Here is a 114,748-nt window from a genome sequence, read left to right on the forward strand (position 1 = left end):
AATCAGTTACATCCCAGAACAATACTTTTCCTTAAATAGCTTAAGGCATTCAACACCATGGAACTTCTCACTTCATCTTCCCCATAGCACCAGGAACCCGAAGGAAGGACCCCTACCTGCAGGAGATGGCTCCTGAGATGGGCACTGGCTGAGCCCTTGTGCCCACAGGGCCTTGTTTGAGGAAGGAAGTTCAGGCGAAGGCAGAAGGGTGACCCAAAAGCACATGGTGATGGTCTGTGAGCCACCAAGATGGCTGAGCTTTCCGCTTGGCCAGCACTGCCTCAGGGGTGCCATCAGTGCTTCTGCCCTCTTGGAGCAAGAAATGCTGCTGGCCAACTTCACACCTCCAGATCCCAGAGACCTTCCCAGCTGTGTCCCCAACTCCAGCTTCAGCAGGACAGGGCTTCAGCACACCATCTAACATGACCAGTCAAGGCATATCTACTTCCCACAGCTGCTTGAAGTGGTCTGGATTTCCCAGTGCCTCAGATGAGGAGGCTGGAAAAGGACACTTACTGCAACAGTTAAACTGCCAGCCCAATACATAGGGTGCTTTAAAACCAAATTTTCCTCTGTGGGTTTCTAAATGTAAACAATTAAATCTCAAAACAACCCTCTGAGGTAGGTAAGTATCTTTTAATGTCCATTTTACAGGCAAGAAAAAAGGGCTGAAAGGGCAGGTAAGTGATTGACCCAAGAACCCACAAGGAGTCAGAGAGAACCTGACCCCTGGTCCCTCCTCGCAAAACCCCAGACCACGCTCTTCCTCCTCAGGTCCGACATCTTCGCCAGGTATTTACAGCAGCTGGTGCACCCCAGGGACCTCTGCACTTGCTCACTGCCTAAGGGACACAGTAACACTGGAGTGGGGACCCGTGTGCCCCTCCCACGAGGCTTAGTGAAGAAAAGTGACATGAAGCTGCTGAGTTATCTTTATTGTAGAAGCACACTAAGACACAGCAAGGCGGCAGAGACCGCAACGGCACGTGTGGGGCAGACCTGGGAAGACACCGCTGGGTCCCCACAGCCCTTCGCCCTCCACCTGAGCAAGGACGGGCCCCGTTCACTGCAGAAGGGGATGAAGGCAGCTCTGGCGGTCCCGGGGACTCGGCAGCTCCCCTGATGCTTGACATCAACTCTTCCTTTACTTGCCCTAGGGAGACAGGGAGAGACAGTTTCTTACTATAGTCCCAGAAGGCAAAGAGACCTGAAAGGACCATGAGGAAACCTCAAAGCTGTGAAGCTCCCATGCTCTGTAGGGGCTCCGAGCCACCCCTGTCTCCCCGCAATGGAGCACAGCAGCACATTGCTCTGCCAGCGTCCTCCCTGCTCCTCACGGACAGCTTGGCTGAAAAACCAGAGCCAGGGGAAAAGGAATGGGCAGAGCCCACCACCACGGGCACTAGAAAGTTTGCACATTCCCATGGGCTCAGCCCCACCATGCCCTGGCTGCAGCGAGAGGAAAAAGCACGCTGCAGAGCCCTTTGGCCCAGCCCTGCAGCCTGCCCAGGCAAGGCTGGATACTCCAACCCTTGTGAAATGCAACCTCCAGAGGAGAGGCTGGCTGAGAGGGGGTAAATCACTGCCCCTCTCTCTGTACCTTTGGTCACAGCTGATCCCTGGTGTTTGCTGGCAGTCTGAACTCCATTACTTCTGGAAAGAAAGAGCAAAAAATAAGTCCATCCCCAAGCATGACCAGGGCTGTGTGACACTTGCAGAGCACCAGTATCTGTGTGACAGCCCCTCCGGCCAGCTCAGCGGCCACACAAAACAACTGCAGCAGAGCCTGGCACCAGGGCAGGCAGGTTAGGTTGCTGCCAGCCTAGGAAAACAAGGCTACTTTCAGCCTGAAGCTAGGTGTTTTCCACACCTACAACCTAAGTGGGAAGGTCGTGGTTTTTTTCTTTTTCCTCCTTCTGCCACCTTAAAAAGAAGCATGACAAAATGAAGAGCATTGTAAGAAAACCAGGAGTTGCCCATTGCAAACCTGGGAGTTATCTGTTTGGTAAGAAACAGATTAAAAAGGAGAAATTGGATGTCCCCTTTTTTTGCTGACCTATTGACTAACATGGGTAGACTGGTGACTGTTGCATAGATTTGTGGAAAAACCTTTGAACAAGTAAAGGAACTGTGAGATATGCAGCATTAAAAGTGAAATGTACTGGAAAGACCCACAATCAATTCACACATATGACATAGCACTGCAGGACCTGGTGGCCAGCTAGCTTACCAAAAAAGGTATCTAAACCCAGGACTCATCCGCAGTAAAGCAACATGGGATCAAAGGAATTTGGTTATGGCACAGACCTCTCGGAGAAGGTGGTGAGCCCGGACACCAGCCAGCCCGAGGCCCTGGGGACAGGTTCTCTCTGCAGCAAGGTTTTCCACCCCAGCAGTGCACAGATACACCCTTTAGTGTCAGATCTCTCTCAAACCACACTGCTCCCACCCCTTCCCACAGGCATCCCCCTCCCTGATGGCAACCTGGTCACCAGGCAGGGAGAGTTGCCAGAAACACCTGGAAATCCAGTAGGAGCTTTGCAGGCAGGAGTGGACGCAGACAATGAGCTGCAAAGGGATGAGGCGGCTTGGACACACATTTTGTCAGGCAACCCAGCACTCTCCATGGATAATTTCAAAATACAACTTGAGGAAATACTACATTTTTGGGTAACAATTTCTTATCTTCCTCCAAAGCTTAAAGAGAGGCCTTTGCATTTTCATTCTGCGCATTGCAACTGTCTAAAACCATTTCTGACGCCAAAAGCACTGCTGGACCCGGTTTCCTCTGGGCTTTAGCAGCACATATTGAGTGCCTGGATCTTCAATAGAAAAAAGAATTCATTATACTGCAAGTGACCATGAATTTCAGTGCTGAAAATAACATAAGCTTCCAACTGAGAAATAGGGAAAGTCTTTGGTGGACTCAAAAAGTTTTCCAAGGAAATGGGCTTCCATAAATTTCCAATCTAATCCTTCAGGTGACGTAATATACATAAATAAAGAATAAATCATTGTGCGTGGGGGTTTATGTTTGGCTTTTTTTGCCCCACGGAAAAAGCTTATCACTTTCTCTTTTAATTGCATCCAACTCTCCTTGGAATACTTAACATAGCTACAAGCTGCCTGACTTTCAGTAAATGGCACATTCCTCTAATTGCAAAGGCTTGAGAGCTGTAACAGCTTGGTAAAACACAAACCAGAAAGTAATTCCAGACCAGGCACAGTTTTGTGGGAATCCTCTCTTTTTCAGTTGCCATGGAATACCCAATTTCGTCTGTCTTGGGCAGTGTGAGCACAGTCACCAACAGGCTTGCGTAGTGCCTGGTCTCCCTGCGCTTCCAGAATACACAAGCCAAGAGTGGCTCCACCACACTAAAGGTTGAGACAAAAGCTTCCACTATGATCACAGGCAAAATTATTTCTCTCTGCGCTACAATTTCTTCAACTTTAAACGAAGTTGAGAGCACTCTGCTGCTTTACAGAAGAGGGGAAGTTTACTTTTCAATGTTTTGGGCATCTGCTGGCATCCTGGCACTGAGCAGAGGAAGGCGTGGCATGACGCTATGGCATCACGGCTATTCCACAGGAAAGCTCTTTGTTGCCTACAAACACATTGATACCAAATTCATATTCAGAAGCCAAAGCTCCCATCCAAAACTTTACACAACTTCTCTGTTTGCCTGGTTCAATATTTTGATTCTCTCCAGGTTTGGAGAGTGGGAACAAATCTCAGCACTTCCCTAGGGATGAATATGCAGTTTCTCAAGAGTTCATGCCAATACAGAAGACAGTCCTCCCTAGGTGTTACAGGGCATCCTGCACACTCAGGAGACACAAACACAGACCCTGGCTGCAAATCAAAGTGCTGGAGACTGCCAAGGTGCCACTGGTGGAAAGACAAAGCACAACTGAGAAATAATTAACTCATCTGCTATATGGGATCACACAAGATGTCAAGGCTCAAGACCTTTCCCAAAAGCATGCCACTTAGTGAATAATTTTCATTTCCCAACCATCTCTCTGGATGTTGTTTGGGAAATGAGCCCTTTATGGTTGACACAGTTCTAGTCTTTCCGGCCTCACCAAAGTCCCTGGAGGAAAGCCAGGTGTTTTCCCAGACATGTCACTCTGCTACCCTACAGCCTAGGTAAAACATGTCCAGGTTACTTACTAAGTCCAAGTCTGAACCTGCATTTAAACATCTGGACCACAAGCACCCCACTCCTGGGGCTCTAGTGATCCCACCACAGATGCAGGGGCCAGGCTGGGTCCCCAGCATCCACTTGGAGTGAGAAATGGGATGCCACATACAGCCAAGAGGCACGTTGGGTGGCCGTTTTCTTCACCTCTCAGCAACATCCCACCCCGGGGGGGGAATAATAAAAAAATAAAAGAGATCAGGGGCTCCAATAGCCCTTTTCCATCCCAGCCTGTGGTACAACCGAGCCCTCCCAACCTGCCGGACCCCCTGAGCTGACCCTAACAGTACCAGAGCACACTGCACCACGTGGCTGAAGAGCAGCCACAAAGCATGACTTTAATTAACCCGTTAGTTCAGTTAACCTGTTCATTCAATTAACCTGTTAGTTAACCTGCCTGCAGGGTCAAGGTGTTGACCCCCAGCTATTGCTGAAGAGCACAGCAGGGCAGCTGGTGACTGACTACCAACTCCTTCTCATTTTTCCGCTCTCTGTTGTGGCTGCCTGGATCAGGCCCCCACAAGCCGAGACGGTGCCAACAGGGGAGTTTTTGACAAGGGGAAAGGAAAAGATTGATGTTTCCCCAGCCCAGCCGTGGCATGCCGCTTACCACTTCAGGGGCAGGCTTTCGGCATTCACCTCGATAGTTTACCGTGATGTAGTTTGAAGCTTTCCTGCAAAGGGAGGACAAGACGTTGCTTATTATTCACTTGCAATGCCACAGCTCTCTGCCATCGGCATGACAGTCCTCTGTGGACTCCTTAATACTTTGATGCTACTTCCAATATGATGGCATTTATTACTCCCCGAACAATCTTATGATAGGGCAGAAAGGGAATAGGGGACTCTGGAAACTTATGTATCTTAATTAGCTGTCATCAGATTAATCTCAGGCATTTTGATCTATGTTTGCTTAACAGCAAGGCACCAAGGACACACTTGATAGTGAGTCATGATATATCAAAACAAACACTCTGCTGCAAAAGACACTCGGGAATGGTGGATGGCCCTGTATTACTGAAATCTCTCCGCCTACTCACATGGCAGCTGAACACAAGTCACATTCATTTTTGTATGTTTTCCCATCAGTGCCACAGACTGGTTGTGAGGATTTGCTGCAGAAAATCCTTCCACCCTTTACCCCGTGCAGAATTCGATCACAGTCCAGCTGAAGAGAGAAAGAAATCACATTTGGTGCTGGTTCACTTGCAAGACCCTCCTTTAGGTGACTTAAAAGTGCTTACAAACCATGGGGTCCCTCTGCCCTGCAGCACGTCCACCAAACCTCCAGCAAGGCCAGGCTTGTAAAGACAAGAGTGACTCTTGTTAGACCGGCCAGCCAAGCTTTTGAGGACAGAGCCCTCCATGCCCCACTGCCAGGCACAGACCCGCTTATCTGATCCACCTTGGCACTTGGTCCAGGGCAGGTTTATGTCTCTCACTGGGGATCCACAAGAAGATGAAAACTTCTGCTACCTGTCCCTAGTCCTCCTCACCAGGGCTTTGATACCGTTTCATCTCCGAGAATGAAGATGAAACCCATTGCCCAAAATTAAGGAAAAACCTCTACAGCAGACTCCCGCTGCCCGAGGGCGGTGCGACACACAGCACAACTTGACACCCACCGAGTTCAAAGACACAAGCATATGTGAGCAGCTATGACTAATTACAGGTGCCCTCTTATTTCCTCCCGAGCATGAGAACAGGAATATTTAGACACAGCTTTCCTTACAAACAACATGTGGCACAACCAGGACAAACTCACAGCAGGAGGAGTGGGCTTTGGGGACCCCAAAAAGCCTCTCACACTTAAGTCTCCACCCTACAAGCACGCTGGGTTGGGTGTTTGCAGAGCCATAGCAAATTTCAAACAGCAGAGGTCAGAGATACCACAGCCTGTTCCCTGGCACACACACAGCCCCTTCCTCAGCCTGGCCACCCACCTCTGTTCCAGGTGTTAAAAAAGTCTGAGACGAAGGAGTGACTAATGGGTTCCCACCCCCTTCTCCAGGTGCTATAAAACATGTTGCAACAACTGCAAATGGTGCAATCAGAGGAGAGCTGCAGCTGGGATGGAGAGGACATTTTGCCTCCTGTCCCACTTGGAGATGCACTATTTAGCACAAACTGATGGTTTATCAACAGCACCACGGGGCAGGGAAGGAAGGTTTTGTGCCAGGCAGCACAGGGGGGTTCAGTGACACTGGGGTGCTGTGATAGCACCTGCTGGTTAATGAAATCAGCAAGTGATGTTTAATGTGCTGCTTCCTCTCTCATCTGGGTAATTACCGATGACTTGAAGGCAGACAGCACTGACCTTTGCAATTCACTGCTAGATGCCTTCCTATGCACCAGACATTGCTGCCTGCAGTACGACCCGCGTGCCTGCATTACTGCCCAGGGCTGGCGGCCACCCCACCAGCAGCCCCACATATCACAGGTCCCAGCAGCCAGTGCCACCACTCCTTTGGCTCTGGGGAATTGGAGCTGCCTGTGACAAAACCCACAGGTGGCCCTGGAAAGAGGAGAGGAGCAGATTTGCTTTCTGAATCACCTCTCGTCAGTCAGGCTCATCAACATCCACTCCTCCCTCCGGTGCTACCAGGAAATACCACTAAGCCCTGAAGCAGCCTGGAGTTATTACACCTAATGCTTCCTTTGGAATGAATCAAAATTGCTGTACCTGAACCACCTACCGGGATTTTTTTTTTACCCAAATACTGACTCTAAAAGTGGTCAGTGACAGAGGCTTCAGAGAGCATTAAGGCAGTTTGTAGTAAGGTCCCTCCAGTCCCACAAATGTTATTTAAATTACTGTATGCAAATGCTGGAGGGATTAAAACATCAGGTCATTTTTTTTAACCATCCTAGCTCTTGACAACACGCTGTGACAGTGAGAGCCACACTTTAGTCACCCTTTTTACGGTAACTTATTTTCTCTCATTAGTTTTGTATTTTCCACTTTTAGCTTTATTGAAACTATTGCATTATCTGTTTGTGGAGACAAGGGAGAGCAGACACCTTCATCTTCCTCCCACCTTATTCCATTCACAGTCATCATCTACCACTTAGTGTTTCCCCCTTTAGCACTCCCTCGCCCTGCCAACCTTGTCCTCATCCCCCGGTCAGCTCCACCACCCTGCTCCAGCCATGGCCTTTGACTCGGCACTTTCCCAACATGTGGGGGTGGCACTCCTCACCCCACTTTGGCTACATGTGGGGCAGGCATCCAGCCTGAGCTCAAGGCCAGCACCCTCAGAGCTGATGTACTTCCATAAGGAGCCAACCCCAGAGGCAAAACTGGCTTAGGAGGGTCCCGTATGGGCACACCTAGCCCTGCTCCCCTTCCCTCTGCTTCAGTGCCAGGGAATACAGGGGCTAGCATCGAGGTACAGATGCTTTCACTCATTCAAACCCTTCCAAGGACATGGGGCCAAGTAAGAAGCTTTAGGGTCACAGCAGGAACAGGAGCAGCTGCTGGGAAGGAGCCGGCAGGGGCTCAGTGCCAGTGGAGGAGCACCCCACAGGACAGGTCCCCATTTCTGCCCATGCAGCTGCCATCCGAGACACAGGAGGTGGGTTTACCAGCTGGTAGGTGTCGGTGTCTCTGCTCTGCGTCTTACGGCCAGGTTTGCAGTTCCTACCTCTCTGAGCCGCGTTTCCTTGCGGGCTGGCAGGGAGAGAGAGCAGAGAGGCAGCTCATCACACCTCCCCTCCGGAACGGGGGGAGCGCAGTGCGAACCCACCCTCCCCATAGACCCCCACAGCCCTCGGATAGCTGCTTGCACTATGGCAGCACCCACCCACCAGGAGAGGAGAGGGCGAGAAGCCCCCCAGCCACATGCTACAGGGAGGCAGCCAACAGCAGGACAAACCTTGCCCTGTGCACAGCCCAAGTGCATCACCACCCCAGGGCTCTGCAACCCCGTCTGTCTGCTGGCATTGCTTGGTGGTGGGGGGAGATGAAGGGACTACACCAGCCAAAAGCAAGAAATCTGAGAGCAAAGGCTCTGAAAAAGCAGCAACTGAGTCCTGCTCAGGTCCAGCAGCTGTAAAACAAACAGGAGTGCCTGACCAGTGCCCAGAAAGCACGTGGTGCCCCAGGCACTGCCTCCGAGCCAGCGGGTGAGGACGAGCCAGGGCCAGGCAGCAGACACGTGCCCCGCCAGGAGACATGGTTTGCTGGGCAAAGGTGTCCTGAGAGGGATTTTGAGCACAGCAATCACTGGTGCTTCATGCATAGGAAAGTCAAGGACAAAAAGGAGCAAGGGTTGCATGAGAAACATGCCCCGGCTCTACGTGGTCTCTTCCCTATCACTGGCTTAGCCAACGGGGAGAAGTGCTGTACTGAGCACCAAACACCGCAGCGTTCAATTCTCCATCCCAAACAATGCCACTTGTGTGCTACTGAACCATTCCTGCTCCAATTAACCTCCTACCCACCCCTAGGAAAAAACATGGAAGTAGAAGGGGGCAGAAACCGGTGCCAGGGCTTGTGGGGTGGTCAGGGGGACAGGCTGCCATCCCAGGTGCTGCTGCACTCACCCTCTGTTCAATGAGAAGGGACGTCTCTCGTTCACACCCTGCTGTGACCCTGAACCACCGCAGCTCTTCTGCAAAAGGGGCAGAATCACGTTCAACAACCAAGTGTAGAAACAACTTTTATACAACTAGAGAAGAAGCAGAGCTAAAGCAGCTCCTGTCCTCTCCCCTCCTCCTCCCAGACCGAGGGAGTTGTGGGGCTGTTCCTGGAGAAGCAGGTTTGGTGCTTGCTCCATACAGGCTTTAATACCACCAAACGTTATCATCTGAGGGCTGACAGGATTGTGGGGAGTCTGAACCTGCCCTTTATCTCACATATAGCATCACACGATCGGGAAAGCAAGAGGGGCTGTTCTGCCAGGTCCAAACATGCCCACTTTGTATGCTTACACACAGGTCCATCCCACAAATGATCAAGGCTTTGCAATACAACCTGCTTCTCCCCCATTGTTAGCTGGCTCCAGCATCCCAAGCACCATGGTCATCCCAGGCTGACCACAGATAGTCCCTGGCCATCAGGATCCCACAGACTCTCACCAGCTCCTTTCTCTGAGCTCAGAGCAGGCTCCAACCTCCATCTCACCTGGTTTGTACTCTCTGAAGTGAGCGGTCTGTTGCGCTGGGCAGTTCCACCAGACTGACCTCCTCTTTGGGCTTCCTTTTTGCTGGAAGAAGGGGAGAGGAGGAAAAGGGAATGCTATGGCAGTGCAAGTGCCACCGGCACCCAGGGCTGCCCTGTAAGCCAGCGTCATGCCGTTAGGCACCACCTCCCCATCCGCAGTCCCTGTTCCTGGTGGTCCTGTTCCTAATTCCCACCCCTAAGCCTTCTCCCTTCTCCTCACCATTCCCACTGTACGCTACATCCTGGATCCAGGTGGCTGCTTTCATATCAGGGCTGCTTCTGCATATGCTCTATGGGAGTAGAGAGAGAGCATCTGGAAGGCAAAGTACACGCGTGGGAAACTCCTCAGGAGCTGCCCGCACCCAACAGTCCCCCGGGAAAGGGGTTGCTCTCCATCAACCTTGCTTCTCCTCCTCTACTCCACACTGCTTCTCACCTGCCCCGGGCCCTTCACGCTGAAAGGGAAGTGGGAAGAGGGGCAATGGCCGGAGCCCTACTGCCGGAGCATCTCTTGGAAGGCGACTGGGATTCAGGACTCTCTCCCAGGCATCACCCAGATGCAGCTCCACAGGCAGAAGCTGCAGTTTCGCAGCGGGAGGTTTCCCTCTTTGCTGTTGTTGCTCAGAGGAAGCTGTACTCACAACTTGTCAGCGCACATGAGACATTTGTTGGTGTGCTGCTTGCCAGAGGCATCCCGAACAGGGTCATTCTCCCTCGTGCAGGACAGTCGTCCACCAGCTTCGAACTGGGAGCGATACTCACTGCAGTCGTCCTGCGGAAGGAGGGCAGCGGTTAGGGCACCCTGTCCTCCTTGCCTAATGGATCTGATTCTTAGAAACTTGGGGGTTCCTGCCAGGAAAGCATTGAACCATCACAAATGCATCACAGGAGAGCCTGGGTGTGGGCAAGAGAAGAGGGTGTGCGGTACCAGCCACTTAGTATATAAACAGAGGAGTGAGTCAGAAAAATTATGGGTCCCTCTGCCTGCACAGCACGTGTTGGGAGTTTTCTAGCATGGTCCAACTAATTATTATTCTCCTTGCTGGGCTATCCAAAGTATGCCAGTGATGTGACCGATACGGTAACGAAGTCCCTCCCACTTGTCCCAACATCCATAATACACAGCTACCGCCTTTTCCCAGATTGTAACTCATAATAATTTCATTTACAAAGTGAGTAGTACCCCCAAAACCAACCACACTTGGGGACATGTCAATCAAGCAGTTAAACCAGAAAAGCACAATGCAAACATACTTAATAGTCCATGAGCAGTGGAAGGTTGTTTGGAAAGTGGATAATTAATTTGTTCCCTGTTCAAAATGGCTGTACAGACACCACGTTAATTTGTCCCTGTTTTGTAACAGGGATGTAAACATTCAGTCCCCCTAATTTCAACTATTTCAGACACTGCAGTAGCCGCTTCCAAACAGCAAGTACAGAGGATAAGTAACTGGATCCCACTTACTCTGTTTTTTACCAATTGGTTTTAAGACTTGTAATTTTCTGCCCATTTTGTACACAGGAGGGCTTTGGCTAGCTTGCATTAAGGTCCTTAGCAGGTCACTGACCTCACCCTTTGCTTCACTCAGAAGTTTCCAGCACCTCGTCCTGTCTGCCAGGGGAGGATTCCCCCGCATTGTGTCCTGCATCCCACCTGGGGCACCTCAGCCTCCAGCTCCGCAGGTTTGCCACGGGACTAACGCTGGCAAAATGCTCAGAATACAACCCCCCCCATTTCCCTAGAGCCAAACTAGCCATGGATAGGAGAGGGATGATCCGGCACAGGACGAGCCTGCACCTGCTGAGGCCACCCCCCACATCGCATTGCTCCCATCAGAAATAAATGTCGCACCCCACTTCAGAGGGGCTGCCCGAGAACCTCGCTGCTTCCCCCCATCACAGCATGTGCTTACACCCCTGTGCAGTGCAGGCAATGCTTTCCCTCCCCGACAAGCCCAGGAAAGCTCTCCCCGCCCCTCTGTGCCTCGTTCCCTGAGACCAGCCCTGCTCAGCACCCCTATGCTCTGCCTCCGAGAGATCTGCCTTCCCCTAATAGCCTCTCTCAAACAGCCTCCCTTTGAACTAGCATTTCTAGAGGTCTGTTAAATTCCCGACCTCTGCTGCAAAAACCTCACTGAGTACATCCAAGACTTGTATTTTTCTTTTTCATGGCCTGTCGCATCCCTGACCCCCTAATAAATGCAGGGCTTTCTTATCCTTTGTCACTTCTAACCAACAAGCAGGAATTCTTGTTAATGACTGACTGTCTGATCTTGCACTGTTATTACATTTTTTCGTGTTTCTATAGCCTCAGCGCTATCCAATTAGTCCTGAGTGATCCTCCTCTTCTGATACTGCCTCCCCAGCTTTGCCATCAGCAAATCTCACTCATGCTTCCATTTTATTATGCCAAAGTCATTAGGAAAAGCACTGAAACAGGATTATCCCCAAGACTGGAGCTTAAGGGGACCGCACCAGTCCCTGCCATCGCAGAAATTGAAAGGTAAGTGTTGGAAAGGGACTTTTTTCCCCCTTGCAGAACTGCTTTTGCCAGGAAAGCATCAGTGCACAGGGGCACAGTGGCTGCGGGGCAGCAGGGCGAAGGTGGTGAATGGCAGCACCGTGAGAACAAAGTTTCCGACAAGAAAGCTAAAACTGAGCCACAGGTCCATGGAGGGCTGAGTTCTCCTCCCAGAATATAATGATCTCTTGAACTTTTCAGAGCTTTTCACCCAGATTTTTCATTTTAACCTAATTAATTAGCACCCTCAGCAGCACTGGCTTTTCCACCCTTGAGCCAGGTTTCAGGACAGTGCAGCATAGCTGGTTTCTTATTCTGATGGAATTTGCCTATCCCTAAATCCACAAGCCAGTAGGATAGACCATAACATTCAGGCAAGTTGCTCACTTGGGGGATTCAAGAGCATGAGCAAGAAATAAGGAGGGAAAGCAAAGTGGATCTTAAAATTAAATCAGTAGAGACAGAGCAACTGAGTAGAATAATGTTGCCTTTTCTCTATCTTGGGTGAAAATCCAATAAAGTTTTATATTGACCTGCCTAATACTTTAATCTCACCTTATTTTTTCCTTGTCTGTTTTTAGATAACTTCCACTCATTCTCTCTTTTGCTGTAAGAGAAGCAAGACGAGAAAGTGAGTACCACGGTGCTCCAGGGAGTGAGAGGTTTTCCCTGCCACCGGCTGCAGGAGTGATCCCATCTGCTGGCGTCAGCAGCCAGGTCGCTCCAGCAGCCGCTTTCCCAGTGTAACAGAAAAAGCTGTTTTTTCCTCTACTCACAACTTCTCTGCACACATGATGCACTTATTGCTGTGTTGCTTCCCAGAGGAATCCCGGACAGGGTCATTTTCTCTGGTGCAGGAAAGTTTCCCTTTCTCGAAGAGATCCCGAAACTCTCGGCAGTCATCCTGTTGAAGCGCCAAAAACATGGGTTGGCACAGATACGCTGACAGAGAGACACATCTCCCACAAATCCACAAAGAATTAGCCACCCAATGAATTTCATTTCAAACACTATTTTTTTTCCTTGAGGCGTAACTCAGTGGAAAGCCATAGTTTGCCTGATGTGTTCTTTAAATTACAGCATGCAACACAAAAATAAATCCATATGTTTTAGATAAGCACATTTGTCTTTTGCATCCAGGGTAGTCTTCTTTCTATTTCTAATAGATAAGACATGCGAGAGCCTGCCTGAAGGACCTAGGTTCTGCTCTAAAAGCAACAATTGCTTAGTGAATTTTGAATGAGGAAGTCAGATTTCCCATCTCTCATGAGTGAACACATTACCAAGAATTTTAAAATCTATGCACAGTAAAAAGATGAAGCTGCAGGCATTAAAAAAAAAAAATCCTTGCACACCTCCTTTCCAGGTATGCTAGAGTAAGAGGTGAGCATTTTTACCTTCCATTTAACATGACATTATGCATTAATTGAAGCAAAGCATTTTTCACAAAATACTTTTGTAGCAAAACTGCTTAAGCATTTCAGTCTGGTCTTTAATTTCCTCTGAACAGCTTTCCTCTAACATCCAGGACAAGCGAGCAGGTTTATAGCATTAAAAAAAAATGCTACATGTGAAGCCTTTAGGATCCTTTACGCAGCACTTTTAAGATTTTCTGCCACGTGAACTACATTTTTATCTCCTCACACTGAGCAAAGGAGACGGTTTTGATAACTTATCCCAGCTCTGCAGATGGGGAAGTCAAGCCCAGAAAATTACTTGCCAAAAGCCAGACAAAATCTGTAGTTGAACAAAGAAATTCAGTGTAGGTCTCTTCCTGATACTGTAAAACTCTCCTTCTGCCTTCAGGACCACACTTTGGCAAGTCAGGTGTTTAAAAAAGATCTCCCTTAGGATAGCTATGCTTTATAAAGCCTTTAAATTGCCTAGACACACAAGAGCTAGAAAGCTACTCTGCTTAACCAAATGTAAAAAAAAAAAAACACTGCAACCAACACTATCTGATGGAAACTAATTCACTCCTATCTAGAATAAAAACCCAAGACTCAAAAAGACAAGTCCCTCCACATAAAGACCTGCTATCTAGAAAAACAGCTACCGGTAAAAGAAACCAGCCAGGTGCATCAACAAGATAAACACAGGACAATTAGAGCCAGCCTGCTCCCACACCCTGCCCTAGTCACAGCTCACACGCACCATCATTGCTATTAATTATTTGTCAGATGCCAATGATGTGCCTTATAAACAGGCAGGTATCCTCCTCAGCCTATACTCTGGGTCAGGCACAGACCATACATGCCATGGCCGTAATTGCCCGATAAGGACTAGATTGCCTGGGAGGAGCCGCGAGGAGTTTTGGTTTCTTTTATGCTCGTGGATGGCAAAGCCTCACGCTCCTTCGGACCCTCTTGCCAAGGCAGAGCATTTTTGCCCTGCTCCCATTGCAGACACATCACCAGGCCCTTCCACGTTGGCCAAGCCGGCATTTCCAGACAAGGAAACACACACGGCAAGTGGGTCAGAGGCAGAAGACGCAATGCCACCGCATCATCCTGCTCCCCGCACGCAGATAAAACTGGCTTCAGTAGCGATGTTTCACCTCACCTCTCCCGAAGAGTTCACATTCCTGGTCGCCTCTCCACCACTCCCTTTGTTTTTTGAGTCTCTTTCCCTGCAAGAAAGGGAGGCGTGAGTGACAGAGCGGCATGCAGTCCTCGGATGTAAAACCAAAATAGCTAGTGATTAAAGGCCAGTCCTGCCAACCCCACCTCCCCCTTGCGCAAGGCAGCGGGACGGACCAGCACTGGGGCTCCTGCTCGGTGAAACATGCCCGGGGTATTTAGCATCTCCGCACTGCGGGCATTTTGCCATCCTTTCCTTCTGCCTAACATCCAGCTGTTTCCATCCTATTAAACACCATCTATGGAAACAAGAAACTAAATCCACAGATGTTTTCACTCCAGATTTGCTCCTCACACCCTGCGGTGTGTCTCCCACCGTGTGATAAGCTGGAGAGCACTACTGGGTTCACAGGTGTGCTGAAGAGCTACAAACTGGTCCGTCTGGCCCAGGACTACAATTTTACACCGCAGAGCAACGCAGAGGCTCCTGAGAGCTACAGGAGAGGATGCGCTGCGCGCAGGCAGGACCGGCCGGTGGCCGATACTCACAGCAGCCTTTGGCACATCAGGCACTTGTTGAGGTCTGCTTTGCCACCCAGGCTGCTGAAGGGCTCCTTGTTGGTGGGACAGGAAAACTTCCCGCTGCGCAGAAGTGACCAAATTTTCACGCACTCGTTCTGAAAAGCAGAGGGCGACAGTCAGTGGAGGCTCCCTCGGAGGCCATCGAGATCCTGAGAACAGTTCGTTCACATTTAAGCTTTTTTGGGTGGGCTACGTGCTCTCAACAGCAATAGTCTGTTCACACCAGGCCTGGGGCTACCCACGCTCCTCATCCCCATCCCTCGCCACACACCACACGTGGTACAGCCTGCACCCAGAGCCCTGCTTGTGGTTCCCGAGGCAGAAAAGACAAGAAGAAAGTTCAAAACCCGTTGCAAAGGCCATTATGCATGGGAAAAGGAATATATATTTAATTTGCATACAGCTGCAAATTGCTACCTGCTGCAGGGGAGAACTCTAATATAAAATTAGTCAAGAGCAGAAAATATAGCCCTAGAAGTGCCAGTGGGATGCAAGAGTAATGAATCGACCCAAGTGACTGAAGAGCGATTCAGGTGCAAGACTGAAGCACAGAAAAGCACAATCCTCTTAAGCAGCGGAGCAGTAATATTGTGTAATGTCGCATCAACCAATTGCCTCTTCTGCTGGGTAACTGAAATGCAGCCTAGGGAGAATCAATGAACCATTTAGTTATTTTTGGCTACTATGTTTTCCAAAAGGGTCTTTACTATGGAGAGACAAGCTTGTTTGATTAAAAATGTGAATGGAGCTGACTTCTCAGTCACTGAATCAAATAATTTTCTAAGACTCAAAGGACTTGCCTTAATTCTTTTAATTATCAAACTTGGGAATTATCAGAAGCAGAGGTTTCTGCTGGATCAGAAGCAAAGTTCTGAAATATTATTAGAAATATCATTCATGCCATTTCTAATTTCATCTCATGAGATTTCCAGCCCAGAGCTGTTTGGATATGTGCTCAGCATAGCACACGAACATACACTGTCAGCTAGAGCCATTGCTGTGTTACAAAAGTATTATCTCTAAACACGGAGAAATTCACTGCTTTTTCCACCCCTGAAAAAGCATTATGATATCTAAGTATAGTCCGTCTAAATGACTTTGCCCAGAGCATGCATTAAGCAGTGTAGTTGGCAAAACAAAAGGAGAATCAGAATAGAAAAGGTTGGACTCGCCTTAATCGAAGCTTGGCTGGCAACATCTGTGACAGAAAAAAAACCCAACAATGAAACCACACAAAATCTTTGAAAGGAAATTTTAAATCAAAAGCATTTAATTAAAATACTTGATGCAGTTTCCTAATCCACTCAAATACCTCTAGATAAAAGCTAATCCAATGCATTATTGTACACTGATAGAAAGGACTGGGCATTAGACACTTTCTGGAGCATTGCATTTGTCATTCAAATGCAAAAAGCACATCCATTTTTTGCGTCTTTGTGCCCTCCTTTACTGTGTTACTTTTCTCAGTCTTAAAATCCAAGTTTCCAGGATGGTTCCATAACTGTTTCTCTATTATTCTACCCCACTGCCTTGGTAGTTGTATCAACCTTACCCAAATATTTTTGGCTTTCTTCATCTTCACTTAAAATTGGGATATCAGAGCTAGGCCATATCATTTTTGTTTGTCCAAACCTTCAAATTCCTTTTCAATATCCTTCAAATTCCTTATGTACTTTACATAAATTAGCAAGTTAATAATGAGTCAGCAGGTGGGTAGCTGATATCTGTTTCTTTCTACTAAGACACCTAGACCTGGTATAATACACTTAATACATTTCCATCCTTTTCTTTTGCATCATCTGTGGCATCACAGGGAACCATCAAGAAATCCTCCATTAGCTCGTTTTCTAGTGTAACTAGGCAGTAAGGTGAAAGACCATTACATCAAGCCTAGACTCCTGCTGAAGTCTATTATAGCCGTATGAAAATGCATTCCTTAAGATTGTTGACAAGAAATTCACGTTTTTCTGAATTTACCAAAAATTGTATTACGCTTTTGTTCAAATTCAAGCTTTTTATGAAAAAATTCAGCCTGGCTGAAAATTTGTATTCCTCCACTTAAACAACTGGGGTTTTGTTTTTTTTTGTTTGTTCTTAAACTGTTAACTCTACCAAAAATATACTTTCACCTATCAGTAGAACTTCACCATTTTCACATGCAAGAGAAAAAGCCATTATTGAGAATGTGTTATATCAAATCAATACAAGTAGCACAGTAAAAAATGATGGTCGTCTGGTTATGCCGCTATGCTTTTTAAAGAATAAGGGCTCTCTAATCCTCTATCTCACAGTCTTTACAGGAGGTCCCAGGCTGTGTCCTGTGCCAGTCCCAGGTTTCAGCACAGAGAACATCAGAAGTTACTAACCTGAGAAGAAGCAGAAAAATGCCAGAGCAAGGACCACTGGGGCACCTTCTATTTTCATGGTGAGGGTGGCAGCTGTTTGCCTATGTTGACTCTATTAGCGCATTGCTCAATGAAACCCAAAGAAAGGGCTCAGGTCAGATCACATATATATAGATGACCAGATTCTCCGCCTTCATTATGACATAATCTTCCCAAGAACCATCATTAGCTGCAAAAACCAGTTTGATGACAGTAGCTCTAAATTCTAATGATCCCATTAACACAATTAATTTCCATAAGGATGGGACATATTTGAGTCACTCCCTACATTTTGTTAAGGTAAGAAAATTATAAATGGATCATTTCAGTTTCCCCACACAGCCGGGGGAATTCTTGCCACCTTCAGGGTGGTTCGTAAGACAGAGGTACCCCAACCAGCACATCCTTAATACCTTTCACATCTCAACAAAATTGCTGAAAGGGTTTTATTTCAATAACTTGGCTCCAGAGACAACAGGAGGACCAGATCACTCAAGATCTCTGGAAGTCAGTCTGCTTTTATTAAAGTATGAACCTAAATAGTAAGCATTCAGGCAAGGTTGAAAAACATCAGGCTTGAGGCCTTGTTGAAACTCTGAGTTTGTTGCTGCAGTTCATGTAGCAGCTGATGAGAAAACCACACTGCCAAATCCTCATCCCTTCCCTGTCCCTCCTTGTTGTCTTCAGAAGAAATTGCAGTGTGAAAACATTTTCTCAGCTCAAGTGGGACCTGGCAGACCACATAGATACTGCTCTTCAAGCAGATCAGTGCTCACAGAGGTGTGTTGTTATTGATGCTAAAGGGTCCAGCAAAGTAGCCCTGCTCAGGTCTCTCCCAAAGAAGAGATAAAAATGAAGGTTGTCATCCTGCGCAGGGTTTCGCAGGAGACTCGAGGGAGGAAAATAAAGATGACATCAAAGTTTTGGAATGTGATTTACGTGGGAAGAAGTTGCGTGCCTTGCTCTCCAGTGAAAAGAGGAGAATTTGGAGAGAAAAGCCATTTGCAAGGTTTGAAACAGGTGGATAAATGAGAGAGTGGAGCAGACCAGAGCAATGAGGGGCTGGAGCACGGGCAAGCGGGCTGTGGCTGTGCAGAGAGGCAGGTCAGCGCCATCTGAGGAAGGAAGAAAACATACTTCTGCCTGACATATGTGTTTGGCCAGGCAGGCCAACACAGCTCAAGTATAAACCCTTGTAATAAATTGCTGCCACATGTTTCTCAGATCAGAACAGTTGTTATTGTTTACAACCGGAGCCAAAGCCGAGTAAGTGGAGTCCTAATTTGGTGCGTGGTCATCCCTAACATTTCTTTTCAACTCAAAGCAAAATCATGTTCAGGTTCACAGCGGAGAGTTTGGAACAGAGAAGTAAACTGCCTGAGGTCATACAGATGGTTCGTGGCAGATCTGAAGAGCCGTGTGTTGCCCTGAATCATGAGATAATTTCTGTACGCATATTTGGGCATGGAATTAGAGGGGAGGCCAACAGGAAGAGAAGAAAACTAACCTGATATAGCATGTCTCAGTAAATCCTTGGGAGAGATTGGAAGAGAACCGGAATGGAAAAAGTGAAAAAGAGTATGGTAGTTTAAAAGTGGATAGAGCTGGACATCTATTTGAAGGACAAAAAGAAAAGACATTCTTTGTTACGGAGGTGTCTTCCCATGAATCAGTCATGAGGTGGTAGTGTTTGGGGAGGGGAGGTGCATTTTTAGATGGGTTTTGTTTTTAAAGTTGTCTTTTCCTCTAAAATATCTATTTCTATAGAGAAGGAAAACAATCCCCTGATTTAAGCAAAACAATCCCCTGATTTAAGACAGCTGGCTGACCACCCTGCTCCTGAAGGAAGCAGAGGAAGTCCCAAACCTGGTCAGACTGGCCAGGTGAGAGCAGCTCCCAGCCTGGCAGCAGAGACCCAGGTCCTGACACCAGCCTGTGACCACCGCATCTCTCCCATCGTCCCACCACTGCAGCACCCTGTCCACAAGCCAAACCCACACCAACCTGTGGGAGAAGGTCAGAATGGCCCAAACACACCTTGATACCAAAACCAGAACCGTGTTCAGTACCAAATCTCAAAAAAAAAACCAAAAAGAGAAGGATTTCCCTCCCAATTACTACTGGATAACTACAACTTCCTAAAAAACCACCAATGGTATGAAATGTGATGTCAGGGGATGGGGAGAACCCTGCAAACCCACATGGTTTGAAGGATTTGCTCCTGTGTGCTTGAGTTACAAAGGAAACCTGAACAGAATAATGAGGGATGACAGCAAGAGTGTATTAAACAAACCTTGCCTGACTCACCTGATTGCCTTTATTGATGGATTTACACAATAAAGTCTCAATCCTGCACTGGAATACAAACAGCCCATTAATTTCCCTAGCAGTTTGTATTGCAGGAGCAGATCTGTAGGAGAGATGATCCTGATGCTTTAGCAATGGGTTTAGTACAGCACCTTGCTAATCTTAATTTAAAAATTATGCCAAATAGCTAAAGAGCAATATGCCACTGAGAAAAGCAGCTGAGAGCAAGAAGAGATATTACAAAGACCCTTTTGTTCATCTGTCAGTTAAAGTTTTGGAAAAGTAGAGCATATAATGATGCTACGCCTGGTAGGACAGCTCTCACTGGGTTCATTTACCACCACATTCTGCCAGAAAAAAATGGGAAACAGGATAAAAATAATCATGGAGGAGCAACAAGGAAAATACAGGGGAAAATGGGAGCATAACATAAAATTCAGGCAAACTCTTGTCAGGTGGAAACCCAAGAGGTTGTGAGGAGTCCTAGGGACAAAGCACTACAGCCACCGTGGTGGGCAGGACACATTCACAGGGGACATTCACCTCTTCAGGGTCCTGAGGAGAATGGGGAAGGGAGTCCAACAAGCAGTCAAATGGTTCACACCCCAATTAGTGATGAACATGCTTTCATGTATAAACCCTTGTAACAAATTGTGGCCACAGGTTTCTCAGATCAAAATAGTTGTTAGCATCCCTTTCCTATGATAATTCTCCCATTTCCTGATGTTCCCATATTTCACTGCTTCACAGGCTGTGCCTGCACAGGAATCTATAGATATATAAAAAAAAATCTGTATCTATAGATATATAAAAATAATTGAGATGCCTCGTCCGCTTAGAAAATTGTTTTTCTTCCCTTTAGTAACATGACACCTTTTTGCAGATGGGATCACTGCCTTTATAACGGGTTTAGCATCACCTAGGGATGCTTTTGGCAAGGCAAAGCTTCCTGGCAGTATGACTGGTTGGGGATTTTTTTTTTTTGGGGGGGGGGGGGCGGGGGGGAGAGTGGGTGAGGGTTTTTTGCAGGTTTTTTTCATTGGGATTTTTTGGGATTGATTTTTGGTTGTTTTTTTGTTGTTTTTTTTTTTTTTTTAACCATCTCTGCTTTAGTAGCTCTTCACTGTTTGAACGCCAGCTTCCAGCCCAAGCAGCTCTGAGGGTGCCCTTGATGCTCAGCAGCCCCATTCTCACCCCAGAGCAAGGCAGTGTTTTGGGTCAGGGCTCCAAAGCCACCACAGCGGGACAAAATGAGCCCTGGTAAGGATCTGCAGCCCATGTTTCACCTCCTACTTTGACACTGCTGCCAGGGATAGTCCCCTTTCACAGCACTGTTTGCCTTTTTTTCTCCTCCCCACTGGAAAACTCACATCTCTGCAATCAGTGCTGTGGCTTCAGTATCATCGACATGACTCTCAGCAAGCAAAGGGGACTTTACCCAACGTCACTGCTGGGTCCTTAGACTGGAAAAGCAACACATGCCTGTGTCTGTGCTGCCAGCACCACTCACTCTCCCTCCCAAGTGCCAGCCAAGCTCACACCACCACAACCTTCAGAGCTTCACAGGTCCCAGCCTATGCTCTCAGGGGGTTTGTGCTCTGCCGTCTCTCCAGGTGCCCTGTTCACACCAGCACAGGCAGCCTTCAAGACCAGGTCCATCCCCTGCTCTCCTCTTCCAGGGAAGTGAACTCCTTCATACTCAGTGGAAAGCAACATGAGTAGGAAAACTAGACCCCACATATTTCTAATAAAACCACAGCCATGCCTATATTCCCACCATAGTTGTCCTTTTCTGTCCTGACTGACACACTTTTTACCTCCCCACCATCTCTTCCCCCGCAGAGGAACGCCATCAGCACCACTGCTTAACTTACTTTCTCTGACACATTGAAACTTCTCTTTTCCAACCCACCACTACACCCCTCTCACAACCCAGAGATCCTCAGGGCTAAACGAGAAGAGGCATAGCTGTTGGGTGTACTTAACAAAGGAAACTCCGGGTAGATGGTATTTTGCTTCACAGCCAAAGCAGAGTCCAGAGCTCTCAACTTCAGCAGTGCTTCCTGAGTTACGTTTCCAAAGTGAAGCATTTCACAGAGACTTCAGAGACACCCATTTTTAATCAGTCTCTCGGCATTATTAACACTTTAGGTTCAGAGCAAGCAGCCCCTTGCAGCTCACTTTGGGTTCATCTGCAGCTGAATAAGAAACATCAAGGGAAGATTATTGTGCTGCCACACTAACATTGCTGCCACGCTAACTTTTGGGCTGCATCTGCACAAGCATTGCCCACAGAGAGGGTCTGTTCTGCGCACCTTGCCTAGTGCCTTGGAAAAGGACTCATCTCTGCTGGCAACAACCACATCACGATGGCTTCCCACCCCCAAGAGACACTCAGTTATGCACCCACCCTGGGCTCGACTCTGCTGCAAAAAGAGCCACCAATCTCAGCCATCTCCTCAGTGCAGCTTGGGAGGCCCTTCATCCACACACGTCCCATACAAGAACAAGATTTATGACACTGGACAAAACTCTTCTGCTTGCATGCAGTTCTGTGACCAAAACCCAGCAGCTGATCAGCCAACAGGACAGTGAACCCCAAGCTAATGGAAACGAGTTTGAGTTTCCAGACTACGATAGCCACACATCTCAGAGCTCCTCTGTTCATACCTACTGCTGCTGCAGCTCTCAGGTGAGTGCTGCCCAGATCTCCAGGGAAACAAGTTTTGGTCATCCTGAAATCCCACCGTCACTGCAGTTACTCAAGGTCTACACCACAGTCCTTTCCCTTCAGCCAGGACGAGCTTCCTGAGCCCAAAGCAGAGCTCCACCAGTCTGACCCAGTGAAAAAGTCCTTCAAGTGGCTGCTCATTCCCCACCGGTGCGCTGGGTACACAACCCAGCTCAGCATCTGACTCTTCACACCAGCTGGCTGCATCACTGCAAATGCAGCAGCGGAGCGTGTTAACTCTCAGCATCCTGGAGCACTGCTCCCTCTCTGCCGGCTCACCAAGGAGGGTGACCTGCTAGAGGCCAGGAGAGGAATGACAGGAATTTCCTGATTTCATCCATCTCTGACAATCAGGTGCACAGCGAGTCCCGTGCAACCTAGAGCACATAGAGCCTCAGCAAAAAGCTTTTCAGAAACATGTCCAGAGCATAAATAAAACACACCCAACAAAACCTGTGTCAATTGGTCTCACTGCTTCAAAAGGAGAGAATGTGGATAAACCAGTTACTTCGCAAATCTGTGCACCGAGAGCATCTAACAACTTCCCCTAAATCCAGCATCCGCTGCATCCTGCTCTGGACCCAGCATCTCATGGGTCATGCCCTTCCCCAACACCAGTTTCCTTTTCTGTCCAAATCCACCCTTCTTCTCTGATCTAAGAGTCACAAAAAGCATCTTGGGTTATGAACTGTCTTACATGCCATTTGTACACCCTCTAGCACAGTAAGGTCCTGGGTCTCCTTGTGACATCTGCAATGCGATGGCAGCAATTTCCAGCACTCTGTGCTTGAACCAGAGTGGGCCTCATCTTTGCAACCCTTCCCAGACCATGAGCCACCATGACATGTGGCTGACTGTCCTGGACAGGCCTTTGCCACTGCTGACTTAGCTTGACTGTGCCGGGGAGGAGGGGGAAATGAATCAGGCAGTGAGCAACAGCAAGAGGTGTATGTCCAAAAGGCAGGGATGAGGCCAACTTTGGAAGATCACAATAATAGCGTGTAACACATGCCATCTTCAAAGGACTAATGAATCCCTACAAGGTTCCCCTGTTATTATTCGCATTTCACAGATGGGTATATTAAGATGCAGAAGGCCGCATTATCCTCTGGGTCACACCTATTTCAGTCTATTCATCCCTGGTCTTATACTGGAATTCATCTCTGTGGTGTGAGAGATCCTCCCACAAGTCAAAACAACAATGCTATCTCTTAGGCAGGCTTGGTACAGGAATCACTATTATCACCTATGGTCTGGTTTGCAGGCACACCAGACCAACTGGTCCTGTTGATCTCTTCTGGCCTTGAAAACTGATCAACTTATCAATTCTTCTTCCCTCCTACCATGCTGAAGGGTACAAGAAGCTCTGGTTTGTTGCTGGACTGGATTTTTTTTTTTTTTAAATATATTTATCTTTTTCTGCACGTGAAATATAAGACAGGGGAATCCAGGGGAGAGATGTATCCAAGTGTCTAACAGCACCCAACCTCATTCCACCCAGCAGTCTCAGTCTGGCCGATGGAAAGGTCCCACCTTCCAGCCAGGAGTCTCCCCACAGCTCTACAACATTTGTTCACAGAAGAATGAAGCTGCCCTGGGAAACTGTGCTTGCTGGGAGAGCAAAGTTGCTCCTCACGCTATAACCAATGCCATGTGGGGCTGAGGATGCTGGAACCGGTCTCTGCATTCAGAGGGAGATCCAGCTTCGAAGCAACGAGCTCTCCCCACCGACCCTGGGGAAGTAGCCTGCCATTCCTACTGTCAACACTTTCCAGGGCGGTATTTGCTCATTAAAAATTGTTAGGCTGGAAATGGCGGGAGTTGGGTTTTGATCTACAAGGCCTCAGCAAGTAACATCTGCAGACTGAAAGGATTTCACATGACAAAGCACCACGACATCCCATGGAGCTGCAAAGGACTTGCAGCCTCAGAAGGCCACCAAGATCTGTGCTTTGATGGGCCTTACCAGAGCTAGCCGATTTCACAGCCGTTAATAGTATTTGTAGCTTAGATAAGGGTAATCAAAATCTCATCATTCAGGGCGTAAACTGATCGCCTGCAGGGGTTAGAAAGGAATTTTACTTCATGTGCAGCGTTGCATAACCACCCAGATTCGTTGTGGGTATTTTCCAGCCTCTGCTGAGCACCAGCCATGGGCCACAGCTAGAAGTGAAGCATGGCACACCGGCCGAAAAGCCAGTCATCATGCAAAGAAACACAGCCCCATTGTTTGGGAACAAAGTAGAAATTTTTCTGACTCTGGCTTCAACTCACACATGGAAATAAAAGACAATGACTGTGACTGGGCTGCTGAAACAGCAGAATTTCAACAGAGGAAGAAAAATCTGTCCTGACATTATTTTCCTGTGGACAGCGAGAAGAGTTCCTATGAGCACAGTGCACAAAGGATTATGCAGCACAAAGTGACCTGTTTGAGTAACACATCCCCATTCTGTGCTGCCAGCTGGACCCTGTAGGTGCCACTCCACTGAGGGGTACCAATAACCTGCCCTCCAGTGAGGACTGAGCCCTTCCACGTCACCCAACAACCTTCATCACCAGCCATCCCCACCTGAACAATGAGGGACCAGAACATAGTGTTTTTCCCTCTGCAAAATTATTATTTATGTTTTATTGGTAGCAAAGGCTCTACAGTGTCAGAACTGGCCGCAGGGTGTGGTGGCCTAAGTGCCAGTACCCATCGCAGGAGGCCAAAAACACACCCCATGTGGGTGTTGGTTGCTCAGATTATAGTATCACCACGCCCCGCTCTGCTAATTGCGCCATGAAACTCTGATCTCTACCCTATCCCACAGCCAGCCTGATGGCAAGTACCTTTAGCCATACATGTGACCCATCACAGCACCAGCCGTTCCTCTGGAGGAGCCTATGGGAAGACTGGATCCTGAATGTTTTTTCCCTGTCAAAGGTAACTGGGAATAAGGCATTTCTGTGCACGTATCTGAAAGGAGACGACAGTGGCATTACTAAAGGCCTCTGCTGCCATGGATTCCAACTAGAGCTGCTTGCAAGCCAACAGGGATAATTTCCAAAGAAAACTATCAACTTTTCACCAAAAAAAAAAAAAGCAACTACAACTGCAAGTAGAATATGTTTACATAAGAACTATGGCTTTTCCATAATATTCTGTTTCTCATTCCTTATCCCCCAAATTTAGGAGAGAACATACATGAGACATGAATATTTGTATTTGGTCAAAACCCCCTATTTTTAAATTGAAGGCCACAGAACATCTTTAAGGCACCCATCACTATTACTTTTCAATTACTGTGCAATCTTTCCCCAATGTGCTGATGGTGTGGCAGTACCTGGGGAAGAGGAGACTTGCCCCTTTATGCGAGAGGTAAAAAGCTTTGAACACCTTTCAATGGGAAAGGGAGGCATGCTGTCAAATAGCATCATTACCTTCAATAGCATCACTCTGGTCGCTAAAGGAATAGTTCAGCCTTATCAAAGCTAATGGCATAGCCCTTGATGCTTCAGAGGGGAGACAAATCACCAGAAATGCATCAGGATTTGGGGGAATGGCTTTAGGTCGAACACACTTAAAGAAACCATCTCCATTCAGACCTCGCTGCTCAGCTGTCTCCACTCACACACCAAAACCCAAGTTTCATGCAGTCTGCTCTTCTGCACTGTGGTCAAATACTCCAGGGTGCAAGTCTGCAGTCATCAAATCCTTTGCAAGTTTGTACCTGATTTTCAGCAAATACGCTTGCTACTGAACTAATAATCCCTATGCCCTGGCAGGAGTGTTTGCCAGGCCCTTTCTGGCAACAGTACTAGGACACCATGACAAATTCCAACTAGCGTGGCTTCCCTTACACACAAACACGAAACTTCTGACATTAGTGTCCCACAGCAAAGCCCTCTTTAGTGTCTGACACCAGGACTTGTCTACACAATACCTTCCAGACAGACACCAGGAACTCAGCTCACGCTGAGCAGAGACGACGTTGCTCTGGCTGTGCTCTGAACTGCACAAAGGCTGAAGAAACACCCCATCAAGCGTCTGTCCACATGGCCAGTGAGCTTGGGCACACTATGCCAAGGAAGACATGCTCCAGGTCCTGCCCACCCCACAGATCTGGCTTGCCTCTGGATTTCCCTACAGGTATGGATCATGCCTCCCAAAGAGATGCTAAACACTCACCGATCGGTGATCTGCTGAGCTAAAGGCACCTTCCAGCATCTCCAGCACACATAGCTGACTGCCAGTTTTGGTCTTTTCTCCAGCTTTTCTTCTGGAGGAGGAAGGAGAGGAGTGAGCCATCTTCCTTCTTTACATCACCAGGGACTGCATCTACGCTGTTGGCTCCCCTTTTTGTTCTATGCTTCTCTGGCCTCCCACTTACCCTCCATCAAAGAGGGGGAAAGAACCTTTCCCAAAGAGTTTGTAGGTCTTTTGGGCTCTTTCATCCTGTTTGGTGCTGTCTGAAGCATTCCCTCAGCCACGACAAACCATCCTCAGAGTCCTTTTGTCTGCTCCTCAAGCACATGCACTTTATGGGAGTTCAGCCCACATTTAACCCAACCCGTTTCCCCAAGGACTGTTATAACCAAGCCTTTTCCATAGGCGCTCATCCACACACAGAGCTCTGTTATCCCTGCAGCAGGAATGTGCTCACCACGGGAAGCCCTGAGGTTTAACTACCTGTGGCTTTTTACTTGCATTTAATAACTCTGTTTCACACAGCACACTAGCCTGTGCACCCACATCCAGCTTAATAAGCATCCTGTTGCACCCAGGTTACCACCAGTCTAGTGGTGAAGCAGATCAGCTAACAAATGCCTAATGACAGCAGTGGGAAGCAAGGTCTTCACCAGCAGTGATTGATTAGCAAATTGGCTAGTGGGAATGGCACATGGCAGACACCAACAGCATCCTAGAGCTGAAACAAGGCCAGGGAAAGACCCAAATCGGTGCTATTTCAGCTTTTTCTAGGAACATCTAGATCATGATCTGACCCTTTTCATCACCACTCCGTGCCTGGCAGAAGGGTAAAACCAATAAAACTTCAAACAGGCAGTATGCAGCAAAGGAGCCCAGCTCCCATTGGTGTTCACCTTGTCCTAAAATATCCAATATCTTGGCTGAACATACTCCAAGTGTTTGTTCATGATGGTGCAAGACCAACAGCAAAATTATCTTTCCTGGTGGACTGCTGGGATCTCCCAACCTGTGATCCCTTCCAGGGCTGGGACTGTATTCACTCTTTGTTTCCCAACCGAAAATAAGGCCACAAGCCAACATTTGGGCTGCAGGAATGGAGCCTTCTGAATAGGATTTAGTAAGTTTGCATAAGTTGTATTTGCACCTTTTGTGGGAGCTGATCGTGGGGCTGAGGATGCCACACACCAGCTGTTGCACATGAGTACATCTGTACAAACGTGGCTACGCTTTACATACAGCGTGAACCAAAAAGGAGCCCTCCCCTGAAACAGGGAGCCCAGTGACAGACAGAGCCCTGGGGCTGGGGAGCAGGGACCTTGGGAATTCACCCTTCATTTCAGTAAGTCCCTGCTTGTAGCCAGGTAGGTCTCCTGCATTTGCAGAGTCTTTTTCTTTTCTCTCCTTTCTGAATCTGTTACATGTTCACTTGGATCTCTGTTGCTACCTGCCCTTCTGCAGCCCTGTCACACCATCCAGCTGCCTTCACTGCAGACATTCATCCTTGCATGAGTTACTGCCTGACCAGAAGATCTGTCCACCCACCACTGGCTCAGGCCCAGATGCAGCACACGACTCTATCAGTGTCCAAACGCTATTTTCTTCTTGTATTCATTGCCCTACGTGTTTGGTCCCATGGGCTGTTTTGCCTGGTCAATCAGAGTTGTTGGAGATGCCATGGAGCCTGCTTCCAAAGATGTAGGACAGAGATACACCCATGATTCACTCTGGCATTAACACTGTGCTACCTCCATGGAGCACAGAAGTGGAAAGGACCTCCTGGGTCATCAAATTCATCTGCCTATCGTCACTAGTAACCACATCACTATATCAATTAGGAGATGTTTGATTGGCCTATCACAGCTAATGGGCTCCTCAGTCTGACAGAGGAATAACAGGATCCGAAGGCTAGAAGCCGCAACTAGGCAACGTCAGGCTGGAAGCAAGGGGTGACCATTTAACGGTGCCCGCTCCTGTGCAGGGGAAGAGCGGTCCAGGGCATCCCATGTCCTCAGCAAATTTTCAGTCCAGTCTGAATGTTTTGCCAAGACAATTTTATGCAGTGGTTTTCTGCCCCAAATCCATGAGTCTCTGGGAATCTCTAGACTGCTGTTACGTGGTTTGTGAGAGGAAAACAAAGAAAAGCAGTTTCCATCAGCTATGTAATAATACACTTACTGGGAATTTTTTTCAAGGAATTGCACCTTCCCTGGGAGACATCCAGAAGAATCCACAAGCTGAAAGAGAGGATTAAAAAAAATAAATCCCTGCTCTGAGTAAAACAAGAATTAACTCAAAACAATCCTCTGGCTGCAGCTAACCAGTTTAAATCCCACCCTAAGAGCTACACCCATTACCAGGTTTCAAAAGCAAGCAGTTAAATGGAATTTATTACTTGTTTTCAAGGTATGGCACCAAATAAAATCAAAAAATACCATATCCATATGCCCTAGGCTTTTTCCCACATGCTTTTGAAGCTGCTGTCCTAGAGATCAGACTAACATCTAAGATAATTAGCATATCTTCAGGCTGGAGATTTAATTAATAACAAACAAATAAGTCTCTCATATTTACTAAGAAACCTGGGCAACTTTTGTTGTAATATTTTCTCCTAACTGAACATGTATACACTGCATCATGGTTATAGTGGTGCTAGTACCCACTTTCTGTTCAATATCAATTCCAGCAAAAAAAAAAAAGGTTGAGGGGAGTTAACAAAATTTTCAGGCCAAATAAGATGTTTTGCTTCATTCTGGAGCTTTTCTATACTCTACATTTCACATAAAATCAAAATATCTCACTTTTAAATGATGCAAAACACTGCAACAATGACTGCAAGTCACTGCAACATCCCAGACACGTTCAAAATAAACACTTGCATTGCATGGGGTTATGTTTCAGGCTTGTGTGGGATGCTTAGACTATGTGATTTAGTGAAATTGCCCAGAATTCGCAGCACATTCTACACAAAGGATCCTGAATTTGTAGTGAGAATGTAACAGAGGGGACTTTGAATCACGAAGTGACAGGACATTCATTCACCTTGCCTCTCAGCAACAGGACAAACAGTTAAGTTTTGCTCAGGAATGGAAGATATCCCTATAGCTTCTTGCTGGATATTTGTAGGACCTCTCAAAAAGCAACAGCCTTGGAAAGGTGCAAAAATCCTATAAAAAGAAAAAGGTCTAAGAATTTACACCTGATTATGGTACTGTTCAAGGGAATAATTTACTCAGTCTATCCCTGTTTAGTGGATGTCTGAAGACCCTTTTCAGATGATCATCCCATTCAGGCTCTCTTAATGGGATCACAAGGCCTGAGCAGAGGATCCAGGCTGAGGATTTGAGCTGCATTAGACTTGTTGCACGTACACAGCACATGTGTTATGGCTGGTCATGGGCAGATCACTCAGGTCTGCACATTGTGAAGGGTGCCCATGGACCTCAAAGACAAAGTGCCAAGTCTGTAGCAAGAACAACCAAACTGGAGATCTGCTGGGACCAGAGAGATAGCAGTGACACATTCAAGAACAACGGAGCACTCATGCAAACCAGTAGAGCTGCAGACCTGCAGCTCCAAAAAACTGTCTGAGGAAGAGGGAGGTGTATTCTTTCATACTAAGGATATCCCTCTGAAAACAAGGAATTCTGTCAATAGGATGAAAAAGGTCAGTGCAATGGAAACAGAGAGCTGAGGACCAGAACTTCAATTGCCTGCTGGATGCTAGCAGGGTGGTCTCACATCTGGACTGTCCCCTACTCTGAGCTGGGGAAGAACTCATGGTGTGGTCCACATGGTCACCACCAATGCAGGATGGAGAGAATCTTGAAGGCAAGATTTAGCTGGTAGCTAGCAGGCTAAAGGCCAGGACCAACTCAGTAACATGCTCAGAAATGCTTCCCCCAGTGCCCTATAATGAAATCCACAGTCATTGCGAGGTTCAGAATATAGCACCTTGAAGCCAGACTTGCATAGGTAGAGCCTATACAGTAAAGATCCAAGTACTAAATGCAAGGCTACTAGCACATAAAGGTCTTTTAAACTAAATATTGTGGGAAAGCCAACATTTGACAAGACATGTGGTTTGAGAAAATGCGGTCTCCAGTGGAGAAGTCATGAAAATTTTGTATCCTTGAATAAAAGGATAGGAGAGAAGCCAAAAACAGTCAGGGAGGAAACAGCAGACTGCAGCCCCAGCAGACATCCCTCTCAGGCCTGCAGAAAGAGAGAACAGAACAAGACGCCATGTACACATTTCTATCCAAGCACCAACGGTCTAAAAAGCAAGATGAGTGAACAGCAGTGCCCTGGTTTCAGATGGGGCTATTAACATAACCAGCACCTCAGAAACCTGGTGGAGGGAAGATAAGCAGCGGGACATGGTAATGAGTGGGTACAAGTTATACAGGAATGAGAGTAGGCTGTGCAGGTGGAAGAGCTGAGCATCAGGGAGCTGGGCATTAAGGCATACATAAAGGAGAGCTTATCAAAGAGCACAACCAAGTTAACTGTATCAACAAGTGCCACAGAGTCCCTAGGACTGCAGTCCCATGCCCAGACATTATAGCATTAGAGCTACTCCATCATCCACCCATCCAGAGCAGCAACAACTGCAAAATCTTAAAGGAGACCTTAAGGGAGATGAGCGAGGCTGTGATGGATACAAGCACAAACAACGGAAGATGTCCATCTCCCTGTACAGGTGGGGTAACTGACAGGAGGGAAAGATGTCTCCACTTAAGATGAGAAGCTACTGCTCCCTCCTGCAACAATTAGTGACCTTTGAAGCAGAGAGCTGCTTCTTCAGCATGTCCTGAGCAGCACCCAGGAACTGGTGGGTTTGATTTCAAGTGTATTGCCAGTGGCTCTTTGCACCTTAAAACTGACTCTTGAAGGAGTAGCCCTGCAAACCTGCTGCTGTAAGTTGAACCTGAAGAGAGGGAGCTGCCTAAAAACACAAATGCTTGTTCAAAGAAAATTAAAAAGGAAAAGCCAGTAAGGAAAAACACAGCCAGGAGGTGGGAGGATCATTTGAAGAAGTTGTTAGAGTAAATGTGCATCTCAAGGGAAAAGAATTCAGAATAAAAGCTAGCATGCTTAACAAAGTGGTACAATTAACAGTAAAATGAGGCTTCTAAGTAGAAGCACTGTCCAAATAATGAAAATGTAAAAACAAAGTCCAAAATGTAAAATCTGCAACTGTGCCAAAATACACCAAAGATTCTGAGCAGAATTTTCCAAGTCACAGGCACTAATAACAAAACACATTGGAGAGTCCATGATCACAGGGCTAAGGGAGCCTCCAAGGAAGATAGCACTATAGCAGAAAAGCTAACTTAACTCTTACTCACAATAAACTGGTAAATCCAGGTAACACAGAGCCACAGTCAAGGATTAAACCCCCCCAGCAGCACTGAAGGAGCTCGAACGTGCAATCACCCAGCTCAAGCTCTGCACTGCATTTTTGAGGGAAGGGAGGAAAGCTCATACAAACGGAGTAATGCAGTAAGTACGCAGAGAGAAGCGACAGACTAGGGAAGACGCATCACAGGTTTTGGGGAGGCAAGTCCTGTCTCATCAATCCATTGGAGTTCCCCCAAGTGTGGGCAAGCAATGGCACTGCTTGACACAACGAACTTTTTTCCCTAATAAACCAATTTCAAGATCTCGTCTCTAAAAGCTTCTGAAGAAAGCAAGGTACCATAAAGTAAATTAGAAGCTTCTTTTGAGTTAAAAATGAAAACAGTAATAAGAGGTCAGCTCTCCCAGTGGAGGTGAGACCCAAGAGGAATCTTTGCAGCTCAGCTTTTTATAATTACTCTGAAAAGGGAATTAGCAAAGGGACAAATGGAATGATTCAGAAGAGTTCAAAACTTCAGATCAACTGAGAGAAAAGCATAAGTCACTCAGGACACAGTGGCTGGACAAGAAAGTGGTGGACAAATTTCAGTATTGAAAAATGTAGACAGGGGGAAAAGCTAGCTATCCTATACCTGCATATTACAGCTGTACATTAGCAATCACTGTCAGCAGGTGTATTATGGAGACATTGTGGGTAAGGTCACAAATAAATGTCACCTCATTGTTGAGCAGCAATCAGAAAGGTTTAGCGCCTGATAAGAATTGTTAAGAAACAGAAAGAGGATAAAACAAATTCTGTCTATCATGCTGCTGTACAACTGCTGGGTCTGCCCAGATGCATCAATTCTGCACAGTTGTGGCACCACAGCCTTCCTCATCATCATCACAACAGGGATGTAGGGAGCTAGACAGGGCACAGAGAGCCCCTCTCCTAGCCACAGAGAGGAACAGAAATAGGAAGGGCTTTTGTCTAAACTCACTGGAACTCCTATGGTGGAAAACAGGCTAGAGCAGGGTACGGTTATGACAGAGTCCACAAAATGGGTATTGACCCAGAGAAAATGAACACTAGATGTTGTTCAGGATTACTCATAGCACTAGAATTAAGGGATACTAAATAAATTATCCTATACTACGTTTAAACAAACAAAAGGAAGTTTTTTTCCCCTCCCCATACAATCTAATTGCATTGTGGAACTCATTGCCCCAGGATGTTGTGGATGCCAAACACATCAAGGGAGTCAAAAGTCAATTAAACTAATTCACAGACTGGTCCATCAGTGGCTATTAAACATGATGATGGAGATGCAGCCTCTGGCTGGCAAGTCCCTAAGCCACATGGAGCTTTATCACAGGAAGAACTACTTGGTGCTTGCCCTGTTTATTCCCCTCAGCATCCCCGGCCAGCCATGGTCAGACCCAGCACCCGGGTACAGGAGTTGTTATCCCAAGCTAGTGCAGGCTCTCAGAGTTGATGTGGACATTCTCAAGTCTCAGCACATGCCAGTATTTGTCTAGACATCTGGACTGCCTCTTTGTCCCTGTCCTGAAGTGACACTAAACCTTCTGAAAACAGGATGGATTGCCAACATCTTGGGCTAAAATTTTGGGCTTTAAGCCTCAGGAGATCCCCAGTACATGAAATCCAAAATCACACCCAGATGTCAGTCCTTTGTTTGGATGTCATGATTTATATTCTGAGTGACACTTCCTCTTCTGTCTCCCTAACAATGACAAAACAAAGAGCTATAAACAAATCCTGGCTCCAGATGTTCTTTTGCCCTCATTAGCGACCAGCTTGGCTAATGCTATTTCATCAGCCCTTTGTTTCAGGGTGGCAAGCCAACATCAGCAAGCCAAGGACACTTTGATGGGCTCCCCCCCTTGGGATGTGACAAATTCCCAGGACACTCCTGCCCAATACTCACTACAATAACAAGCATGGGGCTGAATTACTGCCCTTGACAATGTGGAAAAACTTGTGCTAGCTAATTACCACGATTGCTCCATAAAAATCCCCCTTGGGCAGCCACGTGCAATCCCGGAGAGCCACAGCCCTGCCCCTGGGCAGCCTGCAGCAGCAACCCAGGTGGAGACGACGTTTCCTCTTTGAAGAGCCTCCCCAGCACTGGAGGTGTCCCACCCACTCACCAGATCTATTCCTAGACATATCGGTTTCTATTTATTTTCCCACTGACTGTTACACCGGTACAAAGACACAAGGTTGAGAATCAGTCAGACCAGACACATAAGTAGGCTACAAAACAAAGATTTTCCTCTTCCTTTGAAGCCTACTATCCATTATTTTTGATAAGAGGTGCAGCAGATTTATTTCCCTGGTTTGAGCACTCCTAAGCCTCTTTACTAAGCCTGGCAGCAAAAACCTCAAAGCAGATGCCAAACCCTGCAATCTTTTTATGTGTGGTAGAAATAATCCCTTTGCCTGGTGCCTGGGAGAGCTGAACCCTGACATCCACACAAGATGCTGATGGACTGGCTCTCAGGAGCTGAAGCAGACCCAGCAACAGGGTCCCTTCTCCCCACAGAGCACCTTCTCTCCACAACCAACCGACACCCACACGCTTTGCTTTGATCTGAGCTCCAGTGAGTCTTGTGGCTAAGGTTGGAAAGAGATACACAGATCTGACCCCAAAGCCCATCAGATCTCCCCATGCCAGGTCACCACAGAGATTTGGGCAGTTTCCTCCCTGCAAAGGATCCTTTACTCTTCCTCCTGCGACTTCAATTCTACCTTTAGTAGCTTTAGGAATTGAAGCATGGAGCCCAAAGAAACCCTTGTAAAAGGGCAGAACAGCTCCCAGAGCCACCCATGCTTCCAGACAAACATGGGCCAAGCTAACAAGGTCCTTTTGGCTGGCTGGCTGCCTTGAACTGATGAAGTCAAACTTCATGAGTCACAACACCCTAGCCAAATCCCCAGTACCAGGGTAATTGCAGATATTTTAAACCAGAACAAGCTGCAAGGGCAGGAGGAAGCTAATCATAAAAGGAATAAGTCAAGCGGAAATATTTGGCACTTCACTTTTGGCAGAGAGGGGCTGATCAACTTTTACTTGTGGAGGAATAAGGAAGAGCGAGAGGGGAGATCCAGTTTCACTTCGCTCCCAGGATGCCCAAGGACTTTCACATCCCTGCACAGAGAACAGCTGCTGTAAGACTTCACATCTCATAATGATCGATTCCTTGTTTAAAAATAAATCGGTGCAGCCTGGGACACATGCCAACACATTTCCCCCAGTTTTCCCACGTCCTACATTTTAAAGGCATCTGATGAGCTCCATCCTTGCTTATCCCCCATCCTTCCTTTAATAACTCCCCATGTTCCTGTTAAAACCAGTGCATTGCCCTCCTCACCTTTAAATTTCCCCAGACCTGCGGTCCCCTGCTTTGGCTGCTCTTGTTCAGTTTTGCATCATATTGCGTTACTGCTTCAACAGCACCAGCAATCTTTGAAGTTCCTTTTGGTAACTTGTCCCACAGGCATCACCACTGAACCCTTTGTGCACCAGGTCTAAAAAACCACCTCTACTGAGTTTCTCCATCTCCAAAAATACAAGCAAATTAACAGTTATGGGCTAGTTGGAAAAAACACTCTTATTCTTCACGGATTGATCTTGACCTTCAGGTTGATATTGTTTCCTAAAACTTACAAAAAGGGACCCAAGGTTTGCAAACAGGGTGCTCAAACACACCACGTTGTGCAACATGCAGGCTATCGAACCTGGGATCTCATTACACCCTCTGCCTCCCACTCCAGGTTGTGTTCCCTTGTTACATCTTGTTTCAAATTAGACGGAAAGCTTGTCATGCCAGCAGCAGTGGCTCCCTGTGGCACCACTGCAGCAAACAGGATTAATAAGCAAGACTAAAGACAGCGCTCAAAAGCATCAAAAACCAAAGAGGAAACGAAAGAGATGTGGGAAAGTCCGTGCCCCTGCCCTGAATAAACAACTCTCAAGATGCTTGAATAACTTCAGAACATCCGTGAACTTGACTTCTCTATCATGAGTTTCATTTTTCACTTCTAGCCTCAGCACTTCACAAATTAAGTGAATCTAAGTGAAAAGACGCTTTGCGCAGTCTGAGATTTCTTATGTTCTGTTTCATCAGCATAGCTCAAAGATTTAACTAGTGCATTCAAACTGGGTCATTTGTGTTGTAGACAACAGGCCACACTCAGCAAGCAGGGGATATAAGGATTTTAGTGGCAAGAAAGTAAGCAACCTGCCCTTTGTCAGCAGACTGCTCTGTTCTAGCCCAGAATCTCACACCCCCCAGAGCATGGTTTTGCCACTGCCTTACTCCCCTGACTTCTCTTTTAGGATTTACCATTGGAATTAAGCTATCCCTCCCACAATAACAGCTGGTTAGGGAGATGTTATCTGATCAACTTTCCACTTAATTGCACCCAGAGCCCCAGGTGCTGCCCTTCCATTAGGGCATACAAAGACCTGCCATTTATGTAACTGGCCATGACCTCCTAGGGGCTTTACACCAACTGAATCATTTTCCCAATAGCCTGAAGAAGCTGACCTGGCAGTAGTGTCTGTTGTTTTTCAGCTGGGCTATGGAGAAAGCAGGGATTTGCCACTGGCCATTAAAGAAATCAGTGATTAGGGTAAGACACTCTTCATCTTCCCTGGAGCTGAGCCTGGGGTTCATTCGACTGTTCCCCATCATCTCCCCAGACCCACGCTCATCTGCTGCTGAAGTCCACAATAACAGCACCAAGGTTTGGGAGGTGAGGGAGAGCTTATACTGCACAGCTATTTCACCCTGCTGCGGCAGAGACTGTTCCATCCCTCTTCACTGGATGTGATTTCTGTAACAAGAAGCTTTCAGTGGTAGAGATTCCCAGCCCAAAAAGTATAACTCTAATAGTTCAGGCGCACAACAGCAGACCAGATGTCACTGTTTCCCAGGAGCCCTTAACTCCTTTCTCCCCCTGCCCACCCACCCTCCCTAAGAGCATCATCTCTGCAGGTCCACCTCTCTCAGGCCTGGCACACGACCACTGAATTTTGCTTCTACGGGACCTGCTGACACCAAAAATAAAGCCCAAGAAGTAGTTCTGCTGATTTTCTCTATGTAGGCATAGTGGGACTGCTCTAACAGCACTGCCAGTTTCAGAGCAGCATATCCTTGGACAGCATCGCTGTCGCTGGCACCTCGGACCTCCGGAGAAGACGGCTCTCTGGGTTACAGCAGGAACATGCAATGCCCACACAGGTGAGCACACTTACTCACAGAAGAAAACAGCAGTGGAAAGCAGAGCTGTCATTCCATGGGAAATCCTCAATTTCAAACGAGATTAGTTTTGCTCTTTTAATTATCCACCATCCGACTGGTGCTCAGGACAAGAGGACTCACAGGCAAAACTTTAGCCTCCTCCTCTTATCCTTTGCTTGCAGCAGTAGTTACAAAGACCCACAAAGGAGACCACCATATTTGCATGCCATTTAACTTGGCACTACAATTTTCCTGCTGGGAGGAACGGTTCCTCTGGCTGGGTGGGCTAGGTTTGTCCAGGAACAAAACCATTTTCTACAGAAAAGGAGGAAGAATTTAGTTATCTCCTGCTTCGTCCCAGAGCTTTGGGGAGAAGACACTTATGGCAACAGCAAACAAGTGCTCAGCAGCACTGCAGTGATGCGGTTTAAGGAAAAAAAAAACACTTTCTTGAGCATGGAGCTAAGCAGGCCCCAGGGAGTAATGGGTACATGACGAATAATAAACCCATCTGAAGCAACAAGCATGAGTCAATCCAGATGAAGAGTTCCTCATAGTTCCCCCCCTCCCCCTCGGCTGTTCCTTGGAAAACCCAGATGCATTATGAGGGTGTCCATAAAACAAACATTTGGCTGGTTTCTTGAAGAAACCTTGGAAAGACCAAGACTGGCTGTGTGGGCTGAGTCCTCAGCAGGGTACAGTAGCGGAAGCAAAAAGAAACCTCCTCAGGGGGTACTATAGCATCCAGGATGGGGGAAGTAGAGCAGAAATCTTTGTAGAAAAGCTATTTACATCTGTTTGACCCTTGTAAAACAGGTCCCCAGGCTCTTCCCCACTTGGAGGCATTTGGATGCCGGGCTGAAAGAGCAGTTTGATCCTTCCCAGGGGAAAGGAATGGTGCAGAGCAGCCACGGGTAACCACCAAGCAGCGCACACAACCTGTGCCAAGGGGCAGGTGCAGGCAGAGCAATCCCACCGGCTTTGCAAGGCAGGAGGGGGACTACAGCAGGCTCCCTGCAAGGACCAGGGTGCTGTCTGCAGTGCTGCCTCTTGGCTCAGTCCCACATTTGCAGGAGAAGCCAATGAAAGTGAAAGATGCCTGCACTCTCCTCCAGACTCCACCTTGCCACCCCAGCCTTCTCTGACAGGCTGCTCCTCCCTGGGAGGCTGCTTATCTTCTCCCACTCAAATCCCTTGATCTGCTTGCCAAAGCCCAGCCTGCTCCAGGAGGGTCTGGTGCCCAGATACTGCCAATTACTGCAGGGCTGCAGCTCAGCTCTTGGCCACGGGATTCTAGGTCTGGTCTTCCCCTTGCTTTGTCCCAAACACCCATTGGAGGTCCACAAATTCACCCATCCCAGTGCCAGCCCTGCCCCACATGCTGGCCCTTGACCTCAGAAAGCCAATCCCATGAGGTACAGAGAGGGGGAATCCCTAAGACCAAGAGAGTCCAAGACAAACACTTCTGCCCTTGCTGAAACCAGTGTGGATGCACACAAGCAACCAGCCCATCCAACAGCCAGGCACAGCTCTGAGAGCTCCTGCTGCTGGTTTAAAACCGGACTCACACAGGTCACTGCCCCAGCCTGGCTCCGCATTTGCTACCCAAACCTTCCTTCCCCAGAGGCCAGCACCATCTCCAATTCTCCCTGCATCACAAGAGGGACAAAAACAGAAGGACTGTGGAGGTGGTCTGCTTTCTAGGGACCATGAACAGTGGAGAAATGGGATGACAGAGGCCAGACTTGCACTGTCCAACATCCAGCAGTTCACCAGCAACTTTGTACCATGAGAGCTAGACAAGGGTCCACAAGAGCTAGCAGATAAATGCTCTGTCCTTCCAGAAGGAAAGTTTCAAGTCTGGTCTCATTCAGGACAGTGCTGGGTGTGACAGCCAGCTCTGCTGCTGGCTTCTGTCACTGTTCCTCACCCCACAGGACAAAGTCTTGCCCCGTCCGCTACTTCAGGAAGAGAGAAGATGGTTTTTGACCCTCTCTTCTTCCACTGTGGGTGCCCTGCACACAATGCATGGCAGGCAGAGGGCTTGTCCCAAGAGCTGGCACACAGATCCCAGGAGTGCTCTGCCCCAAACCCAGAGCATCAACCACCCCACGGCAGCTCCCCTTTCCCTGGGAATGCGACATCCCATTGTGTCTGGGGCTCCCCACCGGGCTCACCCCCCCGGCAGGCACCCAGCACCATGAGCAGCCAAGCAAATATTGCCTCCTCCTTCTTCAGCCTATTGAGCAACCACCAGTGGGTGGACACACACCCAGGCTAAACACAGCTCCAGTACCACCGCCCCCACCCGCCATGGCTTATACCCAGGACGCCAAACACATTCTTGCTTTGGGTGCACTAGTTCTCACGGTCCTCCCCAGGAGGGAGCCTGCGTTGCTCAACCCCGCTCTAGCTCCGATTTCCCCTACACTGAACCCGGAACCTGATTTCACTCCTCACAAAACGTGCTGGCCCTCCTTGCCCACACAACTCTGTCCCAAGGAGATGGAGGATGCGGCATTACCGCCACTACAGCGAGAGCTGGCCTGCGCCTTGCCACTTGGACTGCAGCACGACAGCCCGTCCCTGCAAGCAGGGGTGCAGGCTGGCCCAGGACTTCATGGGGAGGGAAAGGTCTCAGTGTTGCAATTGCCATTCTCTCTAATCCCTGTATTTGACTGCCTCGGAGCACAGGTCAACCCGTGAGGCGCCCGACATCTGAAGGACAGAGGGTTTAAGGCTCACAATGCCTCCTCAGCACAGCCTTTACCTCCACATGACACATCTCCCTTTTGCAATGCGGGTTAGCACTCATCTGCCCTATTTCGACTTCAAAGCACTTCGCAAACATTAACCAATTAATCCTCTCACCACCCTCAGAGGGAGGTGAGCATCTTTATTTTTATCCATTTCCCCATCAGTGAGAAGGGGAGAGTTAAGTGCCTCTCCCAAGGCCATCCCTAGCTGACTCCCAGCTGACTGCACTGGACTCCCAGCCCCAGGCTGGGGCCATCAGAGGAACACAGGCGGTACACCTCGGACAGCAGAAATCCTGCCGCAACAGTCACAGCTGCCTAAGCAGAGCTGTCACCGAGCACCTTTGTTTTCCTCCGTGCCCCATATGAGTTGGCTTCTTGAGCACTTTCTGTTCATCATCGGTCAGTGACCTGGAAGGAAAATTATCCAAGACAAGCGAGACAGAGCAGGCCACTGACACGCAGCAGCCAGGACCAGCTGGAGAGCCAGGGGCACACACACAATAAGTGTTTTTAACAGGCCCATAAAAAGTCCTACACCTTGCAATAAAAAGCAGAGGCTAGCGGGGATGGTACCAGAGTATGGGGACAAACTGACTTGACTGAAGCTAGACAGACAGCTGAAACACGACATGAGCTACTGGCAGTGCTTAGATGTTACTAAAAACTGGGGCAGAATATCCCAGCTCATTCCACACTTGAAGTCACACTTATTTCCTCCAGCTTGGGTAGAGCTTGGTTTAGGGAACCCCACAACCCTCTGAGGCATTAGTAAGGGCAGGGAGCTGGAAAGGGAGCTGGCCTTCAACTGGGAGACTGCAGGAAGTCAGCACGGTGGCAGCTCACTCAGGGTGGGACACATGTCACCAGGAGTGATGCTCCCCCTCAGCTGCCCTTTACATCCCTTGGGAGTCACTCAAACAGTGCCAGCAAGCAGCGCAGCACCCACATTCAGCAGGTCCATCGTATACCTCCAAGGTGTAACCAGCCAAAAAAGTATTTTGTCACCTGAAATGACTATTTCTTTGTTGAAGACGTGGGCTGCACTCCTCCCTCACCCAGCAGGCAGGCGGGCAGAGCTCCCATGCAAGGGCATCCAGGTGTGCTCAGGAGGAGGGAAGGAAACACCCTGGTCCCTAACAGCCCCTAGAGACAGGGGGCTGTGGAGAGGGAAAGCGGGGTGCACGCGTGCACAAGGAGGGGTTGCACACCAGACCCCACCATCAGCGATGGCTGCATTTATTACAACCTTTTCATGGATGAAACTACCTGCTCAGGACAAGGGACCACCTGAGCAGCAGAAGCGCTCCCGCTCTTCCCGTGGCGCCCTGGGACGGACCAGGCAGGGCTGGGAGGTTGCTACCAGCTCCCTTTCACTTCAGCAACAATTTCTGTCCCCAGGGTTCCTCGGAGCATGTGAGTGAAAGTCTCCCTGCTTTTGCAACCACTGACCCGGAGCGGGACTCCTGCTCCTCCGCCGCTGCGCCGGTGGCAGGGAGAACCCACAATTGCAGGGTTTACAAGGAAGCACCGGTTCATTTTTCTCATCATTTCCAATGGCTGTGGCTCAGCACTAACTGCTGACAATTATTCATTACCATTCATCCTGAGCTCCCAAATTGCTCACCAAACCCTGTGAAGATGTAGGGATCCCCAAAGCCTTTTGGATGGAGAGGGGCAGCCTTTAAACAACGTTCTGTGACATCAGATCAATACTGGAAAGAGCTGAAATCAGCCCAGCGTCCCGCTGAAGCAGCAGGAAAATTTCAGGCAGATGAAATGCAATTCTCTAACTGCAGTTATTAGAGGCAGCGCAGGTAGAAGCCTTACTTTTATTACGGATACAATACCATCCCAAGGGAAGGCTTTTCTTAGCATCAAGAATCACTCTGAATACCTGCTTAAAACAGTACATATGATATGCCTTAAATTTATTGCTAAGCACAGACCTCAAGTCACAGCAGCACCTTAAAAAGCCAGATTTGCCCACCTACGCACAGGGTGTCACATCCGCACCTACAACGTGGTTGCAAACGGGCCCCAGGGAGGGGAGGCAGAGCTGCGGCTGCCCCAGGTCCCGCAGGAGCACCCCAAGGTGCAGGGAGAGCATGGGGCCGGCTCGCAGCAGACAGTGCCACCTGCTGACATCCAGTCCCTGTCCCGTCCCTCCCGCTGGGGCCCCTAGGCACCCTCCCAGCCCATCCACACAACCGTATCTCACATGCTAGTCAGAACCCAAAAGTAGCGATAATTCTGTAAAATATTCTTGGCTGCTCGTTGGGCCATTTTCCCTTTCCATGTGGTTGTGTGGGACAGACACTGAGCTACTGGATGACCATCAGTGTAGCATGGGATTTGGCACCACCTGCCAAGACTGTTCTTCATGGAGAGGAGGAAAAGACAGGTACCTGCACCGGGGTATAGCAAGGAACAGTTTCTGGGTGTGCTTTTGTCTTCCTCCCCAACTGAACACTCTTTTCTTAGATATCTTTCTTGAGCATTGCCATCATCTATTCTCTTCCTGAACCTCTCGCCACTTTTTTAGGCATGGAGACGAGCCCAAGCTGCTCAGAAACACCTTGGGACCGAACAGGGAGACCACCCCACCATATTCACACACCATGATTAGATATGCATTTGGATACTGCAAATACACTGCATGCCCAAGGACCCGAAATGCCTTTGGTAATGGTTGTGGGGTTTAGCTTAAGCCAGTAGTGATGCAACATCCTCACAAAACCCCTATGAACTCCTCCAGGCAGCATTTGCAGCATGGCCCAAAGCAGAATCAAAACATGGAGCAAAGCCACCAAGCTCAGCAGGACTCTGGAGCCCCCAGGGACTGGGAAGGCTCTTGACATGCACTACAAGACGTTTGTTAATAGATGGGTGAATTCTTTATCATGTTCCCAAACTTATAAACCTTTAACTTGTTCTCCTTTTAGTTAAAAATAGTTGGAAGGTGGAATCCCCCTCCCCAAGAAATCCACTTCCTAAGCCACTTTCAAGCCCAAATTTGCTTTTCCAACAAGATCCTTAGGTCACATCTTGCTTCATTCCTTGACCAACAACTCATTAACCTTTGTCTTCTTTGGGAAGTGAAAGAGAGGCCAAAGGAATCACTAGATGCTTAAACCAGTTTACAAAACAGAGTTCAAATTAAAGGGAAAATCTCCAGAAATAAGAGCATTGGCACATTCTTTGCATATGAACTACCATTATTACTGATTATTTACCCTGCAGCAGTCACTACAAATCCTAGTGCCATTGTGCCAGGTACTAGATAATATGCACATGTTAAGAGGCAATATTCTTTTCTGTAGAAACTGTAAAGAGAGAAAAGACAAAAGACAAGAGAGCATCGTTCTCATGTGGAAGCAAAACCAGAAATTAATTGACTAGCCTAAGTTATACAATGAATGGCAATACTGAGCTGTGCATACTAATTTGTGTATAAAACATGCTTATTAGATATATTAAAGGCCATGGGACATTGCTATCAGTCTGTATAAACACCAGCCCGTACTCCTCAATTCTCACTTACAAAGCATACCCCCAAGTCTTCCTTCCTCTGCCCTGCCTTCCCCTTACAGACACTCTAGTCTAATTTTAGAACTATTTAAATCAAACCTCTGACTCACCTCAGATCTCTGATTTAGGTTTACACGATCTTCGCTACAAGACCTTTCCTTGCTGTTATTTGGCAGTACTCCCCCAAACACACCCGACTCTGCCTCTTCCACAGCCTGGCGATGATCAGCAGCTCACGGGAACACGCACAGGGCAAGAGCTAAAAACCAAGGAGCTCTCCCCAAAAAATCAGCTAGCACCTTATCCAACCGTGATTGGTTTACATGTAGCACAGCAGCATTGCACTGCCCCGACTCCATGGGAGGGATGCCCAAGGATTTAGTTAACATACAGGTCTCACTCCAGAAATTGGGAAGACAGCATCCAGACCTTTCCACTGTTACCCAACCATCTAATGCCCAGCCAGAGATTGCAGCCAGGATCTGGATGTGCCCCAGAGGGAACAAAACCTCCAAACACTACAAAAATTTCATATAGTCCATTTGCAAAAAGGGAACGGAGCTCATCACCCACAAAGCCCCTTCTCAAAATCCTTTTTTAACAGAAATGCTACCAAGACAAAAAGGAATAAAGTGACCTGTTTCTAAAGAGCCCATTCTGTCTCTCTTGCTGTGGGAGTTATTGGCAAGCACAGAAACCAGTGCAGGTGCCAGCACAGCAGGGCTCCTCAGAAACCTGCCGGCCCATGAGGAAAGACAGATGCAGACACATCTCTGATGGGAGAGCTTGTTCCTCTGAGCCATCTGTGAGAGGTCCACCCTGGAGGGGAACCACCTATTCAAAAGTCACCTTTGCTGCCCGGCACCCCCACATACTTGGTTTTGAAATCAAAAATACTATCCTACATCACACACCAGCTTTCAAATAAAGCCCTACAGAAGCAGGCCATCCTTGAGAGTATACTTGGTCCCCTACTACCCCAAATGCCATCATTACCTGAAATTCATCTTAATTTAAGAACTCACATTCAGCCTGTGGATCTCTCAAAGTTCCAAAGACAGCAGGAACCACTTCTTGCCAGCCAGCCTCCCTCCAGAGCAGACCCCCAGGTGCAGGGGGGCTCATATTTATAATATCAGGAGGAGTCACATGCCTTGGCCCAGCTCAGCGTGTTTCCCAGTTGGTTTTTTTTTTTCCTTTTCTATTTCCCTTCTTCAGTCAGATTGCTAAGTGGCACAGGAGAACCAGATTCAATTAACAGGATTAATAGCAATTAAGCCCCTATTGGCATCAGGGTTGTGCTCTTTAAGCCTGGAAAGAAACTACATGTCACTGCAGCAAGATAAGCAGCAGGTGATGCCAGAAGCTTTTTATTTCCAAGGAGAAAAATTGGTTGTCTTTCTGCAAGCCTCCTCCTCCTCCCCCTCTCTGATGAGAATTTGGCCCAGATGGAGCCAATTCCCTTCCAGCCTGCTCCTGCCTCAGCCCCGCTCTTTGCACATGGGAGAGCTCAGCTTCCTCTGAACACCACTTACAGGGTCCGAATAAACCATCTCCAAGCAGCTCTTGTTTTTTTATGCCTGTATAAAAAAGCCCTGTCTCACAGCACCTAGGGGAGAGAGCAGAGCATCTGGATGTGAAGCTCCCTTTAGTTTGCCTTGGCTGTGGGGTTTGCTCACGACAGCCTAACCCCGCTGTGCAAGGAGGCTCTGCAAAGAGGGAGCAGTCCCAGCTACCGGCATTCTGGGATGATCCCGCTCCTGTCCCCGACCCTTCCCACCGCAGGGTCCATCCTTGCAGGCAGGAAGGCAGTGTCACTCTGGCAATTTGTCCTCCGGTCTCGCTGTTACCACAGCACCTCACAGTAGTTATTTTAGTTACAGAGCAGCTTTCTGGCTTCCTGTGTTGTCCTTTAGTGTTCTTCCTAATTGAGGGCTTTTAACATTAACAGCATTTAGCAGCTGTTCTTCTTCCGGCAGGGGGGAGGAGGGAAGGCATCAAATCTTTTATTTAAACTTCTTCTGTAAGGAGTGGAAACGTGACCTGCACCCTTGAGCAGATGCCACTCAAGTGACAAACCTTCCTCGCTCTGCCAGGAGCTCCTTTTAGCCACCGGTCTCATGAATTCATGAGACCATACATCATCCCCAAGAAAGAACTAGGGATCTCTGGCTGAATATTTCCACCAGGACCAGGCAAGGGTCTCTGCATGGTTTGGTGGGAGTTGGAGGCTCCCAGGTCCAGTGTTGGGCCATCAGTGTCCTCTTCCCTGCTGTGCCACCTGTGGGTGAGATACTGGACAAAACTGGATGGGTTCACCAGGCGCTCCTGTCCATGGAGGGGCAGAGCATATCTCCAGCCAACAAGTAGAGCAGCAGCAACCAGGAGCTGCGAGGTTTCACCTTAGTGGGTCTCACTGCGTTGCACCGAGAGGACCATGCTGTGTGCAGCAGCCGCCCCGCAAAATGGAAAATGGGATGGAAGGGTAGCCAGTGGGACACACCGAGGTTGGTGCCTGCAATTCCTCTCCAGCCAGGGTGGGATCTGCACAGCAAAGAGCTGCCTGAGTCCTCGGAAGAGGGCTAGGATTTACTTTTGTCAAGGCCTTGAATGTTTTGAAGTCCAGAGAGAGGCAAGAAGCAGCATGCTCCACCAGTGCCCCGGGGAAATTGCAACAGAGTCACCAGTCAAAAGCATTCAAAGATCACAAACCAGACCCAGATGATCATGAATCACAGCTTCGAAACCGCAAACGGTTCTTAAGCCTCTTCAAAATAATGGCATTTACCAACAGGCTCGTTTGGGGTGGTTCACATTTTCCAGCCTTCTTCTGAACCCAAGAGAGAGAATGGGCTAAAGCAAAAGCAGAGCTCCTCTTGCAGTCCTGGCCCCCCGGGAATTGGAGTGATAACAGGGAGGTGTTACGACACTTGGCACAAGCTCATGCTTGCTGGGGGTGCTGGGGCTGTGGGAAGGGCTGTGTGGGAGCCCCTGGTGCCGGAGGGGTGGGCAAGGGGCGACCCCTCGGTGCGCTGAGCCCGGACAGGCTCATGACACCCCTCCGGGGCGCTGCGAGGTGCCAATGCTGGCTATGAAGGAGAGCAGGGGATCTCTAACCTCCCAGCTCCCTTCAGAGCTCGTCTGACCAGGGGCGCAGTGAGGCCAGCCCCACACTCGCCTTTGGAAGTCCGAGGGATGTCAGAACAATTTTGTTTGAAAACAACTTCCCTTGCCTTTCACTAATGAACACACATAGGTGATGCTGAGTGCACTAACACAGTAAAACACTGCATGCGCCTTGGGTCCAAGTGCATGGGCAACCCTGAGGCTTCAGCCAGAGCGAGACCTACATCCCAACAAAGTACGTGCAGTAAAGCTCTTAGGTGTCATCAATGTTTTAATCCCTGATTTAAATATTAATATAATGGAAGAGCATAAAAGCAGTATCCCGGAAAGCACAGGGTCATCTAGTCCAGGACCCTGTCCTCAGAAGGGACCCAGAGACCTTTTCCAGGTTTTTTACCTCTCCAGTCCACTGCTGACTTTCTAAGTCTCATAATATTAGTTCTATTTTATAATAATGCAGCATCATAAATGCAAAGCTGGGCATCATGATAATTATTTATGACTTATACTTCTGGCTGGCACTGAGCGTTTCTGTAGAGGGGCTTTAATTGTCATTTATGCATCTTTGTTCCACATCCATAAAAATCCTGGGGCTCTGTATGGCTGAAAGCTGAATTTATAGGATCCTGGAAATGGCAGAGCCTGGATCCAGTGAGAAAGGTGGCTCCTAACCAGCAAAATGCCAGATCCAGTGAAAGGACATGGATGCCAGCAGGGCATAAAATGCAAAAATGAGGTAGCAGGTGACAGTCCCAGTTGGTGGATCTGTATTTCCCAGAGTAAAAGGGACTTGTGGCAGCTACGACTGCGCCTGATCCGTGTCTGCACCTCGATGGAGAGGACTGGGGAGAGGTCTCTGGCTCTGAGGCCCCAAATGGGCAAGAGGTTGACACCGTGAGAGTGACAGCATGGAAATTCAAGCTCAGGGACACGGGCACCTGGTGCACCCTCCCTCCCTCCTGTGCTCCACAGGGTAGCTGCACCCCGGGCTCCCCAGCCCCTTACCAGTAATGTCTGACCACCCTCCGTGTAATATTAGGGAGAGTGTGACCTCTGGTCACCGGGCAGCTCTGCAGTTCAGCCTGAGCAGAGGAACAGCAAAGCCCAAAGCTCAGGGATGTCTCAGCTAAACAGGCAGATGCAGGACAGCGCGATCAGCACCATCGGCTGCCTCCAGCGTGCCTGTCACTGTCTGCTCCTGGCAAGCATTCAGCGCTGGAGGAGACCTGCCCCAAGTCCAGGCACTGCGGGGCTGCCTTGAGCTTGGAAGCAGGCTGGATTTCTTCTTCCAAAAAACACAAAGGGAAAAATTCAGGATGTAACATCTCTGAGTATTTCCTACAGAAACCACAGCATAACATGGGAACCTCAGCTGGTTTTTAACAGGAAAACCAAGTTTCTTGCTAAGTGGGGCTTGAAACTATGAGCCAGAGGCTCCCAGAAGCTCAGAAAATAGCAAGGAATGAAGAAAAGAGGATCTTGGCAGGGATGAATAAGGATAAGAAGGAAAAGCATACTGCAGGCAGCAGCCACGGGCTTTGGCAGCCAGTTCCTCATGTAGAAGGAAGAAAACCAAGTTAAAAGCTGCTTGGGGAAAGGAGGTTCAGCATGGATTATTTCATCTCCACTACCAGAGCAAAAGAACTGCTCCTCATATCCCTGATGGAGTGAAGACGGTGCTTTCCCTGCAAAGCACCTTGCTTTCACAACCAGGCTGAAAACATACAAGGCATCAAAAATAATGTCACATTTATTAGGGAAGCAATTCAAGTGTAAAGCTCACCGAGGGACATAGGGAGCTGACTACATGCAGAAATCAAAGGGAAACCGTTGACTGAAAGGAAATATTTAGACACTATGTTCAAAGGCTCCCTAAATCAAAGACAAAATCCTTCTTTAATCAAGACCATTGACCAAAGCTGAAAGCACACGGAGCCGCCAACAATGCTCGCAGCATCGCCTTTCGTGGCAGGGCTGCCGGTGCCAATGCTCTTATACCCCAGCATCTTTTCCCCGATACCTCGTATCGGTGTCCTGGGAGCAGCTCCCGGCACTCAAAACAAAGCAGGTTTTTGTAGGGACAATAAGCATGAGCCATCAGTTAGGTCCAAAGCATCACAGTGTCCCTATTTTAGCTGCCTTAAAATTTCAGCCTCTGTCTCTGAGCTTGAGCAGTCATTAGGAAAAAGAACAAGAGTTAATTGGGCCTTATCTAATCTCAGTCCAACCCAGGGGTCAATAGCAGTTAGCTAAAGTTTATCAGTAGTGTTTAACCGTCATTTATCAGCTTTGAGGAAATTTTACTCAGACAGATATGTGGCATGCTGACGCACAGGCGGGGTCAGGGAGTATTGCTTTTCCACACCGGAGGGCAGATACGAACGATGAACACAACGATAAGCGCACATTTATTGTGGCTAAAGCAACCATAGGCAGCACTAGATGCTGGCAGGGTAAGAGCTCGCCAAGTATGAAGTTCAAATTTAGAAATGAACTTCTGAACTAACATGGGTTTCATGGTGCCTCATGGCAGCACGGCTTCGAGGAAAAGCCATCTCTAGAAACAGGCTCAGTGTTTCCAACCTCTGCTGAGTTTTTTTCTCCCCTTTTTGGTACGTTCAGGATCAGAGTCCAGCAACAAAAACATTATCACCAGCTCTAGCCCATGTCCACTACTTTTTTCTTTTCCCTCCCAAAATCTCATTTCTATCAGCCTGTGAAAAAGTGCACTTCTCATTTTAAAATCTCTCCGTAGGTAACAGGAAGAAGAAATGTTGTCAGAAACGAAAGCCTTATTTCATAGTTTGCATTACTTTTCCCTTCCTTTCCACACCTTTCTATTTTTTTTAATAGCCAGTTTTTCCCATGGAGCTAAGTGGCCGAGAGCTCTCTGCTGGAAAAGCCTCGTCTCCTCTAATTGTCCAAAATGGTACAGTGAAATGGACCTAAGAGTTTCAGCCTCCTCCAGCCACATATTTCATTGAAATGAGAAGTACAATAGTGTTTTTCTGAGTCCTGGGCCAGGGAGCAAGCCATGTATCAATAGCCATTAGCGCTGCCAATAGAACTCACAGAAGTAGCTAGAAATGCCAAATATTTCTGGGGTTGTGATGAAAGTAATTCACAACTTTTTTTTGTTTATCAACTGGCTTACAAAGCAATGGAAAGTATTATAAAACCTTGACAAAAACTTTGACAAAATGTTTTCAAGAAATTAAGAAAATATGTGAAAATATTCTGCATTTCAGACCTCCGCTAAAAAAGCCTCCTCGTCTTGGGGACATCGGGTTAGTTAAGGACCGCGGAGGGGACAGGCTGTTGCTTGTCTGCTGGTTTTTGAAAGCTTCCGCGGAAAATATCAGCTCTTTTAGTCGTGTTATGAACCTCTGCAAGGATGGGGACTCCATGGCCTTTTTGGTCCAGTAACAGTGGTGGCTACCCTCATGGTGAATGTTTTTTCCCTACTATCCAGTTGGGATGACCCTTCCTGCAACCTGTCTCCACTGCCTCCCATCCCTTTGCTGTGCAGCTCCGGGAGGGCTCTGGCTCTGTCTTCTCCTGGTGACTTGGCCAATTCTTTACCTGCTTTGCAGCAGCTCTGCAGCCAGGCCAATGCACCCAGAGTTCGCCTGAACTTCATCCAACTTTTCTAAAGAGTCAGTTTTCAGATAAAATCACTTCAAACTCACCTGGGGGAAAGGCAGCAATAGCTGCAGGCAGACAGGGTGGTTTATCCAAACAGGACAGGGCAGTAGAGATCCGGGGTCCTTATCAAGAGTGGTTAATGCCAGACCTCTTTGTTAAGTTACCCGACGCATACCTCAGAGCAAGGTCCAGCCCTGGACAAGGGACGTGTGGTCCTTGGGAGCAGGGGCAGAGCTGGCCTGAGCTATGCAGAAGGTCACGTTAGACCAGATCATCCTCCGGGAGTCTGTGACCCCGAAAGGAAGGTATACACCAGATGCTTCCCATCTTGTTTGGCTGTGTGAAAGAGGGAGTGGGCAGAGGGTGTTGCTTCTAGTTCGGAGAAAGGGGAGTGCCTTGCTGGAGGAGATTGAAAGCCGTGTTTGCCCAATTATCTGTCACAGCGCTTAATTGCTCTGCCCCGAATCTCTCTGGTAGCCCCATGGGCAGTCGGATGTGGAGGCAGGAGGCAGAGAGGACTTAATAAAGAAGCAATTTTATACAGGAATTCTTTGCTTTTGGCATTTTCTGTAGGAGTGGGGGAAATTATGCTTTTTCTCCAATAATGCCAGGGAAAGCAAGAAGAGCAGAGCTCCATGTTTCAGCTCCTGGGTGACCGACCCCATGTGCGCCCGCTGCCTCCACATGAGGGAGGATCTCCTCCATGGAGATCCTGCATGGGAGCCGAGGAGAGGGGCACAAGTGATCAGGGGAGAAAGTTTTGCCAGCACCCCCTGCACTGTTCCTGACCCAGGATCGCTCCAGGGTGAACGGTCTCTGCAGCTGTCCCATCTGCAAGGGACAGAGCCCCGAGGCCACCACTGTGACCGGAGTTGACCACAGCCCAAAGGTATTCCCACTGGCCACGTGCCATCACCCAATAAGCCAGAGCAGATGAGGGGAAGGTTTTTGTGGATTGAATCCATGGGGTTTGGTGTCACTGCAGTGGTGGGAGAGCACAGGCAAACGGGCCAGGACCTGGGCTGGGAACTTACCACCACACCAGGGAGCTGTGCAACTGCACCCCAGCCAAGTTCAGCCAGTAATCCTTTCAAACACATTGCCTGTCCCCAGCACGTTCATCCTCCTCAGGAAGCATTTGATTGGCATTCAGGCACAGCCTCTTCTGAACAACCCAACAAGCTGTGATTTATGTGATGCCTTTGTCTTCAGACACTGTTGTCAGCAATACCCATCCTCCGGCAAAGCCTCCGATGCCTGCAGATTTCCAAAGGTTGCTATCATGGACATGCTGCCCTTGCTAAAGCTTTAGTAAAAGTAGAAATGATCATTTTTTAATCTTCTCCTGTAGCTATGTTCAGCCCCGTCCCCAGAAACCAAAGGCCCCAAGGGGCAACATTTCCAGGACAGAAGAGAAAACAAATTGATATACTGTCCTGGGCTCCAAAGAGTCTCCTACAGCTGGAGAAAATAAGTGATGTTTTCACAGCAGCTGCTCACAGGATCCCTTTTCCTAAACTGTCAGAGTGTTCAGTATCTTCCATGCACCCAGAGCAACAAAATAGCTTTCTCAGCATTAACGGGAAAGAATCCAAGACAAAAATCACTATGGACGAAATTATGGTTGTTTTTTTTCTGCAGGGAAAATCAGTGTTTGAGCAGTATCCCCTGGATACAAAAGCAGCTGATCACTGCACACCAGCTGATGCAAAATAGCTTGGTCTGTCTCCCATGCCTGAATGGATCCAGCTGCACCATCCCCCTTCCTCCCGGCTACTTGCAGATAGATCTCCCATGGGCTCCTGCATGCACAGATGACCTCGTCCCCTCCGTGGGCACACCGCTGCATGGGGCTTGCTCTTCTGCACTGCCTGCACGACTGCTTTCAAACCCATCTTGGATACTGTGGGCAAGGTCCTGGGTACACCTGCAAGCTCTAGGCCTGCCAAATGCAGCAGGCAACAGAGCTTTAGGGATTTTTAGCCTTTAAATCCAACACAAGCAGCTTTTTGGACCTGAGAGAGTTTTAAGCATCTTGGGAACTGTCTTTTGTGACACCCCTGGGCTTCCCATTTGCATCAGCCTTTCTCCAACTTCCACTCATGCCACCCATCACAGGGCAGCAGCAAACCCGCACCTGCCTTTTTGAACATCCTGAGCACTGCCTGCAGGTCCCCAAAAGATGCCTTCCCTTCATGTATCCCAAGGAAGGTCCCCACAACCTCCACCAAGGGACTGAGGCTTAGGGATGCCACCAGCATAGGGCCATGGTATGGGTTTTGGCCAGCAGGTCACCCCTCAGCTGCATTCCCCAGCAGACGAGCTCCCATACAGCCCCAGCACCCCCAGCAAGCATGAGCTCGTGCCAAGTGTCGCAACACCTCCCTGTTATCACTCCAATTCCCGGGCGCCGGGACTGCAAGAGGAGCTCTGCTTTTGCTTTAGCCCATTCTCTCTCTTGGGTTCAGAAGAAGGCTGGAAAATGTGAACCACCCCAAACAAGCCTGTTGGTAAATGCCATTATTTTGAAGAGGCTTAAGAACCGTTTGCGGTTTCGAAGCTGTGATTCATGATCATCTGGGTCTGGTTTGTGATCTTTGAATGCTTTTGACTGGTGACTCTGCTACAATTTCCCCAGGGCACTGGTGACTTTTCTCCATACATCAAGTCTTCACAAAAAGCAAATCCCAGCCCTGGTACAACAAGTGCTCCTCCAGCCTGTTGTGGATGGGCCATCACAGGGAGGTAGGTAGGTTCCCAAATTTTTCATTCCCCTGCAATGTAATTTTTCATTCCTTTGCAACACTTTACTATTCAAAAAAATGTAACTTGTGCTCAGATTTGGCCGAAAGATGATGCTGACATTCATCCTGCAGAAGGAGGATCACCCCTTCCTGCTGATCCGCCTAGAGACAGACCTGTCGGTTCAGCTTGCCTCTCACCTCCTCGCCCACTGCCCCTTCCCCGCATTCCTTGTCTGGCATCAATTTGCCCTCCGAGTGCCTTCCAGAAGCCAGGAGAAGACACCATCAGCATGTGCAGAGATCTTCTGTCCCACACCGTCTGTGGTGGCCATCACCCAACAAGGCAATCAAGGGGAAGCCACCCCACGCCAGAACCTGCTTTGGAGCCTGCCTGTCCTCTCCATTTCTCACGACGGGTGCCGTGCTCGGCGAGTCACACAGCACGGCTGGCAGAGCCGCCTGACTCATTTTTCTCTACTCCTCCAGCTGATGTGTTTGGAGGAACACGCTGCTCTGACAAGGTGACACATCCTGAGAGAGCCCACACTGCTGAAGACATCTCCCTGCTCCTTCTACCAGGAGCACCCAGCGCAATAGCAGTTCGCAGCTCTTTTTCATTCCTCCCCAGTCAAATAAGCCCCAAGCATTTCTGTTTGATTTTCCTGAAGGATATAGAATAGATGTCAATCAGGAGAGAGGAGCCCTGAAATCCCACGTTTTTGAAGGCGTCTCATAAACACACAGATGTCAGTAGAGGCGCTTGGAAAGGAAGGGCAATTGCTAACAGAGAAACTGCATTAAAAACCTAGTGTGACTGCTGTTCGGCTGCAGCAGCGTTAGCGGCCTATGTTGGATTCTTCTTTTGGCAGAGGCAACTGCCCTTGAATCAGTTGGTTTGGCTCAATTCGTTGTGGAATAATTAAGTTGAGTCCATTGTATTGCATAATCCGGAGTTTCTTCAACCTGCTTCAGTAGTAAAATACTTAATCTCATACAGTTCTGGGAGGGGTTACGAACATGAAATTAAGTCAGTACAAACCTATCGGGAGCCTAAGCAATCGGAGGATGAAGAGAAGTGTCCAGGAGGCACAGGGAGGTCAGCAGCCTGTCTCTGCTTTGATGCCTCTGACTTGCGGAGGAAGGAAAGGAGAAAACCGTGGCATTACACACACTTGAATTGTCCCAGGAGCCAACACAGTTCCCATCTGCAGAGCAGCTCTCGTAAACGCTGAGGATTTACCCATCAAACTCAAGTTTGGAAATGTGCCTGGATGTTTCCAAGGAATCTGAGGAAAGATGTTTCTGTTTCTGGACAATCAAAACTATCACATTTCCTGGCGACAGCAAGGATCTCTAAACTGAAAAACGTGCAAATGTGTTCTACCAGGAGTGGGCACATCCCAAACAAGGGTAATCAGAGAAACTCCTTCCAGCGCGGCTGTATTTACATGTGTTACAGATTGAAGAGGAAAATCTTTTCCCCAGTTGCCCTTATGTATAACCGTAAACGCCCTTGCTAAGTCCCCTTCCAGCTTTGGGAAGTGAGACCAAAGCACCTATTGGCACCTATTGGCTTTACTCACACTGCGAACCTGGCAGGTGTGTCGGAGGAGCAACAGGGGACAGCGTTGGATTGAGATGGACCTCTTTCAGCCATAAAAAATGATCATACCTCCCTCGCTTGCTCCTCAGAGGGTGATAACACCATGTGAATCCTTGTCCCAGGCACGCTAAAGGACTGTTGCTTGCTCACAGAGCTCCACCAACACCCAGCCCAGCTATTCACAGCTGGTGAGGGGGTCATACCCAAAGCCAGCTTTACTCTCTGAGTTAATAAAATAACAGATGCCATTAAGAGCAGTTCTTTCAGCCTCACGTTGCAGGTCGCCCCAGGGAGAGCAGAGGGAAGCCCAGACGAGAGTGGGGAAAATCTCCATCACCACCAAAGCAAACTCACCAGGGATGTTTCTGGCAGGGGAAAGTTCCTCCAGAACCGCATTCGGACTGGGGTCTCCCTTGGACAGTGGAGCACCTGCCGACTGAGCTGAGATTTCTGTCTCACAAACAGCTCCTTGAATTGCTCTTGGCATTGACTTTTTCCTGCTCAGCTAATTAAAAATCTGTCTTTGAGTCATAAGCCCCCATTAGTAATAATTTGCTTTGCACTTCTCCAGTGATTTATGGCTGAGATATCAAAGTGCTTTAGAAACATTAATTAATCCTTCTAATACCCAAGGGACTGATCCACTCTCCGCAATGCACCATTGGTGGAGTAAACGTAGGAAATCCCCAGGGTTTACTCCAAACTGCAGGCAGGGAGAGGGGAAGGGAGCAGCATCCAACCCAACGAGCTCGTTTCGGCTGCCTGCCTGCAACCAGAGAGATGTGCAGTCAAAATAACAGCACGGAATGTGCAGCCAAGTGAACCCAAGGCACGTCCAAGCTCTCTGCCCTCCGGCAGCAGTTCTTGCTGCTGTGCCTATCTGTCCGGGGTGGGAAGGGGAGCTGTGACACCCCAGCTCTGCTCTGCACATCGTGCCAGGAAAGGTGTGTGTGGACCAAAACCATCTTCACCCAGAGCCCTGCAAGTGGCAGTGGCAGGGTCATTAAGCAAAGCCATACTACCCGTGCTAATACATGTATTTTCCTTGCCATTCTGCCCGTTTCTCCAATTTGTTTCTTGAAAAAGTTGCTTTTTCCCAGCTTGCAGTGCAGACCCAAGGCTGTCTCCCACACCTGAGATGCAGCTCCAGTCCTTGCCAGCGATAAGGATCATTACCTCCATTGGCTTCGGAGAGGCTTTTATCCTTGCGCACACCAGTGAGCCATTTGCCACCTGGTGTTGTACTTTGAATGTTGTCATCACAAGACTGCGGGGTGGAGCTGGCCATGCAGGGAGGTGCCAGAGATGGGGAAAAGTATAAAGGTCCCAGCATAGACTGCCAGAGACAGGATCTCTGAAAGCCTGAGACGTGTCCCATTTCCTCTTTGCTGTCCCCAGTAAAGCATTACCTTGACCATGAAGGCAACTGGTGTTTTCCTTCTCCTCTCCTTGGCACTCTGCTGCTACCAAGGTGAGTGCAACAGTTTGCTTAGAAGCCATGTCCTCTCCTTGCTAAAGCTCCTGGGTCTGCCGGGTGGGAAGGTGAGCCTGGGAACAGGCCAGCTGGTGCTGGGACCGTGTTCTGGCCCTGGGCAGGGAAAGCGAGCGATCCCAGAGTGCTGTAATGGCCAACGGGCATTGAACCAGTGGTCTGTGAGCAAGCCTAAAGCAGAGGCTTTAAAAGGGTGCCTGGCACCTGCTCCCCAAAATGAACAGACCTGCTGGTCTGACACTTTCCCTTCAGGCTTGGGATTCGGCCTGGAGCTGGTGATTTCTAGGACACTGCAGTTCTTTTAGAGTGAATAGGTGCTATTCTGGTTTCAAAAAAGCAAACCCAAGAAGACAGGAAAGACATCTATGCAAGGGAAAATGCAGCGCTCGCAACCAAAGTCAATGTTTAAGCCAACTGTGTTTTCAAAATCCCATATGGTGCTGAGGGATGAGAACATGAGCTGTTGCTGCTCTTCAGGTCCTGCTCACCAGGGATTTCTGCATTCGTGGGTTCATTCAGAACAGGAGGGTGCTTCTGAAACAAGTCCTCCGTCATCCTATTCACTGTGCGGCGGTTGCCATTGCTGAGCTGTCTGATCACAAAATCTGGACTCATTTCAGATGAACTGAGCAGGTGGTGAGCTACAGCTCCTGGGTCTGGACCAGTGCTAGTCCAAAGTAAAATCCCTGAAACCCTAAACAGTGTGGCTATCAGGTCCTCAGCACCAAACCGTTTCACTCCACAGACCCACTGCTATTGGGCCATACTGGATGTAGCCTAAATCCTCCATGTAGGTGACTTCTGGATCTATAAGCAACCCAAGATCTTCTTCTCGGTACTACCTTTTGCTGAACGAATTCAGGTTGTTTTTCAAAATACACCCACCGCATGTTCCACCCTTGTGATCCAAGCTGTCAGTTCAGGGCCAGCTTCTCCATGGAGAAGCCCACCAAAGTCACAGCTTGCTCCCACCAGCTTTGGTGTGAGACCTCAAGGTCCACCCATTTCTCCTTCTAGCAGACACCTTCAGCAACTTGTCTTTTGCTCTGCTTCCTTGTGGTACAAACCCACTGACACCAGAAAAATCACCCTGGGTTTAGTCCAGCACCTGCCCAGCATCAGCAGGAATTTCTCAGTTACCCATGAACATGTGATAAGAGATAATGAAAGCCACCTTTGCTCCCTGCCAGCTGGCAGGGAAGGTCACTAGAGGTGCATCTGGCCTTGACAGGGCTTTGCACCATCACAGTGTTTCTGCCAGGGGAAAGAGGCAGATGGGGAGATCCAAGGGAAGAAATTGTTTGCTGGGACAAAGGTGTCTGAGTGAAGACACATGGTCCTCAGGCTAAAGCATCTTTAGTAGGTCTCCCTTGAAACCAGCCCGAGTGATGGGTGCTAAGGCCTCTTCTCTCTCTCTCTCCACTCTTTCTCTAGGAAACGCTGAGACGGATGGAGGTGCTGGCAAAGGAACAGAGGTGAAGGCTCCTATTTTTGTGTAGCACAAGGGTGTGCCCAGCCCTAACCCGAACACTGGGGAGAAGTAGAGTGAGCTGCTGGGTTGGCAGCTCAAAGATGCCAGTGCCTGGGAACCTCCTTCCACCTGCTGTGCTACAGCAAAAGCCCAGTGATGGTACTGGTTTCCCACTGCATTTCACCACACTCAGTGAAGGAAAATTGTTAATAAAGAGCTGAATATTGCTGTTACCTGCGAAGAAGTTCAGAGCTCCCCTTACTCTCTAGCTTGCAAGTGCAAGGGCAGGTATCATTGTGGCATAAAAATAAGAAATGGGAAGAACATAATCAGGCACTGCCCAGGGGAGCATTACTCAATATTGTCACTCCTAAGGGTGTGCAGGAGTGCCAGGTGAAGTTCAGCTGGCCAAGTGACAGCATGGCGACAGGCAGTCCCTCTGTTTCTGAGAGTTCTGAGCAAGCTGGGATGGGTTATCAAGATACGCAAAATATGCACCTCTCTGTGAATGCAAAGCTCCTTTGGTAAATTGAAAGCATGTTTAATATTTTCAGCATTACCCTTTTGTGTCTCCAGGCAGCTTGTGGCAACTATGACCTAAGACAAGGTTGTACAAAGATCTTTGACCCTGTCTGTGGCACGGACAACCTCCTATACAGCAATGAGTGTGTGTTGTGCCTTCAGAACCTGTGAGTATCTGGACCTCCTGCAAGTTTGAACATCACGCAGATGAGGGCTACTACATATATCTGGGATTTCCTAGAAAGAAAGCTGTTTGCATGCAGCTGGGTGGAGCGTGGGCAGTGAGCCCGGCACATCTGGCATGAATCTGGCCTCCCGCGCAGATGCTGCACCCGCTGCTCTGAGCACGTGGACTCCGTCTGCAAAATAGGTCCGTTGCGTGCGGCTCGCAGCACACAAGCTGCCCACAAGCAGGGACTGCACGGCCAAAATCTCCCCACACCTGCAGCTGCCAAGCTGCAGCGACTGCTCGGACTGTGCTGGCAGGTGTCCAGGAGCTCAGACAAATGGCAAAGTCCTCAAAGTCTGCCCAGATCTAGCATGCAGGCAGAAAAATATTTTTCCAGGTGATCTCAGATGTGTGGTGGCTGAGGAAAAACTATGGTTTTTCACCCCAGCAATTTATAGCTGAGCTCTGCTTTCTGTCTTCTCTGCATATGAAAGGATACAATTTGCTCTGGGTATTTTTAGGAATGAGCCTTATATTTAATCTGTGCTGGTGCCAGATTGCACTGTCTTAGCAGAAGGCCAGGTCCAAATGCTAGCGACGTCTCTGGCAAGACTTGATTCATTTCATCTGGCTTGGGCCCTAGGTAATTTTGAGTATATTTATACATTGGAAGCACTCTGTGTCTCAAGTGAAGGAATAACTTCCAACTCAATGCTATTAGGTGGTTCAAAAATCTCTGTTGGGAAGATTGAGTCTTATCTGTAGCCAGATGCTCCAGTCTGTGGGGCTAAGGGACCTTCACCCTTGACTTTACTTGCTGGAGGCAGGGATTTTTGGTGATCAGGCTTACACACCCATCTGCCATCAGCAGAGACATCTCTAACAGAAGCTCAAATTCCAGCTTTTCTATCCCTGGATGAATGGGCTTGTAGAGCCAAATTCTGCTTTTGGGAGCATTGCCTCCCAGCCAACTCTGCAGTAACAAGGAACAGAATCAAGATCACCAGGAAAAAGAGCCTGGATAAGAATTGTTGGTCTGGTTGGCCCCTCTTTCCTTCATTAACCCAGGCTGCTCCCCATATTCTGCTCCTGGCCTGCTCAAATGCTGGTTTTACATTTTAAGGCTGAAGACGATGCAGTCAGGCAGAGACATGCTGAGTGGGATCTCCTTAACGAAGGCGCCACGGTTAATGACCCGGCGCGGCATGGTGGGGCGGTAATGACCATGCTGGAAGCCAGCAGCCCAGCACCAGCTGTCGGCTGTATTGTGCAACAGATGGGGGTGGGAGGTTCGTCAGACACAACATCATTAGGGCTTTGGCCATGAACCAAGAGCGAGGTAAAGAGAGCGAGGAAGGCTTCAAAGCCAGCTACACAGGGAGCAAAGTGGCATCGAGGATGCTACGCCCCGCCCTGTGCGGAGCACAGCGTCGGAGGGGATGGGAGACCTCAGTGGTCACAAGAAGGAAAGTTTGAGGTACAAAAAAGAAAAAGACTGAGCCAGTGGTGTATCCAGAGCAGCCAGGAGTCAGGGGAGGGAAGGGATGGAAGAGAAGCTGGTGCTGGCACCCGCCTTGCGTTGACAGGTGCTGCATCCCTGGACTTCTTCAAACTCCCGTTTGTGCAAGCTCTCCACAGCTGCAACTGGAAATGTGCTGCTCCTGCGGGTCAAAGCCCTGAGCCTTGCATTTCCCCTGTAACATTCCCAAGCGAAGAAGTTTTGGGGTTAGGAACAACAGCCATTTGGTCTCCCGGTCAGGGCGATCTGGGCCAGGCACCAGGACTTCGAAGCTGCCTGGTGCCAAATGTCTCAGGGGAGAGATAAACGGAGCATCCTCATCTATAAAGCTTTGGTCCATGGGGACAAGTCAGGTAGCCGAGAGGCAGGATGAAGTGTCATTTGCAGTTTTGTGTGTACAATCAGACTGACAACAGCTGGAGGCCTGCAAGGAGTCTGGGAATAACTACAGCGAGAGCATCTGGCGGGTCCCTGTGGCAGCGGTGTCTCACTTGTCGCCTTTGGTCACTTCACTGTGACCAGCGTGCAAAACGCTTTTTGCAAAACACAAAACAGCTTGAAAATCATTTTACCAGCATTTCTCAATGCACCTGAGAAATGGCTTTGTCTTTCCAAAGAGGAAATCATCACGATTCCACATGAAAATGGAAAAATTGAGAGTAATTAGGTCCACTACTGGGCAAAAAATAATAACAGTAATTTTTTGAGGGTGCCTTTTTAATATTTTCCTCGCTTTTGCTGCAGAAGCAATCAGGAGGAGAGGATGGGAGCAGGACCAAGCCCAAGCAAGACACAATGGCAGGCATTTGTCTGTAAAAACCCACAAAACAAAGTCATAACCTTTATCGTCTGCAGCCAGACAGGCATTAGAGGTGTCTTCGTGCTGTCCTACAGCACAGAGGCGAATTATTCTGCCAGGAGGTGTCAGGAAGTGCCAGCTCTTGAGCTTATTGGAATTAATTAACACATGTCCATGGTAACCCTGAACTCCCTGTCAAGAATATGTGGCCTTACTTACTGTGAATAATACTTAAATGAAGATTTAAGCAGTATTTTCCTTTCTTTCTTTCTTTCTTTGTCCTCTGAGCCAGGCTGTTCTGCATATCAGGGCGGCATCCTCTAGCATTTTTAACCTTTCTTCCAGGCAAAGAAACACTAATGTGCGCATAAAGAACAGGGGATTGTGCCAAAAACCCTCTCCACACTCCAACTCGGCTCAAAACTAAAAGGCGCAACTGTTCCAGAGAAGATAGCACAAACCTGTCCCTCACCTATACAAACTCCTAATAAAATGGAAGCATTGGCATATCTTGCATTGGGATTTCTTACACACATGGTAGACCCTTTTCCCTGACACTTAAAATACCTTCCTGAAAAATATGGTTTGTTTTGGTAATGCCCGTAAGAGCTGTGAGCAAATTATTGACAGAGCCCCAGAGGCAAGGGTAGGACATGCCCAAGGAGAGAGCTGGGCTCTGGCATAACAAGGAGGCTCTTTTTTGCATCAATAATTTTGCTTTCCTTCCCTAAACTTCCAGCATCCGAGCAATAGGAGATTTTAGCATTCTCATTACCTGCAATTACATTTGTTAAATACAGGGCATTAAAGCCCTTACTCCAGGGCCTTTGCCAGGAGGAAGAGTCCAACAAGTCATTTCCAGCCTTGTCCATATGCTAGTGCCCCATCACATGGTCCCTGTGCACCGAGAGCCACCAGCCTCAGACTTGCCTTGCAAGCTACCCAGTGCCTCGGAAAACCAAAAAGGCTCCACTTCTCCAGGCAAAAACCTCTTTTTCCTCTAGTGGCCTCGGTGAGCTTTGCTGCTGGCACCCGGGCCCGGGCCCCCGGGAGCTGAGATGCGGCGCCCGGCGCAGCGGGACGCAGAGTGCGGGTCCCTGGATGGAGAAAAGGAGGAGGTTTCGGCACTGGAGGCCGCTGTTGCTCCGCCGGAGCCGGTGCCGATGCCGGAGCCGAGCCCGCAGCTGGAGCCCGCAGCTGGCGGGAGGCGGCGGCGGCCCGGCCGGGGCAACCGGGGCAGCGGCGCCGGACGCCCCGCGGGCGTGCAACGAGATGTCGGTGCTGCTCTTTCCAGCCCTGCAATGAGGCTGAAAGCTGAGGTGGGGTAGCCTGGGCGCTCAGCCTCGCCACATCCCTGTCCCTCACCCTCCGGGGACCTACGGGCAGGTCTGCAGGGACCTCATGCTCCGGCTGGGGGGTTGCAGGGACACGAGTGACCCCAGAGGGTCTGCACGTCCTGTGCCGGAGGGATGTGTCTGCCTGGCACTGGCACAGCCCAGCCGGCTCTTCCCTAGAGAGCTGGGCACTCTGCTGCTTGTGCCAAGGGACTGTAATGAGTCAACCCAAACCAGCCTGGGACAGAGTAGTCAGGGCTGGGTGTTGAAGCCTCTTGGGGTCCCCCATGAATTATAGCCCTTGAGTAAATGGCTATTTGTATTTTGGGTAAACCAAATGCTTTGTTCTTAGCAAATCCTGAACTTCACTTTGGTTAGAAAAATGTGTTTAAGTTCTCTTTATGTTCCTTGAAGAAGTGGCTGAAACACAAAAAAATGCATGACCAAGCCGAGAGAAAGCTCTAGTGCTCGCTTGAAATTTCAAATGCAACCAGATGCAGCTGGGAGGGGAGGCAGCACCAGCTCCTCTTCCCAGATCTGCCAACAAGTCTGTCTGCGGTCGACGGAGAGATGAAAAACAACTCGCTTTGCCCATATGTAAAATTAATGCACTAAAGGTGGTAGCCCCAAATAGGCTTGGGACTGTAAATTGCCTCGACTTCTTTGCACAAAGGGGATCCTGGAAGTATGCCTCCCGCAGCTGGGATATTTCTAATTCTGCTGCATCATGAAAAATGGAGCATAGCTTTTACCTGGAGAGGTCTCTGCAAGTGAGGCTGGCAGGAGGGGAGGCTGAGCCTCCTCACGCTGTTCGGTCACGGCTCTTGGACGTTGTGGTGTGGCTAAACCCAGCTTAGCTCCAAACTCATCCAAGTTGGTTTCTTCCACCCAGACAACGCTGGAAAGGTTGCACTGAGGCCAGCTTATGCCAAGCAAAACATCTTTCCTGCCTATGCCATTTCTGGGAAACATCACCCAGTATTAGCCAAGAGCATTTCTTCAATGAAGTGAGGTGCTGACCAAGCTTGCAAAACAGCAGGTCATGTCGGCTGGATGGTTGAGCACGGGCTGCATCTCCCCAGGCACTGCTCTGACGAAAACTAGCATTCCCGCTAAATGTCAGCCACATCCGTTCCACAGCAAGGTCTGTATCAGGCTTGAGATTACGGGAAGCAGCAGGTCAAGGGCTACCCTGTAGGTCCTGCACAGCAGGGACACATCAGGCAGAACCAGCGGCAAGTTTCCAGGAGGAAATAGTTTCTGTCCCTATTCCAGTTTTGGCTTGAACAAGTGCAAATCTGAGAAAGCTTTGGCACATGCAAAGGTGTTTTACTGACCCCTAGACTGGGTCCTATTTATAGGAGAGTCATCCTCAAAAGCCAGTCTCCTGCCCCCATAAAGATTCTTCCTCCAATCTGGGGAGGGGAACACTTCATCTCAGCCGCTCCCCCACTACCAGATCGCCAGCAGAGCCTGGAGCTGTCCTGCCGGCAGCCAGCGTGACTTTTCTGAGAGTCACCAGCTTGCTTCTCCATGTCTCCATGACGCTGTTCCCAGTGCTGGCGAGCTGGCAGGGACAGGGGAAAGAGCAAAAGGGACAGTGACGGGAGGAAGGGTAACAGTTTCAGTTCTTCTTTTCTTTGTCTGTCTAAATAGCTGCAGCCTTTCAGTCCACCTTCCAAGGGCAGCGCGTCTGGTGGTGGGTGTTTGGGAGAGCCCTGAATGCATTTTAAATGATGCAACTGCGGAAAAACAGGACTCGCCAAAACACAGGAGGGGCTCAGCCATCCGCCTCCCTCCTCCTTCCCTTCTGGCTGCTCCCAGAGGGCTCAGCCGGGGCAGCGGCAAAGGCCGAGGGGTTCGCAGGTATACAGTGGGCGAGGAGGACCCCAAAGCACAGTACAAATGGGGGGCTCGGCATTTACTGCCTGGGGAAGCGCGGGCACGGAGCAAGGTGACACCTGCCCCACCGCCGCACTGCTCAGAATAACAAGTGTTTGAATGACAAAGGGGGAAACACCGAAAATAACCGCACCAGTTGCGGCAGCCGGGGCTCCGCAGAGAGCAAGACACCCGCACGGCCCAGCCCCGTGCCAGCTCCCGGCCTGCCTGCCCTGGGGAGCACCAGCACATCTACGGGAGGAGCAGGCGGTTTGCAGCTGGCAATGCTTCCCCTCCTCTCTCTCCTCCTGCCATCCGGCGGGCATCTGTCCCGCACCCCTTTGCCAGGATTTGCTCTTCAGGTGGAAGCTTCTCACAGCGGGGTCGCATCCTGCTCAGTGCCTCCAAAGCAGCCCTGAGTACTGCCAAACCTTAAGAATGTCACAAGAGTGATGAAACCCAGAAAGCTGAGGACAGATGACCCAGGGGAGCATTTTCTGATCAGAAAACCATGTTTCTTGAAAATTGAGACTTTCCTGCCAGTAAAAATTCTAGTAAAATTCAGTCGGGGAAGCCCTTCCCCCTCCACCTCCTGGAACACTTTACTGAAGCTCCCATCTGGGAGGGAATATCTATTTCCATCACTGGTGGCATTTGACTTTATAATGTCATGATAGCAAACTGCAAAGTCAGGATTAGAACGGGACAGAGGGACTTTAGTGACATGCAAGGCCGCAGCTGAGAAGCAGCTCTGGATTTCTGGTAGTTTCAAAATGTTCCTGTTTTCAGACCTATTTTGAAGGGGCAGCCTTTGCCTGCTGCAGCCTTCCCCGGCCTTTCTCCAAGGCGGCTTCCATTTTAGCCACATTTTCAATATCAGATTTGTTTTTCTAGTCTGGAAATAAGCAGAGCTTTCCTCGGATTTGCTGCAGCTGCCGGAGGGCACTTTCTGTGGGGTGTGTTCCGTTCCAGGAGACTTTTTTTGGGGGGAGCTGAGTTAAACCCAGTTTGCCCGGTTGGCAAAGAGAGCTTCTCTTTGCAGACGCCCCACGGGAACCCGCCTGCTGCTGGTGAAAGGCTCTGTGTGCGCTACGATGCTGCCACGTGCCACCTCCTGGATCTGGCCTTTTGCAAAGGGTGCAGACAGCGGTGTCCCCGGGCCAGTGCAGAGCGGAGGTCCAGCGCCCGCTCTCCTTTACGGGTCCGGTCTGCACACCAGACCCACATAACCACTTCAGCTGCTGCTGTTGTGACAACCTCAACAAGAGATGTCAGGAGTGCCAGCAAATGCCAACAGTTTTATCATGGTGGAGAGACGGTTGCCCGGCACAGCGCAGCTATGTTAGAGGGTTACGCTGCCAAGTTTGAGGCCCGAGAAGGAAATACCAGTTGGTTCCACCCGAGTAGGAAATGATAGTGTTAACACTCTGCAAAGCAAGAGCCTCGCTGAAATGGAAAGATGCTTTTAAACTGCAAATTTCCTTTCGTCTAAACCACGGCTCAGGCTACCTAGGGGAAAAGCTGTCCTTGGCAAATGTATGGGAATGAGCTGGAAGTGGCTCTGTACCGATACGGACAGACTGTCCATAGGGCTTAGTGGGGCCGTAGCAGGATCATCGCTAAATAAGAGAGTGGACACTTGTCACTGGCGGGCTGAAAGCACCATGATAACCACAGACATGGAGCAAATAGCCACAATTAGAGCTGCAAATCTGAAGCAGGATCTCAGCTTTTGCTTTCTAATGTCTCTCAGCTGTTACAGACAAGTCAAAAGACAGTAATAGTTTGTATTTCTCTCTATCAGAAGACAGTAAGCTTCCAGGAATCGGGAGCATCCAAAGTGCTCTGCAGCTAGGGCAGACAGCAAAGCAACCCTGCCAATGTTTCTACACTAATTTTCTGGCCTTCATCCTGCATCAGGCACACTCCACTTACAGCGAGGGACAGCAGGGGCTGGAAGTGCCAGCTCCGCACAGTGCCAGCGCACGAAGCTGGATTCCTTGTGCTCTGCACACTGTCAGAGACCTCGCGGCGCTGCAGTCGGCATTAGCACTGCGGGTAGATTCAACGCTGAGAAGTTCTGCTTCCTTCCAGCTAAGCAGCACAACTCCTGGAAAGCTCCCAGGCACAGGTCCTGTCCTTCACCTACGCCAGAACAATAACCTGTTGTAGCACAGCTCAGCAGGGCTGGATGGCAGGCTCTGTCCAAAAACTTAAGTGCTTTACCACTTGTGAAAGGATACCAGAAATAGAAAATCACATGTGCAGTTTAAACCCCAATAGGGGCTGCTGCCCCTGGGAGAAGATCAGGTCCTTCCCAGCACACCCCAGCATGAAAGCATCTGATGATCCACCCCCACAGTCACTTCACGGGGTGCTGGGAAGCTCTCCCTTGCTGGCAGATGGTGCTAATGTGGCTTGACGCCACAAAGACATTAGGTCAGTGCAAGTGTCCAGCTTGCAGGTGGCATCCCTCTCAGGGACCAAGACCTGATGCATTAATCAGAGACCCCCCAGCAGCTCTCTTTCCTGAAGTCAGCATCCATATAGAGGAAGGGAAATGGCAGCCTTCCCTATACACCCTATAGTACGCTCTGGGGCACTGTGTCCCCCATCAATGTCCTCACACATGCAGATGGTGTTTAAGTGCAGCAGTAGGATGCCAAGTCCCGAAAGCAAAAGCCACCCACCTCAAGTTGAGCCCATCAGGGGCTGAAACACGGTAGGGAAGAAGGAGCCAAGGAGCCGAGGCAGGACTGAAGAGTAGGCAAGGCATGGCTGGGGCAGAGAAAGACGTCCCACAATCCTTGCACCGATGGCCACGTGCTGGCCTGAAGGCAGGGGACAAGCTAATGCACGCGGCAGTGAGATGGCACAAACGCCTGATTTAAAGTGGGCCAAAACCAGCGGGTATAGCGGGGCTTTGGATCCAGCCCCAGCAAGACACTAAAGGTAGCTGCAGCAGCATCGCTGCAGTTGCTATTGGGCTGAAAGCTGCCCCAGCAGAAGTTACTCCTCTTTCCTCACCCCACTCCTGGGCACAAGCACACAGGAATTAACCAAAGGGATTATTCAGCACACATTGCCAGGAGTAAGGGGCTGGCCAGAGGTGACTCTCCTTGCCTCTGCTGGCCTTCCTGGCCAGTTCGGGTCACGGCGCCTGCATTGCTGCCAGCGGGCAATGCCGTGATGAAGCAAAACATCTGCACCAAGGCTTAGGTCCTCTCCTCCAACTGGCAGCAGAACCTGAGTGGATGAAGCGCAGGGCAGGAGGGGAGCATAGGTCTTGCCCTGGATGTTTTAGGGGACAGGATGTTTTAGGGGACAGCACACGCATTCACCCTGTCTGGAAAGCTCCAGGGAACATGCAGACCGGGCTATGGTGTCTTAAAGCAAACCAAGTAAAAACAGCCTGGAATAGAGCCCCGCGTTTCTGCCCTCTAACCCTTCCCTGGCCACTGACTGCCCCAGTGCCCTGAGCTCAGCCACCCCATTCAACGAGAGCTTCTCATTTTGGTGCTCAGAAACAGTCACTGACATGCCTGAGCTTTCCAGTTTGCCTGACAGTGCAAGAGAGATGAGTAAAACAACTAAACTAAGATAGAGTTCAAAGCCAAGGTCTTCCTCTGGAAAAACTTGTTTGAAAGATTAAACATAACCTGGTTCAGTCATAATGAGTCCCCATTGTTTCTGCTGTTCTTTCTTACTCCAGAGCCACAAATATCCCTAAGTTCTTGGCAAAGGAAAGCAGCTATCTGGTTACAATAAACTTCCCAAAAAGCAATTAAGAAAAGTTCAATTCACCTCTATAGGCAACGGGGCAGACAAGCATCTTCTGGTTCCAGCTCTGACTCATGTTCCCTATCCCGATCCAACTCCTTTTTAAGATAATTCCTGCCTCGAAGGCAGCTAATTGACTGCAAAGGCAGGTCCGTGCTTTTCCAACTCTCTTACAGGTGAAGTGCAGGCTTTGGCCTAAGTAGAACATCTGGACAAGGAAACATATATTTAGAGTTGCATCGTTGAACTGCCACTCTCAGAAATAAGGCTCATGAGAGTAAAGTCACCCCCAGTAAACAATCCTGACATCAGAAGCATTTTCCCATGCAAACAAGTTCCAGTTAACGGGGGCAGTAGATGGTATGTACAGCCTCCACAAGTGACACAGTGCATCACTTTCAGGATCTTGTGGCTAATCTAAGTCCATAATTCTTATTTGCTCCTGCAAAACACTGCCAGGATGACCCACTGAAATGCAAACAAAGGAAACAAGCTCCAGAGCCGGGTCTTCAAAGATCACAGCTGGAGACTGTATGTGCTGGAAACAGTGTGGTTGCAATTCTGAAACCTATGAAGGCTTCCTCATCCAAAATCCTGACCTGTATATATAATGACATCTAATATATGTAACGGCCAGAAAGGTCCTAACCAAAGTGGAAGCTGGAAAATAGCACCTTTGTCACATTACCCTCAGGTAGCCCAGCAAACCTGCTGTCAGACACCTGCGGGGTCATCATACCAGCTTCCACACTCCCTCTCTGCTGCTGCTATTCAAAGCACTTGAGTTTGGGGAATCCTTCGAGCAAGCCCTTGACTCCAGCCTGACACGTGTGCTCTGTGCAAAAAGGTCAGCGCAACTTCATGTCCTCGCTTGCTTTGCACGCATTTGGCTGCACCATGAGAAATGAGCCAGAAATCAGACTGGGGCACAAAGAGTAGCCAAGCAAGCTGTTTTGCTTCAGCCAAGATAAGGCTAGAGACAAAAAGGAACCTCAGAGGAAAACTAAAAATATCACTGCAAACCTGTAGCCTGGCAATACGCCTAACTGGGCATTGTCCACTTCGAGAGGAGATATTCCTGTGAAAACCTGATGCTGGGTAACTCACTGGCCAGCCCGTAGATGGGATCTCGCACGAACACCTGCCCCTGGAAAGCCAGGAGGGGAAATGTGACGGGAAGCAGCAGGAGGTGCGTAAATGTAATTTTCTGTTTCTCTGATCGAGCATGTTGAATAATAGCTTGCCCATGTTGAGGCAGAGCGTGAAAACTGCCTTGTCAATAGATAGAAATCATGAGGTGGTTGCGCCAGTTGGGGCAAGAGGTTTTATTGCTAGACTATCAAGGGAGAAATAATTCTTTAGAAAAATCAATGAAATTTAAATGAGTACATAGGAATGGCTGTTCTAGCCCCGAAGGTCCATCTAGCCAAGCACTGTGCTTCCAGCACAATATGTCCTTCATCAGGAGAACATAGTTGTGCAGTTCCCAGGGATACCATGAACATGAGAGAGGTGCGGAGATGTGAACTGCCACACAAGGGACTGCCATCCACTCGCATCCTCCCAGTTCCCCCTGTCCGACCTCAAAATTAGGCTGTTTGGGTAGTTCTGCTGGCGGATCTGAGGGCCTGGCAACCCCCTGTGCAGCCTCAGTTCAAGTCCTGGCCAAGGACTTTTGGGGACCATGTCCCCATCGGCAGAGCCAGGCAGGAGTTATCTTGGCAGGGAGCTGCTGCCTGGAGGGGGGGTCACATCTGCATGGCTGGATACAGAGAAGCTTAACTGTGCCCGGAGACCCGTCTGGATCACGTCAGCTGGGCTGGAGGCTTCGGTCACACTCTGCCACCCTTCCTGAACATGGGAGACAGAAAAATCTGTCTGTGCCCAGCCATGGGGAAACCGGTGAAGTGTCTGGTGTGCTCCCGCTCATTTACAAGGAACCTAATTAAATACCAAGAGCTGCTTTTCTCTGTTCACAGCTTCCATTTTCTACTCAACACTCAGCCACCAAGGTCTGTGGTCTCAGCTCAAGACTTTGCCCTCGGAGCTGGTTCCGGCAGTGTCTGACTCTGCAGCTCTGGAGTTGAATCCTTCCAAAATGCCGCCAACAGCTCTACCGTCTCTCTAATATCATGGTAATAACCACAAATTAATGCACTATAAAAAATAAAGCTTGAAGGAGCCTAAGGAGCCCAAAGCATAACCAGCTGTATCAGGTGTTTTTCCAGTTTCTTTCCGAAGGCTTCCAGTAATGGAATTTCTACAACTTCCCCAAGAAACCATTTCCCAGCATCTGTGTCTTTCTGGTTTGGCTTACACTTATGACATCTTCTCCTAGCCATGAGAGACAGAGAGAAAAAAGCATTTTCTTCCTCTTTTCAGTAGCTTTTTACACATTTGAAGAGCTTCACACTTACCCTGTTTTGCTTCAATCTTCAGTAAAACATTTTCTTTCTTTCCATCTCTCCTGCTAGGTCGGATTTTCTCTCCTTCTTCCAGTTCCTACTGCTGTCCTTTATTCTTACCCTAATCCAAACCTAAAATCTATGGCTGATACTTAGGGTAAGCTCCATCGAGCCTTTTCCACCGGCCTTCTCATAGAAGACTTTGACCCGCAAAGACCAGGCATTATTCAGAGCGGTTCTTTGGCGTTTCTGCTTCACTGACACACAACACAGCACCGATCATTTCACCTTTATAGCTCCCAGCAAAGTCTGTCAAACTTCGGCCTCACTCACAACTACTCCTTTAACATCCCGAAAGCCTTCAGAGCTCCTCAAAGCCTCACACTGAGACCTGGTGACTTCTTGCTTTTCCAGCCCTAACGACGGACACTTTGACTTCTAAGACTAACAATATCTCTGCAAAAGAGATGTGAGAATTTGTTTGCCCTCCTGCTCTTTAATTGCTGTCCTTGCCCCCTGCAGGTCCATGAAGTCACTGGCTGTGATGAAATCCTGCATTTCTCGTGTCTGTAAATATTTTCTAAAATTTTGTTTCCTTCTTAAGACTTTAAAAACTAGGCCAAAAAGAACAACTGGGATATTTAAGAACCAGGTTTGCCTTTGGCTTTTTTGATCAAGAATGCTTTTAATGGGCTCAGCTGTCAACATCAGGACCGACTTAATAATAAATGTCTGACATTTCAGTCATTATTCAGAGTTTTTATCCTTCCCCTCCCTCCACTGGCTGTTTACTTAAAGATTCACTCGTGTTGGTGTTTCCGTTGCGGGCCTGGGAGCTAAAATGGGAGTGAAGCTCCTCGTAAACACCCAGCAGTCTCTCCCAGTCAACAAGACGCTCAGGAAGGTCAGACGGCAGCAAGTGCAGAGGAGGAGAGGATGCCCAGGGAGGGCAGTGCTATAGGAACCTGCCAATAAGCCCAGCACAGCAGCCGCGACTTGCTGAAGCCCGGGCTGGCTGCCACACGTGGATCAGTGCTAGCACGATGCTCCCCGGGAGGGAAAAGTGACAAACTGGGCTTTGCTGGTGCAAGAGCCTTTGGCTTCCTTCGCTTTTGCGGGCTCCTACGCCACTGCACGGGATGTTTACTGCTTCTTTTTGGCCAAAGGAGTGAACCTGCTCTGCAGAAAAACTCAAGCTCAAGAAGAGTTGTCTGACTTTTAGCAGAGCCTGCCCGGGCCAGCTTCCCCGCAGGGACCTGCGGTTACTGCAGCATCACGCCGGAGTGAGAGGGGACGCGCAGGAGGCGACACGCCGGAGGGGACACGCAGGAGGGGACATGCCGGAGGGGACACGCAGGAGGGGACAGCTGCAGCCCCAGCGCCTCTGCACCGCGAGTCATTCCTGGGGGTGTCAAAACACACGGGAAGGGACAGCCGGTGCTAGGCCGTTGGTTTTCATAAAGCACGTAATAAATATTCAGGTTTTTTAAACTTTCCTCTCTTACTAATAAGGTCCTGGCTCAATGCATTCTGTGTTTTGGGGATTTTTTTCTTTTTGTGTTGTATATGGCAGCCTAATTACAGTCATTACATTGCCTCAAACTATTTAAAAGAAGTTGCTACATATAATTATGTGCATGTAAGTGAGAATAATGCCATGTCTAATACTGCGGGACTCCATGTGCACTGAAGGAAGCAGCTCGTGCTCTCCCAGCAGATATCTGAAAGGGTTAACACCACAGCTTGCACCCAGGCCAAAAGGCAAGTTTCCAGCAGCATATTAGATCAGTTGTCCATCATCTCTATCCCACGATTCATGTGTCGTGCCCTGGGTATCGTTTGCTATATTTAGCAAGACTAGAGCAAGTTTTCCTGCAGTGTAGTGCTGGCAGGTAATTGCCCTCCCCACCAAAGCCACTGCAGGCTGATTTCCAGCAGACCTGCAGCACGCGCATTATCCATTCAAGAGAGGGCAAAGACCTAAATTCCTGGAAGTGTTTATTGCGATTGGTTCCTCTTGCCAATCTCACCATAGCCTAACAGGTTCCCACCTTTTTTAATGAAAATAAAATTAAATCGCATGTTGGGCTGCTTCCTGGGGGAGCCCACATGGCTGGCAGCACCAGGCGTTTGCAGAGACATGTTTTCCCCAGGTCAGACAGTCACAGCTAGTTCACTGTAACTTCAGCTTGTTTATTTGGCTGATCGAGATCTGAAAACACCACGTAAGGTTCTGTATGTCCTTCAGTAATCGCAGCACCACATCACGCAGACAGGGAAGAGGCGGGTCCTGGGGGGGATGCACAGCTTGACAGCTTCATGTCCAGCTCCATCCATTTATCTCTGCAACCAAGATCTTTTTCTTTATGCTAGAGACTCAAGTGCCAAGCTCAGGTCCTATTTTCACGGCCATGAGCTCTGTCCCGTCATCTTCCCACTCTGGTTCTCCATCTATTGAACAAATCGCAGCAGGGACTCGCTGCCTCCTCAGCTGGTTTGCTCTGTATGCCCTGCTGAAGGTGTACACCGTTTTGTTATGCAAAAGATAGCACAAAGAGTCCCTTCCATGCAGCAGCAAGCAACAGAAACATTTCCTAAATGAGACCAGCCAAACCCAGAGGCAGGTACCAGTTCAATCTATAGGGAGACACAAATTATTCCACTGCATGCTTGACTGCCAGGAGGAGTTTTGCAAATGTTTTAATGAAGTCTGGACTGCACCAAGGCGAGGATGTCAGAAATTAATTCCTGATGATCTGCAGTACAGAAGCAGCTCTACATCTGTCTTTCCATCCGAGTTGCTTGGTTTTGCTTCTTTTCACTTTAGGAATTAAGTGAATAAGTAATTACATGGGCAGAAATAAAACTAGCAAAAAGAGTATGAGAGAAAACGCCTCCAGCCGACTGGTGGAAGTTGAGGCAGGCGATGGCTGTAAGGAGGCGGCCGCTTCGCACAGCCAGGACTCCCAGGGCAGAGTTTGGTCAATTAGAGCTTTACCAGCAGCAGACTGACTTAAAAATACATAAACCAGCTGGCCCTGAAACTTCTGTTTTCCTCATCTACCCGTTGCTGACAAACACCAGCCACTTTTACGTAGCCTTGGGAAAGCTCATGCTCTGCAAATCATTAGTTTATGCAATTATGGTTTTCTCTGTTGAATGTCACATGTGCTAAGGTCATTGCTGGAGATAGGAAAGGGGCTTCTGTTCCCAGAAGAGGCACGAAGACGTGCTGCATTTGGCTGGAATAGGAGATATCCTCGTCCTTTTGCTGGCCGGACGGGTGTCCTCCCATGCATCACCTGCCTCTGGCTGTCTGCTTTGCTGTGGCCCCGCTCCCAACGGCCACGTGTCCTCTCGCTGGGGTTTACACTGGGACTTCAAGTGAGAAACATGGTGCTGTTGATGAAAGCCACTTGCACGATATATCCGCACGCCTGGAAGGTGTGAATGGCATCGCAGCTCCAGTGGCCCAAGCATTAAATAGCAGTCACTGGAAACGAGCAGGTCCCCTGGAAGCTTGGGGATCTTGGTAGCCTAGGCTGGGACCCAAGGGTGAATGTACCTGGTTCCTTATTGATACTTACACCAGCTTTGGATTAAAATGATTGAAAATCAGGACACAGGTCCTGCTCTAGAAAAACATCAAAAATAACTGAGCAATCAATCAAAGATAAAAGCATAACAACTAGTCTTTGGGATCATGTTTCTCTAGCTCATCGGGTGGGCAGGTGAGAACCTGGCTGGACTCCAGGCTGAGGGGACAGTGCCGACGCTTCCCTCCGTGCGGGACACTGAACAGGGTGAAGCCCAAGCCCAACAGCCAAGGAAGCGCTGAGCAGATGTCCTGGTTTCAGCTGGGATAGAGTTAATTTTCTTCCTAGTAGTTGGTATAGTGCTGCGTTTTGGATTTAGTATGAGAATAATGTTGATAACACACTGATGTTTTAGTTGTTGCTAAGTAGTGTTTGTGTTAGTCAAGGACTTCTCAGGTTCCCATACTTGGCCAGGTGCACAAGAAGCTGGGAGGGAGCATAGCCAGGACAGCTGACCCAACTGAATGGGGTATTCCATACCATATGACGTCATGCTCAGTATATAAAGCTGGGGGAAGAAGAAGGAAGGAGGGGACATTTGGAGCGATGGTGTTTGTCTTCCCAAGTAACCGTTATGCGTGATGGAGCCCTGCTTTCCTGGAGATGGCTGAACACCTGCCTGCCGATGGGAAGGAGTGAATGAATTCCTTGTTTTGCTTTACTGGCGTGCGCAGCTTTTGCCTTCCCTATTAAACTGTCTTTATCTCAACCCACGAGTTTTCTCACTTTTACCCTTCCAATTCTCTCCCCCATCCCACCGGGGGGAGTGAGCGAGCGGCTGGGTGGGGCTCAGTGGCTGGCTGGGGTTAAACCATGACAGCAGATACAGTGATTTAAAAGCTTTGCCTGTGGGACGGGTGCACTCGACCCCTTCACCAGACTGACAGGGGTTTGGTGCAGGCTCCAGAAGAGGGAAAGGCCTGAGCCGTAGCCGGGCCGTGAACTCCTCTAGTTTCAATCTGTTGTCTGAAAACCCACAAAGGAGCCAAGTGAGCATCGAGGCATATGAGCTTGGATCGCCAATCACGCAATTAACTCACAAAGAGCAGGTGGCTTTTCCAAGACTCATTTATCAAGGAACAAAGAAAGTTGTGGGTACAAGGAGTCTCACGCCTACCTTTTCCATTGCCTATAATTTGACTACGAGCCAACCCCTTTATCCCATAAATATGACAGCCTAAGTGAGCCTTCTTTGAGCTCTCCCTGCCAGGCAGCGTGGTTCATGGCCGTGATCTCCCCTTGAGCTGGGACACCTCTCAAGGTGGCACAGAGACCTTTTACCAATGGCAGATCTTTGGTAAGTAACTGATATCACACATAACCTCGTAGTATGGTAACTTTGATTTTGTCTTGGTAACTTTGATTGCATGCTGAATTGATGTTAATGAAACATTACATAAATTTTGCATATATAACGCCTTAGACATAAACCATTGACCAAGTCTGAGAGACTAGGTTTGGACCTAGCCGCACCTAGACTCCTCTCTGAGGAGTTTAGAAAGCAAGGGGCTCCACTCTGAACCTCGTGACTCAACGGGAGCGTCCTCCTTACACTTTTGCGTCCCCGGTCTCTCTGTGAATCATTCCAACTCGAGTGTAAATCAGTTTTCCTTTGTATGTTTCTTCCATGCAGTAATTGCCATTGAACTTTGTTAAGTCGCGCTTTTACAACATTGTATTAAAATCACTTTTGCTGATACCTTTGATGGTGATTCTTTAAGCGATCTAAATCACTCATCCGCAACAGCCTGGTGCTATACCTGAAATCTGGTGCTGGCCCATTCCTTGGTGGTGTGTCCCACCAGGGCCATACCCCTTTTTCCTCTTGTTTAGCACTGCCAATGCATCACAAACCAGGTAAAAGTCTTCCCGCATTGAGTGATTCAAACGAGCTGTGCCTAATAGACCATCTACCTCATTACTATTTGTTTTGGCAACTTTGACTGTTTTAAATCCCACTTAAAGCTGTCTAACAACTGAGATTACACCAGTCACAACTGCCATACAAACATCTCTGTTACTATCTGTACACTGGAAACGTGGCTTTTTTTTTTTTTTTTCTTCCCCTTTTGCTAATATAACACTGGCAGCAAATCGTACTGAGGTAGGAGGGTGGGGTGTGACGATAATTATGTTGTCCGAGTCCAAGGTATGACACCAACATTGCCTGCTGGTACTAGACACTGTGGAAACCTGTGTAGGCTTGTAGCACGCAGGCAGGATCCACAGGTGCCCGGTTTAACAGCTATCACTCAGCACTGCCATCCAATTCTCCTCCGAATAATCAGACAGGCTTGGCTGGTGCTAGGCAAAACAGACATCGTCTCTAATACCAGACCCTGCTGAGAGCAGCTCCAGAGGCGCCCAGCCTTTCTGCACAAGGACAGGATCCAAACTATGAAGCAAAGTGTCCAAAAGGATTTTGACACAGTGACATTTAAACAATGGTTGAAAATGCATCCAACCCACATCGCCTGGTTGCTGCCAGTCTCTGGCTGTTTCCAGTCTCCTGGATGCACATACAAAGCTAGCCCTGCAAAAAGTGCAGGGAGGGCTTTTTGGAATGCAAAATTTGGAGCCGTGATTTATGTCAGTTCAGCTGACATGTGTCAATGAAAACATCTCCTTCCAAGCATCCCTCTGCCTGCTTCACACACCCCCTCCCAGGAACTCCCCAGCTGCACAGCTTGCCACAGGAAAGGCTGTTTTGTGAAACAGAATTTTTCTATAGAAACACTTTGATTTTGATGACTTTTCCTGAAATTCCTGATTTTCTTCTCCAGAAATTTGTTTGTAAAAATGAATTTTCCCCATCAGTTTTCCATTTCAAAATTATACTGCTGTATATTTCCCCAATATTATAAATTAAAAGATATAGCTTAGATTTAGATTAAAAGATTTAAAACTCAAAAAAAGAACAAAACATCCCAGATTTCTTTAAAGGAAGTCGTTCCTTTGAATCAGCCAAGGGCTGATTTCCTTTTCAAGGAATTCCTAGGAACTTCTAAAATGGGACATTTCCTGCCATGACACACCAGACACATTTTGACATCCCAGACCTTGTACCAGAAGGTGCTCCAGCTCCTCCACTGCTCTGCCACAATACCGTCCTCACAATTGCTCCGTTTCTAAATGTTTCAGGACACTCCTCAAAGCATTTGCCCTGCACACAGAGCAGCTCTTCGAGCACTCTGTCTGTGCATAGCATTTCACGCTTCATGAACCTGCATCTAAGAAGGTGGAATGATGGGATAATACTAAAACCAGTTTTCGCAGCCCTTACTCGTGTGCATTGCTCCAGATTTGTGCGGTTTGGCCTTGTTTGCATTTCAAGAGCCTTCAAGCAAACATTAGCTGAGAGGAAAAACAGGTGGTGCAATTAAACACCAAAATTCTCCACCACAGGATGCCCTGCCAAATCTCTCAAGCCTTCCCAGGATGGCTGGGAATGGGGAAGGCTGGAGCAAGCAGGCTCTTTACTCGCATAGCATCGAGATAGCAATCAGGCAAAGGACCATTTCTAAAGCCACTAACAGTTTCCTTAAGGCAAAAGATCTGAGAGTCCTGGAAAATCAAGGCAGAAGGGCACAAAATGCCCATACACAACCTCATAGGGTCTCAAAGCAGCAATCACAGACCAGCACCTTCCTCTGTGCACAGCTTTGCCGCAGCGGAGGCAAAAAGCTGAGCAAAACAGCTCCGGAGGCGAGGATGGAGGGTTTTGAGAGGGAGACATGGGTTCGGTTGCCGCAGTTCCTTGCATGCGGGGAACAAGCCGATAGCATCCCTTCTCTGCGCACTGGCCAACAAATGCACAGGGGTGCCTTGCAGAAGGCTGCCAGCAGCCATCAAACAGATGCCCCTGCCTCCACACTGGTGTCCTCCTACATGAGGGAGCCCAGGGGACCACTGAAGCGCTGCAGAATGGCCTGGGGAAGCAGGAGACGCACCCGGGGCTGCACCTGGAGCATGCACGGCAGCTGGAGGGGAGCAGAGGGTGTTACCAAGGGGCAGAGAAGAGTCTTCCCCCAAGAGGTCACCCTTGCCCGCAGGGCTGGCCAGCCAGGAGAGCCTGCACTGCCAGGATGTGTCCTGTGGCACTCACTCAGGAGCAGCATTAAACTGTTCTGCTTTTTTCCAAAGAGCTCCATGGAGGCTCCCAAAAGTAATATTTAATATTAGTTACAATCAAAGGCCAGATATTCACCTCCCAGCTTGTGCCACCAGCATCTGGCCTAAAGCGAACAACACACAGGTTTCCCAAGAATATGTGACCCTGGCTTAAAAACCCCCAAAACAACCAAATAAGGTCTTGATAGCTTTGCCTTTCCCAGCAGCACAAGTCCAGACCTCAAGAGCCAGCATGTGGCTTACAGCACACCCAGGGCTCTTTTTTCCCTTTAAAAAGCTTCATCCTTTTTGTGTCTCAACTTGCTCATTTTGCTTTGTGGAGTTTTTTTTCCACTTAAAGTCAGTACAGCAATTGTATCAGTTGCGCTCCCAATAGTTTGTTTGGTGTAAGTACAGAAGTAAGCATTTGTTTTTCCAGACTAGTACAGCACAAGCCATCTTCTCGGTTTCACGGCAGACAGGGCGCGAGGTCAGGGCATTTTAGACCCCTCCATGCTCCTGGGGACAAGGACCAAATGTCACAAAGTCCCCCTGCTTGCCAAACCCAGGCAGAGGCTGCCAGAAAGAAGCTGCCGAAACATCTTAGCCAGAATCCGCGCACTTATTTCCCCAGCCCAGGCAGGATTGGGGTTATAGAGGATTAGCAGTAAGCCCTGCATCTCCTCGAGCAGCCAGGAACCGCAGCCCCTCAGCACAGGATGGTGGCGGCACGGCTTCCAGGAAAGACGGGAAGCCCTCACGGAGTTTCCAAATAGATCCCATCTCTTCCAGGCACTGACGCACAGCGTTTGATGAGCTCCACGTCACTTTGACACCACCAAGAAACACCGCTGTCCAAGAGGGGTTGGGAAGGGATATCGGGAATAACAAATGCTCATCTCCGTTGCATTCAGCAGTGCCGTCACCAGCACACGGCATGCCAGGAGTTGGTCATATTTCAAGGAATGTTTTTCCCTTGAGTCCCAAAGGAGGAATTCAGCTTTCCTCTATAGAGTGTAGTAACCCCAATGCTCCTAGCCCTGCTGCTGCAGAGAAAAGTTTATCCCATGTTAGTCCTAGATATGACTGATCCCTTTCCCAAAAGCACCGTCCTCCTGGATGGACAGCCATCCTTCTCTTTGCAAACCTCCCTCGGACCTTCAGAAACACACATGCCATTTGAAATCACTTGCACCCCAGGGAGATGTTGAAACTGAAGTAACACCATGCTCTCGAGCCAAACTGGCTCACGGGGACCAGAGCACCAATCCTGCACCAAACCATTGCTGCCTGCCATCCCGCCCCGCTCCATACACACAAATAGCTGGGCTTGCTCAGCCCCAGGGCCATACAGCCTCCAGCACAGACCAGTAGCATCACTTAGGTAAAGAGAGTGAAAACAGGTTCCCCAGACAACCTTCCTCACCTCTAATATCCAGCAACGTCATGACTGCAGCTTGACCAGCAAAGAGCAGCTCACGAGCCTCACACCTGCATCTTGCTGCAGTTTATTACCACCGAGGCCCCTAGATGCTCGTCTTGCACTCCTCTACTTCCCCCATCCTCAGCACATGCCTACAAACACTGCAGCAAATGCTGTGGCCCATCCTCAAGAGCTTGTTTTGTGTGTGCAATGCACTGGTTCCCTCCCCCATACATTATCTATAGGGAGATTGCACCCCTCAGCTCAAGACACACAAAGAACAAATCCCTGCTTTGCAATGACTGTCCAGGGCTGTGGGAAGGACAGGTTTTATTACTTTTTCCAGCTGAAGATGTTTGTTTTATTTCCATAAGAGGTTTCAATGAGAGCATCTCTCAAAAAGCCCTCTCTCTGACAAAAATCCAGCCTGCTCCTTGCTTTTATCTCTGTAAAAAGGAAACAAGATCTTCTAACACAATCACTGTGCTTACTTGCTTTTAAGTCCACAGAATCAGGGGACATAGGCCTGCACACAACGCCAGTGCTATACAAGAGCCATTTCCAAGTCATCTGCTCGGGTGCTTTATTCCAAAGTATGTTTGGTTTGATTTTTTTTTTTTTTTTTGTGGGGGCTTAGAGTAAAGACGCTTTCAAAATATGCCCATGAATCCCTGTGGAGGAAGATTGCACAGCAGGTTGTTCAGATACATTATAGGAACTGTAAGCGAAGGTGTAGGAGAAAAGAGCCAGAATTATGATCCTGAAGCCGAGAAACAGCAGAGCCCCACGGCATTGCTGCCGCAGTCTCTGCAAAGGCTTTACAACCCACCTTGCTCTACGACGCGGTGAATGGTGTTTTCCATGACACTGCTGTAGGAGCCCGTGTACTTCTGCAGCTCAGGCCAGCTCACGTACAGAAGAAACCCAGTGTCTGTAAACAGAGGATCGGCCTGAGAAATGCAGCACACGATGCTCCAAGGCAAGGGCTGAAGCGTCATGGCATGTTTCTGGTGATGTGACCCCCAGACCTGGACCAAAGGGACCCCTGGATTCCTGAGTCCAGGCCCTGCAGTGGCAGATAGCTGAGGAAGAGACCTTGAAGAGCGATGGGCCCTGAGCACCTGCTCTGCACAGCACCAGGCACCCCCTCTGCCTTCACAGTTAAGATCCTTGGCCAATAAAAAAAAAAAGCAGCTTAAAAATCTCATGTGCCACAAGACAGCTAAAGTTTGGACGTGCAAGTCCCTTCTGCTGCAGGAAGTACTCCAGGTTAAAAAAAAGAAAAAAAAAAAAAAAACAACAAACCACACAAAAGAAACCACAACAAAGTTTTCTTTTTTTAACATGAACTCCTTCTTCAAACCCTTTTATCACAGTTTCTTTTGCCCATGTATTTGAGGAAACAACTTACTGCTTCTCTCACAGTCAGGAAAGGTCCCAGCAGCAAGGGTGAATTGCTCGTTAAAGCTACATTTTCATTATACCTCTGGTCTACCAAACTCCCAAATTAGGCTTATTCCCAGCGACACAAACGCATCATCTGCACCTCAACCCAGCCCAGGCAGAAGCAGGCGGCTGCCCTGAGAAATCTCTGCCAGACCCACTGCAAAAAAGCCAAGAGGAAACTGTGATTTTGCAGCTGGGACTCTTGACTGTCTCCCAAAGTAGCATTAATCCACCTCACCTTCCTAAACTCCACCAGGAAATAGCTGCAAGGAAGGGGCGGAGGAGAAAAGAGAACCACTTATGAAGCATCAGCTGCAGTCTAATTAGAGCTATTAGCAAGCTCTTAGTGATGTTTATTAGCCTTTACCCAACATTGCTGAATGAAGCAATCCTGACATCAGCCTTCTGGCTTGGAAAGCTGTGCTCCAACCCCAGCTTGAGGAATAGAAGTGTTTAGAAAGGTCAAGCTGGTTATAATCACAGCTGCAGCTCTCCTAGCCAGCTCTGAGCTTGTTTTGGGCTCGTAGAAACCAAAATCCCAGAGAGGAGGACCCACGCTGAATGGGGGAGGAATAAGATGATCTTTGTCAGAGGAGGTTCCATCATGATGTCTCTCTGAGCTGAGGGCCTCCTGCTCTGAGTTATGGCTATTGAGTCATTTTGAGTTGATGGCTTCATGCTGCCTTTGCTCTTCTGAGAGCTGGGGATTGCCAACCGCCTGCCCTGGTGATCAGGGCAGGATGCACTCAGAAGACAAGGCAGCAAGCCCGGAGCCTGGCTCAGGACAAGCTGGCCATGAGTTGGGCAGGATTAAAATAAGATTTACATCTTCTGATGCACAAAACATTCATCACTGGCTGCTGTTGGATGTCTTCAGCCTGCAAACAGTTTGTCTAACATGAGGTGTTTTTTAAACATGTCATGCTTCTCAAAGGACATGCAGCCAAAAGCTGCATACTTGTCCTGGTTTCAGCTGGGACAGAGTTAATTTTCTTCCTAGCAGCTGGTATAGTGCTGTGTTTTGGATTTAGGATGAGAATAATGTTGATAACACAGGGATGTTTTTGTTGCTGCTGAGCAGTGCTTACACAGAGTCGAGGCCTTTTCTGCTCCTCACCCCACCCCACCAGCGAGGAGGCTGGGGGGGGCACAAGGAGCTGGGAGGGGACACGGCCGGGACAGCTGACCCCAGCTGACTAAACAAGCTGACTTTCACTTCCAACATTTCTTCTTGTGTATAGGGGCGACTGATACAGCACGGGTTGGTTCTCTGGTTCAGCTGCGGTGCCGGTCACCGGGCTTGGAATAACCACAGTGCTTTATCGTCAGATCCAGAGACCTTCTCTTCCCCTTGAATAGCGTTGAAGAGGGCTCGGGAGGCATGGGCCAGGCCCCAGCACGTTGCAGTGATTTGTGTCTCTCCGGAATCACCAGGGTGACAGCATACTTTTTCCAAATATTTTACTGGTTTTTCAGGATTCTGCACTTGTTCAGGGGTGAAGTTCCAAAACATTGGAGGTGCCGTCTGTCCTAGGTAATTGCCCACTATCCCACACACCCTGCCACTCATAACTATCCAGCCTCGGGGCAGATTTCTGGGTGGTATTCTTAAATAGTTGTTTAACCTTAATCCAGTCCCCAGAGATTATAAACAGCACAACAGGGAACATATACAGCAATTAAGGTGATAGATAACACAACTCTGAGAACAAGCACAACAACTCTGAGAGCAAATAAATCAACATTGCCACCCGCGACTATTCACCTAAGAATGAATGCTTATAACAAATTTGTTTTAACATGCTCTGGTCAGATGTGTCGTTATCTCAACCCTTTGAGTCCCATGTTAGGCGCCAAAAAGACTGCTGTGGTTTAACCTGGCAGGCAGCTAAACACCACACAGCCGTTCACTCACTCCCCCCAAATGGGATGGGTGAGACAATCGAAAAAAAAAAAGGTAAAACTCATGGGTTGAGGTAGAGACAATTTAATAGGACAGAAAAGAAAGGGAAAATAATAATAATGATAAAAGAATATACAAAACAAGTGATGCACAATGCAATTGCTCACCACCCGCTGACCGATGCCCAGCCAGTTCCCGAGCAACGGACTGCCGGCCAGCTTTCCCCCTAGTTTATATACTGAGCATGACATCATATGATATGGAACATCACTTCGGTCAGTTGGGGTCAGCTGTCCCAGCCATGTCCCCTCCCAACTTCTTGTGCACCCCCAGCCAGCTCACTGTGAGAAGCAGAAAAGTCCTTGACTGTGTGTAAGCACTGCTCAGCAGTAACGAAAACATCCCGGTGTTATCAACATTATTCTCATTCTAAATCCAAAACATAGCACTATACCGGCTACTAGGAAGAAAATCAACTCTATCCCAGCTGAAACCAGGACAATGCCTCAAGCAGAGCTAATCTCCCTGGGGTCACTTATAGTAACATATTCCAAGAGTGTTTATCATACAGAAGGGACATTTAAAAATATACGAATATATATTATAAATCACAGCCTCTGCCGGGAAGGAGCAGGAGGAAGAAACCTGTATAATTTAACAAACTCACAGAAATAACTCAATGTGGACAAAATTTACGTGGAGTGATCTTAGCTATGGGCTTGACACAGCTGGTCATGGTTAGCAGAGCAGGACCAAAACCTACACAATCAGGATACCACAATAAATGGAAGTACTTGGTAAATTCAGGACATCCTTAACCAAAGGAAACACTGACCTCCTATATATCTTTCTCAAGCACATCATAATCAGGGAAGATCTTCCATATCTCTGTGCCAGACAAGCTGCCTTGCTTTTGTGGTCTAGCTACCACAGTTCACAACCTGTACAACAATTTCCTCAGATAAGCAGAAGCAGGTCTCTGCCATCTCAGTGGATGGGTCTGCCTGAGGTGCCACAGATGGAGGAAACCCAACAGAAAGCCTTAACTCTTAGGGCTGAGTGCCAGATCGTACCTGAAAAGCTGGGCAGTCCTCTGAGGTCTGACTCGTTCCCAGTGTGTGTACCAGCTGACTGCTGTGGTCACAGGGTTTTGAAAGACAAAGATGTATCTTTCAAAGTTTGTGGTTACAAACAATTGCCGTCTGCTTCTGCAATTGCTTTGCAGGACGGTGTTGGTGGAAGCTACCTCTGGGACCTGGCTGATGTGACCACTGACGGCAGGCTGTTGGCCGAGTCGTGCCTTAGCCACCCAAATCAACAAAACTTGCAATGTTAGCAGCACAATTTCCCCTTTTGACAAGTAAACACTGTACACCATGAAGGTGTTGCTGCAATCACAGCCACCTACAAGCAGCAGCAGCAGCTCTTTTGGAAGACAAAATGTGGTGAAAAGAAACTTTAATTTCATCTTCATTACAGCTCAGACTCATGGCTTCCAAAAACAGTCATGTTCAGACAAGAAAGCCTGCGTCCAAGCTTTGCTCTCACCATCAGCATTTCTTTGCACATCCTTCAGCCTCCCAGGTGCTGTTATACCTCAGGCCATGGTGCTGGAAGGTGGATCCAAACAGCCCTGCCAAGTCAGCCTGGAGCTCATGGGAGGGAGAAGCTGCTACCACGCTCCCAACCCGTGGCCCTTCTGCTGATCCATCCCGAGCATGTTGGAGGTGAGATGCCACATTCCCCTCTTCAGGACTGAACATTGCAGAGATGCTGCGGAGGGTGAGTCACCAGGAAGGAAAGCAAGTTGTCCACAAGGAAAACTTCTCTCCCCCACACCTTGGGTACCACCGCAGAGGTCTCAGACCACCTCATCCCATCCAGCCCTGGGCACAGCAGCTCTCTGCCCACTACCATGCAGCCCTGTGCAAACCACCCCGCCCTGCAAGGAAACACTGCTTGGTCTCAGGGATGCCTGCAGGTGATGATGTGAAATGTGAATAAGGAAAGCAGTTTGTGCAGAAAAGTAATGATCCCTTTGGGATCTTCCCAGTTTATACACAATTACACCAAGCAGCTAAAAAGGAGGAGTGCTCAGCAGAGAAGGAGGGTGGATAATCCACTGGTGTAAAGCCCTGCAGCTCCCAGAAGCAGTAGGTGATGTAAAGCAGAGCTGGCATTTGAGGATGCATATGATCTTCTAGTTTGCGCATGTCAGGACATCTGCTACTACGACCTCATACAGCTAAAACTACCTCTGTCTTCACCTGCAGTTGCTGATGAGTGTAGTGTAGAGAAACTCACTGAGCTGAGCCTCACGCAGAGGATTCGCTCCTTCATGCCAATTTATGGCCAATTCAGGATTTCAGCAACTATTATTTATCACCAGGGCTCCCTGCTAACCGTTACCACATCGGTGAGGAGTTACTCAAAATGAGTTTCCAAATTAGCGACTCTGCATTCATTTCTTTTATGTTCGTTTCAGTTTATGAGGAATGTCAGAAAATCAGAGGATCCCACCCAGGGTAAATTACCTGGGGATTTTACGCATGATCATTCTGCTGAGCTGCAAAGGTGGCGTGGCAGCGAGCTCGTCATGCTGCTCACAGTGCCTAAGGCACCAGGGAGAAGGAGCCCAACCGCTTCCAAAGCATGATCAGGTTGGAAAGATGCTTAAAACATCTTGCAAGCATGGATGAGGCTTCCTCATGCAGACTAATGCACGCCCAGGCTTTGCACCCATCTCCCAACTCCTACAAGGTAATTTCCCTCTCCCCAAATTTGTCGTTACTGAACGAGAGAGGAAGCTGAAGCCTGCTCTCTTTCTGCCTGATTTTATTCTCTGAAACAAGAACTTTTTTCCCTGGCAGAAAGCAAACTAGGCTGAAGAAATAGCAGGTCTTGACTCCATAGGTTTCTGGCAACAGTTATGACTTGGAAAAACAGTTGTGTTGGCAGCAAAGTGAAAGACTCCTGTCTGCTGGAGCAGCCTTTGGCCTCTGTGGGTGTTTCTCCTGATCCCAGGCAGATGGAGCACATCTCTTACCCCGTGGAACTCCAGCGATTTCTGCTCCAGGATCCCTGTGCCAAGTCAGACCGGCCTCAGCAATGGGGTGAGAGTGAAAGCCACCAGCTTCCACGAGTTTATGTGCAGGCAGCAGAGTCAAAGATGCCAAGGCATGTCACTCCTCCTTGCAGAGGTGGAGCAACAGGAGGGCCGGGGGGTGATGCCGAGGACCGGCTGCTCTGTCACATCATGGCACCAGTCACAGGTTTCTCAGGGTACAGCTTGGCAGCGGTGGTCCCACGCAACAGCGTGGGGGTATTTTTAAGCTGGGCTATGCCTGGTGAGGTGAGAGACAAGGCAGAGACAGAAAGACCAGAACTGGAAGTTGTCCCTGGCCATGCCCAAAGCTATAGAAGAGCCCCAGGCATGGGACATGGGCGCGAAAAAGCAGCTGTTTGCTTTTCTTCCAAAGTCATCTTCTGGCTGGGGTCCAGTTTATCCCATACTGATCCCTCCATTGCAGCAAGGATGGGTTTATCCTCCAGTACAGGAATGACAAGTGTTCGCCCTCCACCAGCAGCCGGCCAGGAGCTAGCGAGCAGCTGAGCTGAGCATCACACAGCAGGGCACAGCAGCCACCCTGTAATGGCTCTTGTGACAGCCAAAGTGGAGCTGGCAGCGGGCACAGCCGGTGGGACAGCTCTGGCTGTAGGGCAGCAGGACAGTGCAGCTGGAGGAGCTCTGCAGCCCTGGTCCTCCCCCAGGCACCAGGGGCAGGAGAGACACTAACGAACTGGGTAGGACACAGCTCCAAATCCCAGGGCTGGCCTTTCAAAAACTGTGCTGGTGTTTGGACAAAAGCTTTGGCATTTCTTTTTTTCTTCTTTTTTTTTACCTTCTTTTTCTTTTTTTTCTTTTATTTTCTTTTATTTTCTTTTTTTTTTTCTTTTTTTTTTTTTTTTGGCATGTGGCCATATAAAACAGTGCTGTCCAGCTGCCTTCAGCCTTCAGCCTTGTGTTACCATTTCTTCCCTAATGAATCTTCTGGGACCCGCAAGCCCCAGATCCTGCACAACTCTCATGCTCTCTTTCTGCCCTGCAAGATGGCCACAGCTGATTTTCAATTTCCCAGCTTGGAAACAAAGCAGCACGAAGAAGGGCAGGTGATATTTCTTTCTGTTTCCCCCTTCAATGTAAAAGCAGGGCAAACCTTGCGGAGGGACTGGAGCAGAACAGCGCCAAGCCAAAGCTCTGAACATTGCTCGGTACATGATGGTGCCCCAGAAATAGAAGAGCACTAGATAAAAATATACCACTGAGACCATTTCTCATCTTGATCCTTGGGAGCGAGGATGTTCCTTCCTTGTGGTTCTTCTTCCACCCCCGCGCTGCTGCTCGGCCCCCCGGCCCCATCCCAGCGCCATGCTGCTGGCTGCCCTGCTGATGGCCTCTGCCATGTATGCGTCCCTAAGTATAAAACCAGCTGGGCAGTGAGTCCGGGGACTTGTACACAGAGATGGCTTGGAGTCTCCGTTAGTGGTTTTGCACTTTTGAACTCTGGAACATGTATTTCAAGCCTAGAAAGCCTTTTGTGCTGGCCAAGGAAATAACTACATAAAAGGACAGAGAGAGCTGATAAGGAATGGGGTAAAAGGATTGTGCTGCAAAGGAGAAAGGCAGCCTACCCCTATGTCTTGAAATGCCCAAGACATAAAGTGAGAACTGGCAAAGGTCAGGCTGAATTGGCTCTTGCAGAGGATGGCAAGAAAGATAACAAGAGAAGTTTTAGCCATATACATCAGAGGAAAAGAAGGAAAGAAGAAACGGAGTTGCTGTACAGAGAGGATGGGCTATAGATTAAAGTTAGTCCGAGTGTGGTCCAAAACTAATGCATCCTCTTTCTAACGTCCTGTCGGTGTGCAGAGGGCACGAGGATAACAGGAACAAGGAGATGGACGTGGAAATGTCACATCCCTCCAGATCAAGAATCAGAGGGCAGCGAGCTCACATCATGGACACGGCTGGTTCCTGTCCCCCAGCGCTGAACACCTGACACTGAAACCTGCCCATGTTCACTACGCACAGGGAAAGGAAAACAGAAAAGACAGCACCTCAACTTAAGAGGGGGAAAAATGCCACTCCACCAACTACAGACCATTCAGGTGTCCCATGCCACACACCAGGCATAGAGCAAAGTCCAAGGGAAGGGGGAGTTGGAGCTCGGAGCATATCAGCCTGTTTTCCACTCCCCCAAGGGTGCCAGACAGCCTGATACTGCTCGCAGATAAGATATTGCCTCTGTAAATGGGAGCAATGGAGATTTAATCTACCTCAACTGCAGCAAAGTGTTTGCTGGAGCACCACGCCACTACGTCCCCGCCAGCCTGGGGGGACGAGGACTAGCCCATGGGCTGTGAGGCAGATCAGTGCCAGAGCCCGGCTCCTGGGCTGGCAGGGCTATGGCAGGGGGCTGGGGCAGCTTGGGATGGGGTTTTATGGATGATCTCGGACCAAAAACAGGACAGGGCTCACAGCGTTCACGGGCCTGAAATGTCGCAGGTAAATGGAGATCCAGAAGCAAGAGTCTTCGAGCATCGCTGTGGGAGTATCCCAGCTTCATGACTTGGGACCAGTTTTGGTCCCAGCCAAAAATAATGGAGGAACATCTCATTCCCTTCAGCTCTTGCCTGCCTGCAGCATACATGTGAGTGCTAATTCTCCTTCCCATAACTGAAGCACTCAACTTGCCATCTGATTTCTAGACATTTCTAGGAAAATCCCCAGCTCTGCTAAGCAGAAAGTCAAGACTGCAACGTGCCTAATCAGCTATGCTAATCTAATGCTGCCACGCGGAGCCAGCACACGCAGCTCCCATCGCTAACAGGCTCTTGCTGCAGAGCCCAGCATCAGCATCGGTTTGTTTATTTGGAGTGATTTACCTTTGAATTTCTCACCCTCCTTTCAAGAAGCCGGCACCCCCAAACACGAATTGCCCCATTGCACCTACCAGTGCTCTCCAGGCTTCAGAGATGGCCGGGAAGCAGGCTGAGTCTGGGGGGGCTCAGCTTGCAGAGGGCTGCAGGCGAGTACTGGAACAACCACAGCTCTAATTCAATTTCTACCCATTTTCCCCTTTGCCTTCACTTCATTATAGATTATTATTTTTTAAACAGAAGCAAACAGAGTCGATTCTGCTTCCAACTGAATTGCCCATGGGCTGGCTCCTCTCCTCCAGCCAGCTGACACAATCTTTACAGCAAGCTCCTTCTCAACGGACCTGCAGTCTTCAGGGAGCAATGCCTCGTTTGGGGAGAGTCCCTCCTCTACAGAATGCTGCTACGGAAAGCAGCATTTAATTTCCAGTTAGCAGCTGTTTCATGCAGCTTTTCAACTAGATAAGAAATGGCATCCATGCACAGACTTAAAAGAGAGTAATTCCCAGCTTGAGTTGGGACAAAAAGTTGGGATCTCAATATATTTTGCAAGTGAGGCGTCCAGAGCAATGACAGAAAGGGTCATTTCACTTCCATTTCCAGCCTTTTCTACAGCCCAACCTACTTGTTATGCTGCAGATGAGCACAAATTTCTAAACAAGTTGTTTCAAAGCAAAAAACGAACCATTGTCCTTCGAAAAGTGTCAATGCGAGACTTCACAAAGATTTCTAAATATAGATACTTCAAAAGAACAAGTGCAATAAGGAGAGTGGTCAAAACGTATCTTTTTCTGCACATACTGGCAGCTTTGAAGAACCCATGTTTTGTGATGAAAAGACACTAAACCGCAAATGTTCCCTGGGCAGGTCCTTGTGCTGCCGCAGCCCCAGCCCCAGCTCACCCGCCGGTGGCAGCACGGCTGCTCGTCCTGGCGCAGGGGGCTGTGCCGGTTCCGACCTGGCACCGAGCAGGGAAGCCACTGCGTGCGGGATGACAGCCTTTCCCAGGCCCATCATGGCTCTCTTCCACTTTCTTCACTACCTGCCTCACAGTTTGGGGTCCCGCTGTGGGGTACGCATAGCGTGGGACAAGGGGAGTGCAGATGCTTCACTGGGCTGCAGGACCTGGCTCGGCCGCCTGGGCAGGACCCCTTGCAATTGCCCCATCCCTCGTCCCATCCCTTGCATAACCTAAACCCAATGGGTCTTCCCAAAGGGCGACAGATCACAGCTCTGATCCCATCGCCTCCTGCAAGGCTGCAAAGGTTCCTTTGGGCTCCCCCAAACCCCATTCCCTGCCTCCCCTCAAACGTCCCACGCTGCGGCGGTGAGAGCCCTGCAGGGAGGGAATCAGCGCCCAGGCAGCAATCAGCAACAGGGACAGTCCTGAGCAAGTCCAGCTGAATCTCACCAAAAGATTTCTGAGCATTTTTGAAATTATTTGAGCTGTTCTGGAGCACTCCCTGCAGACTCCAGCCGGGTTTCGAGGGGAGCATGCTCTTCTGAGAGAGCTGTTTCCTATTTTTGTTGGCACATTGAACATGGCCTCTAAATTAAAATCTTCTATTTCAAGTCTATTTTGATCAACCCTGCTTCCTTCAGTTTATAAGATACAATAAGAATAGATGAGCTCTTACAAATTAAAAGCCTCTCTTGCTTAACAAATCATCTCTCTGCAATAATTAATTGTCTGGAGAGAGATTCCAGCCCTACGTTTTTGGCCTCATTCCAGGCTGCGTAAGGGGGGAAAAAAAAAGTATATTTGGGAATTTGTTGCCCCACCACATTGGCTCTCACGCTTCCCGTACAAGGCAGGACGGGTCTGCCCAGTCCACCCGGGGCGAGCCCGTCCTGGGCGCAGCAGTGTCTGCTCTCCTCCGTCAGCACCGCTGTCACCAAGCGCCTGTCACAAGTCTCAGCTTGTGGTTTGCAGTGGGAAGGCTCCAGGCATATTTCACCACCTGCTTTTATTTTTTTTCATAGGTGATTATTATTAGACAGCAGGTCTTTTGCTTTGAGCAGCTATGGCCATTCCCTCATTGATGGTTCCCAGAAGCTCATGGTATAGGGGGTTGTATATATGGAAGATGTGAAAGCAATGCATGGGTGCTGGGGCAGCTGCTGCTAGCGATGCCTCTTGCCAGGTGCTCCAACTCCATGCTGACTTTGGGACTTTGTCCAACCTAAACTTCCTTAAGAAATTCCTTCCAGTGTGTGACTGTCCTCATGATGAGTAAGTCTAAATTTGCAGTCTAAGCCCGTGGCTGCTAGTTCTCTCAGGGATAGGGAGCTCCTACTCTCCTTCCCTGTAGGGAAACTGGAAATATATGTAGGTTATGACATCTGCTCCTTCAAAATCCCATCAGTCGTTTCTCAGAAGACATGTCTTCCAGGCCTCTATCACGTGTGATCCTCACCCTGGAAGCTTTTCAGCCAGAAAAGCCTCCATGAAGAGGAAGGTCATAGTTGGCTTTGTTTGTCCTGGTAGATGCTCCAGGTCCTCCTGCACACAGGAGACAAGGGAGAGGTTGGTATCAACCAGGATCAAGCTTGGGACTGTGAAAAGTCCCACCTGCATAGGACATTCACACTGTGGGTCAGGGCAGAAAGATCTTCTACTTCTTTACCCCCTCCCACGTGCAGCTGCAACGCCATTGCAAGCCAGGGAGCAGCATCCCACAGCCGCAACCCCCATTTTTACGAAGTTACCTGCAGTGGGACATGAGATGGAGGTCGCAGCACTTTGGCACAGAGGAACGGCACGTTGCGGGGAGGGTGTCCCAGCCTTTGTCCTGGCCTGGCTGAGCTTGCCCACACCACTGCAAGAAGCCACCAGCAAAGCGATGCTACTCCCTCCCCGGGTGGCCCTCGCCGTCAGGATCTGCGTGCGGAGACCTGCTGGTGTTATGCATCCACACCGGTGCCCAGCTCCTCATCTCATGCTGGGAGCAGCTCGGCACAGCATTGGCTTCATGGTCCTTCTGCAAGGATCCTTGCAGGACCTCCCCGTGCCCCGTCTGCCCGCGCTGGCAGGTCAGGCAGGGGCACAGCAGGGTGCCAGTGCAGGGCCCAGGCAGGGTGTGAGCTGGCAGCAGCAGCCGGCAGCCTGCCTGGACAATGCTTGTGTCCAGGTCCATCCACCGAGCTCAGTGCTCCTTGCCAGCCCCATGGCAGTCCCGCTGCAGGGGAGCGTTTTGCTAATCCTTCCGTTCCTGCCTTTTGCCCAGCAGCACAACCTCCTGCCAGCTTTGCAGGGAAATGCTTCGGAAGCACCTGGGACTCAAGCAGGCAATCCTTCCCTGGGAAGCGAGGGGGCAGGAGCCGGCTTCCAGCCCTAAGAGGTCCTAAACCACCCAAACAGCCTCAGAGCAGGTGCTTATATACACAGACCAGACTTCACTGGCCCCGAGTTGAAACCAGACAGCTCATTCCTGCAGAAATTGGCTGCCCTTCCTGACAGAGGGCCCAAAAATGCTGGGAGGGGTCTGAGCAGGGCTGCAGCCTGGAGCATCCCATCCTCCCACCCTGCTCCTGGACCAAGAGCAACCTACGGCTCAGCCTCCTCCACACCCAGAGAGGGCAACAGCTTTGCACAGCCCCAAATTAACCTGCTGCCACAAGATACCACCCAGGCCATGATCTCCGCAGTGCTTGGAGGAGGATTAAATATTTATCTGGAAAACAAGGACATGCACAATTGCATTTGGCAGGATTAGGGCTAAAGCCCATAAAGGACCCGCTCATTGGAGCCGTAGCAGGTTGCTCCCTTCCTGGGGACACCTCGTGCACACGGGTGCACGCTGTGCCAAGTCTCCCACTCCCCTCCTAGCCTTGTGGTCTGGGGGGAATGACTGTCACCTCCTCCCACGGACCTCAGCCTTTCCTTTTTCTCTTTACAGTGCATCAGAGAGATGTACTGGTGTCATAAAAACTGCCCTCTCCCTAGCACAGTTCAATTTATGAACAGCTGCATTTGAGTGAATTGAAGACCTCGGACACACTGGAAAACATGCGAGCCTTCAACTGCCTGAAGGATGCTCCACACCGGTGTAAGCCAGCCAGCACCCTCCAGTCCTCGTTAGAGCTTGGAGAGCTTCGTATAACACAAATAGACTGGCAACCTGGAGATAAACCTCTAACATCCTCTCTCCGCACTAAGAGAAGCTTAAGAAATATATCACAGACTGTGTCTATAGTCTGACAGTATATCACAGCAGATGGGATCCTGCTAAGCCTCCTTGGGATCAGCACTGAAGCAACCAAGGGGGTGGGAAAGGCCTGAGCACCCTTTTCTTCTCCAGTACCTGCGTCCCAGTTCAGGAAAGGTGCCTTTGGACAGAGCTATTCCTGGAATAGCCAGGATTTATGGCATGCCAAAAACATATACGCAAACAGGATGTTGCTCTGGAGCTCAGCCACAGCCCAGGGAGGGTCTCCCAGCGCCGTGGGGAGCTGCCTGGTCCGCAGGCAGGAGCGGTTCCTTGCACAGCGCCCGGCCCCCATGCCGGACTCACTGCAGCTGTTCTACACGTCCTTTCCTTGCAATATTTATTTCCCACAAGTGTGTCCTGGCTTACACAGCCCCCGACATGGAAAATCAGAGATTTCTGACAAATCATTTTGTCCAGGACAGGATTTCACTGGAAAGTATTCGTTTAAAAAAGAAAAAAGCATATTAACACATCGGGGAGGTCTCTGTCTTCTATTTTCACCATGTATATAATCCACTGGACAGCAGTGGATTCAAGTAAACTACTGGCCTCTCCCATCTAGCCAGGAAAAGCAGCAGTCTGTGACAGGGTCAGGACCTTTCCATGGCTCTTTAGTTTTGATTTTTCCAGAAAAAGCAACTAAGCACAAGTCCCTTTTCCCTAACCCAGGACCTTCTGCCAGAGTTCACATAAATGTCTCTAAAACCCAACGGGACATCCCACCGGCTCCTCTCAGCCTGCGCAGCCTGAGGAGCTGCTCCGCACCAGATGCTTTGTTTTCTACTCCTCTTCCCCCTCCCCCTTTGGCTTTTTCAAACCCAGCCCAGGCTGGGGAGAGCAGCGCAGAGCTGCACCTCCGAGCCCGTCTCAGAGCTGAGCTGCCATATGTGATCTCCCAGGTTGGCTGCCACCTTCCAGGCATAACTTCACCATCTGAGGCTTTTCAGGAGCTCCTGCGTTTGCCAAATCTCTCATCCCTATTCCTGGAGTCCCAGACTTTCCCTGGCTTCTCTTGCATTTTCCCAGCTCCCAGCATTACTGTAGCCTTTAATAACTGCTGCTTTACACACACACACACGCGCAGGGAGAACCTCAGAAGATGACCTCTCCTTGCCATTTCCTGACTCATTACTCACTCCACAGCTCAGCACAGCCCACTTGGGGAATGTCCCTGTTTACGAGTGACTCTGGTTGCTGCCTGCTCCATGCAGCCTGGTGAGCCTGGCTGAGGTGGCCGCGCTGCCCGGGCACGCACAGTGGGTCGGCTGTTGGGCTGATGGGTCTCAACTGCCTCCTTCCTTTTCAGAGCTTGCCACCACTGATGTTTTCCAGCCACAGCCTCTGCAGGTATTACATCTGCAACTTCCCAGGTTGCTTCTGCAGCTGCGCAGTGCACAGCAGCCTGTGCCAGCGGGAATGCCCCTGCACAGCTCCTTTCGGCTCTAGGTCCAGTTGCTTCCCTGCACCTCACTGTATGGTCCATGCAGGCTGTACTTCTTGCATCTCCAGTGCTGTGTTCTCCAATTAACTCAGATCTAGCATACCAGCCCATACAGCCCCTCAGAAGCTCCATAGTCACCCAGCCATTGCACAAGATGGGATTTCAAGGATGTCCTGTGCTCAGGGGTTTGCAGAAGTGGTGTGTTTCCCCATGACCCAGACACTCCTGCAAGCCCGAGGTTGCTCCGCCACCGCACCCCCAGCACCCTGCACGCAGCGTCCTCCGCAGAGCTGGGACTGGGGGATCCAGCCTGGGGACAGGGACGGCAGCCTGGTCCCAGCTCCAGCCACCAGCCTGGTCTCTGGCTGCTGGGTGGGGTGGGTCAGGGTCCCGGTCCCAGCGGCTGGGGGAGGCAGCGTAGGGGGGACGGTGCAACTGCCTCTGCTGGCTGCCCGTGGGGGCTGATGAAGCCGTGTGAGAGTTTGAACTCTTGAAGCTCCCCAGAGGCGTTGGAAAGATGGAGCACGCTGAGCTCGGAGTCTGTCCCATGGGGCTCTCCCAGGCAGCAGGGACCTTTTATTGGGAGGGATTAGGGCAAGAGGGCTGGAGAGGGGATCCTGCCCCAATAACCAAAGTCCTTTATCCCTACATGGCGCTTCCCATCCTGAGACTTCCAGATAAAAGATCCCTCCTAGAGGTAAGCTGAGCGAGGGACCCTGGAATAAATCAACACCCCAGCGACTTTAGCTGATGCAGACATTCCTGAGAAGATTTGAATCTTGTTTTGCAGGAGGGATCCCTCCACAGCCACACACTGCACACACCAGCCACTTGAGAAGCTCCCGGCAGCCGGTCCACAGCTCTGCTACCCAGACACATCACAGGGTTGCCGATCAGCGGGAAAACTCTACGGCTCCAGCAGATCATAAGCTTATTAGAGATAGAGCTGTGCTTTGGTCTGCAGAGATAAACACATCTGTCCTCGTTTCAGCTGGGATAGAGTTAATTTTCCTTCTTGTAGCTGGTATAGTGCTGTGTTTTCAATTTAGGATGAGGATAATGTTGATAACACACTGATGTTTTAGTTACTGCTGAGCAGTGCTTACACAAAGTCAAGGACTTTTCAGCTTCTCGTACCACCCTGCCAGCGAGGAGGCTGGGGGTGCACAAGATGCTGGGAGAGGACACAGCCAGGACAGCTGACCCAGACTGGCAAAGGGATATTCCATACCATATGACATCACGCTGAACAAAAACTGGGGGGAGTTGGCTGGGGGGGGTGCAGCCGCTGCTCAGAAACTGGCTGGGCATCGGTCAGCGGGTGGTGAGCAATTACATTGTGCATCACTTGTTTTGTATATTCTTTTATCATTATTATTATTTCCTCTTTCTTTTCTGTCCTATTAAATTGTCTCTATCTCAACCCACGAGTTTTATCTTTTTTCCAATTCTCTCCCCCGTCCCACTGCAGGGGAGTGAGTGAACGGCTGTGTGGTGTTTAGCTGCCTGCCAGGTTAAACCACAGCAACATCAAAGGCATTTTGGTCTGTGTGCCAGTGCCACTGGTATCCCTGTTTGGCAGAGATGGAGGCTGGGACGTGCTCTCCGTTCCCAGTGCAGGGCGTTGGGGGAGCTCAGCCCGGCTGGGGAAGCAGCAGGATCCGTCTCGTTGCAGCTTGGGGAGCCCAGGGCCACATCCAGACTGTAAAAAGTCAGTCCCTGGCTATTTGCTCGGGGGGCTCAGAAGTGGCTGGTGGGGACTGAAGCACCTCACTCACAGTCCATCGCCGCTGGCGCAGCTCTCCCCGGGCTGTGCGGAGCCAGGCGGGTGGCCGAGCTTCGCTGGAGCTCTGCTGACAACCCGGGACCTGCTCAGCTCAAGAGGGAGAGCTAAAAGGGGAAACAGGGCCTTGCACAGCTGGCCTGGCAGCTGATACTCGCACAGTGCTTTGAAACCCACAGATGAAAGATTTGAGAGACATGAAAGGCTGTCACTGCCTGTTTGTCATTTCGTGTGGTTCCTCCCTGCCATCGTATGTGCAGGGGACAATTTTTAGCAGAGGCGAGTGCAGCCTTGCAGGAAAGATGCCCAGCCCGGAGCATCCCTGCCAGTGACCCAGAGCACATGAAGCCTCTCCGCATCGTGTCGTAGAACCCCCAGCACATCGGCGTGGGCTCCTTCTGCCACCTTGAGTTACACAAGGAGCAAATTTGCACCCCAGCATTGGCTGGGCTCCAGTTTCCTCCTCCTGCTTTGCAGCTACCCCCCCTTTTTCCTCATCTCTCCCCAGTGCAACCCGAGAGCCTCAATCCTCCCGGCAGCCTCTGACCCATCTCGATGGCCCAGCTCCAGGCTCAGCTGTGCTTCCTCTCAGGGGGCTCACGCCGATTGCAAAGCCAAGTTTGTGCTGGAAGCGAGTGACGGCATCAGGCATCCCGGCAGCAGGCAAGTACGTGCCTGCAGCAGACAGCCACTCGGGAGGGAGGCTTTGCACATGGCAAGCAAGCAGCAAGGGCCCTAAAACCTTAACATTAGCGAGGAAGGAGACGGTAGCACACAAGGAAGCAGCAGGCATCCCACCCCCCTCTCTGTGCCTGGCACGGCTCGGAGGAGCCCGACACACCACGTGCCCGGAGTACGACTCACTTTCAGCATTTCAAATTTGCCGGATGATAACCTCAGTGTCTGAGTTCACAGCTCTGATCCCACCCACTTGTGCTGCCGTCACGAACTGAGCCGTGCACGCCGGGGGAAAGTTGGAGGCAGAGCAACCACCGAGGGCTCCCGCCTGCTCAGGGGCTGTGGGAAAGCAGCACCTTTCCCAGGTAAAGCTTTTGCCTTACTTTTTGCTTGGTTGTTATGCTGGTAGATCGCTTTCTAGGTGAGATCTCAGAGGGGTTGGTGGGTCCTTGCTGAGGTTGGGGTGTGCTAAGCACCCTGCAATGGGCCACCGGGGTCAGAGCAAGAGGGTGTCACTCATCAGACCCTTGCACCATCATCATCCTGCTGTGCATGGAGCAGAGGCCAGTTTGGGGACTTTTGCTGGCTGTCGCTGGTGGGGACTGCCGGAGCCGAGAACATCAGGGTGAGAGAGAGAGGACATAGGTGGAGAGTGTCCAGGGCACAGAGGCAGAGCCCTGCCCTGCCTAAGCATCTGCGGGTGTGAAGCATCTCTGCCCAAGCAGCCTCCCCACGAGGTTTGCTGCTAAGCCAACTTCTTGCACCGAGCCCCCCAGCCCCTCCATCCAGTCCTCTGCACTCTGGCAGTTGGTGGGCATCAGCTGGAGTTGGGATTGCCCCGTCCGGAGGCACGGTTGGCTCTGTGGGGCAGGGTACCCCCACGCTGGGCAGTAGCACTGGCACAGGAGGGGTGGGTAGTCCCCAGGGTTATGCAGTGCCCACTGTGCCCTGGCCAAAATAGGCTTCGGCAGGAGGCTGAACCCTGGGACTTCTGCTGGGAACTCATGCAGCTCCCATGAGCCCAGCACCTCTGTTTTCAGTTTCACCTTTCCCCGGCATCCCCTGCAGAGCAAACTTTCAAAATGCTGACTGCTGGTTTGCGCGTACCTCTTCAGGTTTTCGGCTTTCAGGGGTCCTGACCACAGAGCCCTTTTCCTCCTGGGGAACATGACGATGGAGGGCTGGTGGCCATGATGGGAATTGTGTCAATTGTGTCCTGCCTCCCCCAGGCCCTCTGCTCACCCCAGAGGCAGTAATTGCTGCTGTGCATCTGTCAGGGTTCAGGCTGGGATGGGGCAGAGAGAGCACCAGGCTCCGGAGGAGACCAAGGAGCAGGGACAAAAGTGTCTGGGGATGCAGCCAGGCAGGACCCCGGCGTCCCCAGAGAGGTTGCAAAGGGGCTCTGCAAAAATAAGACTGCAGCTGTCTGTGTGCACCTGTAAGATCGCGGGGTGAGCTGTGTCTCCCCACCTGAACGAGGGCACAGGGCACCTTGAATGGGTGAGCACCCATGAGCAGCACACCCAACAGCCCTGCCCCAGGGAGCGGAGGGGAGATGAGTGGTTGCAAGGAAGAGATGGAAACAAGGGAGCAAGAGCTCCAGGGATGGGGCTCACCAAGCGCTGGGGCAGAGGTGTGCTGGGGGATGCTATGGGGTACAGCACCGCATGGGAGGCATGGGCAGGAGCACAGCCCTTCCAGAAAGGCTGCTCATAAACTAGAAACAACCCCACAACCTCACCAAAGCCCTCCACGGACAGCAGGGCAAGGTAGTTTCTGCATCACTCTCACATTTGTCCCCTCTCACATTGCCTTCAAGCCCCAACTCTAGCAAATTTGGTCTTGTCCTGTTGTGAGGCAGGCTCACGGCTCTGGCAAAGGATCAAAACAGCCCTTTGCCAGGGTCCCGGCAGCTCCCAGCCTTGCCCACTCCCCACCGTCGAACCCTATACATCCTCTTTCAGACCAGAAAAAATCCCCACCCTCCTGCCCATCTCACAGCCTTGGCTGAAGTACCTCTCACAGCATGTCCAGATGTTTAATCTCTGCAAGCACTTGAACATAATTTTAGAAAAAACCGTGATGCTCTTCTGCAAGTTCTGCTGGGCCAGGGAATTTGCTTTGCTCCTAAGTGACTTCTGCCAGCACTTTGCTTGGAAAGAAGCTAACACAGGAGGCCTGAGAGCAGAGCCATCCTGCCTCCAGGACAGAGCTAAAATGCTTCATATGGAGCTTCTCCTGAGCCCCCCAACCAGCGCTGGCAATGCCCTTTCGGGTAGTGGGAAACAATTTCCAAAGACAGGCTGCCACAGGCTGAGCGCTCCTTTCTGCCCATGTATCCACTCGTGGTGCCGATGTACCTAGGCTTTTAACAGATTTTAAACAAATCTATTATGCCAGCAGTAGAAGCACACATACAGAGAGCAGCAAATGTATTTCCTATGCTGCTGGAGCAGGCGCTGCATCCCATTAGTCTTGCTGCAAAAGTGCACAAAGTGCTGGAATAAACAATGCTGAAGGAAAGGATGCTGAAAGATGGGGAGGAAGCATAAAAGGGTAAAATGCAACAGAAATTTCCCATGGATAAATCACAGGCCCCTCCCCAAAGGAGATAATTGCCATTTTAAATGGGAACACAGTGGATCAAATGTAATATGGGCTGCAACAGAGCAAAAAAAAAAAAAAAAAAATCTATTCAGGCAGGAGAAGACAGGAATTACTATGAGAATTGTAAGGAGGCTAATAGGGAGATGATCGTACCTTACAATAGAAGGATCATTAATGCTCCGGAGAAGGCTATTAATAGAGTTCCTTAAAGATCAGCCTAGATATAAACGTTATTCAATGGTTTTCATTAGTGATCTTGGCTCAGAAAATGGGAGTTTCTCTAACAAAATGTACTAGTGAGAAACTTGGGAGAAGTTTTGAACTGGACAAGGTACTAAGTACTACAGGAGAAGAACCAGAGGATCCCAAGATCGTCAGAAACACAACAGACTGGCACAAGTTCACACGCTTAGGGACTAACAGCAAAAATTGCTACTCTAAGCAGCTGAAAACACCATAGGAAAAATATCTGGCTTTTAGGGAACCCCAGGATCACTGCAACAAAACAAATGCAACCTGACAAGTCTTCACAGCAGAGATAGATCCATCAGAGCACCCGTGCCATTGGAAAAGGCATTAGAAGGATGACCCAGAAGCGATGCCCTACTCTGGTCCCTCACTGTCAGGAGGGTGATTTTGAACCAGGAACAGGTCCAGGCTGTGATAATGAGGATAATCAGGTAAATGTAAAAGCTGCCTGATGAGACAGGGCTGGAAGGGTATCATTTATTCAGGCTAGTGCTAGAAAGGCTGCCATGGGAAACAGCTGCTCCGCTCATACATCAAGGAGGAAATTAATTTGCTGTGCCAAAATGCAACAGGAGCAGAGTACAGAGGACCTGGTATTAAAGGTGGCTGCGAGTGACCTGGGCAGAAAACCAGGGGCAGATGTGGAGTCCCAGAGGACCGATGCTCCAGCAGAGAGCCCCAAGCTGGCTGCATTGCCCTAGGGACTGCGCTCTGACAGCAGCGGGCTGACCCCATAGCCCTCCCCATCTACACCAGCCCTTCCGCCTGCTTTTACTGCAAAGACATGTCCAGAGGCTGTGATCACTCGGGGGAAAGTTTCCATGAGATAAATTGGCCAAGGGATACGGGAAAGTCTCTCACACCCCTGCCACAGTTAGGATTGCGACATCCCAAGTCTGAGCTGGCAGGCGACAGGTCCTGCCCTGTCTCATGGAGGAACAGAGTCCCAAGGGTGTGCAGGCAGCCGAGCCCTGCAGCCCACGTGTGCAGGGAGGGTGCCCGTGCCTTGAGAGCTACCGAGAGCCCAGCTCTACCTGGGCTCCTCTGCATCGCCCCTCAGGGATGGGGACACCTCTGTCCCCTTCGTTTGGGGACCTCTGCTCTTTCCTTCCACAGCTCAGCCCGGTGGCTCCATATCTCACTTGGAAATACTTTCTACTCCCTGCCTGAGGCAGGGGGGGAGGGGGAAAAGTGCCCATTTCTTGCCCTGAGCTAATTAGAAAAAGCAGTAAGAAACAAAACTACTTCCAGCCAGGTCTGCCAGTGCAGCAGGTGCCCAGAGCTGGGACCCACTCGGAGTTGGGACCCACCCGGAGCTGGGACCCACCGGCAGAGCCCACGTGAGCTGCGAGAGCTGGTGGCAGGAGCAGGTTGTTGATGTGTGGCGAAGCAGCCACGTAGGAGGCTGCGATCCACCCACAGCATTTTCTAAGTGTGCTACTCCCCCTATAATTTATCCTGCCATTTCCACATGTTGGGAGCAATGAAAAAACATCCCTTTCACTTGGAAATACCCTTCTCTGAGAACAACCTGTTCTCGTCATTGCCGTCAGCGGGCAAGCAGCGCTCAGCTTGTTCCACGCTCCTTTTGTGCATGAACAAAGAGCTTTCCATGGCAAAAGCCTGCGCTGCAGCAGGAGGTGAGGAACTGCTCCATACGCTGCCGCCACGGCTGAAAGCATCGCATCCCTCTCCCGACAGCCTTAATCCCAGCACCCAAATTGAGAGGACCCCCTGTCTGGCAATGAGTTTGCTCTGCTCAGCACAAGGCTTCCCACGGGCTGGTTCATCACTTGTCACTCACTTTCAATTCCTTTAGAAGCAGCAGGGCTGCAGGTATCATCTCTAATCTCACCAGTCCCCACCTCTCCACCGTTCGGCTCCTGACAATCAGTGGTTATTTACTCATGCAGTCTCCCCGGTATACCCTCTCCCTTGGTCCCCACGCCTTTAACCTTGAATGAAAGACACAAATCATCTGAAGAGTATTTCAGTCTGCTCCACATCGTCATCTTGTTCTTGCAGGGCACGTTTAACTTTAAAATCTCACCTCTGTGCTCTGCCAAGGATGGACCTTTTCCTTTCCTGGAGTTTCTTCTGTTTGCTCCATCTCAGGTGCCTGTTGCACCCTGCGGAGAATCAGCTCTACCTTCCTGCACAAGCCTGTGCACCATAGGGAGGGCTTCACTGCCGCTCCATGGGCTGCGGAGAGCCCGGGGAGCTGGGTCCTGCACCACCCATGGGGACCTACCAGCACGTTGAGGAGGATGGGGAGACCCATCACCTCACCTGGGAAGTGCATGGGGGGACACCACAGCTGTGGCACAGGCAGCTCCACGGGGGTCCCAGCACAGGCAGTTGGGCTCTTCAGCCTGCTCCCAGTCCCCTCTCTCTCTCGTCCCTGCAGTGCCTCAGTTTCCCTTTAGGCACCTTCCCCACGTGAGTGTTGCTTGCAATCACACAGGAACCGAGGCCCCTTTGAATCTAGTAGCAGCGTGGTCCTGGAGACCACCATAATCAGCAGCTAAAAGCTCTTCTGGAGGTTAAAGGGGTTTGCTGTGTTGTTTCTGCCCTTGCAAAATACAGCTTTTTGTTATTCACATCCAGACAGAAAATAGTCATAAAAAGTAAAAGTCTGCAAGGGAGGTTCTCCACTCTGTGTCCCTGTCCCATAGCAAGAGCAGCTCCATCCAAAATCTCCCTGAAAAACAAACCTCTCTGCTGCCCTTCAGCTGCTGGGAACCGGACTGGTGAAGCTATGAGAGCCCTTTCCAGCCACCTCCTCCCCAGGACATTGCGCCACTGACAAATGGGTTCTTCTTTCCTCCCTGGGCCCTGCGCAGAGCAAGGATTTCCTCTCCGGGCTGCAGGAACCATTGTGGTTACTGATGGTAGGGACCAACACAAGGCATGCGCTGCTGCCAAGTGCAGGCACAAAGGAAAGTTTGATGAGAATTACAGCCACAGCCAAGCTTCAGAAATTACGTAGTGGTGACTAATTTTGCTAGATTGCATAAGAAAAACACACTGCTTTCTCAGGAAAACTCTTTTCTCATATCCTCCCAGTCCTCGTTTTTACCGTAAGCCTGTAGGAACTCACTGTCTCTAAAAGCCCTGCCCTTCTCTCAGCATCCCTACATTACGTGGGCACCCCTGGTCTGGGGGAAGCCGGCTGGCAAGGACATGTGTGCCTGGCTGCCAAGGGACTTTCTAATTCAGGTTTAAGTGGGTTGGAGCATCCAGGGAGGTGCAGACACCCCGTTTCTGGAGGGGCTTGAGGGGCAGCTCAAACGACCTTTGCTCACTGCAGCTCTGAGTGGTGCTTCCTTTGCAGGTTATCCTCAGGAGATGGCAAAGCTCTGTCCCTGCTGGAGCACTGTTGACCGCTGTCACCAACCAAACGTACAGAGCGCATGAGACCCCTCGGGACTTGACCCCATGGTCACTCAGAGGAAAGGAGAAGGCAGGAGAGGAAAAGGGAGCAGTTGAGAGCCACCAGCAGCTGCCGCAGGGGATCGGCTCCAGCACTGAGCTCCCAGATGGGGCCAACGGGCACAAGCGAGTCGCAGGGCCACATCTTTCCCTAGACCGTGTCATTCCTAGCATACAAGGCTGAACACGTGAAGTGACTCTGCAATGTTCTCCAAGGTCACTGCAGGCCCAAGGTCGCTTTGGAAAGGGCTCTAAGGCTGCTTGGTAGAGGTTCACTCCGAGTACCTCTGGAGCCCGTGAGAGCAACTGCACTATGGATCCATGTTACAACCATACAAGCTCTCAAAAAAGGATGGACTTCCCCCTGCAGCTGTTGGTCGGGTCCTGCCTCGCCATCCTCATCGTGATCACTCTCTGTGGAAACATCGTCGTCTGCCTGGCCGTCACCCTTGACCGCCGACTCCGCAGTTTGACAAACTGCATCATCGTCTCTTTGGCCATCACTGACCTGCTGCTGGGCCTCCTGGTGCTGCCGTTCTCTGCCTTCTATGAACTCACCAAAGACTGGCCCTTCGGCAGCACTTTGTGCAACATCTACACCAGCCTGGACGTCATGCTGTGCACAGCTTCCATTCTCAACCTCTTCATGATCAGCCTGGACCGCTACTTTGCCGTCACCACCCCACTCCGCTATAGCCAGCTGGTCACACCCTCCCGGGTGGCTGTGGGTTTGGTTGTTATTTGGACCGTTTCACTGATGGTCTCCTTCCTACCCATCCACCTGGGCTGGAACACCAACGGGACAGCAGTCCAAAACACAGTCTCCAGCTGCAACAAGGAGTGCACGCTGGAGGTGAACCCTATGTATGGGCTAGTGGACGCCTTGCTCACCTTCTACATCCCTTTGGTCATCATGTGCATCACCTACTACCGGATATTCAAGATAGCGAGGGAGCAAGCCAAGAGGATAAACCACACGTGGTGCTGCAGCAGCAACACCCCCATGCCGCCCATGGTGAAAGAGCACAAAGCCACCGTGACGCTGGCCGTGGTGTTGGGAGCGTTCATTGTGTGCTGGTTCCCCTATTTCACAGTGTTCACGTACCGGGGGATGTGGGGGGACAGCAGGGTGAAAGGCACACCCATGTCCATTGTGCTCTGGCTGGGCTACGCCAACTCAGCCCTGAACCCCATCCTCTACGGGACGCTCAACAGGGATTTCCGGGTGGCGTACCAGCACTTGCTGCACTGCTGGAGGACTGGGGGCCCCAGGAGCTCCCGCCTGCCTCCCCTCCAGAAGGCCCAGTCCCGGGGCAGGAGCTGCGGGCAGGGCCAGGGCAGGCAGGAGGGTAAACCCCTGAAACTGGAGATGAGGAACGGGAAGGGGATCTTGCTGACCGATGGAGCCCTTAAGAGGTAAGAGCCTTCTTACATGTGGGGCTTTGATGGTAGGTCCATCCCCAGAGAGGAAGGCAGAGATGGGGACCCCACTTTGTCCATGAACTTTTAAGCAACGAGCCAATGCTGAGCAACTTTAAGCCATGAGGCAGGAGATCCTTGCCCAGGCAACTCTTGCTCTTTGCAGCCACTCAGAAATTCATCACCACCAGCAGGGACCCAGGTCGTGTCCCTCCATGCTGGCAGCACAGGTCCAGCTACTCCAGCTTCCCACGTGGCTGGCCACCTCTGCAATCGCCATCCGTTCACAGGGAGCACAAAATATCCCTGGCTTTGCTGGGTAATGGGGACAGTTTTGCCATTAGAATTTGCTTTACAGAATGAGTGCAGCCATTAGGTGCAGCTGTTCCCCAAAACCGGCCATGTCCCGCTCTCCAGTGGTGGGCAGCCAGCAAAGCCTGGGCACGCAGCAGAGCTGCGGGGGGCTCAGGAAAGGTGACCACCCACCACAGGGCGGGCAACAGGGTGTTCCCCTGGGGCACAGAATTGGGGCACTCACGGTCAGGCTGCGAGCTCCTGCAAGAGCCAAGATCTGGGTCCCCCGCTCCCCGCAGAAGGGCTCAGCAGTTTTCCTTCCCGGCCGAGCCACGCACCCTCAGCATTTCGGCTGTCAGTTTGCATCAGCGGCGAATTCAGCCAACAGCAAGTTCCATTCCCATCTCTGGGAAGGAGCAAGAATAGCCAAAATTAGGCTGGCAAATGTTTTTAGAAATACAAATACCCCTGTAAAGTTAGAGCCAAAAATTCCCTCAGTGTCACCCCAAGCATGTCACAGGGGTCAGGCCCTTTGGAGGGGCGCGGGTGCAGTCAGGGAGCAGGATGGGTGCAAGGCGGATGAGCTCTGTGTGGGGCTGTGGCACCAGTCCCCTCCCTGGGCACCCACGTCCCCGCAGGGCTGGGCCACCCAAGAGGCATTCACCCACCTGAGCATAAGGAGAACGGAGGAGCGTGCTGTCTGCCGCAGTGCAAACTGCTGCTCCCAAGACTTTAATCTAACTTCTAGGCAGTGCCTGATAAGCAGCCCAGAAACTTTCCATCCATAGATAAGGAGTCCTTTGACTCCCCGTTCCCACCGTGCCAGCAAAGAAGCCGCGCTCGTGCTCTCCTGCAGCACATGCCCTTGATCCTGTCCCAGAAACACGGTCTCAAGCCACCGAAAGGAGAACGTAGAGAGGTGAACCAAAGGGCAGAGCCATCCAAAAGGCTCAGCTGGCATCATGCCTCCCCTGGGGCTCAGATGTGACTTTACCCAAGGCAGAGGGGCAGCTTGGGGCTGCAGAGTCTGCCCCAGGAGACACGGAGGGATGGATGAGTGCAAATACAAGATCACAGCTCCTGGGGCTGCCTTTTCAGCTTCCGAGGAACTAATAAAGAGTGCAAAGGTATAGCACTTGGTAAACGTAGTTGCAGGTGTATATAAAAACATATGGAGAGCATGGGCCTGGCGTTTGCAGACATGCTTCTGCAAACATACATAGACAGAGAAAGAGCTGTGCTGTTTACTCACACAAAAGTGGGCAAACTGGGAGCTCATGCACTGGGGCCCTGCAGCCGGCTGGGGAGAGCTGGCCAAGGGGAACGGGCCAGCGGGACTTCCCTATGCAGCTGAGAGGGAGAAAGAAGAAAAACGTCAATGACTTCTCAAAGTGCTGCCTTACCACAAAGGGAGTGTAATGAGATAGAGCGAAAGAAAAGGGGAAGAAAAATGGGTTCCAGTTCTCCAGGCAGAGGTCAGGGTCACTGGGGCCTGCCTCCTCCTGGTTTTCCCCCTGCCCAGCTTTCCTGGGTAGTCAAGGTCCTTCCCCCGGTTCCCTGGAGGGCCTGATCCTGCTACAGGAGTTGCATCCAGAGCCCACACTGGGGTCAGTGGCAGCCAGGGGACCTCCATCCCCAAACTCAGTGCGCGGGTGCCCGGTGCCAGCAGGACGTGGCAAAAGCCCCAGCGCAGGAACCTGGCGCGTGGCTCCAGACTCCTCACCTCTGCAGGGTGAAGTTCCCCCACCGCTAGAATCAACCCCAATGAGTCTCCCAGCTGGGTTTGCTCCCAAGGGTGCAGGAGGTTGGAGGGAAGAGGGCGAGCAGCAGCCGGTGCCACAACAGTGCAGATACATGAGACACAGGAACCGTGGGGAAGCGAGAGAGGAAGACTCAAGCACGGGGATGTTTTTTGACCTTTCTAAATCCAGAGAACTCTCTCCCATCCTACGCAGCATCACTGCTGTGGTTTCTGCTCGCAATCAGATAAGAGTCGCTCAGCGCTGAGTGATCAGTTATTGCTTTTACTTTCTCTACTTCTTTTCTTAGTCTGCTCACTTGCACAGAAATGATGCACCGAGAATCGCGTGGGGGCCCCTTCCAACCCCTTTTTCCACAGTCAGGTGCATAAACATCTGCTGTTGGCAGATCTGGATCACCTAATACCACACAAGGCAGGTGGGCAAGCTTGGCAGCCAATTTCACCCCAAGCATGAACCGAGCTGGTTGCTCTCCCCAGTTCCCTTCTGCATAGTCTTCCCAGTCGTCTGTCCCAGCCACATTAACAGAAAAAGACCAAACTCATAACCCCCCCAGATAAGAGGGACCAGAGCTCAGAAGAGCTCAGCTCAGAGCAGCTCCATGGGGTCATTCAGGGGAAAGCGCAACTGGCAGTATTTTGAACTGTTGCTCTTAATAACAATGTTCTTTCCTGTTATGAGGCATAGAGAAAAGACCAGCAAACAATAGTGGGAATACTGGAGAACTGCAGCCAATCTCAGGGGTGTCAGGAGTAGGGGTAGGGAGTCAGTCATGGCTGCTTTGGAAATCAAAAGGCCACAGGAGCACTGCAACCGTTAAAGGGCTGGGATGGAAGGGAAGACAGACGCTTCTACCCCCTCACCAGGCACCAAAGAGGCAAGGCAATTCCCTTCACACAAAAGGAAAGCACTACTTCTATGCACAACACCTGATGGACCTCAGGAACCTGCTTCACTGCAGTGGGACAGGGCTCTGAAGAGGAGCGTGCCGAGCACCGGGCATGGCTGTAGGGTGTGAGACCAGTCCCTGAGGTCCTGAGAGATTAAAAGCCTGAGAGAAGGAGCACTCAGCACTAACGGGGAGCTATCAGGCAGAAAATGCCAGAGCTGAGCAAGCGGCTCTGGATCACCCTCTTGCACACATCAGTTGTGCTCAGGGGCAAGACCCCAATACATAGGCAGAGAGAAGCCAGTTCCTGGATCACTGGAACTGGAAAGGATCACTGTCCCAGTCACCACATGCCTCCCCCAGCCTGCCTGCCCCGGCTGCCGGCCTTGGGGGGAAGACACCAGTACCTGGTGCTCCACAGAGCAAAGCCGAGCTCAACCAGGCTGGCACTGACCAACTGATCTCTTCTTTTTCTCTCTCTTTCTGTCTTCATGTGCAATTTAACCCTTTCCAGAGCTTTCCCGTGAGTCTCAGCCAGCCTGCTGCCCTGGGACCCAGCCTTCAACTGCTGCCTGCCCTCTTCCAACGTCCTGTGAGGCTGAAAGGACAACACTCAATTTTCCTCAGGGAGAAACTCAAGGGCAGAGGCGAGGGCTGCAGGGTGAGTACGGGGCTGGGGTCGCTGAGTGCAAACCAGAGGGGAGGGGGCAGCTCTCCCTGCTGTGGCACCCACTGCATTTTCCCTGCTCCAGCCATCCCATCCCAATGATTCTTGGTGCAGAGGGTGATACCATCAGAGGTGCATCCTCACTCCTCTCTCTCCAGCATCATTTGCTCTCCAAACCCAGCCCCAAGCCCAGGGGAGGTGCACAGAGCTGTGCACCCCCCGGCTGCCTTGGCGGTGTGGGCTTACACAACCGCCCTGGAAGATGCCTGTGTCCTGCCTGTCCCTCCACACGCTGCAGAGGCAGCTGCGTTCAGACCGTGGATTTCCAGCACGCTTCATTTTCATGCAAGCCTACATCGGCTCCACATAAATTGCCAGCAGCTTTCACGGGGATGCTGGCAGGGCTCTCAGGGTGAGGGGCTGATGCTGCAGCAGGCGTTGCCGCTCTCTCCCAGCGGTGCTGAGCTGGAGGACATACCTGCCATGCATGGGGATACCTCTCAGCTCCAGAGAGCTACTTTGTGCAGCCCTTCTCGGGAAGAGCCAGGCAAGGTCACCTTGACCTCCATATGCTTTCCCTTCAACGCTGCATGCTGATAACCTGGGCTCTCCCGTGTTGACTGTGCCCTGGCAGGGAAAATACAGTCACCCACATGCTGGAAGCTATGTACACTCGTCCCTGCTGCACGCTGAGCACTGCTAACCTTCGCCAAGGTCATGGCAATGGCGAGAGCCGATGCTGCCTGCCCGCGTGTGCAGCCGGGAGGGAGCTGGGGCTGCTGCAGGGGAGCACAGGGCCCCCCATCCTGGGGCACAGCATCAGCCTGCACCTCTCAGAGGGAATCTCCATGAATGACCCTGGAAAAGCTTTGCCCGTCAGCAGAAGGAGAACCAGAGGCTTGGAGAGCAAGGTGGCAGGAGCAGGACAAGGCAGCGAGGTCCCCATAACCCCGGCAGGCCCTGCTGCACTGCAAGTCCCTCGATGCGACATACAAGGCATAAGCATCACTCAGCAGGGACGTCGCAGTGCAGAGGCTGCTCCCCGGAATGGCATTGCCACGGCCCCAGCGCTGCCCCACGGGAGACAGCAGCATGAAACCCCCAGCCTGGAGGGCACAACAGCTCACAGTGAGCCTCCCCGGGGCAGACACGGTGCTCACCCCCCCGGCAGTGCAGACACAGAGCAGAGTCATCCCTGCTGCTGTCGTTGCCCGACAGCAGGGACGGAGGGGATGCCAGTTCCAGCTCTTCTGCTTCATGCTTTCCCTCTCTGTGCTTCGTATCTTCCAAAATGCATTTAGTTTCCATGAGGTAAAGGCAAAATACCAGCCACCCCCTGAGAGACTGCTAATCTAATCAGCAGAATGAAGCAAAGTAGGTCTGGGGGAGAGATTTGCAGGAGATCTGAGGTCCTCGTGTGGCCACAGGTTTCCTCTCTGCACCATGGGGGTGGGGACAGGAAATGTCACCTCATGCAGGGCACCCACCCAAAAGACTCCCTGACCCACTTGCAGCAGTGGGGAGAGGGGCCACGGGAGAAGGAGCACCCAGGAGCAGAGCACTGCCAATCCCAGGACACCTACTGTTATCGAGCTATTTGCAGAGGCGACAACCCCGCCGCTGCCGGCTGGCCCAAGCGGATGGAAAGAGCAGGCAGAGAAAGCCACAGAGCAAAGCGGTGTTACTCAGAGGGACGTCAGATGACGGGTCCTGGGGTGACGTGAGCCTGCTCAGCTCTGCCCAGATGTCAGCACTCAGCATATAGCCGTGCTCTGCTGAGAGCATCTCACAGCATCACACCATGGTCCCTCCCAGGCACAGCACATGCTTAATACAGCATCCCTTATGCTGGGGAGCATGAAAGGGGGGAAAGGGACCCACCTGCACCCTGCAAAGCCATTGAATCCCCTCTCTGTTCCCCTGCAGGATCCCTGCTCTGGCACGCAGCATTTGCTTCATCCCCAGACACTGCTGGAGGGGCCTTTGCCTGCCCAAGTTTCTTCCCAGGAGGGTGGTGTGTTTGAAGAGCCCTCGGAGGAGCTGCAGAAGAGCCTCTCCCCTGCCCCTTCAGGGCCGTGACACCTCCAGCGTCGAGCCCCGCACTGGCAGGCAGTGGTGCCCGAGGAGCTGGGTCGGGAGCCAGCGTGTGCCCCCAGCAGGGCTGGGATGGGGGTGCCCTCCCCAGGCCCAGGGCAGTGGGTCAGGCTGAGAGGGGACAGGGCGGGGGGGAAAGGGGCTGCGGTCAAGGTCTTGGTGCCAGACAGACCAGCCTAGGATGGAAAAGAGGAGCACCGGCACTGCCCTGCCCAAGGGCTGTATCCGCCCCTCGGAGGGGGCAGGGGTCCCGGCAGAGGGGTGGGCGATGCGGCAGGAGGGCTAGGCACGGCGGGTGTCGGCAGCCACGAGCGCCGGATGTCCGTGCACAGGACGCCCAGTCCTGCAGCATCCATGCTGGGCCAAGCCTGCCTCCCACATTGGGGACGTTTTGGCATGATCAGGGCTATACCTGCTCTCTCTGCTTCACACCCCCTGTCCCAGCCCCACTGCAAGAAGGAGAGAGGCCCTGGAGCCTGCTGGGCCGTGGGAAGACACTAAGCAGCCAGGATTTGTCCCCAGGTTCTGCCCTCCCCAACAGCTCAACACTAAGACTGCTGCAGGATGTTTCTGCACTGAGCCTGTGCAGAAGTCATCGATGGTATAAAAATCTATTTAACACAGAAGGAAAATGAGATGGTTGACTTATTTGGGTGTGCTCTGTCCTGGGAAGAGCCCCCCTGTCCCCCTATACCCTGCTGTCCCATCCCCATCCCTCTGCTGGGACAAAGCCTGGACACACACAGCACAAGCCCCCAGGACATGGGTTGCAGCCGCCCCGGGCAGGGCTGGCACCCCCCGCAGAGAGCACCTTGCTCTGTGGGACCAGCTAGACGATCCCCCCCAGGTGCCTGAGCTGGTGGGAAGAAGGGGGCAGCAGGCAGCGAGGACCAAGTAGGACAGGAACAGACAAGGATTCCTTGCTGTGCTGTGGGGCAAGAGTTTTCCTCCTGGAATAAGCCTGACCCACATCACCCCTGGGCACAGTGTGCTCGTTCTGCACCCCACAGCATCCCGAGGGCACAGCAGGGGACAGGCAGACCCCTGTTTGCAGGATCCCCCCATGAAGGGAGGGTGCTGGGCCCCCAGGCCAGCTGGTTTCGTGTGTGCCGAGCTCTGCCCTGGGAAGGAGAATGGGCGAGGACAGAGCTTGGTCTCGGGTGCCCCTGCAGCTGCTCTGGGACACTCCTGTCCTAAGCTTCGGGGGTCTTCCGGTGGGTGGGGGTGCCAGGCCGGGGTGCCTGACACCCGCTTAGTGAGTGTCAGGACCGGGGGGACCAGGGACCTGGAGTGGTGCTGCCGCCCTGTGTCCCGCGTCCCCGCCGCCGCGCGAGCGCAACCCTTGCTTGCTGCCGGGGACCTGCGCTCCTGCCCCCCTTGCTGCCGGCCCCGCCGCGGGGCTTCACCCACAAACACACCGGGCCGGGTGCCCCGAAACACCCACGGCTCGGGCAGGGCTCCCCTCCAACCTGGCACACCGGACCCCGCTCAGCTCCCCAATCCCCCACCACCCCCAGAGCAACCACAGTGTTTAGTTTCAGCACCTACCACTTGCACCTCTGTGGATTTGGCCCTTCTACTAGTAATTAGTGATTGCAAATTGCAAATGGCTTCCAGAGAGCACAGAGGGCTGGCGGGGGTGGGTTGCAGCCCCGGTGCCCCACAGCACCCAACCCAGGCAGCGCTGAGCCCCACCAAAGCACCAGTGGCCAGGGAGAGACCTGCAGCGAGGTGACACCCTGGCAGGCAGCGTCCCCTCCCTGGTCCTACCTCGCATGGCCTGGGGACAGGCAGCTACGGGCCCCCGGGGATGAGCATCGCACAGCAGAAGGAGACGTTACCTCATCAGCACCTTCCTTTGCAAAGAGGCAGGAAAGGAGCCCCGCAGCCGAGCGCACAGAGGACTCGTCTTCTCCAAACCAACCAGACAGGAGCGGGCCTCGAATCGCCTGTAGCATCCACGCTTCACTCCAGCTCGGGGAGGAAGAACTGGCAAACACACACCCAAACCTCTGCCACCTATGGTAACAATTAGAGACTTTTATCTAATTGCAAAAATAATTGCAATTGAAGTGTTTAATTACCATACTAAGCAGGAAGAGCCACTTCCGACTGTTCCAGTAGCACTCCCAATCCATCAAACAAGGTTTGGGGCTTGTTTGGGTGTTGGGGTTTTTTTGATTATTAGATTGCAGCCCCGGGGGATGAAGAGATTTGCTAATTAGGGTCTTGGAGAACAGCTACCAATTCACAAACACTTGCTTTTAATTTCAATACTAACGAGGCTGGAAGGGGGAGAAATCCAAAATGCAGAACATCTGTGGCAGTTGCTGTCTGCAGCTCTGCTGCCCTGAGCCCCTCACCGGGTTGGCAGAGGCCTGACACCGCTCGGTGCATGGACCGGTCCGGAGGCTGTGAGGGTGGGTTAGCACAGAACAAGCACAGGCAGGGTGAAGCTGCTGCTCCAGGTCACTGCTGTCACCACAGCCATCGTACATGCTAACCCCAGCATCGATCATCTATGTGATCTCCCTGGGGACCATCCACCACGGCAGCTTTCTCGGTGATGGGCTAATCCCAGTCCTGGGGCAGCGGTGCCAGCCCCGGGAATGCAACAGCAGGAACTTCTCCTGGTGACATTTGGTTTTGTTCTCCCATAAACCGACAACAAAAGAGAATTTAATTCTCTCTCCAAGCGGCAATTCTAGGAGGGAAGAGAAACCGCTTAGGAAGCTCCCAACCAACATCTGTTTTCTCAGATAGGAAATAACCCCCTGCTAGCAGTGGGAGCGCAGACAGGGACGGCTGCCAAGTGCACGGGGACACCCCCATCCCCCTGTCCCTGCGGGGGACACGGGAGCTCACACTGCCCTGATATACGGGCCCCCATCCTCACCCTGCTCCACCAGCCCCCCCAGGGACCCGTGGCGCCTGGCTGAGCTTCTCCCACCAAACCACATTTCCCGTCCTTGCTGCAGCTCAGGGTAGGGTCCAAAAACATGCAGAGAGGAGACGCAGGCAAGGGGAGACGCACGCGGGAGGCAGGAGCAGCCGCAGGGCGTCCGGGCGTCCCCTGCCCGAGGAGCGCAGCTGAGAAGCGGTGGCTGCCGTGGGCTGGAGGCAAAAGAGCGTTTTATTTCTTTTAGATAAAAGGGAAACATCAGTAGAATGAGAAAAAAAGGTGTTGGGGTTTTTTCAGGCTGTCATGTGATTCAACACAGAGGAGACAGAAAGGTAGCGAACAGTCCCAAGCAGTCAAAAAATGAGAAACTTTGTGTTAGAAATCTCAATATTTGATTTTCAGGAATAAAATGCATTTTGGGGTCACGGACCCAACAGTTTTGGCTGGGGATTCAAGCCTCTGGAAAGGCTTCAGGATCCATTGCCTCCCCCCAGATCTAAAAATTATATTTCCATGCCAAACCATCTTGAAACCAAGGAGAAGCACTTCCAGCCTGAAGGAGATGACCATGGGGACGGCATCATGTGGTTCCAAGGTGCCCTCCTGGCCTGACCCAAGACCTTCTCGCCTGGCATTTCCCTACCGCCCATGAAGGCCAAGCCTGGTAGTGTCGGAGGCACAGGGCCAGGCTGATCCTGGCCACCGAGGGATGGTGGCCATGGGGCCAGAAGCATGGTCGCAGCACTGGGATGGTGGCCATGGGACTGGAGAGGGGACAAAGCCACTAGAGGGCACAAGTATGACAGAAACATGTCCCCAAATCAATGGACCTCCAGCTCCCCCAGGGCAGCAGTCCCAGAGGTCCCCCAAACCCCCCATCACCCCTCAAAATCCACCCTTAGCGGAGGTCCTGCTGGCCCCAGGGCTTCAGTGTTCCCCAGGCACTGGGGTGGCACTGCTGCACCTGGAGCTGCCGGTGCTGCATAACAGGGACGTGTCTGTCTGTCCAGCCACGGACACCCAACGTCCTGGTCCTCCTTGGGAGAGCATCATCCCAGGCAGCCCAAGACCCGCAGCCTGGGGCGGTGGCAGCCAGGGGCACCTCCAGCTTGCTGCCCTCCGGCTTGGGGGTTGCACAGCCCCACAACACCCACCCAGCACCAGCCTGACCCCGCACACCAGCCAGCACTTTCTCACGCCCTGAAAACAGGCTGAAGGGGACCCCCAGACCCTGCCCCCCACCAGCAACGCACCTTCTCCTGGTGACACGAGACCCCGTCGTGCAGGGCTGGCTGTGGAGAGCTGGGTGCCCCTGGCCAGGCGGTAAGAAGCAGGTCCTGCCAAGGAGCCATCTGGCCATCGCCAAGGGCTGTGTCCAGTGTCCTTTTGTCCTCTTCTTCTCCTTTCTCCCCTACTGCGTCCTCCAGGCAGGCGCTCCCCTCGCCCCTTTCATTAAGGCTCTACCACCAAACCAAACATCATTTGTCAGGGAGGCGGATGCCAGAGGCAGCTCTGCCAGAACAGATGCCCTCGTGTCCCCCCCAGCAAACACACGCTGCAACAGCCGCCTTCCCGCTGTGCCACCCACACCCACACACACGCGTGTGCACGCTGCCCGTGTGGGTTTGCTGTCCTCAGTGCAGGATGGGTCACAGGCTACCATCTCCCGGGCTATAGTCCTGCTCCCAGCTCGATGGGCACCCTGGGGACTCCCCCCCGCAGGCGTCTGGGCCACTCTTGGCACTGGGGCTGCCCTGTCACAGCCCAGCCACCCACCTCGGGCAGGGCTGGCAGGGTGCTGCCGCCCCGGTGGTGTTTGCACAGCTGCCGGGACCACATGCTCCAGGCCTGATC

At 50.4% G+C, this 114,748-nt stretch overlaps 3 protein-coding genes and 2 long non-coding RNA genes across 5 annotated transcripts; 2 read left to right on the top strand and 3 right to left on the bottom strand.

Moving 5' to 3' along the window:
• Positions 1-647: 647 nt before the first annotated feature.
• LOC142088509 (uncharacterized) lies at positions 648-4,834 on the bottom strand. Its single transcript, XR_012675859.1, has 3 exons — positions 4,813-4,834; positions 1,601-1,653; positions 648-1,153 (listed from the first exon to the last, which is right to left on the bottom strand). It is a non-coding gene; the product is annotated as an uncharacterized LOC142088509 (long non-coding RNA).
• Positions 4,835-7,799: 2,965 nt separating this feature from the next.
• LOC142088540 (uncharacterized) lies at positions 7,800-9,404 on the bottom strand. The gene is made up of 3 exons (XR_012675863.1): positions 9,328-9,404; positions 8,748-8,815; positions 7,800-7,872 (listed from the first exon to the last, which is right to left on the bottom strand). It is a non-coding gene; the product is annotated as an uncharacterized LOC142088540 (long non-coding RNA).
• A 96-nt stretch (positions 9,405-9,500) lies between these two features.
• LOC142088969 (serine protease inhibitor Kazal-type 5-like) lies at positions 9,501-80,724 on the bottom strand. The gene is made up of 8 exons (XM_075164847.1): positions 80,009-80,724; positions 15,016-15,143; positions 14,450-14,516; positions 12,664-12,791; positions 12,443-12,494; positions 10,008-10,138; positions 9,803-9,821; positions 9,501-9,656 (listed from the first exon to the last, which is right to left on the bottom strand). The coding sequence occupies exons 2-8, from the start codon at positions 15,030-15,032 to the stop codon at positions 9,501-9,503; spliced, it is 570 nt and encodes a 189-aa protein (XP_075020948.1). The 5' UTR covers positions 15,033-15,143; positions 80,009-80,724.
• On the top strand, positions 56,015-61,151 carry SPINK1 (serine peptidase inhibitor Kazal type 1). The gene is made up of 4 exons (XM_075163891.1): positions 56,015-56,149; positions 57,605-57,645; positions 58,218-58,330; positions 60,996-61,151. The coding sequence occupies exons 1-4, from the start codon at positions 56,095-56,097 to the stop codon at positions 61,075-61,077; spliced, it is 291 nt and encodes a 96-aa protein (XP_075019992.1). The 5' UTR covers positions 56,015-56,094; the 3' UTR covers positions 61,078-61,151.
• A 22,458-nt stretch (positions 80,725-103,182) lies between the features above and the next one.
• On the top strand, positions 103,183-107,758 carry HRH2 (histamine receptor H2). Its single transcript, XM_075164848.1, has 2 exons — positions 103,183-104,285; positions 107,746-107,758. Exons 1-2 carry the CDS (start codon positions 103,183-103,185, stop codon positions 107,756-107,758), a joined length of 1,116 nt encoding a protein of 371 aa, XP_075020949.1.
• The last annotated feature ends 6,990 nt before the right edge of the window (positions 107,759-114,748 follow it).

The sequence above is a fragment of the Calonectris borealis genome, chromosome 15, assembly GCF_964195595.1.
Source record: "Calonectris borealis chromosome 15, bCalBor7.hap1.2, whole genome shotgun sequence".
Classification (NCBI taxonomy): domain Eukaryota; kingdom Metazoa; phylum Chordata; class Aves; order Procellariiformes; family Procellariidae; genus Calonectris; species Calonectris borealis.

What these genes read in the sequence shown, in the direction of transcription:
- LOC142088969 (XM_075164847.1), bottom strand. An exon ending in ATCATGTGTGCAGAGAAGTT is followed by an intron (nt 12,495 to 12,663) that starts GTGAGTAGAGGA and finishes CTTCTCTTACAG; the next exon opens with CAAAAGAGAGAATGAGTGGA. An exon ending in ACAGACAAGGAAAAAATAAG is followed by an intron (nt 10,139 to 12,442) that starts GTGAGATTAAAG and finishes CTCCTTCCGCAG; the next exon opens with GACGACTGCAGTGAGTATCG.
- SPINK1 (XM_075163891.1), top strand. Translation starts at nt 56,095, where the DNA reads ATGAAGGCAACTGGTGTTTTCCTTCTCCTCTCCTTGGCACTCTGCTGC. An exon ending in GTGCTGGCAAAGGAACAGAG is followed by an intron (nt 57,646 to 58,217) that starts GTGAAGGCTCCT and finishes TTGTGTCTCCAG; the next exon opens with GCAGCTTGTGGCAACTATGA. An exon ending in GTGTTGTGCCTTCAGAACCT is followed by an intron (nt 58,331 to 60,995) that starts GTGAGTATCTGG and finishes CCTTTCTTCCAG; the next exon opens with GCAAAGAAACACTAATGTGC.
- HRH2 (XM_075164848.1), top strand. Translation starts at nt 103,183, where the DNA reads ATGGATCCATGTTACAACCATACAAGCTCTCAAAAAAGGATGGACTTC.